General features: G+C 49.4%; 4 protein-coding genes and 1 non-coding gene across 8 annotated transcripts; 4 read left to right on the top strand and 1 right to left on the bottom strand.

Moving 5' to 3' along the window:
* The first annotated feature begins 24,163 nt into the window (after nucleotides 1-24,163).
* Nucleotides 24,164-50,099, top strand: KEL (Kell metallo-endopeptidase (Kell blood group)). The gene is made up of 18 exons (XM_065938509.1): nucleotides 24,164-24,211; nucleotides 24,413-24,557; nucleotides 24,817-24,993; nucleotides 26,925-27,049; nucleotides 27,361-27,507; nucleotides 34,136-34,195; nucleotides 34,289-34,477; nucleotides 34,714-34,862; nucleotides 37,036-37,165; nucleotides 45,524-45,634; nucleotides 46,701-46,799; nucleotides 47,039-47,116; nucleotides 47,798-47,898; nucleotides 48,050-48,160; nucleotides 48,308-48,375; nucleotides 48,598-48,767; nucleotides 49,124-49,219; nucleotides 49,938-50,099. Exons 1-18 carry the CDS (start codon nucleotides 24,164-24,166, stop codon nucleotides 50,097-50,099), a joined length of 2,166 nt encoding a protein of 721 aa, XP_065794581.1.
* Nucleotides 28,506-28,577, top strand: TRNAC-ACA (transfer RNA cysteine (anticodon ACA)). The gene has a single exon. It is a non-coding gene; the product is annotated as a tRNA-Cys (tRNA).
* Nucleotides 50,100-54,904: 4,805 nt separating the features above from the next.
* On the top strand, nucleotides 54,905-89,913 carry TRPV5 (transient receptor potential cation channel subfamily V member 5). Of its 4 annotated transcripts, XM_065939263.1 has the most exons (18): nucleotides 54,905-55,073; nucleotides 55,187-55,253; nucleotides 55,685-55,810; nucleotides 56,033-56,327; nucleotides 58,286-58,383; nucleotides 58,506-58,628; nucleotides 59,082-59,219; nucleotides 59,498-59,596; nucleotides 59,747-59,922; nucleotides 60,303-60,449; nucleotides 62,267-62,479; nucleotides 75,692-75,778; nucleotides 77,013-77,089; nucleotides 77,328-77,493; nucleotides 77,702-77,768; nucleotides 79,717-79,985; nucleotides 83,347-83,453; nucleotides 85,136-89,913. In XM_065939263.1, exons 4-18 carry the CDS (start codon nucleotides 56,200-56,202, stop codon nucleotides 85,434-85,436), a joined length of 2,196 nt encoding a protein of 731 aa, XP_065795335.1. In that variant the 5' UTR covers nucleotides 54,905-55,073; nucleotides 55,187-55,253; nucleotides 55,685-55,810; nucleotides 56,033-56,199; the 3' UTR covers nucleotides 85,437-89,913. The 4 variants fall into 4 exon arrangements, with proteins under 4 accessions (XP_065795335.1, XP_065795334.1, XP_065795333.1 ...); XM_065939262.1 differs by having other exon boundaries at nucleotides 54,905-55,253; nucleotides 56,124-56,327; XM_065939261.1 differs by having other exon boundaries at nucleotides 54,905-55,810.
* A 12,862-nt stretch (nucleotides 89,914-102,775) lies between these two features.
* TRPV6 (transient receptor potential cation channel subfamily V member 6) lies at nucleotides 102,776-118,606 on the top strand. The gene is made up of 15 exons (XM_065938945.1): nucleotides 102,776-102,903; nucleotides 111,426-111,523; nucleotides 111,686-111,808; nucleotides 112,385-112,522; nucleotides 112,799-112,897; nucleotides 113,048-113,223; nucleotides 113,722-113,868; nucleotides 113,974-114,186; nucleotides 114,507-114,593; nucleotides 114,692-114,768; nucleotides 115,008-115,173; nucleotides 115,688-115,754; nucleotides 116,089-116,357; nucleotides 117,668-117,774; nucleotides 118,050-118,606. The coding sequence occupies exons 1-15, from the start codon at nucleotides 102,776-102,778 to the stop codon at nucleotides 118,318-118,320; spliced, it is 2,166 nt and encodes a 721-aa protein (XP_065795017.1). The 3' UTR covers nucleotides 118,321-118,606.
* A 177-nt stretch (nucleotides 118,607-118,783) lies between these two features.
* EPHB6 (EPH receptor B6) lies at nucleotides 118,784-134,831 on the bottom strand. Its single transcript, XM_065938913.1, has 17 exons — nucleotides 134,558-134,831; nucleotides 125,680-125,858; nucleotides 125,344-125,408; nucleotides 124,333-125,086; nucleotides 123,499-123,654; nucleotides 122,884-123,225; nucleotides 122,652-122,776; nucleotides 122,299-122,461; nucleotides 121,970-122,084; nucleotides 121,701-121,753; nucleotides 121,312-121,431; nucleotides 120,942-121,189; nucleotides 120,519-120,692; nucleotides 119,859-120,008; nucleotides 119,449-119,642; nucleotides 119,171-119,326; nucleotides 118,784-119,063 (listed from the first exon to the last, which is right to left on the bottom strand). Exons 2-17 carry the CDS (start codon nucleotides 125,777-125,779, stop codon nucleotides 118,955-118,957), a joined length of 3,024 nt encoding a protein of 1,007 aa, XP_065794985.1. The 5' UTR covers nucleotides 125,780-125,858; nucleotides 134,558-134,831; the 3' UTR covers nucleotides 118,784-118,954.
* Between the last annotated feature and the right edge of the window lie 5,411 nt (nucleotides 134,832-140,242).

Genomic DNA, 140,242 nt, shown 5'->3' with positions numbered 1-140,242 from the left:
TGGAGTCCACCCAAACCCATGTCCATTGAGTCGGTGATGCCATCTACCCATCTCATCCTCTGTCGTCCCCTTCTCCTCCTGCCCTTAATCTTTCCCAGCATCAGGGTCTTTTCAAATGAGTCAGTTCTTTGCATCAGATGACCAAAGTATTGGAGTTGCAGCTTCAAAATCACTCCTACCAATGAACACCCAAGACTGATCTCCTTTAGGATGGACTGGTTGGATCTCCTTGCAGTCCAAGGGACTCTCAAGAGTCTTCTCCAACACCACAGTTCAAAAGCATCAATTCTTTGGTGCTCAGCTTTCTTTATAGTCCAACTCTCACATCCATACATGGGTTACTATAGTTTGTTTTCCTCATCTACCCATTGAAGGACATCTGAGTTGTTTTCCAGTTTATCTATTATGAATAATGCAGCTACAAATATTTGTGTACGGGTTTTGTGTGAATATAAACTTTTATTTCTCTGAGATCCATGCCCAGGAGTGCAATTAGTGTGTCATTTAGGAGTTGCATATTTAGTTTTTTTTACAAACTGCCAACTGCTTTCTAAAATTGCTATACCATCTTACACTCATGGGAAATGTATGAATGATGTAATTTCTCTTCGTGCTCACTAGTGTTTGGTTGTCACTGTATGTTTTAGCCACTATGATATGTAGTACTGATATCTCATTTAAGTTTTCATTTGCATTTCTCAAATGACTAATGATATTGAACATCTTTTGGTGTGTTTGTCATCCTTATATCCTCTTTGAAGAAATACATTTCCGTGTCTACTGCCCATTTTCTTTTTAAAAATTAATTAATTAATTTTCTCTTTCTTTTGTTTCAAATTATGAAAGGATGATAATACATTTACAGGAGACTTGGAAAATACAAAACAAAGTTACATATTGTTCCATTATATGTGTGTGCTAAGTCACTTTAGTCATGTCTGAGTCTGCGACCCCGTGGACTGTAGCCCTTCAGGCTCCTCCATCCATGGGATTCTCCAGGCAAGAATACTGGAGTGGGTTGCTACCCCACCCTCCAGGGAATCTTCCTGACCCAGGGGTTGAACCCCTACCCTTACATCTCCTACATGGGCAGCGAGTTCCTTACAACTAGCGCTACCTGGGAAGCCCAGTTCCTCCATATATACTGCACATTTGCTAACTGGCTTGTTTATTTTTTTTAGGGTTGAGATTTGAGAAGTTTTTAAATGTGTGTGTACGTGTGTGTGTCATATATATATGACTTCCCTGGTGGTTCATATGATAAAGAATCTGCCTGCAGTGCAGGAGCCGTGGGTTCTATCCTTGGGTCCAGAAGATCCCCTGGAGAAGGAAATGGCAACCCACTCCATGACTTACTGACTAAAAAAAACAACAAGCAAAGGACATTTAAATCTACTCTCCACAACTTTCAAGTATAAAACACAGTATTGTTAACTATAGTCACCATAATAGATCCCCCACATTTATTCATATTATAACTGGAAGTTTTTACCCTTTGACCAACATCAGTCCATTTTTCCCACCCTTTGTCACTGGCAACCACTATTCTAATCTTTGTCTCTACATGTTCAACTTTTTTTTAGTATCCACATGCAAGTGTTATCATATAATATTTGTATTTCTCTGACTTACTGCACTTGGCTTAATACCCTCAGTGTCTATACATGTTCTCACAAATGGCAGAATTATCTTATTTCTTATAGTGGAATAGTATTCCACATATATTTTACCACATTCATATATACTATGTATATACTTATGGGCTTCCCAGATGGCTTAGTGGTAAAGAATCTGGCTGCCAGTGCAGGAGCCGTGGATTTGGTCTGTCTTTTTGGTCGTAGTCACTCTAACAGGTGTGAGATGATATCTCACTGTGATTTTGACTTTCATTTCCCTGACAATTGCTGTTGTAGAACAACTTCTCACGTATCTGATGTCCTTTTGTGTGCCTTCTTTGGAAAAATGTCTATTCCATTCCTCTCCCCATTTTTAATGAAATTATTTATTTCCTTGGTAATGAGTCACATGAGTGCCTTACGTATTTTGCATATCAATCCTTTATCTGATATACCCTGGTGGCTCAGACCATAAAGAATCCACCTGCAATGCAGGAGACCCACATTCGATCCCTGGGTTGGGAAGATCCCCTGGAGAAGGGAATGGAAACCTACCCCAGTATACTTGCCTGGAAAATCCCATGGATTGGGGATCCTGGTGGGCTACAGTCCATGGGGCCGCCGAAAGTCGAACACAACTGAGCAGCTAACACTTCCACTTTGAAAATATTTTCACCCATTCTATAGGTTGTCTTTTCATCTTGTTAATTGTCTCTATTGCTTTGCAGAAGCATTTCAGGTTAATGTAGTCCCATTTACCTATTTTTGCTTTTATTGCCTGTGTTTTTGGTGAAATATCCATGAAATCTTTTCTGAGATCAATGTCAAGAAGCTTCTAACCTATATTTTCTTCTGAAAGTTTCACAGTTTCAGGTGTAAGACCTAAAATTAAAATTTTAACTCATTTTTACATTGATTTTTGTGTGTGGTTTCAGATAAAGGTCTAATTTCATTTTTTTGTTTGTGGATATCCCATTTATTGAAGATACTATCCTTTTCCCATTGTGAATTTTAGACTCCATTGTCTATGATCAGTTGATTATATATGTGTGGGTTAATTTCTGGCCTGGCTATTCTAGGTTATTAGCCTGCATGTCTGTCTTTATGCCAGTGTCATACTGTTTGTTTTTCTTTTTTTTCAGGTTTTATTTGGTTAGAGTAGTTTTAGTTTTAAGTTCGCAGCAAAAGTGAAGCTGAAGTACAGAGATTTCCCACAGTTCCCTACCCTACCCAAGCAAAGCTTCTCCATTTTCAACATTCCCTACCAGAGTGATATATTACCATTGATTAATCTACACTGACGCATCACAAGCACCCAAAATCTGCAGTTTACAAGAGTTCACTCATTGTATAGTATATGTGTTTGGACAAGACTGTAATGACATGTATTCATCAGGGTTGTTTCACTGTCCCCAAATTTCTCTTTGTCCCACGTATTAATCCTACCTTCCTCTTCCGAAATCCCTGGCAACCACTGATCCTTTTACCATCTCCATAGTTTTGCCTTTTCCAGAATATCACATAGCTGGAATCATACAGAGTGAAGTCTTTTCAGATTGACTTCTTTCACTTAATAGTATGCATTGAAATTTTCTCTATAGTTTTTCATGACTTGCTAGTTCATTTCTTTTCGGTGCTGAATAACATTCCATTGACTGGATACACTACAGTGTTTTTAATCCATTCTCCTACTGAAGGTTGCTTCCATGCTTTGTCAATTATGAATAGAACTGTTATAAACATATGCTGTGCAGGCTTTTGTGTAGACATAAGTTTCACTGACTCAATGGACATAAATTTGAGCAAATGCCGGGAGGCAGTGAAGGACAGAGGAGTCTGGTGTGCTGCAGTCCATGGAGTCACAAAAAGTTGTGCACCACTTAGCGACTGAACAACAACAAAAGTTTCCAATTCCTTTGAGTAAATACCAAGGGGCACACTTGGCTGGATCATACAGGAAGAGTATGCTTAGTTTTGTAAGAAACTGCCAAACTGTTTTCCAAGGGGGCTGTGCCACTCACACCAGCAGTGAATGAGAGTTCCTGCTGCTTGGCTTCCTCTCGAGCCTTCAGTGTGGTCAGTGTTCTGGATTTTGGCCATCCTACTAGGTGTGTGGTGGTATCTCACTGTTGTTTCAATTTGTATTGCCCTAATGATGTGTGGAGAAGGCAATGGCACCCCACTCCAGTACTCTTGCCTGGAAAAATCCCATAGATGGAGGAGCCTGATGGGCTGTAGTCCATGGGGTCGCTAAGAGTCAGACGTGACTGAGCGACTTCACTTTCACTTTTCACTTTCATGCATTGGAGGAGGAAATGGCAACCCGCTCCAGTGTTCTTGCCTGGAGAATCCCAGGGATTGGGGAGCCTGGTGGGCTGCCGTCTATGGGGTCACACAGAGTCGGACACAACTGAAGCGACTTAGCAGCAGCAGCAGTAGCAGCAATGACGTGTAATGTGAAGTATCTTTTCAAATGCTTGCTTGCCATTTGTATATCTTCTTTGGTGAAGTGTCTTTTAAGATTTTAGAACCGGATTTTGATCAGGTTGCTTGTTTTCTTAAGCATTATTTGTACGTTTTGGATAACAGTTCTTTGTTGGATGTGTCTTTGGCAAATATTTACTCCTAGTCTGTAGCCTATCTTTCCATCCCATTGACATTGTCTTGCACAGAAGAGAAGTTTTAAATTTTAATGAACTCTGACTCAGTCAATTATTTCTTTCATGGATCATGCATGCCTTTGGTGTTTTAGCTAAAAAGCTATTGCAAGGCCATAGCCTGGGTCATCTAGGTTTTCTCCTGTGTTATCTTCTAGGAGTTTTATAGCTTTAAATTTGATATTTAGGTCTGTGATCAATTTGGGGTTAACTTTTGTGAAGAGTATAAGGTCTGTGTCCAGATTCTTTTTTTGTTCTTTTGCCTTTGGATATCTACTAATTCTATCATGATTTGTTGAAGACTCTCTACTATAAAGCACAGGGAACTCTGCTCAATGTTTTGTAATAACCTAAATGGGAAAAGAATTTGAAAAGAATAGATACATGTGTATGTATAGCTGAATCACTTTGCTGTATTCCTGAAAGTAACATAAAGTTGTCAATCAACTATATTTCAATATAAAATACAGATTAAAAAAGAAGAGTCTCTTGCTACATTCTCTTGCCTTTGCTCCTTCATCAAACATCAATTGGCTATATTTATGTAGGCCTTTTTCTGGGTTGCCTATTCTGTTCCATTGATTTGTTTGTCTATTCCATCACCAGTAGCACACTGTCTTAATTATTGTAGCTGTATACTAAGTCTTGAGTTTTGTCGGTCCTCTAGCTTTGTTCCTTTCCTTCAATATTATGATGGTGAGTATTTCACTTCTCCATATAAATTTAAAATCAATTTGCCAATCTACGAATAACTTGCTGGGATTTTGACTGAAATTTCACTAAATTTATAGATCAGTTGGAAAGAACTTATGTCTTGACAATGCTGAGTTTTCCTCTCCATGAAAATAGAATACTTTTTCATTTATTTAGTTCTTCTCTGATTTTGTTCATCAAAGTGTTGTAGTTTCCCTTACATAGATCTTGTACATATTCTGTTCTATTTCTACCTAGGTATTTATTGGGGGGAGAAGCACTGATGTAAATGTTATTGCATTTTTAATTCCAAATTCTGCTTGTCCATTGATGGAGTGCCATGTCGTTTTGAATATATTTTGAAATCAAGAAGCATGATGCCTCTAGTTTAGTTTTTCTTTCTCAAGATCACTTTGATAGTCTGGGTCTTTTGTAGTTCCATATGAAATTTATGATTGCTTTTTTTATTTCTGTAAAAGAAAATATCATTGGAATTTTGACAGAGAATGTATCTAATCTGTAGATTGTAGAGTATCAGAGGAACAACCATGTTCATCTGAAGGATGCTATTTCTAGATGATGAAAAACATCTAAATCTCAAGATACTTACGAGATTTATATAAGAGAAGATAGAATTTTCTTCCCAGCTTTGAGTCAACATTGATTATCTGGGCTTTGAAGCAACAATGCATGTGCCCAGTGCCTTGCAAAGTCAAATACTCTTCAAATCACTTGATTCTGTTTGCATATCAGTTACCTGACCTCTTCTGTCCTCTATATCATAGGGTTCTAAGTTTCCTAAGGCTCCCTCCTCTGTGAATTTTAGGGAAATTCAGCCAAGAGGAAGAGGGTGGAGGTGCAGTCAGAGCCAGGGGATTCACCCTTCTCTCTCTGCTTCAGGTAACACCTCCTGTGCCAGCGGTATCTCCTCTGGGGCTACAGCTCCCACTGGACTGCTTTTTCTACTACAGTCCAAGCTTGCTGAGCAGATCCAATATGACTCCATCTTTGCTGGGCAGCCCCAACTCCAAATCTCTGGTAACTTTCATCCCTTTGTTCTCCTAGCCTAAAGGATCGTAATAAATTCTTGATGTTAATTTTTGGGTTGTTTCTCCCCAGCGCCACCCCCTCCATTTGACTTCTCAATTCTTGCATCATCTGTGCACCCATTTACATGTATCAAATTTCCTCTGTTTGGAATATCTAGAGTGGTTTCTATTTTCCTTGGACTTCAAATTTTAAAGGCTCTTATAAAAATAATGCCAAGTTGAACAGTTTGAACAAGGACATCAAGGTCTCTTGGCGAACCATAAAGCAGTATAGGGATAGCATGGCAATATGAGATCTACTTGCTCATTCACATTATGTCACTTGTTAAGTATAGGATTGCCTTGTGACACCATGATATGAAAAACCATTCTATTCCATATACCTGGCATTCCTTAGCGTTGTGCAGTTCACAGCATGGTCACCTGTATCTAACAAATTTGGGTAGGTAGATACTGCCCAAGCATCATTTTTCTTGGTTAGTGACATTTAGTTATTAGTAGGACTAAAGTCAACTCAAAGATAGAAAGAAAAAAAAAACAGTAATCTAAATAAAACAGTAATTTTCTCACATATAAAACTGTGTAGGGTGAAGGATGCAAATGGGAAGTGGATGTCATATTATAAATGTATCCAGTGGGCAGTATGAAGACAGATTGTGAGGACCCATGGGGACAAAGAGCCTGTTGAAGATGAACAAACAAGTTGTGTTTTTAAGTAGTTGTGAAATGGAAATGGATTATTTTGTTAACTGAAGGTAAAAAATGGCAGCAACAAAGACCTCATAATGGGGCATTTTTCAAAATTATTAACTACTTTGGCCACTTCAATGTATTTCTTTTAAGAATTGACTGGTTTTTAAATTTTTACTTATTTACCTCTGGCTGTGCTGGGTCTTTGTTGCTGTGTGGGTTTTTCTCTAGTGTGGCGAGACAGGGCTACACTCTAGCTGCGGTGTGCGGGCTTCTCATCGCGGAGCACAGGCTCTAGGGCAGGCAGGCTTCAGGATTTGCAGCCCGTGGGCTCTAGAGCACAGGCTCAGAACTGGTGCATGGGCTTAGTTGCTCCACAGCATGTGGGATCTTCCTGGATCAGGGACTGAACCGGCGTCTCCTATGGGCAGGTAGATTCTTCTCCACTGAGCCACCAGGGAAGACCCTGAACAATTTTTAAAGCAAAGTAAAGTAAAAAAAAAAAAAAAAAAAAAAAGATATAAATAAACCAATGTGGGTGTGCTAAGCTGCTTCAGTTGTGTCCAACTCTTTGTGACCCTGTGGAACTGTAGCCCACCAGGCTCCTCTGTCCATGGGATTCTCCAGGCAAGAATACTGGAGTGGGTTGCCATGCCCTCCTTCAGGGGATCTTCCAGGCCCAGGGATCAAACCAGCATCTCCTATGTCTCCTGCATTCGCAGGTGGGTTCTTTACCACTAGCGTCACCTGGGAAGCCCCAAATAAACCAATATTCAATATTAAAAAATAAGTCCGTAGGGATGCAGTTCGGGGCTGGTATGGGTCCTCATCTCCACAAAGTCCACAGTCACCCAGACACTGGATTCCTTCTAGTTCACCAATTTGCTGTGTCTCAAGTGTGAAACTTATTCCTACTATCCATGAAGCAAGTTGCTTCCAGACAGCAGACTGGAAGGAAAGACCAAAAAAAGCAGGAGGAGGGGATAGGCAATGAGAAATGCCAAATATCCCCTAAAGAAGATTTCAAATAGCTACCACATGACACTTCTGCTTGGGTAACCTTTGGCCAGAACTTCCAGGAGTGGGGGTGGGAGGGCCTAGTTTGTTCCTTCTCTGGTTTCTGCTTATTTTTAAAGGGAAAAGAGAAACAGTTCCCATAAGTTGATGCTGATGCTCTGACCTTGTATCTATAGAGACTTCTAAGACCTCCAGAGAAGGAAGAAATAGAGACTAAATCAGAAACCTAGATTCACAGGCTTTGAATATTAGATTTCACAGCTGTGGAAATGTAGGTAAAAAGCACACAGCTAGTTCGTGAGAAATGTAGGATTGAAAACCAGGTGTTCCGATCCCTAGTTCAGTGATCTCTTCGTGATGTATCACCTCACAGGGAAGGTTGTTCTTTGTTTTCCCTGTGGCATGTCGTTCCGCCACTCAGTCGTGTCTGACCCTTTGGGACCCCATGGACTCTAGCCTGGCAGGCTCCTCTGTCTATGGAATTTTCTAGGCAAGAATACTGCAGTGGGTTGTCATTTCCTCCTCCAGGGGATCTCCCGACCCAGAGATAGAACTTGTGTCTCCTGTGCCTCCTGCCTTGGCCAGATGGATTCTTTATCACTCAGCCACTTGGGAAACCCATAGCCAGGAATTCAGCTGCAGGCTCTCTCCTTAGATGGTGGGGTTTACTTTTCTATTCCTTGAGTCTGGGCAGGCACTGAACTTGCATTGACCAAGAGAATATGGCAGAAGTGATAAATGAATTTCAAGCCTAGGTCTCCAGATATTTGCAGCTTCCCCTCTAATTTTCTTGGAATCCAGTTGCCATGGGGCCTCTAGACGGGTCCCGTGGAGAAGATTAAAGATGTCTTGGTCTGGCTGACTCATGTCAATGTATGACAAAAGCCACTACAATATTGTGAAGTAATTAGCCTGCAACCAATAAAAATAAATGGAAAAAAAAAAAAGATGCCTTGGTCAACAACCCCAGCCAACCACCAAATAGGTTAGTGAGACCATCCTGGGCAAGGCAGCCTTGAGCTGCCGTTTGAAACCAAACACATAAATGAGCATAGCTGACACTCCAACTGTACCTAATTTACCAAGCCATAGGATGGGGAGACAACACATTTTTTTAAGGCACTAAATTTGGACATTGTTTACTATGGAACAACAAATAACTGGTATATTTCTTAACGAGCCAATCAATCATATTTCTTGTGGATTTTTTTTTAAGGTTCACAAAGGAAGACCACATAATGTGTTCCATTCTCCTATTTTCTATTGTTCCAAGTGGGAAAGTCATTGTTCACCAATCCTTTAAGCAAAACAGAATACTCACTGAGCATTAAATAGGACCAGTCCATGCTAAATGCTTTATAGCATTCATATTATTAAGGTAGATCAATGCGTAAGTGTGTGCTTCCCAGGTAGCTCAGCTGGTAAAGAATCTGCCTGCAATGTGTGAGACCTGGGTTCAATCCCTGGGTTGGGAAGATCCCCTGGAGAAGGGAAAGGCTACCCACTCCAGTATTCTGGCCTGGAGAATTCCATGAACTGTATAGTCCATGGAGTCACAAACAACTGGACACGACTGAGCAACTTTCACTTTTCATGTATAAGTGTAGTTCTCTCATTCTTCTCATGATAAGAAAAGTCAAGTTCTTGTCCTTGATCATGCAGCTAATGTAGTTGGTTTAATAAAGGAATTAGACTCCTCAAGGCCCAAGACCAATTGCCTTTATTCTCTCTTACAACTGTTCCCATAAAACATGTTCTATTTAACCTTTTCATAACTACTGGATGAAATTTTTCACTTCTGGGTAAAATCTGGGGGAAGTCCAGTAGCTTTTCAGTTACTTTAAGTAGTAAGAAGCTCTCCGGTTATTTCCAGCTAATAGGGCATTCTTGTCTACCCCCAAAACTTTGGACTGTTGTTGCTTTCAAAGTTTTTCCCCTTCCCAAGTTTGCACTTGCCTCAAGCTTCATGGCTATGGTGGCAAATGCAGGTCATGGTCAAGTTATAGTCTCTCTCTCTGCCTGGCTTCTTTCTAACTTGCAACTGCAGTTTTGGTTCCTTATAGGCTGATGCTTGGGAAGGAAGGAGAAGTAAGGGATGGAAGTAAGGGCTTCCTTACTTACTCAAGAAGAAGTAAGGGCTAAAGCCCTCTAGATGCAGCCGATATCCAAAGTTGTCTCTTTTATGGATTCCTTTGTGGGCTCTTCAGAGTTGTTTTCACTAAAAACATATGCCTCAAATTGTCCAAACTGAATTACACTTCCCCTGGCTTAAGTAAGTAAGTCTAAGTGAAAGTTGCTCAGTCATATCCAACTCTTTGTGACCCCATGGACTATACAGTCCATGGAATTCTCCAGGCCAGAATACTGGAGTGTGCAGTCTTTCCCTTCTCCAGGGGATCTTCCCAACCCAGGGATTGAATTCACGTCTCCTGCATTTCAAGTGGTCTCTTTACCAGCTGAGCCACCAGAGAAGCCCCAGAATAATGGACTGGGTAGCCTATCCCTTCTCCAGTGGATCTTTCCGAGCCAGGAATTATACTGGGGTCTCCTGCATTGCAGGAGGATTCTTTACCAACTGAGCTTCCTGTCATTCATACTTTTGCCTTTATTTTTAATTCCAAAGGTGCCTGTCCATCCTCTTTCTTCTGGGTGGTCCCTCTCCTGGCAGAAAGCCCTGCATCGCATACATTTCATATCAACTCCTGGCCAGCTCCTTTCCACGGGATCCACAGAGCACGGATGGTTCATTGAACGTGGACATCTGCAACAGTGCGCCTAGTGTCCACGACAGTGTTCTTTGCTCTACAGGTATCCAGACAAATTCTTTTGTCTTTACAATGTTCAGGTACAAGTCATTTGCTACTTCCTGACATTTCAAGTTCTTCAAATCATTCTCTTTCATCTCCATATTTGGCTCAAAGTGAGTGATAAACATGATTCATGGTGAGGCAAGGAAAAACACACAGTGTCCCCAAATTCTTTTTAGAGAAGACATTCTCTAATGTCTTCAACCTCTCGGCAAATTCTTAGCCTTGTCTGATATTCCATCGGGATCTGAGACAAACCAGAAGTGGAACAACCAGGTTCAGAATCTTTTATCCTTTACTGCACAGATGATCTGATACTATTGCATTGCTCTTGGAAACTCTGAAGTGATACAAACAAACACACGCAAGTGGTGATAGCAGTCATTTGTTGTTGGTCTACAATTTGCAAGGCAGTGTACAAAACACACCTTTCTTTATTTAGTCCTTATGGTAATCTGTCATGAAAGGTGTTGTTGTTCAGGCGGTAAGTCCTGTCCAAATCTTCCGTGACCTCATGGACTGCAGCATACTAGGTTTCCTTGTCCTTCACTATCTCCTGGATTTTGCTCAAACTCACGTCCATTTTATTCTGTGATGGTATCCAACCATCTCATCCTCTGTCACTCCCATCTCTTCCTGCCCTCAATCTTTCCCAGCAACAGGGTCATTTCAAGCGAGTCAGTTCTTCGCATCAGGTGGCCAAAGTATTGGAGCTTAAGCTTCAGCCTTCTCGTTCCTTCCCGTGACAGCTCCAGCCCCAGTCACGGAAGGTAAGATGATTTACGGAAATTAGAGGTACGGATTCATTAAGAGATTTTCCCAAGATTGCATGACTGTAACTGGTAGAACCCAGATTCAAATCAACTCCAGTGTGTCTAGAGCTAAAATTCCTGCTTTACACTAGACCACATCATTTCTATTGCAAAATACACCAAATATATTTACTAAGGCTGTCAGGTGAAGAATGATAGAAGCAAGATAAACAGGGAGATGGGGGAGGTGAGACCACAGGAAAGATGTGACCTGTTGAGATGTCAGCCTCTCTGATTGTCCTGCTGCTGGGAAGGAAAAAGGGAGAGAAGATCTAAACAGTCTGTCAACAGTTCCAGCAAAAGGCAGATCTTTAAAAATAAAGGAAACAGAAAGCTACAATCCGGGAAATGATATTTTTTAGATGATGTTCTCTGTGTGTGCATGTATGTGTTTCAATAGAGGCAAAGGGTTTAACTGAATTTTAGGGAGAAACAAAGGAAGGGAAAGAGTAAAGGGTTGGAGATATGACTGTGATTCTCAATTTCAATTCAGAGTAGACGTCCCCTTTTGGGTGACAATACAGTTAATCAACAGATAGTGAATGATATTGGTAGCAGATGCTCTAACTTAAGAATCAGGTGTCAGTGAAAAAAAGATGCGGCATACACACGCACATATGTAGCTGTAGCTGCATATAGACATATATGTATATATGCATATATATATATCAATACACACACATACACACACACAATTGGGTATTACTCAGCCATTAAAAGGCTTCCCTGGTGGCTCAGTGCTTGCAATACAGGAGACACGGTTTTGGTCCCTGGGTCAGGAAGATCCACTGGGGAAGCAATCTACTCCTGTCTTCTTACCTGGGAAATGCCATAGACAGAGGACCCTGCTGGGCTACAGTCCGTGGGGTTGCAAAAACGTCGGACACGACTTAGGGCCTAAACAACAACAAAACAGCCATAAAAAAGAGTGAAATATTGCCACTTGTGACTACATGGATGGAGGCTTTATGCTGAGTGAAATAAGTCAAAGAGAGAAAGGCGAATACTGTATGATGTCATCTATATGCAGAATCTACAAAACAAAACTAATGAAACAAGCACAACAAAACAGAAACAGAGTTATGGATACAGAGAACAAATAGGTGCTGGCCAGAGGAGAGGGGTTGGGAGGAAGAAAAACAGTAGGTGAGGGAGATTAAAACGTGCAAACTTCTAGCATGAGTCATGGTATGAAATGTACAGTGTAGGGAATATAGTTAATACCTATGTAATGTCTTTGTGTGGTGACAGGTGGTAACTAGACTTATCATGGTGATCATTTTGAAATGCATAGAAATATTCAATTACTATGTTGTAGAAAAGGAGCTAACATAGTGTTGCAGGTCAATTATACTTCAAAAACAAACTAACTAACTAATTTAAAAAGAGATTGAATTTCTGGTAACCAGAGGCTGAGGTGGGGGAGGGGAAATTGGATGAAAGTAGTCGAAAGGTACGAACTTCCACTTATAAGGTAGATAAGTACTAAAGATGGAATATACACTATGAGAAATATAATTAACACTGCTGCATATTATATATATAAATTGTTAGGAGAATAAAAATTCATAAGAGTTCGCCTCACAAGGCAAAATTTTGTTTCCAATTTCTGTATTTTTTCTTTTCCTTTTCTTTATTTTTAAAAAAATTTTTATTTTATATTGGGGTATAGCTGATTTATCATGTGATAGTTTTGAGTGAAGAGAGTAGGGACTCAGCCATAGGTATAAATGTATCCATTCTCCCCAGACCTTCCCTGTCATCCAGGATGCTACATAACATTGAGCAAAGTTCCATGTGCTAAACAGTAGTTTCTTGTTGCTTTAATTTTGTATCTGTGACGTGAAATATGTTCTACTCTATGCTCTACCAGTAAAGACACCTTTTCAAAATGTAAGTTTCTGAACCCAGGTGAAAAGAAGCCAGCTACTTTGGAAGCCATCAGCTACTTCCTCTCCAGTAAGTGCGGAGAGCTGGGGGGACGCGAGTCTCAGTCATCTGCTGCATCAGCCATCTTTTACAGTAAACAAGGAATTAGGAAGTGAACAATAAAGAAAGCAGGATTGGCCCCAGGTAGCTAGATGCATATGAAAGAATGCTTTCACCAAGCCTGGACCCTTGCATCTTCCCATACATATAAGATTGCTAAATCTCTTCACGTGAGAGATTTAGGTTTTCTTACTTAACCTTTCAATATTCAGATTACCTGCCCCTTGCTGCAAACTTGTATATAGCCTGGCTCCTCCCCTGCTTCCTCAGAGTCATCTTTCTTGGGGTCACCTGAGAAACTGTCTCCTGGGCCCAAGTCCTAACATTCCCACCGAATAAAACCAAGCTCTCAAAACTTTTAGGTTGTGTCTATCTTTTTCTGGTTGGCATATCTATATGAGATGATGGATATTTACTAAACGTATTGTGATAATCATTTCATGACATATGTCAGTCAAATCATTATGTTATACATCCTGAACTTAGAGAGTACTATATGTCAGCTATGTACCAATAAAAAAAGAACAAAAAAAAACTGGAAGCAGGGTTGCAGTGGGAACCAAGTCAGGGCATGGGGCCAGGCAAAGGGGATTGTTTGGACACCAAAGACACCACACACAGCTGACTGCTATCTCTGCAAATTTCTCCAGGCTCTAAAGTTAGACTCTGCTTTGTGTTGGCTCAGCCTATCAATAACTAATGTGCTTAAACCAGCTCTTGTGGTGCTTACTATGATGGCAAGATGCCTTTTAGCAATAACTACCAGGAAGCTCTGAAAAAAATAAAGGTTTATCACTTGCAAGACCTGGAAATTACATAGCACACCTGGGGCCACACGGTGAGGTCGCGATTAGGAAGAGAGAGAACGCAGGAGCTTGGGGTTCTGCTTTTTTGGGGTCAAGAGCGGGGGCCTAGGGTTTTCTGGCTTGCTCTTTATTTGGTGAATTTAAAACATAAGAGGGAGAATTTAAAGCACAGGAAGAGGAATAAAACAAGTAGCCCAAATGGTCAGTTACTGAAATCAACCAAGATCTCTAATACAAAGATCTCTAATACAAAGCATCCTCAGTAGGGGAGGCGGCCTGGCCCTTTATCTACGGCTGGAGATAGTTGGCTTTGATGCCTCCTGAAATGGACACCTAGGCAATGTTAAGTCAGGCGCCTGCATCACAAAAAAGGAATTACAAAAACCAAGAACCACCTGTCAGGATACCTTCTTCTGGAGCCTAGTCTCCTTGCCAACCCTGGCAGCTTCATTCCATCTCTAGTTCTTGAATTCAACACAGCTTACTGATGACCTGGCCTCGATTTTGGAGTTTTTCTACTCAGGTTTTCCAAAGAATCTCTACCATCTGTAATCCCAGTTTATGGTCCACCTGGGGTATTACCCAATCAGTGCTGCAGACTGAGAATAGAGCTGTCTGGGTGTGGAGTAGACTATAAGACCTTTCCTGATTCTGCCGGCAATTGAAGATCCAAGGCATGAATGCAAGCCAAAATTCTCACAGTTTTTACAAGTTTAAACCTGCATAGACAAGCTCAGTCAACCCTGAACACTCATTGGAAGGACTGATGCTAAAGATGGGCTCCAATGCTTGACCCACCTGATGTGAAAAGCATCAGGAAAAGCCCCTGATGCTGGGAAAGATTGAGGGCAGGGGGAGAAGGGGGTGACAGAGGGTGAGATGGTTAGATAGCATCACCGACTCAGTGGACAGGAATTTGAGCAAGCTCTTGGAGACAGAGAAGGACAGGGAAGCCTGGCGTGCTTCATCCATGGGGTCACAAAGTTGGATATAACTTAGCTACTGAACATCAACAACAGCAAATCAAGTTCAAGGATCAGCAGTGAAGGACGTGTGCTAGACCTAAAAGAGGGGACAGAGCCGAGAGTCAGCAGAGAACCAGAAAGAAATTAAGTGATTCAGATCTAAATTAAATTGGGAAGTTTTGGAGAAAATTTTTTCTGCAGAAGTAGGGTGGCGTTTGCATGAGTGGACATGCTGGTGTAAAGTTTCATGGACGAAAGAATGTCACATCACCACGTGTCCTGAGATGCCCTGCAGTGCCTGAGGGCAGATGAAGCAAGAGCCACCGTTAATGTGGCATAAGAGTCTGTGGGCTTTCCTCACGTAGAAGGCTGACCCATTTAGGTTCCTGTCATTTCTTTCCTGGATAGTTTTTGCTGGTTTCACTTAGGTGTTAATATTTCTGCTACCACACAGGTGAACCAAGCCCTCTCACACCAGCTAGAAAGTATGCGACGTTTTCAATAAAGTAGGTACAATAGTTTGGATTATTATTTAGCTGATATTTAATTATTCTTCCCCTCCTATGTGCAAAGTGTTCTTCCTCCTGGTCCATTGATGTTGACTTTGGCCATATGATTAACTTTGACCAAAGGAACCCTGATGAACATGATAAAAACTGAATCTTAATTGTGGTTGTTGTTTAGTCATTAAGTCGTGTGTTGCAACCCCCATGGACTGTAGCTCGCCAGGCTCCTCTGTCCTTGGGATTTCCCAGGCAAGAATACTGGGGTGGGTTGCCATTTTCTTCTCCAAGATCCCTGCAATCTTCCCAACCTAGGGATTGAACTGCATCTCCTGCATTTAGGCATATTCTTTACCACTGACCACCTGGGATGCCCTAGTCTTAATTGCTTGTATGGCTTGGCTTGAACCTTTGTACTCTGGTGATTCTTTATGGGAAAACACAGCTTGCTTAGCTTCTGTCCCTTCAGCCTGGGCCTGGAAGAAACACATGCAGCAGACTTACAGAAATATATAGCCTAGATCCAGGCCCATCCCAAATGCGGCCCAAAGCACAGATGAACATGGTTTACATCAGTGGAGACACACCAGATCTTTGAACATGAGAACAAATGCTTGTTTTTGCAACCACTAAGTTTTGCATGATTTGTTACCAGGCATTATTATGGTGTTAGTTGACTAAGACAGTAGACTTAGCAAGATCTTATGCAAATTCTTTTTGAGGACACATAGGGAGGGATTGGGGGCAGGAGGAGAAGAGGATGACAGAGGATGAGATGGCTGGATGGCGTCACCGACTTGATGGACATGAGTTTGAGTAAACTCCGGGAGTTGATGATGGACAGGGAGGCCTGGTGTGCTGCGATTCATGGGGTCACAAAGAGTCGAACACGACTGAGTGACTGAACTGAACTCAACTGAACTGATATTGAATTGAAACCTGTGTTGATTAGAGTCTCCTACATCCACAGTATTGCCCTGGACACCTGTTGAATTGCGAAGAAGGGAGTGGTGCATGCATGCTAAGTCACTTCAGTCATGTCCGACTCTTTGTGACCCCATGGACTGTAGCCCACCAGGCTCCTCTGTCCATGGGACTCTCCAGGCAAGAATACTGGTATGCGTTGCCATTTCCTTCTCCAGGGGACCTTCCCGACCCAGGGATCGAATCTGCGTCTCTTTAGTCTCCAGCACTGGGAGGCGGGTTCTTTACCACTAGTGCCACTGGGAAGCCCTAAGAGAGTGGCAGCTTGGAGTAGATACTAAGAAAAGTGAGGATGAGGATCCCCCTTTTGAGATGTGTCAACTTACACGTTACAAACTTCAGGCTTTGAGGTGCTACCTTCAAGTTTTTGCCATATTCAATACCAACCAAACTATCATTGTTAAATATATTTTTGGTTGATTTACTATTTTATTTGAACAGGGAGTATGTATTCTAAAGTGAAAGTGAAAGTTGCTCAGTCATGTCCAACTCTTTGCAACACCATGGCCTATACAGTCCATAGAATTCTCCAGGCCAGAATACTGGAGTGAGTAGCTGTTCCTTTCTCTGGGGGATCAACCCAGGGATCGAACCCAGGTTTCCTACATTGCAGGCAGAGTCTTTACCAGCTGAGCCACTAGGGAAGCTGAAGAATATTGGAGTGGGTAGCCTATCCCTTCTCCAGCAGATCTTCCTGAACTAGGAATTGAACCAGGGTCTCCTGCATTGCAGGTAGATTCTTTACCAACTGAGCTATCAGGGAAGCTATGTATTCTAATCATATCTATAAAAGAAAAAGTATGTATGCAAATTAAAATATTAAGACCATTCCATCTACTTGCCACTTAAATTGCTTTAAAAGCCATAAATTCTTCTTTACCAAATGTGATCTTCAACTCTCAATAATGACTTCTTTTGAAAGAGCAATTAGAATGCCCCAAACTGACCCAGGAATGTGTTTCTTCCTTGTCTTATCAAACTCCTCGACATTGCCTATAACATCAAGGCTTTCTCTGGCTCATTCAGAAAGAGGTTTATTGCCCCTTAGGAGGTAGCTTCTTGGTTGTTAGTACCAAAATCAAGCAGTCTTAGAAGATAATTGCCACCGATGGATACATGTGAGAGTGCCATCATATGTAGACAAATGGCACATTCTTGATTTTGATACTTTAACCATTGTAGATGGTGGCTGATTACAGACACACAACAAAGACCATGGTTTTCCAAATGCGAGATTAGATGTTCGCGTGTTTGGAGAATAACACCCCTCAAGGCAGTCATAGAACAAAGTCAAGTCCATAAGGATAGATAGTTCAAAGAGTTTAGACAAAAGACTGACTAGGAAGAGATTTCCAAACACTAAATCTTAGTGACTGAGAGATTTAATTGTTAAGGCTTTGGTTCCATTCCCAGCTCTGATAATTATCGACTTTATAACTCTGGGTAAGTTTATTGTACTGGAGAACGGAATGGCAAACCACTTCAATATTCTTGCCTTGAGAACCCCATGAACAGTATGAAAAGGCAAAAAGATAGGACACTGAAAGATGAACTCCCCTGGTCGGTAGGTCCCTTACGATTATACAGTGGAAGTAAGAAATATATTTAAGAGACTAGATCTGATAGAGTGCCAGATGAACTATGGATGGAGGTTTGTGTCATTGCACAGAAGACAGGGATCAAGACCATCCCCAAGAAAAACAAATGCAAAAAAGCAAAATGGCTGTCTGAGGAGGCCTTACAAATAGCTATGAAAAGAAGAGAAGCCAAAAGCAAAGGAGAAAAGGAAAGATATACCCATTTGAATGCAGAGTTCTGAAGAATAGCAAGGAGAGATAAGAAAGCCTTCCTCAGTGATCAATGCAAAGAAATAGAAGAAAACAACAGAATGGGAAAGACTAGAGATCTCTTCAAGAAAATTAGAGATACCAAGGAATATTTCATGCAAAGATGGGCTCAATAAAGGACAGAAATGGTATGGACCTAAAAGATGCAGAAGATATTAAGAAGAGGTGGCAAGAATACACAGAAGAACTGTGCAAAAAAGATTTTCATGACCCAGATAATCATGATGGTGTGATCACTCACCTAGAGTCAGACATCCTGGAATATGAAGTCAAGTGGGTCTTAGGAAGCATCACTACAAACAAAGCTAGTGTAGGTGATGGAATTCCAGTTGAGCTGTTTCAAATCCTAAAAGATGATGCTGTGAAAGTGCTGCACTCAGTAGGCCAGCAAATTTGAAAAACTCATCAATGGCCACAGGACTGGAAAAGGTCAATTTTCATTCCAATCTCAAAGAAAGGCAATGTCAAAGAATGCTCAAACTACCGCACAATTGCACTCATCTCACATGCTAGTAAGGTAATGCTCAAAATATTCTCCAAGCCAGGCTTCAACAATACAAGAATTGTGAATTTCCAGATGTTTAAGCTGGTTTTAGAAAAGGCAGAGGAACCAGAGTTCAAATTGCCAGTATCTGTTGGATCATCAAAAAAACAAGAGAGTTTCAGAAAACATCTATTTCTGCTTTATTGACTATGCCAAAGCCTTTGACTGTGTGGATCACAACAGACTGTGGAAAATTCTGAAAGAGATGGGAATACCAGACCACCTGACCTGCCTCTTGAGAAATCTGTACGCAGGTAAGGAAGCAATAGTTAGAACTGGACATGAAACAACAGACTGGTTCCAAATAGGGAAAGGAGTACGTCAAGGCTGTATATTGTCACCCTGCTTATTTAACTTATATGCAGAGTATATCATGAGAAACACTGGGCTGAAGGAAGCCCAAGCTGGAATCAAGATTGCTGGGAGAAATATCAAAAACCTCAGAGATGCATATGACACCACCCTTATGGCAGAAAGTGGAGAAGAACTTAAGAGTCTCTTAATGAAGGTGAAAGAGGAGAGTGAAAAAGTTGGCTTAGAACTCAATATTCAGAAAACACAGATCATAGCATCTGGTCCCATCATTTCATATCAAATAGATGCGGAACAATGGAAACAATGGCAGACTTTATTTTTCTGGGCTCCAAAATCACTGCAAATAGTGACTGCAGCCATGAAATTAAAAGACACTTACTCCTTGGAAGAAAAGTTATGACCAATCTAGATAGCATATTAAAAAGCAGAGACATTACTTTGCCAGCAAAGGTATGTCTAGTCAAGGCCCTGGTTTTTCCATTAGTTATATACGGATGTAAGAACTGGACTATAAAGAAAGCTGAGTGATGAAGAATTGATACTTCTGAACTGTGGTGTTGGAGAAGTCTTGAGAGTCCCTTGGACTGCAAGGAGATCCAACCAGTCCATCCTAAAGGAAATCAGTCCTGAATATTCATTGGCAGGACTGATGCTGAAGCTGAAACTCCAATACTTTGGCCACCTGATGTGAAAAACTGACTCACTGGAAAAGGCCCTGATATTGGAAAAGATTGACAGCAGAAGGAAAAGGGGTCGACAAGGATGAGATGGTTGGATGGCATCACTGACTCAATGGACATGAGTTTGAGTAAACTCCTGGAGTTGGTGATGGACAGGGAGGCCTGGCATGCTGCAGTCCATGAGGTCACGAAGAGTTGGACACAAGTGAGTGACTGAACTGAACTGACCAAAGTTTACTGTACTTCCATGTAGCTCAGTTTTGTCATCTATAAGATGGAAGGGAAAAAAGATCTTATCTCCCTCATGGAATTACTGTGAAGGCTGAATGGGAACATATATGGAAACAAAGCATTTATTGTAGCCCCTAAACAGTAGGAACTGCTCAGTAAAAACTGTGTTCTGAACATAGCTGCTATGATTTTTGACATCATTATGGTATCAAACAAAAGATCTTGGGATTGAAATGCACAGAACCATGAAAACAATCCGGAGGCAGTGTCAGTGAAGATAAGTGTGTGTCTGCTCCCTGGGCCTTGCTTCTGAGCTGTGGAGCCGCCTTGCCTTGAAGTCAGTCAGGGTGTGGAGGGACTGGGCGTAGCCGGGGAGGCGTGGATGCTGGTGATGACGCAACGTGGAAGATAAGGTGCGTTAGGCTCCAGAGGCAGCAGTCAGAGCAGAGGCTTCTCCGCCTTCACTAAGGCAGCAGGATGGGGAGGGGTGGCCTGGCAGCCTTATCTCCGAGGTTGGCCCGGAGCCTAAGCCCAGGCCACGGTGGCTGTTTACAGGGCTGGTTATAGGGCATGCTTGTGCCTCAGCTTGCTCTTATCTAATCTGAATTGTCCTTGTTATCATTTCCTCGAAAAACTGCAGCCCAGAGGACTTGGTTGGTGGAACAGGATCGGGGAGGAGGGGTAGGTGTGAAAGAAGCTAGAAGTCCATCTGTAGAGAATTGGACTTTAGGGGAAGGGAAGGGGACAGAGAAAGCATGGTAGATTTGTATCCAAACAGACCAAAAGCTCTCAAAGTCCTGAGTCATCGTTTCGTTCTCAGTCCTTAACCTGCTGGCATGACTGTCCTGCAGGCGTGCTCAGTCATTCAGTCATCGTGACTGTTTGTGACCCCACGGACTGGAGCCAGCCAGGCTCCTCTGTCTGTGGGATTTTCCAGGCAAGCCTATAGCAGTGCCCAGGAGATCCTCCCAACCCAGGGGCTGAACCTGCATCTCCTGCGTCTGCTTGCGTTGGCAGGATAATTCTTCACCACTGAGCCTCCTGGTAAGCCCCCTAACTCAGTGGATCACCGTTCTCTTAGACATTCAGAATAAAACGGAGAAGCTCATCTGTGGCTGCTATCCACTGACTCCCATCCCACCCCACCCCCATTTAATTGGTTTCCTTCACTTTGTTTTCCTCTGTAAATGTTATCTTTCCATGTGTTCACCCCTCTGCCCTCAGCCAGAGCCTGGCCTCTCTATATCACTCCTGTTCCGTAGAACCAGCACTGTGTCTCTTGTCTTTTCTCAACCCAGAACCCCAGCACCAGCCATTTGTAGGGATTATTTTCATCATGTCATGAAGTGAAGTGAAGTGAAGTCACTCAGTCGTGTCCGACTATTTGCGACCCCATGGACAGTAACCTACCAGGCTCCTCAGTCCATGGGATGTTCCAGGCCAAGATACTGGAGTGGGTTGCCATTTCCTTCTCCAGGGGATCTTCCCAACCCAGGGATCGAACCCAGGTCTCCTGCATTGTAGGCAGATGCTTTACCGTCTGAGCTACTCTTCCTCAAAAGCCTTTGGTCCCTTTTTTCTGACGTTGAAGTCATGACTTTTCTTCGAAACTTTCATGGTGCTTTACAATATGGTATCCGTCAACATAGGAGCTTTATTCCTCATCTCCAGCCATGGAGCCGTTTGTCCTTACCCACATCCCAACAAATGCACCATAACACAGTACTGGTCGGGAAATACTGCTGAGGTATCATTAGCGTGACTGTCCCAGTGAATCCCATTTTACCTGAGATGGGGAAGCAAAGAATGGTGTTGAAATAAATACTTTCTTTCATAAATGTGCTAAGACCCACCCCAGGTGAGGACTCAGTATGATGTGGGAAAGAGAATTTCTGGCTTAGAGTGCAGTGCATTCCTACACGTGTTTACAAAACATCTTATGAGGGTGTGAAAGAGAAAGGAACCTTGTTCCTGTTACCAAAGAGTTTGTAATCAATAGAGAGAAGTCGCTTCAGTCGTGTCAGACTATTTGCGACCCTATGGACTGTAGCCCACCAGGCTCCTCTGTGCATGGGATTCTCCAGGCAAGACTATTGGAGTGGGTTGCCATAAAAGGCAACTGGGTAATAGCTTAAGAGGGTCAGTCATGCCTCTCTCAACAGGAAAAAAATGCACAACTTGAAAGTTGAGAATTATGTTTTATCTGGTGGACTTAATGAGGACCCAAGTCCAGGGTACAGCCTCTTAGATAGCTCTGAGGGACTGTTCCAAAGACGTAATGGAGGAGCCAGGTTATATAAGAGTTGTTGCAAAAACAGCAACAACAAAAAAAAGGTAGTAGAATATCAAAAGTATGTTAGTCGCCCAGTTGTGTCTGACTCATTGTGACCCTATGGACTGTAGCCTGCCAGACTCTTCTGTCCATGGAATTCTCCAGACAAGAATACCAGAGTGGGTAGCCATTCCTTCTCCAGTGGATCTTCCTGACTCAGGTCTCCTGCACTGCAGGTGGATTCTTTACCACTGAGCCGCCTGGAAAGCCCATCAAAAGATTACTGCTAATTAAAGAAAAACCATATATCTCAAGTTCATGACTTTAGTGCTTTTCTATGCATGGGAAGATGCAGTCATCAGGACTTGTTGACATTATTCCTTTGATATGTACTGTACTGTCTAGGGCCAGTATCCTGTTTTTCCTCCATCCTGAATCCTCTCAGCATGCACCGTTGGGACAGCTGCCATGGCTGATGGCTTGACGGTTGAAGCATCCTTTGCTTGCTGATATGACAGGCAGCATTCTCTGTCCACACTTCATTCGTTGTGGAAGGCATGAGACCGGGTGAGGCTTTCAAAGGGAAATATCATCCTTGTTTTCCAAATGGTGAAACTTACCTGCCTGAGAGTTTAAGTGGTCATTCACAGTCACAGGGCTAGTAATGAGCAGATTAGGGTCTCCTAGCTTGTTGCTTTTTTTTCCTGGACTGTTCTGCCTGCAACCTGCAGGGCTATGACACTCCCTGGGAAGCTATCAAGCATGCTTGGGAGCAGGGGGAATGGGCATGGAGCTGGCAGACCTCCCAGGGGAGGGGACATCTGACCTGAGAATTAAAAGGCTCAAGATGTTCCCATCATATTAGAAAGGAGAGAAGAAAGAATATTCCAGAAATAAACTCTGTGAGCAGAGGCACAGAGCAAGTCAAGAGGAGCTGCCCAGGGCAGGATTGCTTGGGGAATGGAGACTGCCTCCCTTTGCCTCCCCTGAGAGGCTGAGATAAAGGAGCCAGGAGAGGCTGGGGTGTCTCCAGACCGATAAACAGGCTCCACCCAGAGGCCAGTAGCATGTGTGTGGGGACAGGGACTGCGGGTGGCACATGCGCCCTTTCTCCAAGAAAAAGGAACTGGGGTGGGGGTCAGAGAGAGGCTACTTCCTGAATCCCCGTCCTCAGACTCAGCACCTAGAGCAGAAGAAGGACAGATTCTGAGAGCAAGAGAGACGGCCAGACAGACGGCAAGTCCCCTAGAGAAGGCCATTCCCTTTGGGAGTCAGACGCCTAGGGTGGGAGGTAGAGCCGGCTGGTGTGTGTGTGTGTGTGTCTCTGTGTGTGTGTGTGTGTGTGTGTGTGTGTGTGTGTGTGCGCGTGCATCCCCTGTCCCCGTCCCGAGAGGATGGATGTGGGACTTGGAGAGTAGGAACCAGGGAGAAGAGGCAGGTGACGGGAGACGGAGGGAGGGGGGAACCTCAGGAAGAGAATTTCATTCTGAAGCCTGCCTAGGAGCACTGCCCTGGGATGAGCATATATGTGTGTGTTGGGGGTGGGGGGGAGGTAGGGAGGCAGGTGGGCAGGAGGTCTCAAAATGACCTGACATAACTCTCTGTGATGTACCCCCTTCCTGAACCAGCTTCTCTGTCCTGCCTCCAGTTCAGGAGGGTGGAGACAAAGAGTCGGTGGGGAGAGCCATGCGGACTGAGCAAGCGAGTGGATCGGGGACACGCAGGAGACGGGTGGTAAGTGCGCAGGGCAGCATTCTGACAGCCCTTCCAGCTCCCAGGGGTCCAAAGAAGACTGGGTTCAGGAGAATAAGGGGCGTTATCTCTGTACCAGGGGACCCCAGCACCAACTATCTGTTCCCTCTTCCTCCTTTCCCCTCCCTCCCCCATCCCAATTCTCTCCATCATGTGTTTTTTATTTCCTGGTTCTCTGCACAGAGATTTCCAGAAGAGGAGCCGCCTACCGCACAGGATGGATGGTGGCAAAAGACCTTGCGGGCTCTAAAGACCCTTCTGCTCTTCAGTATAATCCTTGGTGTTTCTCTGCTGCTTTGGGGCTACGTGTTCCAGGGCTGTGGTCCTTGTAAGTGAGATCCTAGATCCCCCCACAAGCCCACTCCCCATCCACCATCCATCATCCCGAGACCCACCATGCATCCTGACCCCTGGGGGCCCTGGGTTCCCAGGCTCGTGCCCCGTGAATCCCTCTCCTGCCCATCAGTCAGACGATTTGCTCCTCATCAGGGTCTCTGCCCCTTTCCCTAACCAGACGTTTCTTTGCTTAGCCCCTGGGGGGGGTCCTCACCGCTTCCTCTTTCGCAGCTCTGAGCTTTTCCCCACAGCCCCTTGCAAGACACCTGTGTGTCAGGACCTCCTGGCTCTCTACCTGGCCTCTGGGAACACCAGTGTGGCCCCCTGCGCTGATTTCTTTAGTTTCGCCTGTGGAAACGCCAACAGGACCAGCAGTCCTTTTCAGGCTCTCGAGGAGGAGAACAAGCGCCGAGTTCGAAGAATCCTGGGTAAGGGAATCAGGATGGAAGGTTCTCTTGCTGTAGGTGCCGCGGAGCCTGGAATGATCACTGCTGTCCCTCCCAAGCCTGTGTGGCTAGGGAACAACCAGTTTGTACCACGCTCCACTGGCTCCTAGGGACCTGCTCGATTTGCTTCTCCATCGTCATACATTTCACAGCAGATCCTGCCTCTCTTCCATCTCTTCTGGTCCCTCTCATCCTCGTTTCTTTACCTAGTCCCTATTCCCTCACCTTTCCCATCCATCCACAGATATCTGTGTTATCTCCCTTATATTTTCAGTTTCTACCCCGTGCCTGATGTCTTCCCACACTGGCATCTCCTCAACACCTATTGCACTTTAATCCTTCTCCCCATCGCCCTCATTCTCCAGCCTTCAAATCCTTCTTGTCCCCTAATGCTCCCTGTGAGTGTTACCCTCTCACTCCCATCGTTCCCCAGATCCTCGCTCTCACAGTCATCTCCCATCCTCCCTGAAACCTTGGACCATGGCTTGCCAGTTGAAGTGGAAGAAGCTGAAACTGGGCTGCCGGAGATGGGTGATTGGAGATGATGGTGGGAGGAAAGAAGTGGCAGAATGGGTGAGAAGTGATGAGGGGCTTTATCTGGTTGTGTGTAAGGGAAGGAATACAGAGGGACGCAAAAGACATGCTGGAGGAAAGGGGGGACCAAGTTACAAACCCTGGAGGTAGGAAGATTTCTGTAGATGGTGGTTCTGTTGAAAAGAACCAAGAGGAGAACCATGAGGCAGGAACCCAGGCCACACAGGAAGGAGGAAGGTGTTCCCAGGGTGTTGCTGGTTGATGATAAGGACTAAGGGATGAGAATGCAACCAACAAGATGCATTTTCTCTATAAGGGAGCCCAGGGAACCTGTTGATAGTACCAGTAGGAATTTGGAAGAAATAAATGTTTCCCTTTACCCTCCTTCTTTTGATGGGAAAGAGTGGAGGTGGGTACTCCCTGCATAGCAGAGGGCCAGGCTTTCATGTAAGGTACAGAGATAAAAAGCAAATGTACCCTTCAGACAGATTCTGTGGCCCACAATAGAACGAAAAGAAATCAGAGGACATGAGTAAGTGGAGTTAGATAGGAGAGGGTGGAGGGCTCCAGTGGTGTGTGTTTGGGTAATTGTCATGTGTGTTTGTCTGCTGGGATCAGAGAGAGGGGAGAGTCCAGACTAGGGGAGCCCTCACCAGCCTTTACCAAACCCTTCCTCATGCTCTTCTGCTCCAATCCCTCGAAAGTTCTCTGAATTCTCCGATTTTTCTGATTCCTTCGCTCATCTCCCTCTTACCTCTCATTTCTACTCTTTCTGCTTTTTCCATACTCCAGTTATTCCATCTCTTCCCCCCACACCCTTGTCTCTTCCTCTTTATTGCCTTTCTCACATTTGCTTTCCTTTTTTTTTTTTTTTTATGGTAGCCATTCCACTCGTCTTGTGGGATATGGGATCTATCTTACTCACACCAGCCCCCCAAGCCAAGGATTGAACCTGGGCCCTTGGCAGTGAGAATGCAGAGTCCTTACCAGGGAATTTCCTCAACTTTTCTTTATCTTCCTCTTTGTCTTCTCCACGTTCTTACTCTTCCAACAAATTGGTCCAGCTCATGACTTGCCTGGTGGTGCAGTGGTAAGGAATCTGCCTCCCAAGGCAGGGAATGTAGGTTCAATCCCTGGTTGGGGAGCCAAGATCCCACATACCACGGGGCAACTAATGAAGCCTACATACCTCATGAACTCAGCAGAGCAAAAAAGAAAGAAAAGAAACTGTTCCCCTCATCCTCATCCCTGGGTTCCCCCCCTTCCCTCCTTTTCCCTGGGAATCGTCCCTTCCTTGCCTATAACCTTTCCATCTCCCACCTTCCCTGCTTGTTTCTAAGCTGCCTCACTCCTTTAATTCTCCCCTGCTTCCTTTCTAGAAACTCCAGGTTCCTGGCGCCTGGCCCCTGGGGAGGAGAAAGCCTTTGGATTCTACAACTCCTGCATGAACACGGGTGCCATTGAGGCGGCAGGGGCCGGTCCCCTCAGACAGGTTATTGAGGAGGTGAGACTGGCACATCTACTTTTCTGGATGCAGAAAACACACAAGACCAATGTGTGCTCAGGGCTGCCGTTTTTTCTTGCCCATAGAGGATGGATCTCCTTCCTAAGGGTTTGGGAGGGAGGTGGACATGGCAATGATCTGTGGACATATCAAGACCTTGGCTGAAGGTAGGAAAAGGGGGACAGAGGTGGAGCCCTAGAAGGGGCAGGGGACTCAGGGTAGAAGTCAGGATGTAGTCAGAAGTCAGCTGGTGAGGGATGTGTTCTGAGAGACTGTATCCCTGTGTTGAGCGCTGTTTCTTTTCTTCCCAGCTTGGCGGCTGGCCGACCTCTGGTAACTGGACCCCGTCAGATTTTAACCAAACTCTGAGCCTTCTGATGAGTCAATATGGTCACTTCCCATTCTTCAGAGCCTATTTGCAACCTCTTCCCACCCCTCCATACCTGCCAGTCATCCAGGTGAGGGATGCGCTGGCAAAAATGCAGGCCTGCCTCAAATTTGTTCTTAGGCCAAAAAATGTGCAATCCAGGAAAGTGACTTAACTTTCTTGTTGTTACTGTTCAGTTGCTGTGTCCTGTCTGACTCTTGGAGACCCCATGGACTGCAGCATGCCAAGCTTCCCTGTCCTTCACTGTCTCCCGGAGTTTGCTCAAACTCATGTCCATTAAGTCAGTGATGCTGTCCAACTATCTCATCCTCTCTCATCCCCTTCTGCTGCCCTCAATCTTTCCCAGCATCAGGGTCTTTTCCAAGAGTCAGCTCTTCCCATCAGTTGGTCAAAGTGTCAGAGCTTCAGCTTCAACACCATCCTTCCAATGAATATTCAGGGTTGATTTCCTTTAGGATTGACAGGTTTGATCTCCTTGCTGTCCAAGGGATTCTCAAGAATCATCAGCACTGCAATTCAGAAGCATCAATTCTTCAGCATTTGGCCTTCTTTATAGTCCAACTCTCACATCCATACGTGACTACTGGAAAAACCATAGCTTTGACTACATGGACCTTTGTTGGCAAAGTGATGTCTCTCCTTTTTAATACACTATCTAGGTTTGGCAGGGCTTTTCTTCCAAGGAGCAAGTGTCTTTTAATTTTGTGGCTGTAGTTCACTGTCCACAGTGATTTCGGAGCCCAAGAAAATGAAACTGGTCACTATTTGCACTTTCCCCCTTTCTATATCCCATGAAGTGATGGGGCCAGATGCCATGATCTTAGTTTCTTGAATATTGATTTTTAAGCCAGCTTTTTTACTCTCCTCTTTTACTCTCACCAAGATGCTCTTTAGTTCCTCTTCACTTTCTCCTATTAGAGTGGTATCCTCTGCATATTTGAGGTTATTGATATTTCTCCCAGCAATCTTGATTTCAGCCTGTGATTCATCCAGTCCAGCATTTCACATGATGTACTCTGCACATAAGTTAAATGAGTAGGGTGACAATATGTAGCCTTGACGTAGACTTCCCTGGTGGCTCAGATGGTAAAGCATCTGCCTACAATGCAGGAGACCCAGGTTCGATCCTTGGGTTGGGAAGATCCTCTGGAAAAGGAAATGGCAACCCACTCCAGTACTCTTGCCTGGAAAATCCCATGGACAGAGGAGCATTGTAGACTACAGTCCATGGGATCACAAAGAGTCCGACATGACTGAGCGACTTCACTTTCATTTAATTCCTTTCCAAATTTTGAACCAGTCAGTTGTTCCATGTAAGGTTCTAACTGTTGCTTCTTGACTTGCATACAGGTTTCTCAGAAGATAGGTTTGGTGGTCTGGTATTCCCATCTCTGAGAATTTCCCACAGTTTATTGTGATCCACACAGTCAAAGGCTTTACCATAGTCAATGAAGCAGAAGAAGATGTTTTTCTGGAATTCTCTTGCTTTCTCTATGATCCAACGAATGTTGGCAATTTGATGTCTGATTTCTCTGCCTTTTCTAAATCCAGCTTGTACCTTTGGAAGTTCTCAGTTCTTGTACTGTTCAAGCCTAGCTTGAAAGATTTTGAGAATTACCTAGCTACCATATGAAATAAGTGCAATTGTGCAGTAGTTTGAACATTCTTTGACATTGCCCTTCTTTGGGATTAGAATGAAAACTGACCTTTTCCAGTCCTGTGGCCACTTCTGAGTTTTCCAAATTTGCTGACACGTTGAGGGCAGCACTTTAATGGCCTCATTTTTTAGGATTTTAAATAGCTCAGCTGGATTTCTATCACCTCCACTAGCTTTGTTGGTAGTAATGCTTTCTAAGGCCTACCTGACTTCACATTCCAGGATGTCTGGCTCTAGGTGAGTGACTACACTGTTATCTTTAGGGACATTAATTAATGTTGGAACCAGGGACTTGAGGTGAGAGGGAAGAGAGCAGCAGGGCCAGTTCTGGGAAGACCATCTTTCTGGTCTTCCTTGTTGCTTCTCTGAATCATCCCTGGGCACTGGACTCATTCCTCCTGTGGCCTCTACTGCTCTTCTCTTATTTACTTTTCAGTTTCCCCAGAGGGAGCTTTTTAAACCAAGAGCTAATTATGCTATTGTCTCTGTTTAAATGCCTTAAATGGCTCACTGGGTCATCAGGATCTGACTCTTAATCCTTAAGGAAGACTTGCAAGTCTCCCTCTTACAAACTCCTCCAGGCTTATCTCCTCCTTGTGCCCCAAGGCAAGCTCGTGCACTTACAGCTCCAAGGAGAGTTCTCGGTTCTTTGCGTACATGGCTCCCTTTGCCTGAGGCACCACTCCTCAATTTGCACACTCAGCCTGGAGAATTCCTACGTTTCACGTTTTGGTCTTGATGACTGTCCCTTCCAGGATGTCTTCACTGACCCCCTGGCTGCGATGGGAGGTGGGCCTCTCTGTCCTCCCATTTCACGTGCTCTCAGCCTTGAGCCCTGTGTTGAAGATTCAGCCTCTTAAGGACAGGCTTACACTTCATTCATCTCTGGTCCTTGGGACCTGGCACAGGGCCAGGCAGCTAGAGGCCCATGCCAGGTGTTTATTGAGTGGGTTAATAAATTAAAACCTTGGAGGCATCAGTATTGTGGGAGGCAGTGTGATGCTAAATATTTGGCCCCTACTTTCCAAAATTCCACAAAATTACATGAGCGTGAATATACAAGAACTGATAATCCTTGTGAGGTTTTCTCAAGTTCAGCTCTACATGGTGTGCTGAGGAGTGTAACTGGTGCAGCCTTAGGAAATTAGTTAAGATCTGAAATGGTTAAGGAGAAGTTCAGAAGGGAGAACGTGGGCTGAGCCCTGAAGCCTGATTGATTCACCCAGGTGACAGTGAAGCTAAAGGGACTTAAAGGGCTGTAGGGAAGTCCTGATATTAGGGAGGAGCCAGGAACAGTGTGACCCTTCTGCGGGTCAGTGAGGAGGCTGGTCTGTTGAACAGAGGATTTGGGGTTGGGATGGGATGCGGTGGGAGGCAAAAGTCAGGCTGAAGACATGAGGTTGAACCTGACTATTCCCAGTCTACAACATCAGACCAAGGTGATAACTGTTGATGTAATAGGGGGAAAAAAAAAAAAACAGCTATGGAAGACTTTCAAGTGTGATGGTTTTACATAATGCCCAGGTAGAGTCAGTGGTTTTTGAGGTCAGTCTGGAAGTGCTAAGAAATCTAGTTGAGCAACCTTGATTCCAAATGGAGATGATTATGACAGAAATGGAAATTGGGGTCAGGAGGATGTAGACAACTTCATCCTAGTGGTGACTGATGGTCCATGGTGATTGGAGAGGACCTGGTGACTGACTGAATATCAATAAAAGAAGTGGAGAAATTAGAAAAGGACCCCACAGAGTTGGTTTGGTGTGAATGGAAGGAGGGTGGCTCGCATTACCTTGAGACTAGATGGTCTCTGAGGGATATACAGGTGGAGAAAATGACTTGAAAAGGGACACCCCAATGAGGTGGGGCCAGAGGGGAGGAAGGAGGGCCAGGAAGTGGGAGTCAAACCAGTTCCACCGAGTCACAAAGAGCAGGGGAGAGGCCCATTCAGGTGGGAGGAGTCATCTTTGATTCCAGAGACTTCTGAGCTCGGAAAATTATGGAATGAGGAGACACCATTGGAAACCTTCTAGTTGTTGCTCAGTCCCTAAGTCCTGTCTGACTCTTGTGACCCCATGGACTGCAGCACACGAGGCTTCCCTGTCCTTCCCCATCTTCCAGAGTTTGCTTAAACTCATGTCCATCGAGTCGATGATGCCATCCAACCATCTCATCTTCTTTTGACCCCTTCTTCTCCTGCCCTCAATCTTTCCCAGTATCAGGGTCTTTTCCAATGAGTCGGTTCTTCCCATCAGGTGGCCAGAGTATTACAGCTTCAGCTCCAGCCCTAATCCTTCCAGTGAGTATGCAGGGTTGATTTCCTGGTTTGATTTTCTAGACATAACGTCAAAACAATCATGAAAATGGATTCAGTTTGTGTGGAGTTAGGAAGGAGGGAAGTTGAAGTAGATGCATAGATTACTTTTAGGTTTTTAAAGTTTGGACATGAAATGTGACCGAAGAGTCAAGTGAAAGCTTTTTTCAAGATAGCAGAAAAGTTCATAGCTCCAGGAAGAAGTCTGGGATTGAAGTCAGATAAGACAAGCCAAAAACATGGGGGAAAAAATCTTCAGGACAGCGATAAGGACACACCAGTGCCAGAACTAGAGTGAGGCACATGAGGGTAGTAGGCTATTTTCCTGGGGTGAAGAATTTAAGAGGGTACCAAAAACTCACTAATCAAATAGTATTTCAATAAATATTTTTTAAAATGTCAAAACCAATGCAAAAACTCACGATGAACAAAACATCACAGTTTTGTTCACTGTGAATTAAAAAAAAATTTTTTTTCCTTCCCAAAATGGATCAAAACTCTATTGCAGACTTTTGGGGAGATATCTGTGATTTTAAAAAATGATCAGAAATACATTGTGGATTTTAGGGGGAAATGCATGATGAGCAAAGTTTTACTATTATATTCTGTATAGATTTTTTTAAAACATTAATTTAGATTTTTTTCATTTATTTTTATTAGTTGGAGGCTAATTACTTTACAATATTGTAGTGGGTTTTGTCATACATTGACATGAATCAGCCATGGATTTACATGTATTCCCCATCCCGATCCCCCCTCCCACCTCCCTCCCCGTCCCATCCCTCTGGGTCTTCCCAGTGCACCAGGCCCAAGCACTTGTCTCATGCATCCAACCTGGGCTGGTGATCTGTTTCACCATAGATAACATACATGTTTCAATGCTATTCTCTCAAAACATCCCACCCTCACCTCCCACAGAGTTCAAAAGTCTGTTCTGTACTTCTGTGTCTCTTTTTCTGTTTTGCATATAGGGTTATTGCTACCATCTTTCTAAATTCCATATATGTGTGTTAGTATGCTGTAATGTTCTTTATCTTTCTGGCTTACTTCACTATGTATAATGGGCTCCAGCTTCATCCATCTCATTAGAACTGATTCAAATGAATTCTTTTTAACAGCTGAGTAATATTCCATGGTGTATATGTACCACAGCTCTCTTATCCATTCATCTGCTGATGGGCGTCTAGGTTGCTTCCATGTCCTGGCTATTATAAACAGTGCTGCGATGAACATTGGGGTGCACGTGTCTCTTTCAGATCTGGATTCCTCGGTGTGTATGCCCAGAAGTGGTATTGCTGGGTCATATGGTAGTTCTATTTCCAGTTTTTTAAGAAATCTCCACACTGTTCTCCATAGTGGCTGTACTAGTTTGCATTCCCACCAACAGTGTAAGAGGGTTCCCTTTTCTCCACACCCTCTCCAGCATTTATTGCTTGTAGACTTTTGGATAGCAGCCATCCTGACTGGCGTGTAATGGTACCTCATTGTGGTTTTGATTTGCATTTCTCTGATAATGAGTGATGTTGAGCATCTTTTCATGTGTTTGTTAGCCATCTGTATGTCTTCTTTGGAGAAATGTCTGTTTAGTTCTTTGGCGCATTTTTTGATTGGGTCATTTATTTTTCTGGAGTTGAGTTGCCGGAGCTGCTTGTATATTTTTGAGATTAATCCTTTGTCTGTTGCTTCATTTGCTATTATTTTCTCCCAATCCGAGCGCTGTCTTTTCACCTTGCTTATAGTTTCCTTTGTTGTGCAAAAGCTTTTACATTTCATTAGGTCCCATTTGTTTATATTAATTTAGATTTTAAAAATTTCAATGAAGATATGATTGATCTTGATTACTGAGTTTTCAGTACCTCTTTTTTTTTTATGGAGCATAATTGCTTTACAATGTTGCATTAATTTCTGCTCTACAACAAAGTAAATCAGCTGGATGTACACATATATCCCCTCCCCCTTGAGCCTCCCTCCCATGGCCCCTACCCCCCTCCTGTAGGTCATCACAGAGCACCAAGATGAGCTCCTGTGCCATACAGCAGGTGCCCAATAGCTATCTATATGAAGCATGGTAGTGTATTTATGTCAATCCCAGTCTCTCCATTTGTCCATCCTCCCCTTCCCCCACCCCCACCCCCATCCACATGTCCTTTCTCTATGTCTGCGTCTCTGTTCCTGCCCTGAAAACAGATTCATCTGTAACAGTTTTCTAGATTCCATGTATATGTGTGCATAGATGATTTTTTTTTTCTTTCTGATCTATTTACTCTGTATGACGAACTCTAGGTCCATCTACATCACTACAGATGACCCAATGCCATTCCTTTTTCGTGGCTGAGTAATATTCCATAGTACCACATCTTCTTTATCCATTCCTCTATCAATGGACATTTAGCTTGCTTCGTGTCCTGGCTATTTGCACCCAAAATGGGCATCTCACACCATTTATCCTGGCCCTGGCCCTGGCACAGGCAACAGTTCCCGACAGGACATGGGTTATTATGCTTCTCTCTTGCTGAGCACCCCCAAACTAGTTGAAACACCCTCTTTGTACGTTTGCATGTTGGTACTCTTCCCCTTGTCCCTTAGCCCCAGTCCCCTCTCTTCTTTCGTTCTCCTGCTCCTCCTGCACTCCATTTCCTGGGTCCCCCTTCCTGGTCCATCCCCATAGCCCCACACCTGGCCTCTCCTTCCTCCACATTCCCCACTTCTCTCAGCCTCTCTTGTGTCCAGATAGACCAGCCAGAGTTTGACGTTCTCCTCAAGCAAAAGCAGGAACCGAATTATGCCCAGGTAAGATGGTGTCACGGACAAAGGTCCTAACCTCTGACTCTGGAGAAAGGCAGGGGTCGATGGTGGCTGTGACTGAGGTTGCCTTTCCCCCAGATCCTGCGGGAATACCTGAATTACCTGTATCGCCTGGTAACCTTGCTGGGAGGAGACCGAAACCAAGCGCAAAAACACGCCTCCTTTTCCCTCGCCATTAACTCACAGTTGAACCAGATGGTGGGGCCTGGGGAGCAGCAGCGTGCTCAGGACAAGGTCTTCGAGATGGTCACGATTGACCAGCTGCAGGTGCCTCGAGCCAGGGACTGGGAGAAGATGGGCATGAGGGTCTTGCTCCCAAACTTTCTTGATCTTCACGCCTTCTTTCTCCTCACTTCCTTAATTCTTAGTCCATCCCCTAACTTTCCTGACTCCATCCTTTTCCCGACCACCCCCCTTCTCACTCCCTCCTCTATCCTGAGGGAGGGGAACCCCCCTCCCTTTTCCTGTCCCCCCACCCCCAACCTCTGTCTCTCTCCTTTAAGAGAATGGCCCCTACCATTGACTGGTTGTCCTGTTTGCAAGCGACGTTCACACCGATGGCCCTGAGCCCCTCTGACCACGTTGCAGTCCATGACCTGGCATATTTGAAGAACATGTCGAAACTGCTTGAGATGAAGCTGTCGGAGCACAGGTTTGCTCCACATTGGGGTGGGGGTGGTGGTGATGGAAAGAAGGTCTGAGGACCTGGAGGTCTCAGGGACAAAGGACACTGGAGGAGGCAGACTAATAAGGGCCTTGCAGGAGGATGGGAGCGATCCAGGGCCATGTGAGGGCAGGGAGGGGGTGGGATGGACAGCCTAGGAGGGCTTAGAGGAAATAGGAAGAGGGGCTCGGAGGGCATGGGTAGAGAAAACACAGACAAAACGAGGGATCCAGGTAACCAGTAAGACACAGGGCGTGCTGAATGGAGCAGAGGACATTTGCGGCATTTGTGTCTTGTCAGCAGCTGAGGGGTGCGGGTGAGAGAAGGAGGCACATGGAGGGGTTGGTGGAGGAGACAAAGGCTGGGGAAAGCTGGGGAAAGGCTGCTCCTCAGCTGTATTCGAGGATTCTGGGCCACTTGTGGGAAAGATCAGGAAGGTCTTGATGGACCCTGAAGGTCCGGAGAGGGAGGGTGAGGCTCTGTGTTGGGCTCACTGCTGGCCCTGAGACTGTGTGGCCGCCCCTCGGATACAGTGACTTCCTCCCGGGACCTTGGGCTCAAAGCCGTTCTTCATAGTAACTCAGTGGCAGCAACATTTAGAAGTTCCTTCAGAGGGAAGCAAACAACCATTCACACAGGTGCAAACCAATCTGTGTAAGGATAAAAGTCAAACCCAGCGAGAAAGTTGCCAGCAGGGCGGAGAAAGGTCCCGGGTCCCAGCTTTGGTGTTCTTAGAAGATGCCTCTTAAGAGAAGCGGAGGTGTCTCGGTTGTGGAAGTATTTGAATCTGTTTCGTTAAATCGAAGTCCAGCCTTCTCCCCACTGTGAGTTGAGAGGTCTCCCTCTTCATCTGGTTCTTTCTTTCGTCATTCTCCACCGCCAAGCCAACCCGCATCAAGCAAGTGTTAGTGTTAGTCATTCAGTCATGTCTAACTCTTTGTGATCCTATGGACCATAGCCCACCAGGCTCCTCTGTCCATGGAATTCTCCAGACAAGAATACTGGGGTGGGTAGCTATTTCCTGCTCCAGAGGATCTTCCAGACCCAGGGATCAAACCCAAGTCTCCTGCATTACAGGTGAATCTGAGCCACCAGGATAGAAAAACTCTTTTTAAAACAGAGAAGTTTTGAACAGTGGTTGCCAGGGGCTGAAGGGTGGAGAAATAGAGATAGATTGGTGAAAGTGTGCCAACTTTCTGTTATAAGATGAACACTCTCAGGCTCCAGTATATTGGGTAGGCCAAAAGGTTTGTTCTGGTTTTTCTGTAAGAGATTATGGCAAAGATTGAGGGCAGGAGGAGAAGGGGGCGACAGAGGATGAGATGGCTGGATGGCATCATTCATTCAGTGGACATGACTGAGCAAACTGGGATGTGGTGATGGACAGGGAAGCCTGGCATGCTGCAGTCCATGGGGTCACAAAGAGTTGGACATGGCTGAGCAACTGAACACAGCAACTATGGAAAAACCTGAACGAACCTTCTGGCCAACCCAATATAATATGGCGGCTATAGTTGATAACGTATTACAGGCAGAACTCATTTAATTTTGCTTTGCTGTATTTCACTTTGTTGTTGTTTGTTTGTTTATTCTAACAAATTAAAGGTTTTTGGCAACCCTGTGTCAAACAAGTCTGGGGGCACCATTTTTCCAATAGTTTGCTCGTTTCGTGTCTCTGAGTCACATTTGGGTGATTCTCATGATATCTCACCCATTTTCAGTATTATTTTAATGGTTAAAGTGATCTGTGATCCATGAGCTTTGATGTTACTATCCCAATCATTTTGGAATTTTTTTCACAGTGAAGTGTTTTTAAATTAGGGTAAACAAGAAAAAAAGAAAAGCTCTTCTTGACATGTTCACATGTCGGGTAGTTATTCTCTATAAAGAAGGTTTCCCTCGTAGCTCAGATGGTAAAGAATCTGCCTGCAGCGCAGGAGACCCAGGTTCGGGAAGATCCCCTGGGGAAGGAAATGGCAACCCACTCCTGTATCCTTGCCTGGAGAATCCCATGCACAGAGGAGCCTGGTGGGCTGCAGTCCATGGGGGTCGCACAGTCGGGCACGACTGAGCGACTAATACACACACACACCAAAGGGAGGGTTTTCTGGGGGCTTTCCCGGAGCCTGGGGTCTACCATCGGTCTCTTTTCTCTCCACAGGGACTTGCTGCAAAGCCACATGATCTTCGGGCTGGTGAAGACACTTTCTCCAGCCCTGGACAGTCAGTTCCAAGAGGCACACAGATCGCTGAACCAGAAGTTGGGGGAACTGACAGGACACCCACCCATGGTGAGGAGAGCAGGGGAGAATTCTCCCAGGTGGGGTGCTAACGGAGCATCTGCCATCTGGGGGACTCACGTGGACACAGCTCCCTCGGCAAGGGGCGTGGGAACTAGATGTCCCCCAACATCTGGGGGGGGGACAGAAGCCCTTCCGCAGAAGCCCTCAGCGCTTGCACTGAGAGCTGGGATGCCAGGGAGCAGACCTGTGGGCACATGTCTGGCTACCTCCAGGGCCTTTTGCTGAGTATTAAAATCTAGATAGACAGCTCTAAGCTGATCAAGAACTGCTTTTCCTTTGTCGTGACCCCTAGACTATTTGCCGGGTTATCCTGGGCACTGTGACTTGAGGAGCTGGACGCACAGCCTAGGGTTCACTAGAGTGAGACACGGTGTGGTGGGCAAGAGCCTTTGCTCCGTCAAGGTGGTTCCAGTGTTCCGTGTCCAGATATGCTTCATCAAGAGCTCATCCCTGACCACCCCCGGGGTCTGTCAGCCGCGCCGTGGGTTTCGTGATGCCGATTCTGATATATCAGAGCACGGGGCTGTGTACCAAACGTGCTCCACTAACCAAAATCCACTCTGACCGTACTCGGGACTGTGAACTTTGAAATCCTAGGTGGACTCAGCCCAATGTAAGAGGAAGCATCTAGAACATTAGATGCCCTCCAGCCTCTGTGAAGCTTCAGGGCAGTCTTGCTCATCACTGGGTTTCTTTTCTTAGTAATTTGTGGATCATTTCTCTGCCTTGGAGGAATTCGTGGCTTTGGCAAATCTGACCTATCTATAGAATTTGAAGAAGGGAATTGTAAACACGGGGTCTGGAATGTAGTTGTTGCCTATGGAGACTTTAAACTGTGCTAAGCATTTTTCTAAGCCCTTTAAATGTAGGAGTTTATTTGATCCTCACAGCAGTTCCATGAGGAGGACAGACCATGCGGACCCTGTTTAATTGGTAGGTAAACTGAGACCCGAAAGTTAAGGATCTCACTCAAGGTGATAGAGCTGCTGGGTTTTTAGAGCTAGGATTTGAACTCTGGCTTCAGCATCTGTGTGCTTAGTCATTGCAAAGAACAAACAAAAAAACCCACAAAACACAAAACAAAAAGAATTCACTCGGCTCTTCCCTCAGGTGGGCTAGTCCCCAAGAGCCTTCTGCCCAGCCTTTCTCTTGACTCAGATGAGACAGAGCCCCAAGCCCTCATAGCTGGGATTGCTAGAAAATCCCCAGCAACAAACAACTTTGTGTAAATTCCAGAACTGTGGCCTGGTAGTACTTTTTGAAGGGTATAAGAATGCCAACATTGAAATTCACACTTAAAAAATTTAGAAGGCTTACGAATTTCTAAAGTCATCACCCTTTATACATACATACATACATATATCCTAAACATATATATGTATATCCTATACATATATGTATTATATAATCCTTATCTCTCTCCATTTGTTATTGCTTAGTTGCTAAGTCATGTCCGACTCTTTTGTGACACCGTGGGCTATAGCCCACCAGGCTCCTCTGTCCATGGGATTTCCAATGTAAGAATGCTGGAGTGGGTTGCCATTTCCTTCTCCAAGGGATCTTCCTGACCTAGGGATTGAACCCATATCACCTGCATTGAACAGGTGAACTCTTTACCACTGAGTCATCAGGGAAGCTTTTAGGATGTGTAATTGTCCTTGGACTTAAAAGCTGAGTCAGACTCTACCAACAGATAGCTCTGTGACTTGTTGAAGCCCTTTCCCTGGTCTGGAATGGCACCAAATATGATGCCAAATATGATGGCAACACATAATAATAATAGCTGAAATACGTTGAGTAGTTACTCTATATCAGGCAGTGCTTATTTTATTTACTACTCTCAGAAATGCTCTGAGGTCCTCAAAAGGACAAGTAACTTTCCCAAGACCAAACACCTCATAAGTGAAGAAATAGACTCTAGAACAGGTCTGCCTGAGCTGTGAGGTCACATTTTTAACCATACACTGCAGGGTTGAGAAATAGTGGGTGGTAACAAAAAATGCCTTGGCAAATTCTTTCTATAAAGATCAAGATAGTAAATATTTTTAGCTTAGTGGTCTATGTGACCTCTGTTGCAACCATTCATCTCTGTCCTTGTAACATAAGAGCTATCATATGCTCAGTAAATGAATGGGTATAGCTGTGTTCTAAGAAAGATCTTATTTAGATGCTCTCAGAATTTCCAAGAGAGAGAGATCAGGGTTTAAATGGTCAGTGAGATAGCTGAGCAGGAGGTAGGAAGTAAGGAAGCAGTGTCTAGGGAGAGGAAAGGGTTTTCCGGGAAAAGAAAGAATGTTGTCTCATTGTGACAAAGGAAGGCTAGTTGAAGCATGGTGCAGTGTGAGGGACCCTCTCGGTGGCTCTGGCTGAGAAGAGGTGACAGGGCTTGCTGGAAGGCTGTCCTGCTTGCCTGGGGGGTTGAGAATCAGCCTAGAAACCAGTGCAGTTGAAGCAGAGAAAGCAAATAGAGTAAGAGTAGGGAGGAAATCAGGGCTTCCCAGGTGGCTCAGTTGGGTAAAGAACCCGCCTGCAATACAGAAGACATGGGTTCGATCCCTGGGTCAGGAAGATCCCTTGGAGGAGGGCATGGCAACCCACTCCAGTATTCTTGCCTGGAGAATCCCATGGACAGAGGAATCTGGGAGGTCACAGTCCATGGGGTCGCAAAGAGTCAGACGCTACTGAAGCGACTAAGCATCGGGGGGGGAGGTAAGTGTGGGGAGAGGAAATCAGAGAGGGGAGGAGGGGATTGTGCCAGGCCCTGGTCAGTCACCGCAAGGTCTTGGGTTTTTCTCTGCATGTAACAGGGGCCTGGAGAAGGATTTATCTATTTTATGTTTTAAAAGAATGTATTCTGTAGGTAAGCAACAGTCTCCTGATGGATGTTCAGTGTGAGAGGGGGAGTCAAAGATACCATGAAGCTTTTGGCCTTAATTGGACCAAAATGTGTATCTCTATCCGATGTTTATGAACTACAGCTGTCTCCCCACGTTCCTCTGAATGAACTCCAATTTGTAATGCTCTTATTCAGAAGGACTGTCAGGTCTCATCTGACCATATTTTGTTTATTAATTTTGGGTATATGTAGTCAGCGAAAATGGCTGTCAAGCCAAGTTTTTCTCTTATTAAACTTGAGCTGAGTTTGGGAAATTAAGAGCAGAACTTCACATTAGTGCCTGTTAAGAGTGAACTATTTATGTTCACGCCAACATCTGTGTTTACTCAGGGGATTTCAGCCTTTGTTTTAGTGATCTGTGATCTCTGCCTTGGGTCATTTGTGGTTTTATTTACTGCGTCTTCATCTAGATTATTGGTAAGATTCTGCAGAGGAAAGAGTATTGACTCAGGTTATTGAAGACCAGTGTAGTCAGCAATCCATTTATGCAACAAATATTAATTGAGTCCCTATTATATGCCAGATGCTTCTCTAGACTCTTTGGATTCTTCATGAACAAAATAGATAGAAATCTCTGTCCTCAAATGCTTCTATTCTAACAGAGACAGAAAGACCATAAGCTAAATAAAATACATTGGATGGTATTGGAAAAAAAAAAAGTGAAAGTGTTAGTTGCTCAGTCACGTCCCATTCTTTGTGACCCCATAGACTTGCCCACCAGGCTCCTCCATCCATGAAATTTTCCAGGCAAGAATACTGGAGAGGATAGCCATTCCCTTCTCCAAGGTATCCAGACTCAGGATTCGAACTCAGGTCTCTTGCATTGTACACAGATTCTTTACCATCTGAGCCACCCGTGGTGGTATTAAGTGTTATGAAAAAATAAAAAAAGGAAAGAGGGAGAGAGATAGCTAGTGTGGACATGTTACAGTGTTGGTGGGGCAGTCAGGGAAGCTGGTACTAAATTGGAAACATTAATCACTGACATTCCCTTCTGGGTCAGCCAGTTCAGAATCCACTCAAACAACACTGTTATTTAACATGGATTTCTCCATTGATTTCACAAGGACATAACTTATGGTTTTACCAGATGGTATCTTGAAATCAAGATAGCACCAACAGAATGGAGTAGAACTTTAGAATTTACAGAGCACGTTCTGTGTAGTATTTCCCCGGTTCTCCCAAGCAGCTCTGTGAATCAGAACAGGCTCCTATATACAGCTTGTGTAATTGAAGTGCGAGGGTGTAAGTTATTATAGTAATTCACATTTAGTAAATGCTGAATTCTCTATGCAGAGGGAGAACTGCCGTGATCCTGGAGGATGAATCCGGCTCATGGGTGTGTTTTGTTGGACTCTAAAGATTTTAGAAACTTTTAATGAGTGGCTGACTTTCAAAAATTAGGCAATAACACACAAAAAGAGTTCCAGCCCTTTGGGTTGTTGTTTTCAACGTGAGTGCTGAGTTAGCCTTCTCCCGGGGCAGCGGATGACTGGAGCTGAGGGATGCAGCCATAGGCCTGGATGTGGGTTTGCCATCACCCCTTCTGGTCCTGGGGTTCTGATGCTGGGTTGCTTCTGTTATTTATGGTACCTCACAGCCCCTGTTTGAGTTTGTGGCACTTGATCTGCTGTTCATTCTAATTTAGTGACCCTTTAAAAGTGATGACATTTATTTTTAGTGCTATAAATGTGTTTATTCATACAGTCACATTACTTTTAAAAACTATTTTATATTGAACTATAACTGATTAACAATGCTGCAATGGTTTCAGGTGAACCGTGAACGGACTCAGCCACACATACATGTGTCCATTCTCCCCCAAACCCCTCCTCCCATCCAGGCGGGCACATAACACTGTTCAGAGTTTCCTGTCCTATACAGGAGGTTCTTGTCGCCCAGTCGCTCAATCGTGTCCGATTCTTTGCAACCCTATGGACTGTGGCCCGCCAGGCTCCTCTGTCCATGGGATTCTCCAGGCAAAGATACTGGAGTGAGTTGCCATTTCCTCTTCCAGGGGATCTTCCCAGCCCAGGGATCAAACCCGTGGGTTGAATCCACATCTCCTGTGACTCCTGCATTGGCAGGCAGATTCTTTGCTAATAAGCCACCTGGGAAGCCCTCAGGTCCTTGTTGGTTACCCCTAAAAATGATGACATTTGAAAATAATTTTGACATTATTCATCCCCAGTTATCCTACACGGGCCCTCAGAGCGTTAGTCACTCAGTCCTGTCCCGAATACTGAAGTGGGTTGCTATTTCCTTTTCGAGGTAATTGTCCAGATCCAGGGATTGAACCTGGGTCTCCTGCATTGCCGGTAGATTCTTTACTGTCTGAGTCAGTGAAGCCACCACCAAGGGGCCCCAGAAGTTACACATTATTTTCCAAGTGTTCAAAAATAACCGGTTTAATGATTCATTCTAGAATTGTGTTTCAAAATGCACATTAAGGATTCCTGGCTCACCTGTAATCTCTAAAATCTACTTTCCCCTTACTGAAAATTGCACAGAAATCCGCTTTCCTCCAGACTCTTGGAGTTTTTCTTGATTTCTGTCATGTTTGTCATTACTCATGGTTCAAAGGTTATATCTGTAAATATCTTTCTTTCTTTTTTTTTAATTTTATTTTATTCAAGTAATTGATTTAGAGTATTTGTTAATTTCTGTGGTACACCAAAGTGATTTAGTTTTTTTTTTTTTGATTTAGTTTTATATATATATATAATTTATACAGCATGTTCTGGGTAGTATTTCCTCTGTTCTCCCAAGCAGCTCTGTGTGTGTGTGTGTGTATATATATATATATATATATATATATATATATACACACACACATCGTTTTTCATAGTCTTTTCCATTATGGCTTATCACAAGATGTTGAATATAGTTCCCTATGCTATAAACAAGTAGGACATTGTTCATACACTCTCTATATAATAGTTTGCACCTGCTAATTCTGAACTCCCAATCCATTTCTTTGCTACTCCCATCCCTACAATTTTTTTTCTGTTTCTTGATATACTGAGCCTCATTATTTTGGATTTGAAATATTTCTTCCATCTTTTATATTTTAACAGTGATTTTTTTTTCTCTTTATCTACAATTAATATGGTATACTCTATCATCTCACATTTTGAGACAACTCAGATACTGATAACCCCCAGCAGATGAATACATAACCTGTCAACCTCCACCCCTGAGACTTAACATTCATTTGTAGATCCTGGAAGTTACTTTCCTGCGTATAGAACATACGACTCAGCACAGTTGTGACCAGAAGAGTCGCAGAGTGGCGCAGGGACAGCAGTGAGTGGTCCGAGGTGGTCTCCATATGCTTCAGGAACCAAGTCAGGGTCTACCACGGCCCAGGCTATGGGCCCCAGCATGGAGCTGACAAAGCCTGCTAAGGGCAAGTGTCGGCAAAAGGGATCAGGAAACAACTCGAGAACCAGGAGGGGCAGGTGGGGCAGGCAGAGCCACATCATCAAGCTCAAGGCTCATGTGCTCGCTGCTATTCTGGGTGCAGCCCTCCACCCCCTTCAGCTGTCTGCTGAGAAACAGTCTCAGAACTGAGCTTGTCCTCCGGAGGCTGCAGGAGATGAACCCAAAGGTGGCCAGCAGAGTCTGCTCCTGTTCCCGGCATTGCTGTCAGACCCAGGGGACTTTCTATTTGTTTTTCATGTTTGTGAGTTTCAGAGCATCAACTAATACAGTATCAAAAGTGTCTGAATCCCTACTCACCAGGAGAAGGTCCTTAATAGACCTCATGCTGAGGGGGCAGACAGCAACACAGAGACGTGGGCAACTGGGCCTGGAGCAGCCTCCAAAAAGGTAACCATTCTAATAGGCAGGCCCAGGAGTGTCTTCAACAACAACAGTACTGGCCCTCCTTTCTCTTTCCTCTTCCATGGGAAGCCCCATAAGCAATCTCCAACCTTAGGACCAGAATGTATGGTGGCAGACTACGCCACTTTCCTGCCAGGAGGCCCCGGCGGGTAAAGAAGTAACAGGAATGAAGTCTTGTGATTTCATCCCACTCAAACCAAATTAGCATATTAATATGTTAATATGTTTTTCCTAAGTCCCTGCTCAGCTCTCCTTACTCTTGCTTCCTTGAATTTGTTTCTCACCTGCCCTGTGTCATCTCTTCAATGCCATCCACACCAGCATCTCTCTCTTGTTCCTTATTCTTTCCATCCTGCTGTTTAAAACCACCCTGATTGCCAAAGTCCTCTTTGAGTTTTTATCTATCTGTTTCTCCACCTTTGAAGATGTCCATCATCTCATCCTATATTCTTTTTTTAAAAAATATTTATTTTGTTTTATTTATTTGACGGTGTCGGGTCTTAGTTGCAGCACATGAGATCTTTGTTGCATCGTGTGGGATCTCTAGTTGTGACACTTGGACTCTCTAGTTATGGTGTGGGCTCCGGAGCACATGTGCCTGTGGACTTCATTGCTCTCTGACATGTGGGCTCTTAGCTCCCCAAGCAGGAATCGAACCCACGTCCCCATCCCCTGCATTGCAAGGCAGAGATTCTTAATCACTGGACCACCAGGGAAGCCCCTCATCCTATATTCTTTTCCCTGATTTGGCAGAAAGCTCCTTAGGTCTCCAAATTGCATATATTTTGTCTTTTCTTTTTTCCTCATTCTCCTACCAAGGAATATGGTATCTAAAACTCAGTTACACTCTGATAACTTTCTTCTTTATAAGAGAAGGTCTTACCATTTGGAGAGAGGGGGAGGAAGACAGGAGGCAGGGAAAAATTTCCTTCTTCAATTCCTAGTTTAGGTAAAGAAGCTTGGGAGAAGTCTTCACTGGGATCCCTGAGCCATGCACACGGTGGGAGGCGTGTGTGGTGGGCAGGGACGAGGTGGCAAGCAGACCTGCCCAAGTGAGAGGGTGGACTCTGTGTATTAGTCGCCCAGTCGTGTCTGACTCGTTGCAACCCCAGGGACTATAACCTACCAGGCTCCTCTGTCCATGAGATTCTCCAGGCAAGAATACTGGGGTGGGTTGCCATTTCCTTCTCCAGGGGATCTTCCCGCCCCAGGGATTGAACCCGGATCTCCTGCATTGTAGGCCAATGCTTTATCACCTGAGCTACTAGGGTTGAATCCAGTCTTGTCCTTCTCAGGAGCCCTTTAGTTATCCAGAAGGATGCCTCCCAGAGGCCTTGCTTTCAGATTCAATAGGCAATAAACAAGGATAGTTTGCCCTGCCCAGCCTCATGACTGATGCTGGAGAAACTCTGAGCCCCTTTGTGCTAAGCAGCGAAGCCCCGTGTGTGTCACCAAAAGGGTTTATAGACCGAAGGGAGACAGACCCAGGAAGTCCAGAAAAGAGAACGTCCCCTGGGGGAGAGGGTCTAGGCAAGACTGGCCCAGAAAAGTGGATGAGGACGAACCCTTGGCAGGAGCCGCTCATTCCAGCTTTGTCTCCGCAGCCAGTCCACCCTCGCTGGATGATGTGCATGGAGAAGACAGAAGCCTTCTTCGAGCCCACACTGGCCACCTTGTTCATCCGGGAGACTTTTAGACCCAGCACCCAAAGTGCTGTACGTGAGGGCTCCTCTTCAGCCGATGTCCCCCCACCCCTTCCCACCCAACCCATCTTCTCCACTTTGCCCTTCTTGATGGTTTCTGTGGTCAGAGAATCAAGCAGTTTAGAGAATCCAGAGGGGGACACGCTGCACCCCTAGAGTCTGCACGGTTTAGCTCCGAGACCCAGAGTCCGCGCGGCACACACTAACCTGAACAAGCCTCCCAGCCTTACTGCTCATGTGTTTCTTCAACCATAAAATGAGAAAACTGAACTCCGTGACCTCTAAGCCTACTCCTTTTCTGTCTACGACTTTTGAACAACTGTGAAACGATGTAAGACTGGCATGCTACCACTGTAAGAAGCACCCATGGTAACTACTGAATGCTTAGCAATGGCTACCATGTGCGTGGTACTCTTGCAAGCGATTTGCATGACCTACTTTAATTCCTGGTTTCACAGAGGGGTTAAGTGATTTGCCCAAGCCCACACAGGTACTCCAAATAGTGGAGTCAAGGTTTGAACTCAGGTTGCTGATGCTGTCATCTATTTTCCTCCATCTAGAAAGGAAATACACAGGATGGTAGACGGCAGAGAAAGTGCTAACTCCACAGTCAGGGTGCGAGGCTGGGACAGCTTTAGCTTGTTAGGAAGTGGACGAACCCAGGAAGATGGGGAGAGGAGATGAAGGCCTCCAGAAAGATGGTGTGAGGAGGGCTCTTGAGAGCAGAGAAGGGGATGGTGGTCCTCTTCCTTCCCCAGCCTTCTGAATGGATTGCCTGGCCAAAAGGATGGTATCTCCCCCGCAGGCTGAGGTCTCCCCACAGAAAGGAGCTGTCTCCCCCATCGGTTCTTAAGAGGCACCCATCCCCACCTTCCTGTTTTGTGTTTGGTACTGCCTTTCCATCTCCACAGCTCTCTGCCCTGAATTTTTGCTCACCTAGCAGATGCCACTTCCTCTTTCTGAGGTCTTCCTCCTCCTGGCAGCTCCTCCAGGCCGAGGCCCCTTCCTGGAGAGCTGGTGGGCAGGACCCAGGACTAAGACTGATCCTGATCTTCTCCCTGCACCCTCCTGCCTGCAGGCCATGGAATTATTCACTGCCATCAAGGATGCCTTCATCAGTCACCTTCATACGGTTCCCTGGATGGATGGAGAGACCCGGGCAGAGGCCCAGGACAAGGTAAGGCCAGGAGAAAGAGACAGCGAGGGGCTGTGTAGTGGGTGTCAGCGGAGCCTGGGATCAGGAAAGTATGGTGACTGGGGGAGGGTGCTCAGGGCATGAGGCAAGTGTAACCACCAACGTGCCGCACGGACATCCTGGTGGCACTCCCAGAGGAGGGGACGGGGCAGCGAACAGGAGAAAGTCCTTATGATAGACTCGAGGTCGCTGGAGTCCTCTTCCTTCATGTCTCTTCCCAGCTTAGCCAGCTGCAGGCGAAGATGGGGCCCTCGGAATGGGCCCTGAAGCCAGACCCGGCCAGACAGGAATACGACGACGTGAGTCCCCGCCCTCGCCAGGTCCCTGCTAATCCTCAGCTGCCTCATCCCCTGCGCGACCTGAGTGGCAGACAGTCATTTTCCCTGGTTGACCCTAACCCACCCCTTCCCTGCCCTGGTGCTGACTGGGCTTGATGGCCGAGCAGCCACACGATGGGGCTTCCCTCGTGGCTCAGTGGCAAACAACCTTCCTTACCAATGCAGGAGATGTAAGAGAAACGGGTTCGATCCCTGGGTGGGGAAGATCCCCTGGAGGAGGGCATGGCAACCCACTCCATTCTTGCCTGGAGAATCCCATGGACAGAGGAGCCTGGTGGGCTCTATAGTCTGTGGGGTGGCAAGGAGTCAGACACGACTGAAGCGACTTAGCGCGCACAGCCACACGGTAGGTTTGCCAGCAGGAGAACAGAGCTTTTTCAGGTGATGGTGAGTGTGTGTGCACTCACACCCATGCATTTGTGACTTGCTTGAGTGTGTGTGTGTGTGTGTGTGTGTGTGTGTGCTGGTACGTGTGCCGCTGGTTTGCAGTAGCACATGGTGGTGTCCTGGCGCTAGCTGTCCACTGTCGTGGGATGTCTGTGTCAGGGCTTATCCATCTGGTTCAGACAACCACATCAGGGTGTATCAGTGTGCGTCTACATTTGTCTCCATGCATTTGAGTCACGTCCTGCCTCCTCCCAGATACAACTTGGACCCAGCTTCCTCCAGACCTTCCTGAGTTGCGTCCGCTCCCGCCAAGCCCGAGTCGTCCAGGAGTTCTTGCAGCCTGTCTCCAGTCACAGGTATGAGAGCCGGGGAGACACAGACAGCACATCCCAGAGACAGCTGTCTGCAATTCCCAGGAAAGAAACAGGTTCGGGGAGCAGCAGCAGTCCTTCAGGAAGGACTGCAGGTAAATGATGGAGCTGGAGCTCAGGCGTGCTCTTCCCACAGGTGGCAGGTGCCCCCCTGGGGCCTCAAGGCTTACTATTCAATACCTGACCACGTGATGGTCTTCCCAGCCGGACTCCTCCAACCCCCGTTTTTCCACCCTGGCTACCCCAGGTATGGGCCATTCTCTGAGGTGGGCAGGAAGTCTCCTGAGAGTCATGGACCAGTATTACGATGAATGATGGACGGGACTTGTGGTTGGAGAACGGGGGCCAAACCTTGGAAGGCTTCTGAGGGTCAGACGAGCCCTTGTCTCCCTAGAGCCGTGAACTTCGGTGCCGCTGGCAGCATTATGGCCCGTGAGCTGTTGCACGTCTTTGACCGGCTCTGTGAGTAGCAGCAGGCCCCTGGCAGGTGGGGCCATCGGGAAGGCGGGTGAGGTCCCCAAAGTCGACCCAGAGCAGGAGGCAGGGAGGCTGTGCCAGGGCTCCAGGTGGGCGTGGCCTGCAGCTTTTGCAGCTCTCCCAGGAGCCAGTGCGGTTTGCAGAAGGCCCACGTCTTCACCCCGGCATCACGCCTCACCGTTTCCCCGCTTGCCCCATTCTCAACAGTACTCCCTGGGGGCTGCCCGGCCTGTGACACCCGTGCCCTGCAGAAAGCGCTGCTGTGCCTGGAACGCCTCTACACTGCCTTACCGTCACCCAAGGGAACCGCCTTCGAGGTCTCCCGCACGCTCCTGGAGGACGCTGCAGACGCCGGGGCACTGGCCATTGCGCTGAAGGTAACACATCCCAAGGGCTGGGATCTAGTTTTACCAGCAGAATAGACAGCCTGTCACCAGCGTTTCCTTCCACCATCCCTCATGCAAACATGGCAAAGCTTCTGCCCTTCACATCCCCACTGAACAGCTGGCAACTTGAGGACTCCCCCCATCCCACTCCACAAGCCCGCTTTTCGAGGATATCCATCGATCTTACAGCAAGGATGTCTTCTCCTGGCTCAGACCAGTGTGTCAGGGCTGAACTTGGGAAGAAGGACCAGGAGCTGGTTTTGGATATTGTATATAGGGCATCAGACTTCCAGTTGGGTACGGGTCTGGAACCTAAGGGCAATTCTCCATCCCACCCTCATATCCAGGCATACAAAAAGAGGCTTGTACTGTTCCGTGGGGAAACCATCCTGCCCAACCTAGACCTCAGCCCCCGGCAACTCTTCTTCCGAAGCTATGCCCAGGTAAGCTGCCGACATCTCCCACTAGGACTTAATCCATGTCAGATAAATACCCTCCTGTTAATGCTCAGAAAATCTCTCCCGCTTGAAACATCTCCCCACAATGTCCCCAACCCTCTGCTGTACAAATCCACACTGTCACCCTGTCACACAAGTGCCCTGGGGACCATCCTTCATCCTACTATAAATTCTTCTACCGAGTCTAGCACTCCCTTCAAAAAAAAAGAGGAAAAAAACCCCACAAAACTTCATTCCTAAATTCCTCCTTGAGATGAGACCAACTTTTGTCTTCTCTCATTTCTTCTAGAAATACAGACCCCTTCCAAAAGAACCTTAACAGACTATCCACTGATCATATTCCTCCTTGGAGACCCCGCCGCTAGGTGGGGTCCCCACCTGACATATCCCCCCTCCCAGTGTCATGTATTCCTTCAAAAGACACTGTCCCCAGTTCCCAAGGGCACTTGAAGACCCCCACAGAGTTCTCACAACAGACCTGCCTCTAGGGCACTTTTAGATGTTGTGATAACACAGTTCTGACCTCACCAGATACCCGCTGCCAGGTGGGTGCTGCCATTACAAATGGCAAATATCTTCTTTCTCCACGAGGCCCTTGGAGCACTGCTGTCCCTGCTTTTGTTTTTGTCTGCTGTCCCTGGTCACCAGGTCGGCTGTGTCCTGCTGATCTCCTCACCCTGTGTGGACCTCTTTTTCTCCCCAGGTGATGTGTAGGGACCCCAGCACCCAGGATCCTCAGGACATTCACAGCCCTCCTACCCTTCGCGTCCACGGGCCCCTAAGCGACAGTCCAGCCTTCGCCAGACACTTCCGCTGTCCTCAGGGGGCCCTCCTGAACCCCTCCCGCCGCTGCCAACTCTGGTAACCTGGCCGGCTCCCAAAGAGATCTCAGTACAGGTGTATCGGCATCTCTGCGCCCCATCCCTGGAACCAGGGCAACACCTCCTCTGCCCTTCCATTCCAAAAATAAAAGCTGGCCCTTGGCTTTTGCCTATCTCTTAAGAACACTTTCCTGCTGTGGCTGGAAAGTCAGAAAAAGTGAGAGAAGGCCAAGCTGAGTTCCATGGTTGTGAGCTAAAGAAGCAATCATTGAGCTGAAGGTTGGTGGACCAAAGGCTGCGCGGCTCAGCAGACTGGTTAGAAATAGAATGAAACCGCCCCCAGTTGTTTACAGGAGTTGATTGATTTTACTTTTATTGTTGCTGCCTCCTCTCCCCGGTCCGTTGAATAGAGCCGGGAGAGGCTAGGGGAGAGAAGGGCAGGGGTCTGGTGTCTTGGCTCTTGGAGATGGCACTCAGAGCATGGGGAGGCAGGTGGGCAGTGGCCGTGGACGGCCCACAGGCCAGCAAGGCGTCTCTCTGATGCCGTGACCCCAGGGAGAGGGCCGCTGGCGGGAGCCAGAAAGCCACGTGTTCGTCTCCCTTGGGAGAAGCACCCTGGAGCCCCGGGGGGAGAGGGTCAGTAAGCTATCATAAAGCGGAGGTAGATATCCAGGTCCTCATCCAGGAACCAGGCCACCACCTCCGCCTCAATGTCCCTCATAAAAAAACCATGATGCTGGCCAGGTTAAAGCAGAAGGCGAGGTCAAACAGGTGGTCACGGATCGCCGCCACCTCCGAGGTCTTGTCATCCTCCTGTTGGGCCATGTCCACCACGTGCCACATCTCGCCCACCGAGGAGGCCATGAAGCGCTCTTCAAACTGTTCTCGATCTTGGTCTGGAATGAGGCAAGGGGACGGCACGAAAGGAGGGGTTCTGACTGCCCTCCCCCGGCCCTGCACTGCCCTGGAGACGAGAAGGAGTTGGGGAACGTGGGTACCCATCAGCCCACACCCTTGACCACAGAGGTGATGCTCCTGGCGGGGGGTGGGGGGAGGTTCAGTCTCTTCCGGTCCGTGTGCAGCCCTAGTCCCCACTTAAGGACACACACATCCCACGGCCAATGCAAACTGCCTCCCTCAAAGTGCCACCTCATGTGGGGAGTGAGGGGCCGTCTCAGAGAAGGATGAACTTCCAAGACCCTCTTTCCGTCTCCACAGGGTCCCATGCACATCAGCTGGCCCCGGCGTGCCCTGAACACGGCTCTGGCCAGGAACCATGGCTCTAGACCCTTTACAGGACACTTGATCTGCAACAGTACGCAGGGCCCGGGGCGATCGCCCATAAGCCAAGTCTAGCTCAGGTTCCCCTCCCGCCTGAGCAGTGATCTGGCTCCACAGAGGCCTGACCCCTGTCTCCAGGCGTCCTCCTCCTCCTTCCCCTACCTGTAGAGGGTGTCTTCTCTTTCTGACTCCTCTCATCTGGGCCTGGGCTCCCTCTTTGGGTCTTCACCCCCTTTACTCGCAGCAGCAACAGGAGGGCGCCCAGGAATGCTGCCCTGCAGAGCTGGGAGCCCGAGGAACTCATGGGCCTGCCCAGCCGCTGCCGTCGGTCTTCCCTCGTCCCAGTGCGCGGCTGGTCACCCCCCTGCTCCCTCCCCTGTCTGTTGTCTGGGCCCTTCCCCCTTCCCAGCACCGTTTTCTCCCTTCCCTTCCAGAGGACCTCTGATGTCGTGAGCTCTGTGACATCACAGCCGTGGCCTCGACGCTCATCCCAGCTCCCTAGAGAGTTCCACTGGCAGGCAGGAGCATGGAGAGTAGTCCGCAGGGGACAATAGAGGCTCCGGGGATGACCGCCGTGGACCACAGCAGTGGAGGGCCAGGGCAGTCACCTAAGAGTCCGTGCAGTCCTTTCAATGCCATTATGTCATGAGATCCATGTGGCAACCAGGACTCAAAGTCGCGGCATCGCCTTGATGAGGCCATTATATAGATGAGGAAACCGAGGTGCACAAGAGAAATGACTTGCCCACTGAAGGTCACACGGATAATAAGGTGCAGAGCAAGGCTCTTGCCGATTCTTTAGATTCTAAAGATCACACCTTCCCGCCCCACTCTTCTGTGCGGCCTTTCTCAAAGGAAAGCGACTTGCATAAACTGAGGCCCAGACCCATGTCGAAACGAGTCTCTTCAAGTCCTGGGCTGTGCATGAAACTCAGGTCCATCCAAAAGGAGGGCAGGGGAGGACCTAATTGGAGGAGGAGGTAGGTACCTGCTCTGGGTGTGACAGCAGAGTACTCCGGACCCAAGTGGAAGCATGCTCTCATTCCTTGTCCTCCCCTGGACCATCCTCAGTCCTAGCTTTGCCCCCTGGTACTGACAGGCTGGATGCGTCCTGCCTCATTTCACACCCTCCTGCACTCAGACAAAGCTCTCAGAGACTCAGTGTCTAAACAAGGGTGGGAGGAAGAGAGTCTTCATAGAAAGACCAGCGTGGCAGAGGCGAGGATCCCCAGTAACCGATCTTAAGAAACCTGCCTCCTGTCCCAGGGCCCGCCCTGCCCGTAACTCTGGTGAGCACAGACCCGTTGGCAGTAATAGGTTGGGGCTAACTGACATCTGCCTCCTGGAGCAGAGGGCTGGGGAGACGGGATGAAGGCCAGCTCTGGAAAAACCAGAGGCAGACACAGGCCATGAGGGACAGCCGGGTGCCAGGACCGTGAGCTCACATCACTCCCGGCATCCACACAGGCACGCCTGAATGAACTATCAAATGCAGGGGTGAGACGTGTCCAGAAACGCGTGCTCTTCCTGAAAGGGGGCAGATGGCCGAACAGCAGGGCCAGCAGAGCCTCCTTCCCAAGGATGCCGCCCGCGCCAGCCGATGGGCTTACTGGGAGACTCTCTCCTGGACGGCCGACACAGCCTCCTATATACTTCCGTGATCCAAGCCCGGTGACAGGTGCCTGGGGAGCGGTACAGGAGTCACCTGACGATCGGAGAGGCAGGCTTCAGTAAGCCGGTGACCCTGTTCACCCCGCCCTTGCACTCCTTGACCTACAGGTCCAGGAAATGCTGCGTGCAGGGAAAGAAATCACTAACCTCCTCCTGGCTATTTGGGGGAGGAGCTTCTGGGCTTCTGGCTAACTGAGAAGCCATCTCCAACTCTGTGAGTTTGGACAGGGCGGGTGGTTGGGTTGGGCCTGTCTTAGGGGAGCAACTGGAGATGAAAGGACCAACTGCCTGGCACAGACCACCACAGCTCTAATTTCCTCTCCAGACACCCGCCTGACGCCCTGTGCCTAGGAGACAAATCTTCATAGGAAACCAGGAATCCCTTCATCCGTAGTTTTTTTTTTTTCTTATTACAAAAGTATATTTAAAATTTATGGAAAAAAGGCAAATAATTCCACCATCCTATGACAATTCCTCTTCATGTTTTTAAAGATAGTATTCAGATTCTTTCCCTACAGGGCTGTGGGCAGGTAGGGTGGGAGTGTATGACCTAAATATTGAAATCCAGGTTTATATGTTGTCCTCCTTTCTGGGCTCCCCTGGTGACTCAGACAGTAAAGAATTCACCTGAAATGCGGGACACCTGGGCCCTATTCCTGGGTTGGGAAGATCCCTTGAAGAAGGGAATGGTTACCCACTCCAGTATGTCTAGCCTGGAGAATTCCATGGACAGAGGAGCTTGGCGAAGTACAGTCCATAGGGATGCAAAGAGTCAGACACAACTGAGCGACTCACACTTTGCTCCTTGTCATGTCAGAATAAGAGGTCTGGTGCCTTTGATGTCAACGGGCTCTGAGATAAAACAGTCAGGTTTTATCAGGGGCCCTGGACCAGCTCTTATCTACTCTCACGAGACCCTGGGGCATCACCATCATGCAGGGAAGCATCTGCCTGCGGGAGGGAGGTTGTAGGACTCTTGGCTTGCAGAAAGCTCCCAGAGGATGAAGCCTGATGAGAGAAGGGAGGAGAGGGTGGCCATGCAGGACCTGACAAAGGGGATGGAGGACTGGGGAGAGTAGCCAGAGGACAGAGGAGGAGAGAGCTCCCTGAAGATAAGGAAGTGAAGTGAAAGCCACTTAGTTATGTCCGACTCTTTGCGACCCCATGGACTATCCAGTTCATGGAATTTTCCAGGCCAGAATCCTGGAGTGGGTAGCCTTTCCCTTCTCCAGGGGATCTTCCCAACCCAGGGACTGAACACAGGTCTCCCTCATTGCAGGCAGATTCTTTACCAGCTGAGCCACCAGGGAAGCCCAAAGATCAGGAAGTTATCTCTAAATCTCCAGCGTACCAGGTGGGATGAGGGGACAGTTTGGTCTCCTTCAGGAGGCTTGTTCCTGTCCTCCCCACCCCTCCTGAAGAGAACAGTGCAGACAAAGGAGTGTGCAAGTGGGAAGGGAAGACCCAGAGGCGGAGGGCCCCCTTCCCTCCTCCAGGACCCGAGGACCGTGCCCTTGGTGGCCAGCCCGTGCACCTGCTCTGTGCGGCTCTGACCGGGCCCTCCCGCCCCCACTCCCTCCAGGACTAGCATTGTGGGCTGAGTATTACTGGGCAGGCGCTCCTTTGCTCTGCAGCCCCGCTTATCAGCATATCTACACCCCCACCTCACCCCTATCACTCCCTCCATCTCCTTAGACTGGAAGTCTCAAGGCTTTGACGATCATTACAGCCACACACTGCCCCACCCCCCAGCAAAGCAGAAAAATGTCCCGCAAGGTGACCCCTCCCCCTTCCCAGCCGGCATCTGCCCCCTCCCTGGGGGAGCCCATGCTTCCTGCTGTCTCAGGCACCTCCTCTTTCTTTCCTTACTTATTTTCCTTTCAGTTCTCATCCTTCTCGAAAGGTGGTTTTGTCCATCCTTCAGTCTCTAGAGAAGCACTCACTTTCCTGCAGCAAAGGAAGTGAGGGGTCCCTGCCCCAGAAGACCCCCAAGGTGGAGGCTCCCCAGCCTATCTCCACCCACGCCCCTCATCTTTATAAGCAGAAGGTTCCCAAGAAGCAGTGAGGTCGGACGGGTGACTTGGACCTGAGGTTCCACCTGGCAAGCCAGCTCCAGCTTTGCCTCCCACCGGCCGTGGGGAGTCACATGCATCTCTCTCTGCTCTGTCTTCTCACTTAGGAGCTAGAGAAGCTTCAGCCTGCACCCAGGGAACTTGGGGATCTCTTGAATGACTACAGTTCAGGAGGTATATCTGAATATATCTCTTTGCAAATAATCAGGAAGAAAAATGGAAACTGTTATATCATAAAATAATTTAACACTGTCTTATCTTTACTCGTGCTCCTCCTGTTGACTCACTCCTGGAGGGAGTCCTGTGATTTCCTCCATCGCCGCTCAGTCCCTGCTGCCTAGCCTCTGTGGACGTGCAGGGCTCGCTGGGCTCTCCTCTGCATGGAAGGGAGGAGCTGGAACAGAAGAGGAGGCCCTGGACTTCTCCAGGAGGAGGGGCAGCCAGAAGACCTGCTGGCTGCGGGGCTTGGGGTACTAGGCAGAGCAAGCAGTTCTGGGGGCTTTTGAGCCCCTCTGTGGAAGAAGAATCAACTGTCTTTGAGCTGTTATGATTATGCTTTACAGAGTCTGCTGTGAGAGCATGTAAGTATCACCCCGATTTTACAGATGAGAAGACTGAGGCTCAGAAAGCTCACCTAACTGACCTGCAAGGACCAAAAGCCAGGATTCAAACCCAGACCTGCCTGACTGCAGAGCTGGAGGGCTTTGCTTCTCTACTCTCCTGCATCCAAGGTAATTGCTCAGCTGGCTTGTAGGACCCACCTTTGGGCTCTATCCTGGCTCCCAGGTCAGATTCCTGGGCCCCACCCCTCCCCTGGCCCGGTCTCAGCCGCCCTAGCTCACTGATAGGAACGAGCTCCCTCCCCCCGCTGGCTCTGAGGCAGGCTCCGTGCCCCAGGGGCTTTCTCTACAAAGAGCTCCTCCCCTCCAGGTAAAGTCTCTCTCTCCTGGCAGGGCCCCCAGTCCCCCAGTGCACGTGCACACCCCGCACAGCGCCGCGCCAGATCCACTCGCGACCCATCCCTCCTCCTCGTCTCCGCTTCAGCTGCCGGCTGAGTCCTAGCCCTGCTCCCTTGAACTACCTCCTCCCCGTGACTGGCCACTGCCTGGAAGGAGAAGACATGGGAGCGCCTCCGTCCAAGGCCAGGGGTCTCTCGATCCAACTCCAGAAACTGCTGACCTCCTGGCTGGTGGGACAGCAAGACTGGGATCAGCGTCTGGACGAGACGTACATGCTGCAGCAGAAGAAGTAGGCTGCCCCCCTCTCCCTAAGCCTCAAGCCCTCCGCCCACTTGGGTCGGTCTGCCCTGCCCACCAGAGCACCCCAGAGTTCAATGCCCGGTGCTGGGATGGACCCGTGCATCTGTTACGGAAGCCCAGCTCCTGTGTCAGCAGTGGAGGAGGGGTGTCGCATTGGGCCCCGGGAAGGCTGGGGCAGGGTGATGCTGGGGCTCTTGCCTAATGAAGGTGGGGGCGCTGGGGACCCAAAGATACCAGACGGGAGAAGCCAGCATGTATGTCGGGTGTAACTGGGGCAGGCGGGTGCAGGCTGGCAGGAAATGGGGTGCTGGGGAAGGGTTAAGATCCTGCGGGTTTTAGGACACTCACTGGGTGAAGAAAGAGTGAGGAGTTACTGTTAATGAGAATGAAATTGATGACCTGGCAACAGGGGACAGCTCTGGTTTGTGCAACACCTGGAACTGACCAGCTGACCGTGGAAACCAGGCGACCCCGGGGAGTCCCAGTGGGGACTCCTGGAGCCCATCTGCGTTTCCTGAGTCTCCTGTGTGCAGGCTGTGCTAGATCCGGAGCAGACAGTGAGGCTGGAGCCTGTCCCCGGGACAGCTCCGGTGGGACTGGTGACCCCGAGTGGCACAGCATTTCATAGTCAGCCCTGAGGTCCAGACCCCCGGAAGACTAATGGGAGCAGGGACCCATCCTGAAGGCAGTCTTCTCCTTCGGGGTGTTCGGGGGATTTGGCTCCCATCAGAGAGCTGCCGTTAGCAGATCTGAGCGGGCAGCCAGGACTAGACTCACAGGCAGCGGCTTCTCCAGGCCAGAGGCCGGAGCACGGAGCTGCGTGCAGAGCCTCTGGACCCTGCAATCCTGGCCCTGGTTGCCCTGAGCTGGGCACGCTCACACGGAGGGTGTGGGTGAGATAGGCAGTTGGCTGGTCCCCACTCCACCCGCTGTCTCTGGAGAGAAATTCAGTGAGGGATGGACCTGAGTCCTACCTTGAGATCAAAAGCTTCTTCAGATAAAAAGCTTCTTTCCGCTGGCTCGGGGGGACCATTGGAAGAGAGGAACTGGGGGCTAGGGGTCATCATGGGAACCACCCACCATCAGTCTGTTTACCAGCCTTTCACCTCTCCCCTCCTGACCCTCAACCTGCCATCCATGTGTCCACCCTCAGCGCGTACTTACCCAGCAGGAACCGGCTTCGGCATTATCTCTTGTCTGGCTCACCCAGGCCGGAGAGAGACAAAGATTAACCTGCAGAGGTACCACGGGAGGACTGTCTCCGTGAGGCTCCTCCCGCCCACTCCAAGATGCACGCACTCAGAGAAGCTCACAGCATGCCCTTGCTTGGCCGCAGACAGCGCGTTCAGACGCTTAGGGAGGGATGGAGCCCTCGTAGTCCATCTCGGAGCTCTCCTTCCAGGAATGTGCATCTGGACAGCCCCCGGGGAGTCAGAACTCCAGCAGCTCACAAATCTCCGAGTCCTAATAGCTGGCCTGTCTGTCAGCCCCCTCCCGGTCTCTCTGGCTCCTCTCGGCTAAAGAGAGCCGGTTCAGCAGGCCTGGGAGCAGGGATGAAACCGGGCAGAAATTCCCTCTCCTCCACCCACTCCCGATCCCCAAGTTCCTGAGACATGTACTCAGCTAGATTGACTTGGCCAGGCCCACCAGGACCACCCATTCCCTGGGCCGGGCCCTCCTCCCTCAGGCACCCTGCTCCTTAGTCAGCTGAGCCGGGAGTCCCCCCACCACCGGTGGGAAGAGGTAGCGATGCCACCCCACGGGGACCCTGAGCCAGACTCTTGCCCCTATCTGACCCCGAGCTAGAGTCCAGGAGACACGCTGCAACATGTCGCCGCGCATTCCGTGTGGCCGCTGTCTGTCCAGGCAGACACGGTCTTTCTTCCTCTCTGCTCTGGGCCTCTCTGCCATTCTGTCTCTGCCTGACTCCTGTTCATCCTCTGCCAGGATTCGAGAGTCTCCTCTGCTTCGGGCAGCCAAGGACAACGACCTGTGTGTCCTGAAGAAACTTCTGCTGGACCGAAACTGTGACTTCCGGCAACGAGGTGGGATCAGAGTTCGATGTGATGGAGGTGGGGCAGAAGCCCCGGCACTCGGAGGGTTTCTGCCGAAGGGCGGAGGAGCGTGTCTCTGGGAAATCTTGATGCCCCTGTCTCCTCCGCTCCAGGGGCCGTCGGGGAGACGGCGCTGCACGTGGCCGCCCTCTATGACAACCTGGAGGCCGCCACGGTGCTGATGGAGGCTGCCCCCGAGCTGGTCAAGGAGCCTGCCCTCTGTGAGCCGTTTGTAGGTGAGGCGCCTCCACGGTTTTTCAAGGTGGATGCAAGTAGGGGAGAGCCTGAAGTCACCTCTCACAATGAGCCTCTGAGGTCGAGGAAGGAGTGATGGGTGCTCAGGAGTGTGGGAGGAAGGCAGAGGTCCTGGTCTTGGCTGTGAGTGTCTGGGACCTGCTTTAGCCATTTGTTATTTCCCTTCAACTCCTTTCACGTTCCGTGAAGAACAGAACTCTCTCTTTCAGAGCTGCACTAGAGTGATTACCCTTATATGCCATCCCCAGAAGTCAGGAGGTGGGGACCGCTAAGTGAACCCGCCTGAGGGACATCTGGGACTCAGTCTCACACCATTCTGCTGAGTCAAGGGAGGAAATCCATGCGAGGATGTCAGGGATCTCCTGGAAGCCAGGGGGCATGCTGAGCCTCCGAGAGAGCTGGGAACAGCCCTGACGGAGGGCTCCCTTGTGCAGGTCAGACGGCGCTGCACATAGCGGTCATGAACCGGAACGTGAACCTGGTGAAAGCCCTGCTCGCCCACGGGGCCAGCGTTTCCGCGAGGGCTGTAGGCTCTGCCTTCCGCCTCAGTCCTCACAATCTCATCTACTTTGGTGAGAGCCAGGACCGGGGCTGGGAGGACGGGGAGGGGGCACCAGTCAAGGGAGGGCGGGCTGAGAAGCCTCCGTGCCTGGGGAAGCTGGGAGGGGTCCGCCCTCAGGGCCGAAGGCCACAGCCAAGCCCCCACCCCCACCCCAGGGCCCCCTCCAGCATCCCCGCCTCTGGTCCTGCTGACGAGGGTCCCCGGAGACAGGGGAGGCAGAGGCGGTCGCTCAGAGACACTGCCCACCCCCGCCTGCATCTCACGCCCGCCGGGCCTCTGCCTCCCCAGGGGAGCACCCTCTGTCCTTTGCCGCCTGCATGGGCAGCGAGGAGATCGTGAGGCTGCTCATTGAGCATGGCGCTGACATCCGGGCCCAGGACTCCCTGGGTAAGAGCTGGGCTGGAGGGGGCGCTGGGAGGCTGGGGGTGGCAGGGGAGGGGCTGGGACCCCCCTCAGGCCCCCCCGGGGGGGGTGGTCCTGGGGCACAGCAGGGACTCTGGTCCCAGGGGTCACGTGACACCCCGTGTCCTCTCCCAGGAAACACAGTGTTGCACATCCTCATCCTCCAGCCCAACAAAACCTTCGCCTGCCAGATGTACAACCTGCTGCTGTCCTACGACAGGCGAGGGGACCACCCGCAGTCCCTGGACCTCATGCTCAATCACCAGGGCCTCACCCCCTTCAAGCTGGCCGGAGTGGAGGGCAACACTGTGGTGAGGAGCCCCCTCCCAACCCCACGGGGGTCCTTCTCCTGACCCTTCTTCCCAAACTCCCCAGAAGGGTGGTGGTCCCTTACCTCCATCTCCATCACTAAAATCCTCAGCCTCAGGAATTTCTGACTCCGGGGGATTACAGAATCTTACTTGAGAATACCTGCTATGGTAACCCAAAGTTCCACTCCCCTCGCCTATTCTCTCCTTTCAGATCTTTATAGGATTTGTGGGAAGGAAAGACAGCCCCAAATTAAAAGGTTCAGGTCAACAGAGGCTTGTCAGTTCCCAGCTGTCCATCAGATCCAAGGAGTAAGTAACCATGCTGTTGCCCTTGACCTGCTCCTTACATGCTGACCCTCGTCTCACCCGTGTCCACCCAGATGTTCCAACACCTGATGCAGAAGCGGAAGTACATCCAGTGGACATGTGGGCCGCTGACCTCTACTCTCTATGACCTCACGGAGATAGATTCCTGGGGAGAAGATGCGTCCTTTCTAGAGCTTGTGGTCTCCTCCAAGAAACGGGAGGTATGGACACCATGGAGGATTAGGGGCTTTCAGGAGTCTGTGCAGGACCTGTCTGTTTGCCAAGATCCTCGGCTTCAGAGGCTTCCCTGTAATAGATGGGGGTGAGCATAGACTGCTGGGACTTTGGGAGAGCTTGCCGATCAATACCGCTTCCCTAACTCTGCTCTCTGCTTAGCTCTGGTCCCTTCTGCTTACCTTTCTCATACTAACACTGCATATGAGGAGTTCTCCAGATAGATGTTACTTCCTATCACTTATTCATTCAGCATACTGAGCTTCTTGCTGGGTCCCAGACACTGTACCAGGAACTGAGAGTACAGAAATAAATTAAAAAGCAATTCCTTTCAGACAGCTTTGTCAATTTCCCATCCCTGTTTTCAGTAACTATAATAGCCTGCAAGATAAAAGATTACTGGGGTCTGTACTATGAATGGTACATAATGGTGCAATGGTACATGATGGTGCAACAGAATAGAGGTTGGCTTACATTGGCTTGAATGGACCAGAAAAGATGTCACAGGAGATGTGCTTGAGCTGGGGCTTCTAGGTGGAATTGGGAATCACCAGGCAGATGAGGAAAAAGAGAGCTTTCCAGAGAGGGAAAAATGCATGGGTCATTCAGACAGTGTTGGATTGGGTGATATGAGGGAAAGGAAAGTTTGTTGAAGATTTATAAAGAGAAGAAAATACTGATGCTTTTTGGAACCTCCAAGATGGTGGCAAAATACAGTTTTTACTGTTTATCTGCCACCTGACAATTTCCTAAGAACTCTCTAGAGCCACAAAACTCAGATGATAGCTGGTACTAATGAACAGAGGGTCTGGTTTATCAGAAGATCTGATGAACAAAGTGGCTGGCTGGTATGAACTTCTTCAGAGCAGGATTTCTTAGGGATTGGAAGCCCAGCCTTCACCTTCAGTTCTATCGGGCAACCAAGATTTGTTCATTATGATGAAAATAGAGGCTCTCTGACTGGAGCTTCTTCAACTTTCTGCCTTGTTCTGCCCAGCAGGCCTAGAAACTGCCCCCTTGTCTCTCTCCTACTCTCTAGGCTTGGTGGGAAAAGGTACTTTTTTCTACTAGTGGGTAATCCCTCCAGCTAAGCTCTGACTTTGCCTTTTCCCACTTTCCTAGATGCATCATGCCACCCATCATCCTCTTTCAGGAGCATCTTTAATGTCTCATTGGCTACTAAGATCTGAGCATTAACCCACCCAGCTTAGATTATAGCCACACTCCACTCTCCGAGTCCTCTGTTGCTCCTCTTATGTCCATAATACTTGTAGAGCAAATCTGACTACCTGCTTCTTGAATCTTCCAATTGTTCTCCATTGCATTCAGAAAACAAAGTCCAACTCCTTAGCTAGGCATTCATGAGGTACCATGATCTGGCCCTCAGCCGCTTCATACAGGATAATGCCTGCGGGTTATCCAAAAGATTTTGCCATATCCCCCTCATGTGCTAATGTCTTCTCACCCCTTCCTGCCTTGGCAACTGTTGCTACTTTATAAAAGAGCTTGCCTAACTCTCCATTCACTCAACTCTCTCAGCCATCTATGTCTCATTCTTCAGAGCCTCTGAGGAGCTCAGAGATCCTGGTATTTACTTCTGCCATGGTTTATCTGCAGCACTAGCATGAGACACCGCATACAGTAGAAACTGACTAGTCGTCTGTAGAAGAAATGAATGAAAAGATGAACGGAATGAGTTACACTTGTGCTGATCATGTCGCTGCCTGTCTGGGACCCTGTGGGGAACCTGGTGCTGCAACTCACTACGTTGGTCATCCCCTGCTGCGCTCTTCTGCTTTGGCAGGCTCGTCAGATCCTGGAGCAGACCCCAGTGAAGCAGCTGGTGAACTTCAAGTGGAGGAAGTACGGGCGGCCTTACTTCTGCATCCTGGGAGCCTTGTACGTGCTCTATATGATCTGCTTCACCATGTGCTGCATCCACCGCCCTCTCAAGGCCCGTAGTGGCAACCGCACAGATTCCCGGGACGTCACCATATTCCAGCAGAAGCTGCTCCAGGTGACTCTTAGAGGGGATGAGAGGGGCACGCGGTGATGGCACTGGAAGCCAGAGCCACGCTGCCCAGGAGATATGCCACTCCCTTGACTCTGGCAGAGGCAGGCTCCTGATTACCTGGACAGAAATTAGGAGGGAGTTAAGAGGACCAAAGCTGGGGCTCAGTGAATACAAGTGGACTTGTCCAGGGAGTGATGGCTTTCTTGTGAACTTTGAAAGAATGCTTAGTTTACCTGGGCCTTTGTAAAATCCCCTGTTACTCACAAAGGTCTGTAGACCAGACCTTTGTAAATGTGACCTTCAACAGAAGTCTTGTTGTTCTAAAGGGAGGAAGAGTGTGCTCCAAGTCCATTTTCTGAGTCTGCCAGTGGTGTGTTAGGGTCACACAGACGTTCTTCTGACCTGCATTCGCTTCTGAACACAGTCAATATGAGTGCATTGAAAGGGCTGTATCAGCTGTCTGACCACCTGTCAAAGGTGCTGCAGAGGATGCCTGGATTGGGCATCAGTTGGAAGGAAATAGTCTCTGGGGTCGCTTTTACTTTGGTGAGCTTGTCATTCTGTGAGTCACCTTCAGAGACCTGGGGTGAGGATGACTGAGAGGAGGTGTGGAGTCAGTGTCCGGGTCTGCTGTTGAAAGGAGCAGACTCCTCGGTGTGACAGAATGAGCAGGCTCTCACGAGTGCTTCTAGGCATGTACATTCAACACTGGGTTCGTTTAATAGATAACCGAAATTCTTGTCCTAGTGACCTGAAAATACCTAAAAGAGAGTGCAGGCATGTGGGCAGAAAGCAAAAGATAGAGGAGGAACAATTTTGCCAGGCAAGTAAAAGCTTCAATGGCTAGAGATTTATGCTCAATGTCAAAGGGGTCAGCTAGAGGTATAGCTCAACCTGGACTCGGAGAGGGGCAGTTTGGAGGAGTTAAGGAACAAATAACCTGAGTCGAGTTAGCTCAAAGGCAGTGGATACTCAAAGAAAGGACAGGGCAGAGAGCCTTACTAAATGCTGAAGTAGGTCAAGTCACTCCAAGCTTCTAGAATTGCCTCTTGGTGTATCTACAGTGAGCCTGTGTGTCCGGAGCCTCTGACTCTCACAAAGCAGGATTTGCTGCCTGCAGAACACAAGGTTGAGTGTGGTGGGGCTGCCTTGTTCGAGGTGGGCATAGGTGCATTTGGGGTAAGCTGGGTTCCCTGTGTCTCAAATGGGACATGAAGGTTGTCCCTGGTGTGGAGACCATACCCCAGGAAATAAGGACATGGAAGGGATGGCCAACTGAGATGGGCCAGCGACAACAATGACGGAAATGGATAAACATGGGGTTGACTGGACATTTCCAGTGTTCCTGACTCTGATTCCTCAGATGCATTCTTTCCCAGCCTTCCTTTGTTTCAGGCTGACTGGGGGGATTTTCTGGATCTAGAATGTAGATTCAGAATGTAGATAGCCTTCTAGCCATAGAGTTGGGTGATGCTGAGCAACCGATTACCACCAAGACTCCTTCTTCTTTCTTACCTTCTTCTTAGCACCGTGTCTCTTTCTCTCTGTGGGAGGACTAATTATGTCCCTGTGAACATAATGTTCCTTTGACCCAAATTGTCCAGATAGTCTAAATTATTAGCAGTTACTTCCCCTTGCCTCAGGACTAGATGAAGCATAATTATAGCTAAGTGCTCTAACTTCCTTTGCATTTTCTCTCTTTTTCATCTCTTCTCCCCCTTCAGCATCCCCCTTCAGCATTTTCACCCTTTTGCTCACTTTGATAAAATCTACTTTAGCCAAAATAGAAGACTCATGACTTTCAAATATTTTCTTGGTTGGGGTAGGTGGGGCTTAAGGAAGCAGCTGTGAGCAGCTTGAATAGGGAGGAGTATCATCGCAGGTCTGTGTTTTTTCGGCATGAGCCCTCGGGCCTTGGTCCTGAGTTGATGGGGCCCATGTGTTCCTCTTAATCGGAAGTCAATTGGGATTAGATCAGGGGCTCCCAAACTTATCACCATGACTTGAAAGATTCTGCTTTCATGATGTACCACATTTGTTGAATAGTATGGAATTCTTTTCTTCTACATTTCTATTACTTGAGAGTCTTAGAAATATGAAAATGTACCAACATAGGGTCTTAACTTGATTAATGCAGTTGTTGTCATATTAATTAGCCTGCAGAGCTTTTTCTTAGATAAATGAGTACTTTTATATCAAATTCTATTAACAAATCTGGACTCACACAGCTCTCAGTCACTGTAGGATTTTCTCTGTGGGTCTCATGGTATCTAGAAAAGTCACTGGACTCCACAACAGTAGCCCAGAGCACCATCTCAAAACACTGGAAAGGAAACAAAATGCTCCTTATTTATACAAGATGGCATAAACTAGGCAAAAGCAAGTCATAGGAAAGGGTGGAGTTTTGGAGCTATTTTAAGAAATGTCTTCACTCTAGGATGCTTCATTGCTCAGCCATAAAAGTTCTGCTATTCCTGGACTTCCCAAGAACTCTCTTAATCAATAAGAGTTAATTTCCTGTCTTCATTCAATGTTTACTTGGTTTAGGCAGAACAAAGTGCATTATAATCCTAGTTCTCCTAGACTGCCAAGTGAGCAGAAAGTTCGAAGTCTGGGATTAGGTGACTTAGACTTAAGTCCTAACTCTAAAACCATAGAGCTATTTGACTTGAGCAGATCCTATCTCTTGCTAGATCAGTGGTTTTTTAACCAAGACTGCTTATTAGGGCTTCCTTGGTGGCTCGGTGCTAAAGAAACTGTCTGCCAATGTGGGACATGCAGGTTTGATCCCTGGGTTGGGATGATCTCCTGGAGAAGGAAATGGCAATCCACTCCAGTATTCTTGCCTAGGAAATCCCATGGACAGAAGAGCCTGGTGGGCTACAGTCCATGGGGTCGCAAAGAATCGGACACGGTTTAGTGACTAAACAACAACACCAACACATGAGAAACATGGAAATCTGGTTAAAAAAAAAGTTACGGATCTCCAAGCTGCCCCACACCTGAGGCATCAGAAGTCTGAAATGGTGGCCCCTGGCAGTGGTATTTTAAGAAACTCCTTGATTGATTCTCATACACAGATTGAACTGAGATCTTCTAAGCTTTCTAAGGTGAAACTGATCACTCTGATTGTTTAGACCCCTGATTTGCTGTTCAGCAAGAGGGCATTGATCTCCCATCATCAGATTTCCTTTCTGTGTTTTGATGATTTTCCTTGATCTCTCCAATGCCCTTTGCTTTGCTCCAAATCATTTTGTTAATTCATTCATTAAACAAACCACTACTGAGAGCCTAAGGGTGCCCCAAGCATTATTGTAGGTATTGGAAACTCAACCTGGTCTAAGCAAAACACTTCACCTCTGCCTTTTGGTGTTTGCAGACTGATTGACATTAATTAAATGAATAGAAATTTCATTGCAAACTGTGATTGTTACAATTCACATGAGTTTTTCTTATGATAAGAAGACAGGATACTGAGAGATTTCTTGGAGGAGGAAATGGCAACCCACTCTAGTATTCTTGCCTGGAAATTTCCATGGACAGAGGAGCCTGGCAGGCTACAGTCCATGGAGTCACAAAGAGTCAGACACAACTGAGCATGCATGCATGGATGAATTCAAGGTGGAAAGTGAGTTCTAGGGAGAGACAATGCATATACAAAGGCCCTGAGGCAGGAAGAGCCTTGTGAATGTCTAGGAACTGAAAGAAGGCTGGCTAGGATAGAGGGAGCTGGGGCAGGAGCCTCCAGATTAGGTTGTTCCAGCAGGGCTTTCCCAAATAATGCAGGACCTTGCTGGTCATCCCAAGGAGTTTACTCTTTATCCTAAAGCTAATGGGAGGCTCAGGATTTTAAACAGGGGAGACACTTGATAATACTTTTGTTTCAGAACAATGTCTCTGTTTGTAGGGTGGAGAACAGGTTTGAGGGGGCCAGGGAAGATGTAGGGGACCAGCTAAGAGGCTATTACAGTTCAGTGAAGAAAGAGAATAGTGGTGGATCGCTCTCAAGATGTGATGGGGAGACTGAGAGAAAGGGCTGGCATCAGGGCACTTATCGAAGGCAGAGTCATCACTACTATACAATGGATGGGATGCAGGTAGTCGGGGAGAGGACGTGGCAGGAGTGACTCGTGGGTTCTTTTTATCTGAAATCATCCTCTACCTGTCATGGTCAGTGAGACTGCTTTACCTACACGTCACAATTCCTCACAAACTCCGCTATTCAAAGTGCCACAGTTATTTGAAACCCAGCTATATGCCAGCTCGACCCAGCTTTACTTGGGGGTCGACCCAACTCCCTTTGGAACAAGCACAGCAAATTAAAGAGAAGACAGAGGTGGGAGAAGCAGAGAGCCCGGGAGGAAAAAATAACATCTATTGGGCGCTGGGTTTGAGCACTGGCCATGCATTTGCTGGTGCTTCTGAGATCTTGTGAAAGGGCAGATTCAGAGAGGAAAGCTGATGTGGGCCCCGAGTTTCTGCGTTTCTGACTCGCTGCTGGTGGTGTGATTCCGTGGACAGCATTTTGCATGCTAAAGTGTGATACTGGGTGATCCTTATAGATGCCCTCATAAGTAAATGAGATTTTTATACCCATTTTAAAGATGGTGAATCTGAGGTTGTGAGAGGTTAAGTCCTTTGGTAAAGATGCCCGACTAGTAAGGGCAGTGCTGGTTGGGCTTCCGGTCTGGTTCACTTCAGAAGCTTCAACTTTAATACAAAGCCAGGTCACTTCTCCCTCCAGAGAAATATGCTGGATTCCAGGCTTCTTCCTCAGAGGGACCCACTGCTTGAGGAACTCCTGTTTCCAGGCTTTGATAGGTAGCTAGTGCCTGCCACACTCACCTGTACCTGGGCACACCCGATATTTCCCCAGCAAGATAAGAGGTGCTGGGGTGCAGGGGAGTCAGTCAGACATGGAATTGCCTCCGACCTGTAGCCACTGAGCTACTGCCTATGCTCTAGTTGATCATCAGTTCAGTTCAGGTCAGTTCAGTCACTTAGTTGTGTCCGACTCTTTGTGACCCCATGCACTGCAGCGCACCAAGCTTCCCTGTCCATCACCAACTCCCAGAGTTTACTCAGACTCATGTCCATTGAGTCAGTGATGCCATCCAACCATCTCATCCTCTGTCGTCCCCTTCTCCTCCTGCCTTCAATCTTTCCCAGCATCAGGGTCTTTTCCAATGAGTCAGTTCTTCGCATCAGGTGGCCAAAGTGTTGGAATTTCAGCTTCAGCATCAGTCCTACCAATGAATATTCAGGGCTGATTTCCTTTAGGATGGACTGGTTGGATCTCCTTGCAGTCCAAGGGACTCTCAAGAGTCTTCTCCAGAACCACAGTTCAAAAGCAGCAATTCTTCAGCTTGTTGATCAACATGGGCCCCAGTGTTTGTGTGATTAACCTTTTGGTGGTTGGGGTAAGTCCTGCTTCTGTGGGAATGGATAAGGATGCCTCCGTAGAGAGAAGACATCTGCTGGGTTAATTTTCCTAAGAGAACACAGAGATGAGGACACAAAATAAGCCCCTAAAGGTAGACTTATAAGGAAACCATGAGCTCTTCCTCCCTTTTTGGCCCAGTGCTTCTCACGTGGGGATCTATAGTAGAAATATTTACATCTTAAAAAAAAAAAGATGCTTGGTTCCTGCACCAAATTAGAGTCTCCAGGGTTGGCCCAGGCATATGTGTTGTGACAAAGCTTCCCAGCCAATTCTTGTATGTATGTATGTATGTATGTGTGTGTGTGTGTATATATGTGTGTATATGTGTATGTGTGAATGTGTGTGTGTGTGTGTGTGTGTATGTGTGCACATGTGTATGTATATATTCTGGCTGCACTGAGTCTTCTTTGTAACACCCGGGCTTTTCTAGTTTTGCAGTGAGCAGGTGCTGGAGCTTGCGGGCTTAGTAGTTGCAGCACGTGTGCTTGGTTGCAATTGCTTAGTTCCCCAACCAGGGATCAAACCCGGACTCCTTGCATTGGGAGTATGGAGTCTCACTCACTAGATCACAAGTACCACCCCCCGCCCCCTGCATCTGATTCTGATGGGCAACCTGGTTAGGAATCCCCACACAGTTTAGAGGATGAGAGGAATGAATGAATGAATGAATGATGACCAAGCAGGTCTCTTTCTGGGAGCTTCATCCCTCTGCAAGAATCTTGGGGAGAAGGAGAGGGTCTCGGATGGGGTGTGACAGCTGTTTCCGGTGCCTTCCCCCTCCTAGTGGTTGCACTTGCTCCCACACTTCCCCACAGTGGTACCTGGGCCCTGCTAGGCCCACCCTTCTCTGGGCATTTCCTTCAAGACAATGAGCTCAACCAGCTGGTGAGCGGGACACTCTCTGTAAGCTGATTCTTAACAAAGTAAGGCCGGTCAGCCTCCAAGGGACTCTGGCCGTTGAAAACTCCTGAAATCCTAAGCCATACAAAGCGGTTAAGAACTCTAGTCATTGTTGAAGGATGCTTATTTTTTAAAGCAGCTGGGGGGAGTATTTTCTCAGTGCATTATTAACTAAGGCTGCTTAGGTGACCTTGAGCTAGGAATCTGGAAATTCCAGGCGAGCCCAGTTCGTCATCATCCTTTCTCCATCTACCTCCCTGCTCTTGCTTCCTGGTTCCCCTCTGCCTGCCTCCAGCTCTTAGATCATGCTCAGCAAGCTCCTGTCTGTTTTCCTGCTCCCTTCTCTCCTGCCTTCCTCGTGAATGCAGCATCTACTGTGTGTGCATTGTAGATAAAAAGAAGGAGTTAGAGGTCCCCGCTTTAAGGGAGCTCTAAGAGCCCTGGTGCGACAGAAAGTGTCCAGATGACTGCAGTGTGCTGGGGAAGGGCTGTGGCCAGAGACTGGCAGCGCGTTCCTGCAGGGAGACAGCTGATCTGGGCAGAGGGGCAGGGAAGGAGACCCAGGAGGAATGCTGTGACTTGGGTCTTGAGGTTAACGGTGAACCAGAAAACTCTGGTGGAGGAAGGCATTCTGAGAATAGGGGACAGTTCATACAGAGACCTGTCTTACCAGTTGAGGACCCCAGTAATCAACATGGCTGGAGCTGACATAGAGTATGGGGACCCAGGGCAGGAACCAGATCAGCAAAGCCACTGTGCTGAGTCTTATATTTTAAAAATAGAGGAAAATGAAGAATAAAATATAAGACTTTTTTCCTCTTTTTTTGACTTAACAGATGGCATGTGGGATCTTGACTCCCAGACAAGGGGTTGAACCCACGCCCCCTGCAATGGAAGTGTGGAGTCTCAACCACTAGACTAAGGGAAGTCCCTTAGTTTTTATTCTTATCTCACAAAGCACAGTTCTAACTAAAAGAACACATGTGCAACCTCAGCAAGGGTTCTGGGCATCACGCTTGGTAGTCTGAATATTTTTCATTCCTGTTTCACAGTGAGCACTTCTAAGTAAAGAATTCATGCCCATGACTTAAAAAACCCAGTGGGAGGTATAATGAAGACCAACAGCACACTGGCCTGCCCACCTCACTCACACTTCTTGGGGGCAACTAGTTTTTACCTCTTTAGGTCCTTGGTCCCTGTCGTTACCTCTGTATCACTGAATAACACACTTCTACCTCTATAACTAAATTTAGACATTAGCTATTGAATTTCTACTATGATAAAGATATAGAGAATACTCATCACTCCCATCTCCCCCCTCATTTTTATTCCAAAGACATGCTGGAACTAGGAAAGGTATTAAGCAGAGAAACCAGGTCGTGATATATGCATTTGAGAAGGTCAGTGCAAAAACGAGGTAAGCAGTGGGTTGAAAGAGGGTCAATGGGTACAGGGTGCCATGGGTTTGCTTTAAGGCAGTGGTGCTATGGATTGAGAGCCAGCGGAGCATTTGAGAGAATTTGGGAGGCTAAATGAACAGGACTTTAGCAAAGTGAATTTACACTTAATTCACTTTGCTAAACATAACCTTGGTCCCCAAACTTTTTCATAAGAACCACAAATCTAGAGAGCTTCGGATGGGTCTTTCCGTGTAGACAGGAAATCTTGAATGCAATCTCTGAAGAATAAAATTCTAAAAAATTCAAAGAAAAACTTATTACCACTTTGAGCTTAGGGTTTAATTCTAGAAGTGCAAGAGTGGTTGATGAAAAGGGGATTCTGATTGTCAGTTTAACAGACCTCAGAAAGTCATTCATTATAATTCAGTGCCCCTGTCCATTTTTAAAACACTAAAACCTTTCTCCACTTTGTAAAAGAGTGTCTCTTCCAAACAAGAGCCAACATTACACATGAGTGTGAAATACGAGAATTCCTCTCAAAATCAAAGAAAAGGAGAATGTTTTAAAAGATCACTACTATCATTATTTTTCAGCTTTACTGAGATATAATTGACAATTGATATTGTAAGGTATTTAAAGTGTTCATTGCAGGGATTTGATGTACATATACATTGTGAAAGGATTCCTATCATCTATTAACATTCATCACCTCACATATTTATTTTGGTGAGAATAATTAAGTTCTGCTCTCCTAGCAAATTTCAGTTGTATAATGCAGTGTAATTAACTATAGTCAGCTTGTTTTACCATCAGACTTTATTTCCCTTATAGCTGAAATTTTGTATCCTGTTACCAATCTCTCCTACTTTTGTCTGTGCCCGCAGCCCTTGGCAACCACTTTTTTACTCTCTTTTTCTAGGAGTTTGCCTTTTTTTTTTATTCCACATGTAAGTGATACCATGCAGTATTTGTCTTAATCTGTTGGGCTTATTTCGCTTAGCTTAATGCCATCAAGTCATCCATACTGTTGCGAATGACAATATTTCCTGTTTCCTCATAGGTGAATAATATTCTGGTGTATGTGTTTACACACACATATATATGTGTACCTGTATGTATACATATGTATGTGTGTGTATGCGTGGGTGCTAAGTCGCTTCAGTCCTGTTGGACTCTTTGCGATCCTATGGACTGTAGACCGCCAGGCTCCTCTGTCCATGGGATTCTCCAGGCAGGAATACTGGAGTGGGTTGCCATTTCCTTCTCAAAGGGATCTTCCCAAACCAGGGATCAAACCCACATCTCCCATGTCTCCTGCATTGGCAGGCAGGTTCTTTACCACTCGCACCATCTGGAAAGCCTCTGTGTGTGTGTGTGTGTGTGTGTGTGATATGTATATCACATCTTTGTCCATTATTGATTGATGGACACTTAGGTTGTTCCTAGAGCTTTGCTACTGTGACTAATGCTGTAATTTACATAGGAGTGCAGATATCTCTTCCAGTTTCTGTTTTCGTTTCCTTTATTTTTTATTTATTTTTAATTGGAGGATAATTGCTTTTGATGCAGTTCCTTTGGATATATACCTAGAAGCTGGATCATGTAGTAATTCCATTTTAACATTTTTAGGGGCCTCTCTTCTGTTTTATACAGTGACTGCACAAATTTACATAGTGTGCAAGGATTCCTTCTTCTCTGCATCCTTGTCAACAATTTTGATTTTTTGTCTTTTTGATAATGGCCATCCTAGTCGGTCTGAGGTGATATTTCACTGTGGCTTTGATTTGCATTCCCCTGATGATTAGCGATGCTGAGTACCTTTTCTGTAACTTTGGCATACAAATGCCAGCCTTTTGTATGTCTTCTCTGGAAAAAAGTCTGTTCAGGTGCTCTGCTCAGCTTTTAACTGGATTGTTTGGGTTTTTTGCTACTGAGTTGTACGAACTGCTGTTCTTTTCATTGCAGCTTTCACACATGCATGTTACTCTTTGTTTTCTAGAGAGAGCAGTTTTATAAAAAAAAAAAAAAGCCTATGAAAGGGTCTGTGTGGTGGTCTTGGAGAGCAGCAAGGAAGGGGGCTTGCAGGAGAGTGTGGTGCTCTGCAGCCTACTTTAAAGGAAAGGACCTGTGGGGACAAAGAGGTGGAGACAGCTACTTTAGGCAACAGAGAGCTGGAGACAGCTACTTTAGGGCAATCGGACACCAAGTGTGTGTATGTGTCCAGTCGCTGAGTCATGTCCGACTCTTGCAACCACATGGACTGTAGCCCACCAGGCTCCTCTGTCCATGGGATTTTTTCAGGCAAGAATACTCGAGTGGGTTGCCATTTCCTTCTCCAGGGGATCTTCCCAATCAAGGGATCCAACCCACATTTCCCAGGTCTCCTGTATTGCAGGTGGATTCTTTACCGCTGAGCCACCAGGGAAGCCCCAAACCAAGGGGAAGAGAGGCCAAAGTCTGGCATCTCTGAACACCTCTGTTACTAGTGAACTTGAGCAGGGGAACTCCTGCTTGGAAAGGAATCTGTTGAACAAGCAAAGTGGTGCTCAGGAAGGGCAGACCCAGGAGGAGTATATGGTAAACAAAACTGTCCCCAGTATTCTTCATTAGTTGGGTTTTTACATTTTCATCCGAGGAAGAGTTGATACCATTCTCCTTCTGTCCTCTAGGGGCGCTCTAATCCCCACAAAGCTCCCGGCCAACAGGTACCCTCCTCTTCTTAGCAGAGCCAAAGAAAAAGTTGTTGGCAATTTTCCAGCCACATACAACCAAGCTCCTGGATTCCCTGGTGGATCAGATGATAAAGAGTCTGCCCACAATGTGGGAGACCAGAGTTCGACCCCTGGGTTGGGAAGATCCCCTGGAGAAGCAAATAGCAACCCACTCCAGTATTCTTGCCTGGAAATTCCCATGGATGGAGGAGACTGGTGGGCTATAGTCCATAGGGTCGCAAAGAGTCAGACATGACTGAGCGACTTCACTCTCACTTTCATGCAACCAAGGTCCAAAGTTTTCTTAAAAATTGTGTATAGACACATATATGGCACAGATGCCATTATTTTATTTCTATATCTAGTGTTATTTTTTCCCCACAATTAACAAACTTATTATTTATCCTACTACCTGATTCTCAAAAGGAGTTGACCTGTTTTACAGTGAAAGACAGATGCAACAGGAACATTAAGATAAAGAAAAAGAATAAGATCTATGATCTGAATCTTTGGATGGGGGAAAGGGTATTCAACGAGTTGCTAGAGCTGGAGATTTAAAAAAAGAGAGCGAGAAAAAGACTTCTGAGCTTCCTTGGAAGCAAAGCAAAAGGGAAATAGCTCACTATATGAAAAATAAAATTGTCCAGTTTCTCAATAGAAGTAAACATCAGAAAAGTTGGCAGAACATCAGTTCTTTAAGGACAGCAACAGCAAAAGAACTGAAGCCTAGTCAGATTGTTAGAGAACATTGTTTACTAAAGGTACATAGTCACCAATTCCTTTCCTGCTCTTCCCTGGTCCCACATGATTTGTCTGAAACATTTCTACTGTCTCTTAGTAACTCTGGTTCTACGCTTCCCTAGAGACTGTATCCTTGGCTTCTTCTGAGCTGACACACACCATCTTAGAGGCCACAGGATACTTGATGGATGCCTTCTTTATACCCTAGAGCACCTCCTGAGATGGTGATTTAGTTGCTAAGTTGTATCTGATTCTTTCGACCCCTCCATTGACTGTAGCTCTCCAGGCTGATCTGTCTTTGGACTTCTCCAAGCAAGAGTACTGGAGTGGGTTGTCATTTCCTTCTCCAGGGAGTCTTCCCGACCCAAGAATCGAACCCAGTTCTCCAGCACTGCAGGCAGATTCTTAACTGATTGAGCCCCCAGGGAAGCCATGAACACCTCCTACTACAAAGCATCTCTTCCTGTTTCAAAAGCTATGCCTCTCACTGGACCAGTGAGTACACTGCTGAAGTAGCCCACAGAGGTTCCGTTTATCAGTAGAACAGAGATGACTGGTGATTCTCATGCCTAGTGAGGGATCCCATTCTCTTTCAGTGGAGATCATCCCCAGGGACTCTCAAGTCCTGTCTTGGGTGCACAATTCAAAGACATGACCTTGGAGAACAGAGTTACCAAAAGTCTAAGGGGGTACTCGCATGTGTTGAAATTATTTGTTTAATTTCATCTGGGAGTTATATGTACGTGAAGAGTTTTCCGGAAAAAGGGCCTTTGGTCTTCATGATATTCTCAGATGGGCTCATAACTTCAAAAAAGCTAAGGAACATTATTGTAGAATTTGATTGCTGCATCTGGGTAACACTGCAAGCTTTTAACTGTGAAGTAAGGTGTGCAGAGGGGGATGGTTTTTATTCATGTTGACCTTAGGCCTATACTGTTGACACCTATCATCCAGGATAACGTGGAGTCCTTCCTTAGATTTGAAAACCATAGCGGGTCTCTAGCCCTTTTCTATATTGCCAAATCATAATAAAACCACAATGAATTTATCTATGGAGCTTTCCAGGTGGTGCTAGTGGTAAAGAACTCACCTGTCAACACAGGAGATATAAGAGACACATGTTTGATACCTGGATCGGAAAGATCCCCTGGAGGAGGACATGGCAACCCACTCCAGTATTCTTGCCTGGAGAATCCCATGGACAGAGCAGCCTGGCGGGCTACAGTCCACAGGGTCACAAAGAGCCAGACATGACTCAGGTGACTTAGCAGAAAGCATGAATACATCTACAGTGCTCTGTGGCTTATAATACATCCAAACACATCATCTGATTCGGTCTTCGCAATAACCCCAGGAGGTAACCATTATAGTCTCCATTTTACAGACGAGACACCCCAAGCTCAGGGAGTTTTAGTGACTGATTCAAGGTCTCACTGGAGCTAGCAGGTTCTGGGTCCATCCCAGAACCCAAGTTCTGTGGTGTGTGTATATTTTACCTGCTGGGAACCACAGCAAGATTGGAAAAGCTGGCCTTTCAGCATAGCTGAAACCAGGCCAAGCCACTCTTCCTGTTGGTTTAACTTTCTTAACTTGATGCACTGAAATGTGACCTCAGCCCCTCAGTACACGCATCACCATAAGTTACAACTCAACAGCATAAGAAGTGAGTTGTTAGGGGGTAACTCAAGTTGTTAATATATGGAGCATAGATATTGTATTGGGTTGGCCAGAAAGTTCATTCAGATTTTCCATGAGATGATGTGGGTAAACCTGAATGTATTTTTGGCTAACCCAGTACATTGCATATTGGTTTACTTCAACTCATGCCCTGGTCACAGACTGAGCTGCAGTGATAAATACAGTGGGGGTGGGGGGGATGGGTGGTGATGTGGTAATGGTGGTGGTAAGGGGAGCTCTTATTCAACTTGGATAAAGTTGAGTTGCTTTAGACCACTTACTCAAAAAGATTTGCCTCTCAGTCCATCCGAAAGCACTTCTGATCCTGAATGTCTCACCACAGGAGGCCTACGTGACTCAGCAGGATAAAATCCGGCTGGTGGGGGAGCTGATGACGGTCCTCGGGTCAGCGATCATCCTATTCCTAGAGGTGAGGTGCAGCTGAGCCCTCAGACTGAACTGAAGTCTTTTATCTTTTTTTTTTTTTTAACACCAAAAACACTTTGTATTGTGGCATAGCCAATTAACCATGTTGTGGGTGGTTCCAGGTGAACAGTGAAGGGACTCAGCCAGACACAGACATGCATCCATTCTTCCCCAGACTCGCCTCCCATCCAGGCTGGCACATAACCTTGAGCAGAGTTCCCTGTGCCATCCAGTAAAGTCCTGCTGGTTATCCACTCTGAACACAGCAGTGTTTATGCATGACCTTCCTGAAGTCCCCAACCGCCCCTCCACACCCAGTGACCTTGAGATTGTTTTCTGAGTCTGTGAGTCTCTTTCTGTTTTGCAAGTAAGTTCATTTGTATCATTTCTTTTTCGATTCCACATATAAAGGACATCATATGATAGTTCTCCTTCTCCATCTGACTCACTCCACTCAGAATGACACTCTCTAGGCCCATCCATGTTGGCACAAATGGCCTTATTTCATTCATTTTAATGGCTGAGTAATATTCCATTGTGTGTGTGTGTACACCACATCTTCTTTATCCATTCCTCTGTTTATAAACATTTAGGTTGTTTCCACGTCTTGGCCATTGTAAACAGTGCTGCAATGAACACTGAGGTACATGAATCCCTTCAGATCCTGCTGTTCTCTGGGTATATGCCCAGGAGTGCGATTGCAGGGTCATATGGTAGCTCCATTTTTGTTTTTTTAAGGAACCTCCATATTTTTCTCCACAGTGGCTGGACCAGTTTACATTATTGTTTGTGGATTTTTTGATGGTAGCCATTCTGATCAGTGTGAGATAATATCTCACTGTAGTTTTGATTTGCATTTCCCTAATAACTAACTATGTTGAACATCTTCTCATGTGCCTATTGTCCTCTTTAGAGAAATGTCTATTCAGGTCTTCTGCCCATTTTTTGAGTGGGTTGTTTGTTTTGATGCTACTAAGTGTCATAAGCTATTTGTAAATTTTCAAGACTAATCCCTTAACAGTCATATCATTTGCAAATATTTCCTCCCAATCTATGGATTGTCTTTTTGTTTTTTGTTTCTTTTTCTGTGCAAAAATTTTTGAGTTTAAGCAGGTCACACTTGTTTATTTTTGCTTTTATTTCCATTATTCTGGGAAATGGATTAAAAAAAGATGCTGCTGTGATTTATTGAACTGAAGTCTACATTTTCTCCCCGCCTCCCCCCGGCCTTTTTCCAGATCCCAGATATCTTCAGGGTTGGTTTCTCTCGCTATTTTGGACAGACTGTCCTCGGGGGGCCATTCCATGTCATCACGTGAGTGTTCTTCCTTCTGGCCTCCGGCCTTCCCTTGCCAGAAACATTTCAGGTCTCCCTATCCGTCTCTGGGACCCTCGCCTCCAGGGACTTTTCTCCAGCGGGTTCATGGGTGTGACTGTGTATGTTGTTTAAGTGGTTGAGCGGCGGGTTCCGGGCAAGTCAGCGCCATGCTAGAAGGGACCTAGAATATTCCCAGCCCCTCCTCTCATTAGCCCCCTCCCCTCTCTCCCCCCAGCATCACCTATTCCTTCCTGGTGCTGGTGACCATGGTGATGCGGCTCACCAACACCAACGGGGAGGTGGTACCCATGTCCTTCGCCCTGGTTCTGGGCTGGTGCAGCGTCATGTACTTTGCGCGAGGATTCCAGATGCTGGGCCCCTTCACCATCATGATCCAGAAGGTCAGTGCTGTCTCCAGTTTCTCTTGCTTTCAGACATCAGACTTGTCCCAGACCAAGGGAGGGAGTAGGAGCAACAACAACAACAAAAAAATGAGGCTCCTACTAGATCTGGTGGAACTCTGGTAACTCCCGATCTAGCAGCAGTAGCTGCTGAGAGGCAGGTGGAGATACAGTCCCCCACCCTCCCTCCCCTCTCTGTTCTCTGTAGATGATTTTTGGAGATCTGTTGCGTTTCTGCTGGCTGATGGCTGTGGTTATCGTGGGATTCGCCTCAGGTGAGAACATCACTCTCTTCTCCAGAGAGTGGGATTCAGTTCTCCAGAAGGTTCTCTCTCACTCTTGCTCTCACTTATTTCTCGTTTGCACTCCCTTTTGCTTTTTTTTCCTCCTAGTGGAAAGTGAATCGAAAAACATGCTCATATGCTTAGGATCTGGGTCACTCAGATTGGCCTAGAGCGTGGACTCATGTGCTCTGAAGTTCTGGGTCATCATGTTTGTGTTGACTAACTGCCCTGCAGCATCTTTAAAGGAGAGATAGACAAAGGGCCTTGAAGAGAGACAGATATGAAACAGGAAAGACAGGCCAGTTGTGAAAGGTGCCATGTGCAAACAGTTCAGTATTTAATTCTTCTATGTTTACACTTCAGAAGAATAAATGAAAAGCATTCAACAACACATCAAGTGCCCTTTTTTTTCATTTATGTAGTCAAAGTTTAAAGAAAAGAAAGGAATTTGGAGAAGGAGGTACAACAAAAGGGTTTGGAGGGTTTGTAGAATGGGAGAGGAAAACAGAAGAGTTGTGAAGAGAGGCTTGAAGCACAATGGCCAGTGGGGACCCAGTCACGGCCCAAGAAGTAGGGGGAAGGGTTCCAGGGAAAGGAAGAGAGGAAACATCCAGAACAGGGCAGATGAGACAGAGCGGAGGGAGGGAGAGAACAAGTGGACAAGGAGAAGAAAGTTGTTCGGGGAAGGCAGAGAGAGGAAGGAAGAGCAAACACTGGCGCCTCTCATCCAGTTCTCCATGGCTGCGGCGGAACCCCTGGAAGGCAGGTGGATGTACAGGGTGACATGTGAGGACTCCAACCCTGGGCTCTTAGTACAACGGATGCCATTCCTGTCTTAGGCATTCCCTTGCTTAATGGGAGTTCCCAGAAAACAGTAGACCGAAAAACTACACCAAGATGGGAACTCTGAGAGGGTAAAACTTAGTCTGTCCATTTGGAGGATTCCTCATGTTTTCTCCCTCCCCACCCTCATCTGTATGTATGCAGAATGAGGGGATGTAGCAGAGCCATTTTCTATAGATCTCCCAAAGCATCTGTTCTTCGTTGTTGCAAAACCATGCTTTGTCATAGACCCTAGCTCAGGTCTTGGGGTCACCTTATTTAGATTTCCATTCCCCAAACAGGGATGAGGCTTTCAGAGGCTCTGATGCTGTAGTAAGTTTCCAGGATACCTAATACCATCCAGTAAGGCTACACATCACATTTTTTTGCAATGGTCTAAGAACACGCAGGAAATCTCAGAGTAATGGATGATTATTTACAGAACATTGAGTTTTTTTTTTTAGGTTCTTTTGTTTAGACTTTTCATGTGCTCAGTTCTTTAAAGATTTGTTGAAGATTTCATGCATTCTTGTAACAATTGGCCTTTTAAATATTTGGTTCTAAAATGTAAAAACCAGTTAGGTGACATATACTGTATATATCTACTGATAGATAGATGATAGATGTTAGCTAAATTCTGAGTATTGCCATTGTCCAGAGTGATAAACTTGGTCATAGGATACCTCAGGGTTAGCCAAGTACACAGGGAAAATGTGACTTATATAATATGTATAATTTACACATCTACATTTGTGTGTGTGTGTGTGCATGTATGTAGGTTTCCCAGGTAATAAAGAATCCACCTCCCAATGTAGGAGACATGGGTTCAATCCCTGGGTGGGGAAGATCCTCCAGAGTAGGAAATGGCAACCCACTCCAGTATTCTTGCCTGGGAAATTCCATGAACATAGGAGCCTGGCCAGCTACACTCCATGGGGTGGCAAGGAGTCGGACATGATTGAGCAACTGAGCAAGCATGCACGGGCATGTATGCATGTGCATGTGTGTAATTGTATGGAGATATATGTTGGAGGTAGAATGAATACTGACCAGGCCCAGGCTTATTGTGATAACTCCCTGTTTCCTGATCTCCATGCCCTCTTCCTGGGCGGAGCAGCGTTCTATATCATTTTCCAGACCGAGGACCCATCCTCTCTGGGGGAATTCTATGACTACCCCATGGCGCTCTTCAGTACCTTTGAGCTTTTCCTCACCGTCATCGACGGGCCCGCCAACTACGACGTGGACTTGCCCTTCATGTATAGCATCGTCTATTTTGCCTTCGCCATCATCGCCACACTGCTCATGATCAACCTGTTGGTCGCCATGATGGGCGACACACACTGGCGGGTGGCCCACGAACAGGACGAGCTCTGGAGGGCCCAGGTGAGTGCGCCAGTGGTAGTCTTCCTGAAGGTCAGGGGATGGAGAGAAAAATCAAAGTGCAATATGTCATGGTCGATGACTCTTAGGGGAGTCATGGAACACCCCAATGGGGGTGGTCATCTCAACAGAGGAATTTTTGAATAGATGGAGGGTAAGTTGATAGGATGGTAGGATAGGGTTAGGATCAACACCCAGGAACTGTGTGTTGACCACAGTGGAAGGGTGGATTCAGGAGTCATCCTTGACTCCAGAGGGAACTAGAAACTTTCTTCTTCTTGTGTATTCTATACTCTGATTTCTCTTCAGATCGTACAAATCTTTCACCTTTTAACTTTCTTGTCCTTATGTATTCTAGTTTTTCATTTGAACCTTATCTTGTATTTGCTTTTATAACTGTTCTTCTATTATCTTTTCTTTTTATCACCACAGGCTAATAAAATCTTAGAGTTGGTACTGTCTTTAGTGGTCTTCTAGTTGAGCTCCTACCCAACGTATACTCATTTATTGGTCAGAAGGTAATTCAGTGTCTTCTTTCATGCTAAGACATTATTATCATGTGGGTTTGGGTAGAGGTTGGGAGGAGAGAGCTTTTTCATATTTCAAAAGCTTTTGTTATTAGAAAAGCCCAGACTGTACTGAGCTGAAACCTCTATTTCTATAAGATAGAAAAACTGGGCCACCCGTTGGCCCCCATTTTTTCTTCTCATATAACGCAGAACACATTCTCCCTTAGGCGTGCCATTCAAATATTTGAAGAGAGCCATTGTTTGTCCCTTTGGACTTTCCATTCATTAGCACTAATTATTTGGAGACTTTCTCTGTGCTGGGAAATATCTGGGATCTGGGGGCACAAGCAAGATGATGTAGTCTGTGCCCTCATGGGGCTTACAGTCCAGCTGGAAAGACAGACAGTAAAACTTCATAGAAAGCCATGTAATTAGAAGAATAAATGTGTCGTAGAGAAGTGAAAGTGCTAAGAACAGGAGGCAAGAGAAGATTTGGACTGAAAAGTTAGAAAGTGCTTTCCTGATAGACTGACATTTAAGATGAGCCCCTAAACATGGGTAATAATTCATCAATTATGAAGAATAAGGAGGGACTTCCTGGGTGGTCCAGTGGCTAAGACTCTGTGATCCCAACGCAGAGGGCCGGGGTCAGATACCTGGTCAGGGAACTAGATCCCACATGCCAAAATTAAAACCTAGTGCAGTCAAATAAATATTTTTTAAAAAAGAAGAATAAGGGGAGGGAATGGGAGTTAGGATTTTTGTCCATCAGGACACTTGGCTATGGGGACAGAAAACCAAACTCAAATAGACTTGGGGAAAAAAAGAGTGGGAAGATGTATTGATCCTCATAACTGGAACGTTTAAGGAATTAAATTAGTTTTCGGCATGTCTGGCCAGAGCCTGGATCTCCGTCTCACCCATTACATGAGTTTCTCTGTGGTTCTCTCTTTTGTCCTGACCCCTCTAAGTCAGTCTATTGCATCGTGTTGCTGAGATAGCTTATAGGAGCTCTAAACTGACAAAGGAGTGAGCAGATACACCCATTCCAATGGCCCCACTCTTTTTATTTATTCTTTTTCTTTTTTGCTGCACTGGATTTTTGTTCTGGCATGGGGGCTTTCTCTAGTTGTGGTGCATGGGGGCCTCTTTAGTTGCCAGAGCAAGGGTTCTAGAGCTCCAAGGCACAGTCGTTGCAGCGACCTTAGCTGTCCTGTAGCATGTGCGATCTTACTTTCCTGACTAGAGACCCAACCTGAGTCCCCTGCACTGGAAAGCAGATTCTCAACCACTGGACCACCAGGAATATCTCAAGGGGCCCCATTCTTACTGTGTTCTGTGTGACTCCTGATGCTGTGGATCTGTAGCCTTGAAAAGAGCATCTCCTTCTGTCCACTGAACCCATTTCATCGCAACAAGTTTGGTCATAGGTGGATCCATTTAAGACTAAGGCCAAGGACTGGAGAACTGGTGGTGGTGGTAGAGTTTTGGGGAAAATAGATGAATTAACCAGGACTGTGTGAGGTCCAGTCTGTTCTAACGGGTGGACTGGCAGTAGAGAAGTGATTTTCTAAACATCAGATGGGCTCTGTTCCCAGAAGATTGGGAGGCTGAATGATGGTGCAAGTAGAAACAATAAGTGTCCCTTTCAAGATAAAGAAAAAACACTATCTAGGGAAAAGAAATAGAATGGTTGAAAGTCCTGAGGGTGGAGGGAACTTGGCACAACTCAGGAGCAGAGAGCAGACCAAGAGAATCATGGAGTGCTGAGAAAGATGGTAGCATAAGAAGATGAAGTAGAGAACTAAGTTATTTTAGGGATTCCTAGTTTGTTCCATCAGTCAAGCTTCCTGGACCCAATCCATCCTGAATGACCCTCTGTTCAGACCTAGATCCTGGGCCTTTCAAAGCTAGAACAATCTTGATGTGATTGGAGGAAAGCAGCATAAAGAGGGATCATCCTTCTTCTGGCTTTGAACACTAAACTATAAATAGCACCTAAAATGGAGTCAGGTCTTTCAGTAAATATGCAGTTGGCTCTTATCAAATATGCAATTGGGTCATGATCAAATAGAACCCTCACATCTTTGTTACATGATTGATTTGACTAAGCCGCTTAGGTTTTCCTGTGCTTAACACTGACACTTTAGTCTTACAAATGTAGCACCTTGCATTGGGTTTACTTAAATTTCACATTAGTGGTTTTTGACCAGCATTCCAATCTGGTAAGATCATTTTTATATTGCTTTGTCATCGTGCCTATTACATATCCTTCCCAGTTTTGTGTCACAAGCATATTTGATAATCTTGTCTTATGTTTCATTAAGTTAATAATAATGAGGGCTGGGTAAAGGACAGGACACTTGCCATGCCACTAGAATTTTCCCTGCCAAGTTTGGAGTCATTAACCCACTCTTTTCCTTCTTAGGATATGGGTGTATTTTTAATTTGCTGCAGATGCCCTCAACATCACCAGTTATCATTTCATCCCCAAGATCACAGAGATTCTATTTAATCATTTTATTTAAATCCAAATAATTGGTCTATGGCTTTCCTATGAAAAAGGAAAAGATATTAGTTTGGATGGGATGGCTCACTTTCCCTGAATCTGAATGGTAATGCAGGGGTCACTGTTTTATCCACAACTCTCATAAAATAGTCTCTCCTTCTGCGGTGAGTGATGAGGAGGGCAGTAGCGTGGCGCCTCACACGAACAGGGGGGTGGACGGTGGCTGTCACCCATCCCTGAACAGATGCCCTCCTCCCTCTCTGGGTCCCCTCTGTCAGTAGCCCCAGGGTCCTCCCAGCCTCGTGGCTCTTCCTGGGCTCTTCCCCCGTCTCTCGTCTCCTCCCAGGTCGTGGCCACCACGGTGATGCTGGAGAGGAAGATGCCTCGCACCCTGTGGCCGCGCTCCGGCATCTGTGGGTACAAGTTCGGGCTGGGGGACCGCTGGTTCCTGCGGTGAGTGACCTGGAGACCTGTGGGCTGTCCACCCGGGTGAGGCCGTGGGGGCCAGGGCGCCCGGGTCTGCACGTGTGGCCCTCCGCTCCATCCTCGGGGTCCCAAGTTGGACCCGGAGGAGAAGTCATCACTCTCTGAAGTGAGACTGCTCGCCTGTTTAGGGGAGGGGTGCGGAGAGGCAGCGCCAGCCGCGAGGTCGGAAGGGCGGTGACGTGTGCACCGCCACCAACACTATCCGCGCTCCGCTGTGGGCATGCGCTCCCCAAACGGGTCTAGTCTTGTTTCCACCTGACCCCCACTCCTGGTAGATTTTCTTTTTTTTTTTTTTCCTGGTTGTGCTGGATCTTCATTGCGGGTGGGCTTTCCTCTCGTTGCGGCAAGCGGGGGTGGGGGGGGGGTACTCTACTGCAAGGCTTCTCACTGCGGGGGCGTCTCTTGTTTCTGAGCATGGGCTCTAGGGCGTGTGGGCTTCAGCAACTGCAGCTCCCGGCCTCTAGAGCATAGGCTCGGTAGTTCTATCACATGGGCTTCGGTGTTCCGTGGCATGGGGGATTCTTCCCCGACCAGGAATCAAACTCGTGTCTCCTGCTTTGGCCGGTGGATTCTTTACCACTGAGCCACCGAGGAAGCCCTCTAGTGTATTATTCTTAGAGCTTCTAGTCTAGCCTGCAAGCTAAGCTTGCTCCTGCATACCCCACCTTCAGCTCCTCCTGACGTGGCTTTCCTCTCTCGGTTATTACCTGACTTGCATCTCCTCATCCTATGACACGCTTATCTTTTAATCGGCTGCTTTCTTTTTCATACTCACCCACATTCCCCCCACATCACCCCCTCCCACACAGAGGCCCTCAGTTCAGTTCAGTTCAGTCGCTCAGTTGTGTCCAACTCCTCGCGACCCCATGAACCACAGCACGCCAGGCCTCCCTGTCCATCACCAACTCCCAGAGTTCACCCAAACCCATGTCCACTGAGTTGGTGATGCCATCTACCCATCTCGTCCTCTGTCATCCCCTTCTCCTCCTGCCCTCAATCTTTCCCAGCATCAGGGTCTTTTCAAACGAGTCAACTCTTTGCATCAGGTGGCCAAAGGATTGGAGTTTCAGTTTCAGCATCAGTCCTTCCAATGAACACCCAGGACTGATTTCCTTTAGGATGGACTGGTTGGATCTCCTTGCAGTCCAAGGGACTCTCAAGAGTCTTCTCCAACACCATAGTTCAAAAGCATCAATTCTTCGGCGCTTATCTTTCTTTGTAGTCCAACTCTCACATCCATACACAACACTGGAAAAACCATAGCCTTGACTAGACGGATCTCTGCTGGCAAAGTAATGTCTCTGCTTTTTAATATGCTGTCTAGGTTGGTCATAACTTTCCTTCCAAGGAGTAAGCGTCTTTTAATTTCATGGTTGCAATCACCATCTGCACTGATTTTGGATCCCAGAAAAATAAAATCAGCCATTATTTCCAAATCCTGAAGGCCCAGCCCTTCTGGTCTCTTTCCCAGTTTATCCTCCACTTCCCTGCGTTTGACACTAGCAGGTCGTCCGGCTTCAACACGGCCCGCTTCCTCCTGCTCTCCCATCATTCCTGGTTCCCATCTGTGCTGCATTCACTTTGGCTTCTCCTCATGGTCCGGTCTCTCCCCAGATCAGCTGAGCTTCTCTCCTTTCTCACCTCCTCAGAGTTGAGACCAACCAAGACCAGAATACTTTGCGAGCGCGTCGCTACGTGGAAGCTTTCAAGGGCTCAGACAAGGAGGAAGGACAAGGACATCCCCCTGAGAAACGGCCCTCGGTGTCTGAGAGCGGGCTTCTAGCCAGAGCCTCCCTGGCCCTCCCGACCCCTTCCCTGTCCCGGACCACCTCTCGAAGCAGCGGCAGTCACCGAGGCTGGGAGATCATTCGTCGCAACACCCTGGGACACGTGAATCTCGGACTGGACCTTGGGGAGGGGGATGGAGAGGATCGGGTTTATCAGTTATGATCAGGACCCTTGTTACTCTCGTCCTGACTCCAGGTGGGCCTGGGTGATGGCAGAGAAAGAGACACTGCTTGTGAAGCATTCGCCCTTCCTGCCTGTCAACCCTGTGAGGGGTGGACAGAAGAATTCTCCCAGGCCATCCATACCTCACCCATCACCTCAGCATTCCCAGGAATGAGTGCCTTCTGGCTTCTTGGAAGTCCCACCTCTTGGGAAAGGAGGGTATCTGTTCAAGCAGAGTTAGGCTTGGAAACTAAAGACACCAGGTAGGGATGCTAGGCCAAAGGCTGGGTCATCATCTCCTTTTCTGCCCAGTGAGGTGCTAAGACTGTGAGCTGTGGCGTCTCCCAGGGCTTCACGTAGCACCAGCCGGGTATGGCCCTGAGGTTGTAGCCTCAACTCTTCCTGCACCTTATAGGACCCTCTCCCCACCTCACAGCCAAACCCACACTAGAAAACTGCAAGAAGAAGGGTTATTCATCCTTCCTTTATTTTTAAAAAAATGTGTTATGATATGCAGAACATAAAATTTACCATTTTAAGCATTTTTCAGCTGTACCATTCAGTGGTATTAAGTACATTCACATTATTGGGCAACCATCACCACTATTCATTCAGGGAATTTTTTAAACCGAAAATCGTGTACCTGTTAAACATGAATTCCCTATCATTCCTTCCCAATGGTCCCTGATAACCAATATCCTACTTTCCGTCTATGAATTTAAGTTTTCTAGTTACCTCGTATAAGTGGAATTATCCAATATTAGTCCCATTGGGCCTGGCTTATTTGATGTAGTATAACGTTTTCAAGATTTATCCATGCTATAGTGTGAGTCAGAATTTCATTCCTTTGAAAGGTCAAATATAATAACATCTCATTGTATGTTTAGATCACTTTGTGTTTATCCATCCCTCCGCTGATGGACAGTTGGGTTGTCCCACCTTTGGCTGTTGTCATGTAAACATTGGTGTATAATTATCTTTACAAGTTCCTGCTTTCAGTTTCATTGGATATTGAAAACTTCCAAACTTCCATCTATCATCTAGGATCAAATGAAGGGAAGTGGAGAGAGGTGGAGGATAAACTGGGATAGAGACCCAAAGGGCTGCACATTCAGCATTTGGAGGGTAATAGGGCCTGTGTAGGGTGGGATAGTGGGGAAAATGTGGGTGAGTATGAAAGAGAAAACAACCACTTAAAAGATAAGTGAAAGCAGTTTTGAAACTTCTAGCAATTCCTTAGAAGTGGAATGGCTAGATCTTATGACAAGTCTTTATTGAATTTTTTGAGGGACTGCCATCCTGTTTCTGGCAGCAGCTGTACTGGTTTACATTGCCTAAAGCAATATAATGCACAGGATTCCAGTTTTTCCACATCCTCACCAACACGTGATTTTCTGATTTTGTTTTAAATTTATAGTAGCCATCCTTTTGATTATGCAATGGTATCTCATTGTGGATTTGTGCATTTCCCCAATGATTAACGGGGCATCCCTGATAGCTCAGTTGGTAGAGTCCGCCTGCAATGCAGGAGACCCTGGTTTGACTCCTGGTCTGGAAGATCCGCTAGAGAAGAGATAGGCTACCCCCTCCAGTATTCTTGGGCTTTCCTGGTGGCTCAGTTGGTAAAGAATCCACCTGCCATGCCAGAGACTGGGTTCTATCCCTGGGTTGGGAAGATCCCCTGGAGAAGGGAAAGGCTACCTGCTCCAGTATTCTGGCCTGGAGAATTCCATGGACTGTATAGTCCGCGGGGTCGCAAAGAGCTGGACATGACTGAGCGACTTTCACTTTCACTTTCAGTGACTAACAACATTGAGCATCTTTCCAGTGACCACTGGCCATTTGTGTATCTTTTTTTCTTGGAGAGATATTTTTTTTCAAGTCTTCTGTCCGGTTTGCCTTGGGGGTTTGGGGGTTGCTATTTTTCAATTGTCTAATCCTTGTTTTTTGAGACTTAAGAGTCTAAAGTGTATCTCATTTGTATCCTGGTATGTTTTAAAATATGGGTGGTAAAGTATTCCTTTCTCTGCGTGGATGGCCCCATCAATTATTTTATGGGACCATCCCTGGCTTGTCCCTCAGGTTGCCTGTTAGCAGTTGTTCATCTTTGTGTCTGGAGGTAGCAGGCTTCCAGCCATGTTTCCTGCGACAGATACCCTCTGCCCCCAGCTCCGTTGCCCCTGCACCGAGGTGTGGGGGTGGGCAGCAATCACAAAGCATGGGCCATCCCTTTCCAGGAAGGAGATTGGAAACTAGGTGTCCGGGGTACCCATCACAGCCTCGCTTCTGTCTCCAGCCCGTCTCATCCCAGCCCTGTCAACACCCTCACCACAAAGCCATAGCAACTTTTTAAGAGGACTGTGATCTGGAAGAGCCAAAAGGTAAGTGGGATTTGTGAAACTGCCCCTAGGATCATCCAGATACACACGCAAGGCCCAGGTGAGTGTGGAATGGTGAGGGATAACTCACACACACACACGCACGCACACACAGAGGTTCACAGGTGGTATAGTTTCTAAATGTGCTCAGTCAGCGTGATTCCTCCTATCTTCATCCACACTCCCCTGTGTAAAGCTAAACTCCCATCTCTATTCCACATACAGTTTTTTTCCTGTCTCTTCAGGCAGCCCTGTCCACCACTGTATCCTTTATCTCCTCTCATTATTCTAACCTCAACCTCTCTCTCTCCCCAAGCGATGCTAGTCAGCAAATAACCACGCTCTGCTCTTTCCTATCCTCAAAGAGATTGTAATTGCCTCCCCTGGATTTCCATTTCTCCTTTCGCTCCTGCCCTATCTTTTTACTCCCTCCTTGGGGCCAAACTTCTTAAAAGGAGACTGTTGTCTGCTGAATCACAGTGAGTCCCCACCCCATCGTGGTTTGGCCTTGCCCCTCCGGCTACTGACAGCACTGTCATCAAGGCCATCTCCCCATAGCTAACCCCACTGAGCCATCTGAGTCTTGTGCAAACTCTGTAGGGTTCAGTACCCGTGGACCACTCACCCTCTCTCAGCACACCCCTCATGCCATGCTCACCTCCCACTCTGCCTGCTTCTCTTCTCCCCATTTCTTAAATAGTTTTGGTCCATGAAGTTCTCTGTTTTCCTCACCACCTGGCAAGTTCCTGCCACCTCCATGGATGATGTTGACACGTTTGTGATTCAAGACTTCTTTATCTTGGCTTTAGTTCTGTCTCCTGAGTTCCAGGAGACAGCTCAGATGCCTCTCTATTAGACAACTCTACCTGGATATTGTACAGATATCTGGAACTTGACGTGTCCCAAACTGAACAGCTTTCCTTCCTCACCAAACCTGCTCCTCCACCAGCATTTCCAATCAAATAAAAGCAGGTGAAATTGCCTAAGCCCCAAACCTAGGCGTCTTCCTCCACACACCCATCTCAACTCTCATTTGCAGTCAGTCTCAGGTCTGGTGGATTCTACTCCCTAAAATATCTTGTTTGAGAAAGAATAACTTTTGAGTAGACGATACATCCCATGGCCCGAGATTCAAAGAGCACATACGATATACAAAGAAAAAAGCATTCCTGCTTCTATTCTGGCCCCTTAGTTATCCACCTCCTCAGGGATATTCAGTATTGAGTTTGTTCTTTATCCTTCCAAAAATACTTTATGCATGGCCAAGCCTACCTACATACGGGCTTCCCTGCTGGCTCAGAAGGTAAAGAATCTGCCTGCAATGCAGGCAGCTTGGGTTTGATCCTTGGGTTGGGAAGATGCCCTAGAGAAGGGAATGGCCACCCACTCTAGTATTCTTATGTATACATTCTTTTAAAATACATGCAATATAGTACAATGTAGTAAAAAGAACTGTTCTTGCTTTTTTCGCTTCTAATGCTTTGAAGACTGTTGCACTTGTCTCTACCCTTTGGCTAGTCTTCCGAAAAGGGCCCCCATGGTCTTCCCACTGCCTTCCAGGAGTGGGTTCCTGGAGTCTTGTTTTTTTCCACTGCAGTCTTGTTTTTTTCCACTCCACCATCCACACTGGAGCCACATTGATCTTTGTCAGATGCAAGTCCTGCCTCAACCTGTGGCCTGGAAGCGCTTCCCTGAGCTGACACCTGGCAGCCTCCCCGGCCTCTTCACCCTTGTCTTCTCTGGCCCTCCCTTTCATCAAGATAATCAGTATTCGTTCCTCTTCTTTTTTCCTTCTTTTCAGCATTCACAGTTTCTGGATCTTTCTACCTCTCTGCACCCATCCTCCCTTCCATCTTTGTAACTTCTCTTCCTCCTGTTAGTCTCAACATAACAATTGTATATTGTGTTTGTGCATGTGTGTGTTGGTGAGCAGGGGGTGAAGGTGGGGGACAGACCCATAGGCTAGATTGGAGCTTGCCTGTTCCATTTCCAAGCCACCTATTTTTTCTTTTTATTATACATCCTGAGCTTTGGGTGCTCACTTTTTTAAACACCTGTTTTCCTTAACAGACTGTAAGTGCCACAAAGGGGAATGTGATGCCCATATTATTCAGTATTGTGTTCCCAGTGCTTGGCATAATTTCTGGTACAATGCAGTGTGTAATAAATATTCATTAATCAAATCTATGAATGAGTGACCTGTGTTTATTCTAAGTTCCTCTACTGGACATATTTCAGATATTTCTTTCACTTGTCGTAGTAGAGAGAAAAATACTGGCCTTTGTGTAGGATTGTAATAGTTAAAGACATAATAAGGGTGGGAGCACATTGCAAAGGATAAAAGAAAAACAGTGCTAACGTCAGTCATCGTTGGGAAATTTTCTCTGCTTATATGTACTTTTGTGTGTGCAAGAGACAGAGAAAGACAGAGAAAGGGAGTGGGGGAAAGGAGAGGATATGGAATGTTATGAAGAAGGAGAAAAAGAGGGAAGGATTCCAGAAGCAATGCTCTGAGGCAAAGCTTGGGAAACCTGAGGCATGTGGTACCCACTGTAAGAAGTACTCAAGGCATGAGATTCTTGAGATTCTACATCTATGGGATTCTATACTATGTGCTTCTTCATCTGCCTGTGGGATCCCGAGGATGACATGAAAAGAAAGACACCCAGGCATCACTGTGCAGCAAGACAGATGTGGTAAGAGAATCCCCTGGGTGCTGGAGGGATAATGGAGCTGGCAGATGTTTTAGACCCAACACGATGGGGTGAAGCTGCCAGGCTCATGGGCTGCAGAGACTGCAGAGACTGGATGGGCTGGGGGGACAGAGGAGAGGAAATACCAGGGTCCCTGCCTCGGGAAGTCTTCAGGTCCCCCCACAAACACTTAGCATGTCCCTCCTTCTCTCCCCTTGCCCTGAATAGAGAAGCAGAACAGCCTGGCTTCCATGCACCTGACCTGCCAGAGGTGGGCAGGTAGTGGGAGGACAGATAGCTCTGGATTTAAAAAATGTATCACCTCAGCTGTTTGCTAAGTATTTGATCGACAGGGTTCTGAGTTCTGGTGACATGGTGGCACAACCCTGGGGAAGGACTCTGCCTGCAGCCAGAGAAGAGTGGGCAGGGGCCGGGCTTCCCACCCCCAAGCTGGACTGTGTCTGTGGGCCCCGTGAGCACAGATCGGAGGTACGGGGGGCGGCACACAAGGCCCCTCCTGCCTCGAGATCGCTCCATGAAATTGGAGAAAATGCCTTGAGTTTGGTGTGGGAGCTAGCCTCACTGAGTTCTCTGGGCTGGGCCCACCTGTTTCTCTTCAGTTCAGTTCAGCCGCTCAGTTGTGTCTGACTCTTTTCGACCCCATGGGCTGCAGCACGCCAGGCCACCCTGTCCATCACCAACTCCCGGAGTTTACTCAAACTCATGTCCACTGAGTCAGTGATGCCCTCCAACCATCTCATCCTCTGTCATCCCCTTCTCCTCCTGCCCTCAATCTTTCCCAGCATCAGGGTCTTTTCACATGAGTCAGCGCTTTGTATCAGGTGGCCAAAGTATTGGAGCTTCAGCTTCAACATATCCAAAGAATATTCAGGACTGATTTCCTTTAGGGTGGACTGGTTGGATTTCCTTGCAGTCTAAGGGACTCTCAAGAGTCTTCTCCAACACCACAGTTCAAAAGCATCAATTCTTCAGCGCTCAGCTTTCTTTATGGTCCAACTCTCACATCCATGCATGACCACTGGAAAAACCATAGCCTTGACTAGACGGACCTTTGTTGGCAAAGTAATGTCTCTGCTTTTTAATATGCTGTCTAGAGTGGTCATAACTTTCCTTCCAAGGAGTAAGCGTCTTTTAATTTCATGACTGTAGTCACCATCTACAGTTTCTTAAGGCTAATAAAAAATATGACAATGTGCCAGGAAAAAACTACTTTGACACACGGAGCCGTGTCACATCAACAGGGTCGAGGGGCCCCTCTCTCTGCCCCCGGGAGGGCAGCCACCTGGGCGGGCCTGGACACCCCGGTCTCCCGCGGCCTGCACCGCTTCTCTGTCGTCCGTGGCACTGAGGAGCTGGCCGCGGGGCCGGAGCGGGGCTGTGCAAGGCCAGGCTGCCGGCCAGGGTGGGGCCCAGGGTGGGGGTCCCCCCTCCCCTGTGCAGTGGCAGGCGTCTGAGGAGGGGTCTGTCATGTGCCCACAGGTGCCAGTGTTTGCTTTTCTTCCTCCTGCTTGTGGCTTGCCTGACCCCTTCCTGATCAAGCGCTCCAGTCGACTGAGTGGGAGCAGCAACAAGTTTCCTCCAAGAAACACCGCCTCTGGCACCTCCCCGCCCCCCACCACCTCCGCCTCCATTGACCAGGACCGGCCTGCCTTGGGTTCTGAGCTAACCTAGGGCCACTCCGCTGCCCTCTGCCGACTTCCTCATCCCCTCTGGAGAGCCAGGGCCCCTTCAGGGTGATGGGTGCAGGTCAAAACCCAGTCTCAGGGGCCCACTCCACCATGGGGTTAGCTGATGCCTTCTTTATTGACTTAGTTCTGGGCTGCGCTCAGTCTTCACTGTTGCACGCGCTGGGTCGGCTTCTCACTGCAATGCTTCCCTTGTTTCGGCCCCTGGGGCTCTAGAGCACAGGCTCTATGGTTGCGGTGCATGGGCTTTGTTGCCCCATGGCATGTAGAATCTTCCCGGACCAGGGATCGAACCCCATGTCCCCAGAATTGGCAGGAGGATTCTTAACCACTGGACCACTAGGGAAGTTCCGCTGATGACTTCTGACGTGTCTGCCTGCCATGATGGGGACCATGGCACTGTAGCACATGTGTGGAGGCATGAACATTTCGGCAGTGGAGGCAGTCCTGATCGCACTATCTTTGCCTCCCCCTACTTCTCCTCTCTCAGGCCTTCGCTCTTCATCTCTCTCTTCATCCTCTCTCTTCATCTCGCTCATCTTCATCTCTCCAGATTCAGAAATAAGAAGGTAAGGGAGCCAGACAGATGCTTCAGAGAGTGGCATGAAGCTGACTTCTGACCCAGGCCTTGCAGACTGTTTTGTGCCCCTGGGTCCGAGCGCGTGACCATGGTGAATGTCTAGTTCCTCCTCCCAGGGACTCTCAGGCCACCACTACCCTGGTCTCACAGGTCTGGAGGATACAGTTGCCAAGTGGTCCTCCTTTTCCCAGAAGTCTCTGCCCTTCACCTTCTCTCTACCACCGAGGGTGAACCTGGTAGGCAAGGCGGGGGTGGCTTCCAGGCCCCGTGACTTTGATCAGTTGTCAGCACCCCCGATTCCAGGTTCAGGAATGGCAGGCTGCACGCATGCCACACCCTCCTTTCCTCCCAGCTGCTGCCCACTGCCCACCTTCTGCAGGTCCATCACCCTCTCAGGGGGCTCAGTCGTGTCTGACTTTTTGCGACCCCATGGACTGTAGCCCTCCAGGCTCTTCTGTCCATGGGATTCTTCAGGCAAAAATCCTGGAGTGGGTTGCCATTTCCTTCTCCAGGGGATCTTCCTGACCCAGGGATCAAACTCAGGTCTCCCACATTGCTGGCAGATTCTGTACTGTCTGAGCCCCCAAGGAAGCTTCTTTGGGGGAGTAGAGGCTGGTTTCTCTGTGTTTGGCTGGGGTCTGATGTACCCTACCTACACACTCCATCTCCTGCCACCTTCCCTTGTCCCCCTGTCACCTCTGGCCCTGTCTTTTGGACACTGAGCCCAACATTAGCCTTTGGGGCCTGAGAAATGAAACAGTTTGCAATTTTCTTGGTACCAGTCACTGTCCACAAAACACAGTCCAACATATATTCGAGTGGGGTGAGAGAAGAGCATGGTGTAATTTAACGTCTTCCTCCGAGGCTCTGCAAGCAATAAGCAAGGCATGGGCAGGTCAAGAGATGGTTTTAACTCAGTGCACTTCTTTGCAAGAAGGGCATGAATAAGAGGAGATGGGCTGGGACTTGCCTGGCAGCGTGAGGATGGATACAGAGAGAAGAAAAGGGAGAACATGACATTGGAGTTGAGCTTCAAGCTGTGAGCTAGAGTTTAAGAATCAGATAATACATGATGTGACAGAGTTTAAGATCAGATAACTCCTAATGTGATATGAGAGTTGGACTATAAAGAAAGCTGAGCATCAAAGAATGGATGCTTTTGAACTGTGGTGTTGAAGACTCTTGAGAGTCCCTTGGACTACAAGGAGATCCAACCAGTCATTCCTAAAGGAAATCAGCCCTGAATATTCACTGGAAGGACTGATGCTGAAGCTGAAGCTCCAATACTTTGGCCACTTGATGCGAAGAGCTGACTCATTGGAAAAGACCCTGATGCTGGGAAAGATTGAGGGCAGGAGGAAAAGGGGACAACAGAGGGAGGTGGTGATGGACAGGGAGGCCTGGGTGCTGTAGTCCATGGAATTGCAAAGAGTCAGACACGACTGAGTGACTGAACTGACTGAATTCCTAATGTATGGCATCTTCCTGAACTGGGGCAGGATTGACATGATTATGGAGATGGGGGGGGGGGGAATGCCACAGACCCTAATTCCTCCCTACTTACTTCATGTACTGTACTGGGAGGCACATGGAATCTTAGTTCCCCAACCAAGACTCCAAGAGGAGTCTTAACCACTGGATTGCCAGGGAGGGACTGATGTACACAGTCTCTTGGGAGGCAGAAAGGATGAGGTCCATCGGATGAATGATACAGAAACCTTACTGTGTCGGGGAAACAGGCAGAGGTTGACTGGGCTCTGATTCCAGGAGGGAATGTGGCCGCAGAAGGGCAAGCTGGTCACCGAAAGGGCTCCAGGACACAGAGACAGCAGATGACAGGAGTGAGAGGATAAAAATAGAGGCTGTGACTGTACATTTGCCTCTGGCCAGGCACCCCCCACAGCTGCCCCGCTGCGTCTCCTAACCCATTAGCTGCTGCTGTTCCTCTAGAGAAGGTCACTAAAGCCCAGAGGGGCATCCCTGACAGTAAACATTTTGGTTCACCCACCCGCCACCTGCCGTGGTGGGTACAACCTTGGCCACAGACCACGCACCAGCCCCTCCAGTGCGCACTCCTGCATGCCCGCCAACAGCAGCCCGGGGCTCTGTGGTTTCCTGCACTCCAGCTCCCATGCAAAGATTTCCAGGAAAGCCGGGACCACCTGCTGATTTCTGGACTTTTCCGGTAGCTTGGGGACACATCAGAGTTAGCTCTTGGAGTTGGAAATCAGCCTGTCCTGGAGAAGTGGGGAGGGACCAGGGAAGGAACCAGTGGCCTGAGAACTGCCCCCAGGGCAGCCTGCTGATGCTAGACTGATGCCCCCTGGCCTGTGAACTGACTGTTTCAGGTCACTGGATTCTCCGCCAGGGCCTCTAGTGGAGGCCAAACCGGGAGGAGATCGCCAATAAGACGTGCCCCTGAAGGACTGCTGGGAAGGCTACCGCTCTCGGTAGGGTTTGGCTACCCTACCAAACCAAAGGAAAGGATTTGGCTTTAGGGTTGGGTTTTCTACTGCTTTTTTTTTTTTTTAATTGTTATTGGAATACAATTGATTTAAAATGTGTTGGTTTCTGCTAAGCAGTAAAGTGAGTCAGTTATACGTACTCGTGTGTGCGTGCCTCGTCGCTTGTCTTTGACTCTTTGCTACCCCGTGGGCTGTAGTCCACTGGTCTGGATCACATGTGCTGACGCAGAGCCCGTGGCCACCCTTGACGGGCGGGGCCGGTGGGGCTCTACTGCCCACAGGGCACTGGGTCCATGAAGCCTAAGCATTTGGGCAGGGGGATGGAGGAATGCAAGGTGGTGAAAGTCATTTTCTCTGTTTCCTAGTTCTTCTTACTGCTGTGGCCTGACCAGGGGACCTGCCCAAGGAGGGTCAGAATTGCTCAAGAGCCATCTGTCTGGACAAGGCACTGTTTGGCTTCCATTCATCCATAGTAGCCGCTGGCTACCTCCGGGCCCCTGGTCTGGCCTCTCCCTCTTTCTCTTAGCCTCCCACTGTGCCCTGCCCCCCGGCTCACTCAAGTGTCTGCCTTAGAATCTGCCCAGTTCCTAGTGCGCCTGCCAGCTGCTGCCCTGCAGTCCCTAAGGGGAGCCCCACCCCCTCTCCTGGCTGCCTCTCCATCAAGGGGTGAAGAGGAGGCCCAGAGCTCCCTCCCCCCAGGTCAGACCTGCCTTTCGGGTGGGGTCTTCGGGCGCTGGCCCCCAGGCCCTCCCTCCATACCTGTCCCAACTCAGGCAACAGAGTGCCCGCCTGCTCCCACTGTTCCTCCCCCGGCTTCAACTGCGGTCCCTACTTTTACAACCAGTCTGGGATTTCGCTTGGTTTTTATGACAGATGGAGAAGGAAATGGCAACCCACCCATCCTCTTGCCTAGAAAACTCCATGGATGCAGGAACCTGGTGGGCCACAGTCCCTGAGGTCGCAAAGAGTCGGACACGATGGAGTGACTTCACTTTCACGAAAGTGGAATGGACACAGGCGGGAGGGTGCTTGGGTGAGTGATCACGCTAAACAAATAGAATCTGAGAGTCCTTATCATCACCATGTTTGCCCTTTCCCTGAGTTTCTTTTTGGGTGGGGAGAGAAAGAGATCAAAAAGTGCAGGTGAGGACAAATTGGGCGAAGATTGCCAATAAAACGTGCCCCTGAAGGACTGCGGGAAAAGGCTACCGTTTCTGGTAAAGGAAAGAGTTTTGCTTTAGGCTTGGGGTTTTTATTGTCTTTTTTAAAATTTTTATTGGGATATAGTTGACTTACTGTGTTGTTAGTTTCTGTTGTACAGCAAAGTGAATCAGTTGAACATGTGTACAACCTGGCGACCCTGTGGACTGTACCCCGCCAGGCTCCTCCATCCATGGGATTCTCCAGGCAGGAATACTGGAGTGGGTTGCCACGACCTCCCCCAGGGGATCTTGCCAACCCAGGGATCCAACTTGCGACTCTTGTGGCTCCTGCATTGAAGGCAGATTCTTTACCGGCTGAACCACCTGGGAAGCCCACATATAGACGTATACCCACTCTTTTTTGGATTCTTTATCGATGCAGGTCATTACAGAGTATTGAGTAGAGTTCCCCATGCTACACAGTAGGTTCTTATTCATTATCTATTTTATACGTAGTAGCGACTTCCCTGGTGGCTCAGATGGTAAAGCATCTGCCCGCAATGCGGGAGACCCGGGTTCAATCCCTGGGTCGGGAAGATCTGGAGAAGGAAATGGCAACCTACTCCAGTACTCTTGCCTGGAGAATCCCATGGATGGAGGAGCCTGGTGGGCTACAGTCTGTGGGGTCACAAAGAGCCGGACACGACTGAACGACTTCACTCACTCACTCAGTGTGTGTGTAAACCTCGATCACTCATGGGCTTGGGTTTATAATAGCAATGATCTGATTGGAGACATTGGCTAGATACCATCTCTTGGGCCCCAAGCAAGTGCTGTTTCCTTGAAACTTAGTGGTTTCATGGCTCCTTCCCCATACACCCCGAGCCCACCATCCAAGGACTCTGCCCAGAGCAGAGAGGTCAGAAGAACCACACACCTGGCCCCCAGCCCCACCTCTGGCTGTCCACCGCCCTGGGAGTCCTGGAGTTGGGAGAGCTTCACCTTCTCCCCGCTCAAGACCACAGGATCCTGCCACAGATCAGGCTAAGGGTGATCAGAAGCTGTATGTCCCCTTGTTCTGCCTTCCTTTCCTCTCTGCTCTCTGCTCAGTGGAGCATCTGGCCAAGGGATTCAGAGTCAGATCTCACGTGAGACACAAGAGCCTTTTCTGAAAACGGGTCCCTTCTGACTTCTATTCTCTCCATGTGTGGAAGTTGAGAGGGGCTTCCTGGGGGAGCAGAGAGGATTGAAAGGAACAGGAGATCTTAAAAACTCGAGTGCTTAGTTTTGCAGATCAGGACACTAAAAAGGTTAAAAGACTTGGCCGAGGTCCCACCGTGATTTCTGGCCAAACAGGAGCTGGAGCGCAGCTGTTCTGATTACACATCGGTTGCTCTTCCAGAAGCCAGGCATTCTCGGGCATATTTGGAAGGTCCTTTGCGACCTGCACACACTTCAGTGGCTTCGTTCCTGGGTGACTTCCGGGTCTGCAGGCAGAGTACCTCTGATCAGGTAAGGTGGGTAAGAACAGATAGAGGGAGATGACAGAGCAGAGGGGGCTGGCTGTGGAGGGGAAAGGCCTTGGGGTCTGGATAAGAAGAGAGGAGGAAAAAGAGGCTCCAGGAAACCGGGCCAGCGGGACCAGAGGCATTGCCCCAGGAAGGCTCTGGTCACCCTTCTGCATCCTTCTCAGTTTCCAGAGGGGCCACACTGGGACTACGAGTCCTGACTCCAGCCTGCAGAGACCTCCAGAGAGAGCTGGGTTTGGCTCAGAGCTCCTCAGGGCTCCCTCTGAAGCTCCAGACCTCTTACAAACCATGAGAGTCAGAACCCACTTCTCTCCAAATTAGCACCCACTTCCTGGATGGGTGGTTTGGGAAACAAGATGTTCAGAATCACTGAGGGGCAGGAGGAGGTTGCAAACCAGGTGAGAACTTTCAAGGTTGAACAATCTTCCTGCAGACGTGGGGCAGGAAGGGGGACAGCTGACCCATGCTGGAGGGAAATAGACAAGGAGAGGAGAACAGGCTTATGGCCATGTCTCTACCTATGCCTTTTGGGCACCTTCTGCAAAGGGGTGAGAGTCCAGGAGGACCAATACCTGTGAATTTTAAAATCTACAGACAATTTCAAGGAAGCCAGGAAACAAACATATCAGTTCAGCTCAGCCCAGTTGCTCAGTCATGTCTGACTGTTTGTGACCCCATGGACTACAGCACGCTAGGCCTCCCTGTCCATCCCCAACTCCTAGAGCTTGTTCAAACTCATGTCCATTGAGTCGGTGATGCCATCCAACCACCTCATCCTCTGTCATCCCCTTCTCCTCCTGCCTTCAATCTTTCCCAGCATCAGGGTCTTTTCCAATGAGTCAATTCTTCGCAGCAGGTGGCCAAAGTATTGGAGTTTCAGCTTCAGCATCAGGCACATATGCACATATGCACACATAAATGACTGTTGTGAAACATTGCTATGATATATTGATTTGGTTAATGTATAACATGGGCCTCCTGTGTGGTGCTAGTGGTAAAGAATCTGCCTGCCAATGCAGGAGACCTGGGTTTGATCCCTGGGTTGGGAAAATCCCCTGGAGGAGGGCAGGCAACCCACTCCAGTATTCTTGCCTGGAGAATCCCCATGGACGAGAAGCCTGGTGGGGTACAGTCCATAGGGTTGCAAAGAGTCGGACACGACTGAAGAGAATTAGTACACACGCATGCAATCACGCAATGTAAAACACGTCCTGCAGAAACGTGTCAAATAATGTGCACATGCTTATCTGGGAAGGTGCGACCAGCTGCAAGTTCTTGCCCAGGTCCCTACAAGAGAGCAGATGGTCAGCAGGTCCTACATGATGACCCCAATGCTGTGAGCGCGCAGGCGGCTCTGTGGAGGGAGGGGTTGTGAGAAAGACAGGCAACAACGCGATGAAGCCGCAAGCAGCAACTGGAATGAAAAAAGAGCACCAGGGAATAAAATCACTAGGTGGGGAAAAGTGCCTGAGGGCTCTGCCACAATTCAGACCCCTTAACCTGTGGAGGTGGAGGTGGCTGTGTGCACACGCCAAAACCCGCTTGATTCGCTTTTCTTCAGAATCACAGGATGTCTGAGTTGAAAAGGACCTTGGGGAGTTTTTAGCCAAACTGCCAGCCAGCCAGAGAGACTCGGCACCAGAGTCCAGCTCACCTGGTTCTCAGTTAAGACACCAGATCTGAATGCCATCCTGGCCTGGGTGGAGTTTGTGACGTGTGTGTGGGTGTGTGTGTGTGTGTGTTCACCTGCTGACATGTCATCCACTGCCAGTTTTATGAGCTGGCACACAGGGGGGCTTGTGAACCCAGTGACTGGAACAAACTCCACGCTGAGCGAGCGGTGGCTTTGATCTCCACGCCCCAGCCCGGCTGCATCCTCGCAGCCTCTCGGTCTGCCCTGCCGGCCTCCCGCTTGACAACTCAGCTAAGGAGACGCCCCCTGAAAGGACTCAGGGGGCAAGGATGCGCTGACGCAGCAAGCCGGATGGGGACAGGGCAGAGGTCGAGAGAAAGAAGAGAAAGAAACCCAGGGTCCCACAGAGAGATCACTCAAGGTCATGGTCACACACCTCCCCCCCCATAGCATCCACCACAACACCCCCCCACACACACACACAAGCACACAAACCCCACACTCACCAGCACAGAGATGGAGGGAGCAGACCCATTTGTAGAAAGAACAGGAGCAGCAAGAGAGGGAAAACCAGACGGAAACACAGAAAATAAAATGATATGCAGACACTCTGGGGCCCTAAATCAGTTGTAAGGGAAAAATGACTTTGCTTCCCGCCAGGGGGCCTTGGGCAATGCCTAGAGATGCCTTGAGGGTCACAGCTCAGCAGAGCGGGTTCTGCTGTCGGCCCATGCGTGGACCCTATGACAGGCGGGACAGCACCCACACAAAAGGATTAGTTGTTCCAAAATATCCGTCGTGCCAGTCTGAGGCCCCATGTCCCCAAGAGAGAACCCCATACCCACATTGCCCATGTTCCTGGTCAGGTCAGGACAGGGCCACCGCCTTCCACACCCTTTTGGAGTCTGTGCTGGAGTCCCATCGGCCCTGGCGATCCTACAGAGCAGGCACTGGATGGCGGGAAGTGAGAAAGGAAAGAAAAGTTGGTAACTGCAGCAACGCCTTCCTGCAACCCCCCACCCCCCTGCCCTATCCCATGAGACAAATACCTCAATGCCTTATCCCGAATGAGGGTCTCTGCCTGGAGCCTGGTGGGACAGAGAAGGTGGGTGCGTTGGCAGGCAGGCAAACACTGGCTTAATGGGCGCAAAGGTCCGGGGTTCAAGGTTTGGGTTCCAGCGGCCCAAACCCGCTGACCCCGGGGTGGGTGGGGAACTCAGCTAATCAGCTGTACTGTTTGCTCAGGCGCCGTGCGGCCTGGCGCAGCTGCTTTCTCTTGAGATTTGAGGGTGACCCTCCTCCACTCCTCTCCGTGGAGACACCCCACCCCTGCACCTGAGCTTGCCTTCTCCCCTACATATACACGTGTGTGCACACGCAGTGCACAGACCACACACACACACACACACTCTTCGCTGCGCCCTCCAGCTCTCTGAATCAGAGACAGGTAGGGAAAGACAGACTCCCAAGCCTGGGAGTGACCCACACATACCTCTGCGGCTCTGAGCCTGCCGCCCATGCCCCAGGCCACTGGGTCCTGGCTCTCCGTGGGCTGGGCCGGGGCCAGGGCCTCCGTTCCTCTTCTGTGGGAAGAGGATCTTCCCAGGGCGCTCAGCTTGCTCTGGTCAGAGCTCTGGCAGGACCGAGAGGGGCTGGGCTTCCTGTCACCACTCTCCAGTGTGACTGTGCAGGCCCCTTCCTTCTGGAACATTCTTTGCCAGCTGTGGTCTGGAAGAAAGACAGGGGCTCCGGCATCAGGGGGGTGGGCTTGAATCTGGCCTTGGCTACAAAGTTGGCTCTATGACCTTGGGGGACTTACTTTACCACTTTGAGCCTCGTTTTTTTCCTTCCATTAGTAAAATGCGGATACTAATGCTTGCCTCACAGGTCTGATGTGAGCTGACATAGGAAGACTTGGTGAAGGGCCCCTGCCAGGCAGTACTGGGTAAATAAATGCTGTCTCCACTGAGGCTGCCAGGGAAAATATTTGCAACATAATTATCCTAAAAAAATATTTGCTGTTTATCTGAAACTCAAATTGAATCGAGCATCCTGTCTTTTACTTGGTAACCCACTCCTTGAGAGTGTGCTAAGTCGTTTCAGTCGTGTCCAGCTCTTTGCGACCCCATGGACTGTAGCCCACCAGGCTCCTCTGTCCATGGGATTCTCCAGGCAAGAATACTGGAGTGGGTAGCCATTTCCTTCTCCAGGGGATCTTCCTGACCAGGGATCGAACCTGAGTTGCCTGTATTGCAGGCAGATTCTTTACCGCTGAGCCACTGGGGTGGTGGTGAGGACAGTCTCTAGAATTCCGGAGTAGGAGTCTGAGAGCCGTGTTCAGGGGGGCCACACACGGTCCAGAGGTGCCATTTTATGCTCCAGTTTGTGAGTTCAGAATGGATTTTGGACCTCTTCAGGGCTATAAAAGCAAGCAAAGAAGAATGTGTATCAGCCGCTGTATGCCCGCGTGCAGCTTGCAAAGGGCAGAATATTTGCGTTTACCATCTGGAGAAGCTGCTGACCCACAGTAGCTGAGGGGGCTGAGAGTTTTCAATATTTATGCACCTGTCATGGGCCAGGGCAGAGACGAAGCAAAATCATGCATGCAGGGCAGAGAGGTCCAGAGACACCCTGCGAGGAAAGTGGGCATCCCGGCCCTTCAGACTCAGCTCCCTGCCCAGCTCCGCCCCCTCCTCCCGCACTGACTGGAGTCCCTGAGACCCAACTGACCCATCCAGGCCTTTCTATAAAAGGTCGCCAGGTGTCCCAAAGTCCAGGGAGTCCTGTCCCTCCTCTCAGAAGGCCTCCCCTCCCTGGACTGGCTGGGGGGGAGCTGAGAGAGGGAGCTTTCCCAGGCCCCCACAGCTGCTGGCCTGTCTCTTTAAATCGCAGGTAATTTGGGAGGAGTAAGGGAGTGTCTTCAGGGCTCCTGCTTCTCCCAGGAGGAGAGAGCTCCTGCCCAGGGAGCTTAGTGGCGGAGTCCCAGCTCTGCCAAGTGTAACGAACTCCTCCGAACTCCTCTGAGGGAGGCCTCTTGTGTCTGGCGGCTTGCACCTCGGGGAGACTCCGCGGGGCCCAGGAGGCCCCCCCGAGACGGCACCTCTCCGGGAAGAGGGCGGGCCAGCCCTTGGGGCTGCCCATGTGGTCCCCAGGCTGAGTCCAGGTGGGGTCTGGCCTCGGCCCCAGCCCCCCAAGGAGCCGGCCCTCTGCTCCATGGGGTTGCCGCTGCCCAAGGAGAAGGGGTACATCCTCTGCCTGTGGAGAAAGCTCTGTAGATGGTTCCAGAGGCAGGAGTCATGGGCCCAGAGGCGGGACGAGCAGAACCTGCTGCAGCAGAAGAGGTAAGCCTCAGAGCTGCGGCCCCTCACCCTTCTCTTTCCCCTGGGCTCCCCCTCCCCTTGAGGGCACTGCTGCTGGGAAGGCCTTTCTTCCAGGCCTGGCCCCTCTGGAGCACTTTGTCTCAAGAGTCTGGGCCTGTGGGGTTAGCGCCAGGTGAAAGGGGAGGAGGGGCTGGCACGGGTAACACAGGTGCTCCCTAAGTTTAAGAGCCCATCAATTAGGCAGCCTTTCTCATAAGTGCTTTCCTGGAGCCCAGACAACTTGTCGGGCTGCGGAAGGATTAGGGCATCACAGACCTGCACCCCAGAGGTGCTGCCGCTGTGTGTGTGTTCAGTTGTGTCTGACTCTTTGAGACCCCCCTGGACTGTAGCCGGCCAGGCTCCTCTGTCCACGGGATTCTCCTGGCAAGAATACTGGAGTGAGTTGCCCTGCCCTCCTCCAGGGGATCTTCCAGAATCTGGAATCGAACCCAAGTTTCCTAAGCCTCCTGCATTGCAGGTGGACTGTTTACAGCTGAGCCACCGGGGAGGCCCAGAGGTGCTGCTGGGTTAGGACAATTCTTTACATCTCTGCTCCCTGCTCCTAGAACAGTCTCTTAGGCAGAAACACACACAGTACATATATGTGCACATGTGGGAATGAATCAATGAATGGGGCAGAGAGAGAAATGCAGACACCAGTAACCACACAAGAAAGGCAACATGTGAGAATGATTCTTGTGCATTTACCGCATCGGCCACTGACGGAGTCCGACTCTTGGGGGAGTCGGGGAGGGGTGCTGTGTACCGACAACAAAGCTGGGGCCCAGCCCTGGAATGCATTACCCTCCACTGCAGGAGAGGGCCACGGGCAATGCGCCAAAATACCAGGTGTTTAGAATTCACTGCCGAAGGCAGGCTGAGGAATTTGAGAGGCTCTAGAGTTTGAGCCTGAAGTACATCTCACCTAAGGCTTTCAGCCCCTGAAAACTGCCCCAGACTCATGTGATGGTCCTCGCACCACCTCCATCGGTGCTCAGAGCTGGGAGTTGGAGGGGAGGTAGGAGGAAGCTTGAGGCCATCCCTGTGTGTGGTTTCTCCTCCAGAGCCTCCATGGGTCTCCCCACCCTGGGGCCGGCAGACTAGCAGGAAGTCCTCCCCCTGGGACTTTCCTGGGTCCCTAAGAGGCAGATAATACGTCTATTCACAGGGGAAAGCCCAAAGCGTGTGTGTCTGAGGGTCTCTCTCCATCTCGAAGCGCGGGGGCCTGCCTAAGCCTGACCGGGAGGCTGGGGGTTAGCTGGAGTTCTGTTGTTTCCCTTCCTCTTGCTCAAGGATTCAGGCCTGGGGGTGCCCTCCTTTTTTTTTTCTTTTTTTTAATCTGGCTCCCCGACTCTCCCAGCTGCCGCCCACCTCTCTCCTCCCAGGCCTGGGAGAGTGGGGGCTGACCACATGTTTGGCTGATGACATCTTGAGGCAACAGAACGGTATTGTTGGAGACGGGGGCCGTCAGTGCTTCCACTCATCCCCGGCCAGTCTCGGGACCGGGGGGCTGGGGGAGCCGGGCAGGAGTGCAGGGAGGCCCCCGGGGCTTGGAAGTGGTGGCGGAGGCAGAGGGGAGGACCCGGGCTGGAGCCGGGGCTGGTCCCCGGTATCCTCTGTCCCTGTGTCTTAGCGACATCTGATGGGCCTTCTCTCACAGTCTTGGGCTAGGAAAGCCTGATCCACCACTCAGAGGGCTTCTCTCCCCTCTTCCTGATGTCCCCTGTCGGATTCCACAGTTTTCTGGATCCTCTTTTTCCGTGACACCAGGGGCCTGGAACCTGATTCCCCTATTGGGTGGTTACTCCCCGGAAGGACCTGAAGGTCTGGGAGGGGAGTGTCCAAGGCAGTGTCATCACTCAGCTTTAAGGGGAGATCTGTGGGTGGCTGGACAAACAGGCACTGACCACGTGAGTGAGGACAACATGGCCAGGTGAGCAGGGCTGTTACCACCCCCACCCCCGGGAATGAGGGAGACCCAGAGAGGGCTCCAGGTGGGGTGGAGGGGACTCCAACAGAAGGGAGGGGCTCAGGTCTCTCCAGGAACATGGGGGAACCCAGCATTCTTCTCTCTCTGGTTGGCTTTTCTTGGGTCTTAGTTGCCTTGGCCTCGGCTTAAGTCCGTGTCGGTGGGATCCAAGTTGAACCATCATCTTTCTCTCACTTCCTCTGCATCATCTCGGGGCTTTGCGTATGTGTGTGTGCGCTAAGCCACTCAGCCGTGTCTGACTCTTTACGACCCCGTGGACTGTAGTCTGCCAGGCTCCTCTGTCCATGGGATTCTCTGGGCAAGAATACCGTAGTAGGTTGCCGTGCCCTCCTGCAGGGGATCTTCCTGACCCGTCTTAATTCCTGAGATGCGATGTACTAGGTGTTGACTGTAAAACGCTCAGCTAGGTTTGCATGAAAATGAACATGACGCATTCTCTGCTCTTCAGAAGCTCACGTTCTCAGGGGCCAAACACACCGGTAGGCATCGACTTGGGTGAAAAGGGAACTTGGCGACAGTCCTAAGAAGGCTGTGAGCAAGTGCTGTGGGAGCCTTGAGGAGGACAGTGCAGTCCCCGATTCCGATTGGTGTGGACTGTGCCGGGCAGCTTCCAGGGTCCGCCTAACGTGATCCTCACCCTGAGCCCCTCGCGGGCAGGGTCATCCTCCCGGTAGCTGGCAGGAGGCAGTGAGCACCAGGGGCTCTTTTCTGCTTGGGTAGATCCCTATAGTAGTATCTGTGGGCTGGCATGGCATACCTGTCAGAAGTGAGGGCTGGGACCGTGGATCACCCTGAGACTTCCTGCTTCAGTAAACCCGTATGCAGGTGCATGCATCTTGTACTTGAAAGATGCAGTTTGAGCACTTAGAAGGGCGGCTAGGTCTGGAATCAGCCACTTTCCTGAGCTGCGGCTTCTTCATGCCGTCGCCCAGAACCTGAGTTGGAGGGAGGTTGCCCCAAGTAGCCAGTGCACACCTCCTCCCATTGTGGTCATCGCTCCAGCTGCTCCCCCAACCTCACCCCAACACGAGCAAAATTGGGAAGAGCCAGAGAACTAGAAGAACCACATAATTGAGTGGTGAGAGCCCTGGGGCTAGGCTGTTGGCCAGGCATTCTGTCTTGAACTCTGTCTGATCCTCTGGATCTAGCTTAGCTTCCTTTGCGGAAAAATATGAGAATTATTCAGCCCGTGTCACACAGTTGTAAAGAGCAAACATGATCACATGTGAGATGCTGCTTTGGAAGCTGAAAAGCACATTTAACACCTGGGACCACTGTGATTAGAAAGGACACAAGAACAGTCAAAAGGCAGCTTCCACTGACAGCAGGAGTTAGAGGGACTGTGAGCTCCCTCCCATCAGAGCTGGAGCCATCCAAGAACCAGACTCTGAGTCCCGGGGGTGTGTGTGACCTCCGTCCAGTTGACATGCTTCTCTGAGAGGGGCTGGTGGAGAAATCAGTGGGACCCACATGCGTGGCTCCACCTCCCATGCCTCCTCTGACCCCTCTTCAGATCCTGATGAACATGGAGAATAGGAACAGGGAAATGACCAGAGGGGTCCCAGCGCTGCCTCCAACTTGTTTGAACAGACCACGCCAGGGCTCCAGGCCTCTTTCTCCATCTGGACAGATTAGACTGGGTTTCCAGGGCTTTTTAGCTCTAAATTTCAGATTTGAATTCTTCCCTAGACACGCTTGATCCTGCCCATTTCCCAGCAACCAAATGCAAAACTTCACACATGCAGGCCCACACACGCGAGTGTACATGCATAGACGTGTACACATCCACAAGAACGTGAAGCAGAGAGGATGGGGTGGAGGAAACAGGGAGAGAAGACAAGCGGCAGATCCTTGGGGCCAGAGGAAGCCCTGAAGGTGATCGACGACTTGTTTGCTCTGTAAAAAGTGTGCTAGGGTTTATGCCAGCAACCCTATAGCGGTGTTTCTACTAGTCCAGTATTGAACCAGACTGTTCAGTTTTATAATAGTCAAGCAAAATAAGACATTCTAAATTCTGGAAACAACTTTCATGTCTTTATCATTTCAGATCTTCTAATTTCTTTCATTGTCTTTTATTAAATAATTAATCTGCAGGCGCTTAAAAGCCTTCATTTTTTTGTTTCTTAGTTGAGCATTTAATGATTTGTAAGAAAACATTGATGGAATTTCTCATTCTATTTAATGTGAAAAATCCTTTCTTAAAAAATAGATTATGAATACTTACACATTGAGGTCAGGGCTTCTCTGACTTGACACTTTTCACATGTTGGGCAGATAACTCTCTGTTACAAGAGGCTGCCTTGTTTAAGAAGCTTAGCAGCACCCCTGCCCTCTGCCAACTAGATGCCAGTTCCACCCCCTCTCTCAGTCATGGCAACCAAAGATGTCTCCAGACTCTGCCAAATCCCTTGGAAGGAGGCAGGGAGTTATCCCTGGTTAAGGTGTGTGTGCTCAGTCATGTCCAACTCTTTGAGACCCCGAGGACTGTAGCCCACCAGGCTCCTCTGTCCATGGGATTCTCCAGGCAAGAATACTGGAATGGGTTGCCACCTCTTTCTCCAGGAGATCTTCCCCACCCAAGGACCTAACCCGCATCTTTTGCATCTCCTGCATTGGCAGGAGGATTCTTTACCACAAAGCCACCTGGGAAAGACCACTGCTCTAAATCACTGTTTGTAAATAAGAGATTCTGGTAGTAAAGTTACGTATGCTTCTAAATAAAAAGAAACTGTCCCCTGGAACAGAGTGAGTATAATTTAACCATTAAAATAAGAAGACATTTTGGCAGTATCTCCTCTTCTTCCTGCCCTAGGGAGATGTCTGGTGAAGATGTATAGATTTTACTCCAGATCTAAAGTTCTGTGTCGGGTTTCTTTGGAATAAACTATTTATTTACCAGGCACAAGAATCTTTGGATGGGTCTGCTCTTTTTTATGGGGTCCATCTTTTTTATGGGGTGTAAGTGTAGGCAGGTGTTTGGGGGGAGTTCTGCCTTATGGAAATGGCAACCCACTTCAGTATTCTTGCCTGGAGAATCCCATGGACAGAGGAGCCTGGCGGGCTACAGTTCCTAGGATGGCAAGAGTTAGCCCTATCTTTTCTGCCTCACTGCCCGGAGTATTAGCAAGGGCTTTCTTGGCTGCCCCCTTGTGGCCATGTGATGCTGTTGCAAGTCATACCTCTGCCTGACCCCCTGGCAACCATGTAGACTCTGCCCTCCCTATTTGCTGGATACTGGAGTTCACCACGCAGAAGAGGCCAGGTCTCTACAAACGTCGCTGGTTTGGGTCATAAGCCTTTTCTTCATCCAGAGTGTGATCTGATTGAGGTTCCCAGATAAAATACAAGACACAGAGTTAAATGTGAATTTCAGATAAACAACGAATAGATTGTCAGTTTCAGTTTGCCTTAAATATTGCACGGACATACTTATATTAAAAACTTATTTGGGGGGAATTCCCTGGCAGTCCAGGGGTTAGGCCTCTGTGCTTTCACTGCCGAGGGCCCAGGTTTGATCCCTGGTTGGGGAACTAAGATACACTAAGCCACATGGCACAGCGAAGGAAAAAACAAGAACTTATTTGTTGTGTATCTAAAATTCAGCTCTGAGCATCCCCATGCTTTTATTTTGTAAATCTAGCAATCCCAGTTCAAGCAGTAGCTTCCTGCCCTTGCCAGGCCACTCGGGCCGGCAGTGGAGGCCAGAAACGGGACATGTGGGGACTGGAGGTTTGAGAAGGACGTTTATGGTCATCAGAGATATGTCAGAGAACCAAGAGCGGCGTCTTTGGGGCTGCCATTGACTAGCCTCCCCACTTATGTCCTAGGAAGCAGGGAGTGGACTCTGCACTCGGGTTGGAAGCCCTTTTGGACCCATTTCTAGCTTCGCCATTAACCCTTGGCCAAACAGGGCACAGAACTAGGAGCCAAACAAAACAACAACAACAAAAGCTAGAAGCTAATTGGAGGAGGGCAGAGAAAGGATAAAAGATGAGAAAGTGGCTGACCCCTGACCTCCAAGTGCGCTTCGAAGAGGAAGAGACAGATACTAATCACAGCATCCAGTGAGAATGCCGAGGTAGAAGTAAGGCCAGAGGAGAGTGCGGGAAACTTCCTGCGTGTGTGTGTGTGTGTGTGTGCGTTGGGGAGTAAGGCTTACTCTCAAATATCTATAAACAAGGGATTTGGGCAAATTGTTGGAAAAGGTAATGGTGGTGGTGGGGTCATGGTGGGGGTGGTGATGGTGGCGGGGGTCATGGTGGTGGTGGGGGTGGTGACGGTGGTGGGGATGTTGTTGGTGGCAGGGGTCAGGGTGGTGGCGGGGGTCATGGTGCTGGCGGGGTCATGGTGGTGGTGGGGGTGGTGATGGTGGTGGGGGTGGTGATGGTGGCGGGGGCGGTGATGGTGATGGGGGGTGATGGCGGTGGCGGGGGTAATGGTGGCAGGGGTCATGGCAGTGGTGGGGGTCATGGTGGTGGCGGGGGTCATGGTGCTGGCGGGGTCATGGTGGTGGTGGGGGTGGTGATGGTGGCGGGGGTGGTGATGGTGATGGGGGTGATGGCGGTGGCGGGGGTCATGGTGCTGGCGGGGTCATGGTGGTGGTGGGGGTGATGGGGTGAGGGTGGAGGGTGTGGGGGTGATGGTGGCTGGGGTGATGATAGGGGTGATGATGAGAGTGGTGGGAGGCGCTGCAAACTTGTCTTGCAGCTGCGTGAGCACACGAAGCATACTCGTTTTTACTTAGATTACATGTTTGCCTAAGGTTGGCTTAGGGGGTGGCTGATGGAGCTACCTGGGGGAGGGCGGGGGGGCAGTAAAGCCAAACCACCTTCTAGCATTGCTACAGCTCATTCCCTCTACAGAGAGTGGTAATGAGCATCTGCCGTCACGCTGGGCACATTCCCAGGCACTGAGAGCGCAGTAGAGAGTAACTAGGGTGGGTGGGGCTGGATTCCAGGTGAAGGGAGAGAGACAGCACAGCCATGGGGAGAACGGCGTGCCCTGCGGTGCCGAGGTCGAACTGCTGGGTGTCGGGGGCCAGCAGGAGGAAGAAAGCACAGAGAAAGGGCTGCAGGAAGTCTGGAGAGGACTTCTGAGTTTCTTCTCCTTGGGCGTTTAGGACCCACGAGACTTTCACAAACTATGCTTGCATTTGCTGTTTAGAGAGAATGTCTTGGGAACACCCAGAAGGATGGATTGAGGGTAAACAGGGCGTAGGGGAACTAGTCAGAAGAAGATTTTGCTAATCCTGGCCCAGAGAATGAGGATGGGGATTAATAAGGATCAGTGGGAACGAGGAGGCAGGGACTGAGTGGGGAGAGACATTGAATTGACAGGTGGCTGCCCCTGTGGCCTGATGCAGGGACCTGGGGCCAGCATTCGGGGAGACGGACAGGTCACGCTCTCTCCTCCTCTCCCGATCACCCCTTCCACCCCCAGTTCTTGGAGTCAGCTTCCAGCTACTATGGCCTTCTTGGTGTATGAGCTCCTGTTCACATAACTGACCCTCTGTGGACAAATAGTGTTATTTCATTCACTCCTGTAGAAAGACCAAGTAGTTCTGGGCCAGCAGGGAAAAGTAAATAAAGGGACCCCGTGTGTCTCAGTTGGAGTAAGTTTTGATCTTACAAGAAGTGTGCAGTTCATTGTAGGCATAAAACTGGGAAATCAGAGATGATTCTTTGCCTAAAACAAGTGAGACACAGACAGGAAGCAGGCAGAGACTGTAGCCCGATACAGGGGCCAGAAGAAAGAAAGGGCCCACGGCTGCTTTGGGACTGAGCCCCAAAGATGCTGTCGTAGGGGAGAAAGTGCCAGAATCAAAGGTTTTCCTGAGGAAGGGAAGCATCACACAACAGCAGAAACACCCGCCAGCCTCTGCATGTCGACCTCCTCCATAAAGATGGGAATGCATTTCCTCAAACCCTCAGTCCATGAAAACAAGGCTTATCTTGGAGGGTAATCTCAGGACCTCAAGGGACGATGAAAAGGGTTATTCCAGAGGCCAAAGAGGTCAGGAGGTAAACAAGGATTTAGCTGAAACTCCTTCCTCTCCACCTGATGTGCACAGCTCTCTCTCTCTCTCTCACACACACACACACACATTGAGGAAAGGAAAGTGGTCCTGATGTTCACCCACACACAAACTATGGAAAAGTTGGCTTGGATTTGACTCACGCAAACTATGGAAAAGTTGGCTTGAGTTAACTCATGCAAACTATGAAAAAGTTGGCTTGGATTTAACTCACACAAAACTATGGAAAAGTTGACTTGGATTTAACTCATGCAAGCTATGGAAAAGTTGGCTTGGATTTAACTCATGCAAACTATGGAAAAGTTGGCCTGGATTAACCAATGGGTCAGGAAAAGAGAGCTCGGGCAGCCCCTCCCTGATAGCGGCCCCACCTCGCTGGATGAGGGACCTCTTGGTTCGGGGTTCACTGCCACCCAGGTGTGAAACGGAGCAAAGCCACCCACCTTGCTTCCCAACTGGGTCTGCTCCCCTCTCTTATAGGATCTGGGAGTCTCCGCTCTTGCTAGCTGCCAAAGAGAACGATATCCAGGCTCTGAGCAAGCTGCTCAAGTATGGGGCCTGTGATGTCCACCAGAAAGGTAAGGAGCGTCTCCGGCTGGGTCAGCCCTGTGCCCACGGCCCTCCTCCCCCTCCTCCTGCTCATATAGCCCAGGACTTTCTGCTGTGGGCCCCCAGTTCTCTATGGGCCCCCTTCCCCTGCTCCAGAGAGGCCACGTGACTCTGCTTTCTGTCAATGCCAGGAGCCGTAGGGGAGACGGCACTGCACGTGGCCGCCCTCTATGACAACCTGGAGGCCGCCACGGTGCTGATGGAGGCTGCCCCAGAGCTGGTCAAGGAGCCCATGACATCTGAGCTGTATGAAGGTGAGGGGCCGAGGGTCTAGGATGGAGGGAAGCATGACCTTGGTGGTGGATAATCTAGGGAAACCAAGAGGGAAACTGGGGCCCCTTCTCTTTGTCCCCTCTTCTGTCCCTTCCCCTCGCTGGAGCACTAACCTCTGAAACAGAGAGACCTAGGGTAGGAAGGCTTCCCTTGTCGTTCAGTAGGTTAAGAATCTGCCTGCAATGCAGGAGATCCATGTTTGATTCCTAGGTCAGAAAGATCGCCTGGAGAAGGAAACAGCAACCCACTCCAGTATTCTTGCCTGGAGAATCCCATGAACAGAGGAGCCTGGCAGACTACAGTCCACGGGGTTGCAAGAGTCAGACACAACTTGGCAACTAAAGCACTAGAGTAGGAAGAGGCAGGCAGCACCAGGGTCCCCTGGGAGCCCCACCAGGCCCCTACCCCTGTCTCATCCTCCCCCAGAAAGGTTGACCTGGTGGAGACAGGAGGGTCCCCCTGCAGGGTTCTGTGAAGATGGGGGACCATGTGAAGATAGGAGGGACCCCTAGCTGGATCCTGGGGACAGAGCCCAAGCCAAGAGCTCTCTTGTGCAGGTCAGACGGCGCTGCACATAGCGGTCATGAACCGGAACGTGAACCTGGTGAAAGCCCTGCTCGCCCACGGGGCCAGCGTTTCCGCGAGGGCTGTAGGCTCTGCCTTCCGCCTCAGTCCTCACAATCTCATCTACTTTGGTGAGAGCCAGGACCGGGGCTGGGAGGACGAGGAGGGGGCACCAGTCAAGGGAGGGCGGGCTGAGAAGCCTCCGTGCCTGGGGAAGCTGGGAGGGGTCCGCCCTCAGGGCCGAAGGCCACAGCCAAGCCCCCACCCCCACCCCAGGGCCCCCTCCAGCATCCCCGCCTCTGGTCCTGCTGACGAGGGTCCCCGGAGACGGGAGGCAGAGGCGGTCGCTCAGAGACACTGCCCACCCCCGCCTGCATCTCACGCCCGCCGGGCCTCTGCCTCCCCAGGGGAGCACCCTCTGTCCTTTGCCGCCTGCATGGGCAGCGAGGAGATCGTGAGGCTGCTCATTGAGCATGGCGCTGACATCCGGGCCCAGGACTCCCTGGGTAAGAGCTGGGCTGGAGGGGGCGCTGGGAGGCTGGGGGTGGCAGGGGAGGGGCTGGGACACCCCTCAGGCCGCCCGGGGGGGGGTGGTCCTGGGGCACAGCAGGGACTCTGGTCCCAGGGGTCACGTGACACCCCGTGTCCTCTCCCAGGAAACACAGTGTTGCACATCCTCATCCTCCAGCCCAACAAAACCTTCGCCTGCCAGATGTACAACCTGCTGCTGTCCTACGACAGGCGAGGGGACCACCCGCAGTCCCTGGACCTCATGCTCAATCACCAGGGCCTCACCCCCTTCAAGCTGGCCGGAGTGGAGGGCAACACTGTGGTGAGGGGCCCCCCCCCAACCCCACGGGGGTCCTTCTCCTGACCCTTCATCTTACACTTCCTGGCCCTTTGAGGAAGTAAATGTGAATGGTCCTCCCTGATGCTGAGGCCCTATTTTCAGCTTCAATTGGAATTTCCTTCTCCACCCCTGTCTCACATCTTCTTTCTCTCCCACTTTCTCTGCCCTGAGTTGTTGGGGGCTGTGAGGGTCTAGATCCTGTCCAGGGGTGGTCTGTAAAACCCATGTCCCCCTGTGCTGCCTCCTCGCACCTCCTCTTTCCAAGCTCTGGAGGGAGTTATGGGGGAAGAGGATGAACTAGGAGGCTGACATGGAGAAGGGTTCTTTTGTCCACAAGGCTGCGGTCTTTGAGTGAAAAGCGAACCCCCTTTCAGGGGTGCAGCAGTCCTTCTGGGCAAGCGTCCCATCCACACCCCAGGACAGTCCCCTTGGCTTGCTCCTCCTCACTCGCTTGCCCACCCCCTCCATCCCTAACTTTAGATGTTCCAGAACCTGGTGCAGAAGCGGAAGTACATCCAGTGGACGTGTGGACCGCTGACCTCCACTCTCTACGACCTCACGGAGATCGACTCCTCAGGGGAGGAGTCATCCCTGCTGGAACTTATTGTCAGCTCCAAGAAGCGAGAGGTACGGTGGGTGGTGGGTGGTGGGGGCTGGTCCTCAGGCTAGGGAGCCGCTAGGGAGGGGAGTCAGGGGCTCTGAGCTGCTTGCTGCCTTCTCTTTCTGCTGCAGGCTCGCCAGATCCTAGACCAGACGCCAATAAAGGAGCTGGTGACCCTCAAGTGGAAGAGATACGGGCGGCCATACTTCTGTGTACTGGCAGCCACGTACCTGCTGTACATCATCTGCTTCACGGTGTGCTGTGTGTACCGCCCCCTCAAGCCCAGGACTGACAATGAAACTGACCCCCGGGACAGCACCCTCTGTCAGCAGAAGCCACTTCAGGTGACCCCCGAGGAGCAGCAGAGCTTTGGGGGTGGCGGGGAGCCAGCTCTCTGCCATTTCTCAGATGTGTGTCACGTTCCTAGCTCACCACCCACATTTCTCTCCTTGCCCAGATCTCAACTACATAGGCACAAACTCAAATACATGCACACAGAAACATACCGATGCTCTAAGAGCAGAGTTTGAGAGAGCCAAACCTCACAGGTTGAAAAGAATCTGAGCGACTGGTGTCCCTAGACAAGGATGTGGACTTGCACCCAAGAGTGAGCAGGGCAGATGGGGGGAAGCCCTGAGTCCTCTGACCATGCCTCTCCTTTCAGGAGGCCTATGTGACCCACCAGGACCACCTCCGACTGGTGGGGGAGCTGGTGAGCGTCTTTGGGGCTGTCATCATCCTGTTCATAGAGGTAGGTGCAGTGGGATCCGGGGGTGAGGCTGTGTGCCCCAGGGATGCAGTTCGAGCTTCAGTCTACAAGTGCTTCGTGTCTTCCTGGCCTCTCCCCAGATTACAGACATCTTCCGAGTGGGGCTCAGTCGCTTCTTCGGACAGACCATCCTTGGAGGACCATTCCACATCCTCTTGTGAGTCTCTTTTCCTCTCACCCTCCACCCCTTTCCTCACTAAGGCTCCAGTTTAACTCCCTGGACCCCTGGCCTCTAGAGAACCCCAGCTCCAAAGGCCTCGCTGTGATGTGTGTGTGACCCTGTGTATGGAGCTTGAAGCTGAGTGTGTGGGAAGCACTTCCATCACCCCCTCGCTCTTGGATCCTCAGAATCAGCTCAGTCTCCCTCTCACGGCCCCCTCCCCACTCTCCCCCCAGCATCACCTATGCCTGCATGGTGCTGGTGACCATGGTGATGCGGCTCACCAACACCAACGGGGAGGTGGTACCCATGTCCTTCGCCCTGGTGCTGGGCTGGTGCAACGTTATGTACTTTGCGCGAGGATTCCAGATGCTGGGCCCCTTCACCATCATGATCCAGAAGGTCGGTGCCTCCTCCCAGATTTTCTAGAGAAAGGTCCTAGAGCAGGGGCTGCAAACATTTCTGAAAAGCATCAGATCAGAGAGATCTCAGGCTTGCAGTGGTGGTTTAGTCTGTAAGTCATGTCCGACTCTTTGCAACCCCATGGACTGTAGCCTGCCCGGCTCCTCTGACCATGGGATTTCCCAGGCAAGAACACTGGAGTGGGTTGCCATTTCCCTCTCCAGGGAATCTTCCCTACCAGGCTTGCAGAGCCAACATGTATATAATCTCTTTGATTTTCTTCTCTTCCCCCGTTAAATTTTTTTTTCAATCATCTAAAAAGTGTAAAATTCTCACTCAAGGGCCACACCAAAATCGATCCAGTAGATTTGGCTGGCAGGCCATAGCTGGCCAGGCCCTATGCTAGAAGGCGGAGCTGTTGGACTTCTCAGGGCTAGACCTCTTAGAGGCTGTAAGGGGAGATTGTTCATAGGCCTGGTGTGGACCTGGCCTCCCTTCTCTTCCTTCCCTCTAGATGATTTTTGGCGATCTGATGAGATTCTGCTGGCTGATGGCCGTGGTCATCCTGGGCTTTGCCTCAGGTAAATCATCTGAGCTAGGGGCCCTGGGCTGGAGGAAACCAGAAAGCATAGGATGCCTCTGGATAAACCTGGGGGGAGAGGGGGGCAGGAGGGAAGGCAGAGGCAGGAGAAGGCCACAGTGTCTGAGGATGGGATGTGTTAAGGCGGAGAGCTGGCTCTTAGGATCAGGAGGGCGAGTCATATGGAAAACAGGGGAACGTAAGAACCCACAGGACGGAGTGCTGGAGGGCTGGGATGGTGACACTGGAGAGGAAGCAGACAGGACTGAAGTGGGCAGCAGAGAGCGGGCTACGGTTTAATCACATGGAACTCTCACCCCCTTGGGTGAGAGCAGCCTTCTTTATCATCTTCCAGACAGAGGACCCCAATGAGCTGGGCCACTTCTACAATTACCCCATGGCGCTCTTCAGCACCTTTGAGCTGTTCCTCACCATCATCGACGGCCCCGCAAACTACGACGTGGATCTGCCCTTCATGTACAGCATCACCTACGCTGCCTTCGCCATCATCGCCGCGCTGCTCATGCTCAACCTCCTCATCGCTATGATGGGCGACACTCACTGGCGTGTAGCCCACGAGCGGGATGAGCTCTGGAGGGCCCAGGTGAGCGCCCCCTGGTGGCCGGGAGGGTTAGTGCAAGTCACTCTCTTCCTGCCAAGGGCCAGGCCAAACTCAGAAGCAGGATATTTCGCAGCCCACCGCCCCGCCCTGCCCCAGTATATCTGGAGGGTTATTGCACAGGCAAAATTGATGCAAAGTGTACAGAACTGGATCAGCGATACAATCAAGAAATCCTGGGACAGGTGAAAAGAATTCCTGTTTTCTCAAAAAAGTAAAATCTGTCTTTTCTAGAATCATCAGTAAGAAATGAAGCTCAGGAGTAGCTACAGTAGGCTTCCCAGGTGGTGCTAGTGGTAAAGAACCTGACTGCCAATGCAGGAGAGTTAAGAGATGCAGGTTGGGTCTCTGGATCAGGAAGATCCCCTGGAGGAGGGAATGCAACCCACTCCACTATTCTTGCCTGGAGCATCCCATGTACAGAAGAGCCTGAAGGGCTATATAGTCCATGGGGTCGCAAAGAGGAGGACATGACCGAACTGACTTAGCACACACACACACACAGTAGCTACAACTGCATTCATGAAATGTTGTTACTAAATAAAAACTGAAGTATCAACTTTTGGGCAATATCTAAATCTTCAAAATTTGACCCAGAAAAACTGGACGTGTTAAAAATAATGCCACACAAACTCCCTATAGTCACAGAAACTATCTTCAGTCAGATAATTGTGATGGGGCCAAAAGCACGAATTAACTGGATCAAATCATCATTTAAAAATGTACTTACAAAAGAATTTATCTCAACAAATATAATTTCAGCAATGTAAATGGGAAATCCCTCCAACTGGATGGCATTTAACTGTGTTGTGTAGAAAGTGGAGTTAAAAAAAACCCTAAGCTGGTGACATAGGGTTTGCTCATGAAAATATTTTTCCAATGCAAATGTATTGGTAGGAAATTTCTCCGTAGGATGTTTGTGTTTCTAAGTAGCCTTTACATCTGCAGGGTCAAAATATTCCATAGCCCCGAGGGCCCTTGCTCTTTGCTCTGCCCACATTCCTGATCCTCAGAGCGAGGTCTCCCTACCTCCCGCAGGACTGGCCTGGCCTGGATGCCAGGTCACTGGGTGAAGCGTCGTGGGGCTCAAGGCCTATCACTCTCTTGCAGAAAAGGGGTGACGAAGCTGATGCCACCAGCCTCTGCTCAGGGGTGTGGTCCCCTCTGGGAAACCATGTTTCCCAGCTGTTGCAACACCGTGGTCCCTCTGCCTGGAGTCCTCTCCACTCTCCTGGTGATCTGCACCCCGTCTCTGGTTTCATCCTCTTCTGCTACCCACCCTCCCGCCCACACAGGTTGTAGCCACCACTGTGATGCTAGAGAAGAAGCTGCCGCGTTGCCTGTGGCCTCGCTCGGGGATCTGCGGGCGCAAGTTTGGGCTGGGGGACCGCTGGTTCCTACGGTGAGTGACAGCACGGGCTGGCAGGTGGGCTGGCAGGCCTGTGCACTCCCTGGGCTTCCAGTCTCACTGGGGAAAGGGAACCTGCCAAGAGCCGGAGGGGCCCTGAAAGCATCCACGTTGTCCCTGGACCCGGCTCTCTGTCGCTTCCCAAAGCCTGGCATCCACTGTGCCCACTCAGGCTGCAGACAAGGAGAAAGACCACCTGCAGGAGGGCTGGATGGGGCCCAGAGACGAGGGCTGGTCCAAGGTCAGCCATTCCATCACCTCCCCAACAGGGTGGAAGAGAAACAGGATATCAACCAGCAGCGTGTCCGGCGCTACGCCCAGGCCTTCTGCCACCCAGGCTTGGAGGACGACATGGAAAGACTGTGGCTGGGCGGCCCCTTGGGCCCCTGCCTGTCGCTTCCTACCCCTTCGGTGTCTCGAAGTACCTCCCGCAGCAGCATCAACTGGGAGAGGCTGCGGCAAGGGACCCTGAAGTCAGAGCTGCGGGGGGTGGTCAACAAGGCTCTGGAGGACGAGGAGGGCTGGGAGTACCAGATCTAAGCGCGCCCCCCGCCTCCCTCCTCCGGCCTCCCACCAAAGTCCAGATCTCTCACCTGCCAGGTCAGGGCGGGGGCGTAGAACAAAACACAGGGAAACCGAGGTGCAGGCTCATGCCTTGCCCCAAGCACAGGGCCCAGCGCGAATAGGGACCCAGCTTCGCCCACCCTGGCCTTACTGCCCTGTCTGAACAAAGCACTTTACAAAAGGCTGGGGTGCCACCTCGGGCACCAGCCTCCATCCAGGGTCACAGTCGCAGACAGCTGCAGAGGTTTAGGGAGGTGTGCCGAGCAGATGGGTACCGCTGGGAGGGGATGGGGTGTGACACCGCCTCCCACCTTCCAATAAAGCCACTTCCCGTTCACTCCTCCTCTCCTCCTACAGCCTTCTCTGTGGTGGGGTCTCCCGCCCCTTCCATGCAGACCACAGGGCCTCACCACTACTCCGACGTGCAAAATCCCTTTCCCTTTAATGTGAGGAAGGCAGGGGAGGACTGGGGAGGGAGGTGTCCCAAGGGTAGGGTTTAGTGTGTGGCTGGCGGGCGTGGAGCCGGCTTCATATCTCCCTTGGCCCCCCTGGGACCCTCATCCAGGACTTGGTTACGGGCATCCTCACATCATAGCTTCCCGCCCAGACCTCAGACCTCCACGGGGCCCGGCGGCCTCAAGTGCTGCTGCAGGAGCTGAATGTGGTGTAACAGCTTCTTCTGGTGGCCAGCCAGGGTGACCCCCAGGGCGGGCAGGTCTCTAGGGAGGGGGACGGAAGGGAAAAAAATCGGGCCCGTGTCTTCGAGACCCCGGGCCCCACCCCTGGCCCTAGGCCGAGGCTCCCCTCCCCGACCCCTCCGGCTTACTCCAGGCTGAGCTGAGCCACGTCACCGAAGGTGCAGAGGCCAGACTGGGAGAAGTTGTCCCGGTAGCACTCCAGGCCGATGGCCGAGAGCCAGGCCTGAGGGGAGTCCAGAGACGGAAAGTCCAGGGCCACGGGATTCAGCAGGGCCTGGGAGGGTCTAGGAGGGAGGGGCAGGCAGGTCAGTCTCCTCTTTGTCCTTGTCCCCTCTCCTCAGTTTCCTTTATGGGTCTGCATCAACCCTCCCTGGCTCTCCCAGGCTCTAACGCCAAAGCTCCAGACCTGTCCCCGGGGCTCCCGCCAGCCTGCAGAGTGTCTGGCTTGCGGATCATCTTGTCAAATGCGGCCACCAGCTGGTCAAAGTGAGGTCGCTGGGTACGATCCTTCTGCCAAGTGTCCAGCATAAGCAGGTGCAGTCCAGGTGGACAGCCTGGAGGTGGGGGAAGCCGGAATTCCTGCTCTATTGCATTGAGCACCTGGGGATGAGAGGAAGAAGATGGTGCTTAGAGGCTATTGCTAGTGGAAAGGAATGTATCGTTAGGTAAGCATGAGGTTGGAAAGGAACTTAAACATGGAAAATGAGACCCATGAGATCTTAGAATGTGAATGTATTCTGGGATGGAGGGCTTAGAATGTTTGAGTCTGTGAGGCTGGTGGGTTGGACAGACAGGGGTTCCATGTCATGAGCTCACCTCCTGGTCACTCATGTCCCAGTAGGGCCGCTCTCCATAACTCATCACTTCCCACATCACTATCCCAAAGCTCCAGACATCACTAGATGTTGTATGTTTCCCGTGTGCGATGACCTCTGGGGCCGCCCAGCGAAGCATACAACTTGGGCCCTGAGGGGTGGGGTTGAAAGTAACAATAGCAATAATCAGAGCCATGGTCCTAGTTACTGATCAACTACTACGTGCTCAGATGTGTATCAAGGGTTTCACAGCAAGCATCTCGCTTAATTCCATAATGACCCTGTATTACCGACGGCATTATCTCCATTTTGCAGGTACAGAGGCTGAGACATAAAGAAATACAAACTTGTGCAAAGTCACAGAGCTTGAGGGTGGTGCGTGAATTTGCACCAAGGGGCTCTGACACTGATCAGCATTAGGGAAGGGCAGGGGGTGGCTCTAGGAGGACTCCCCTTCCTTCCTCAGTGTCCTTAGTCCATCCCTGATGTCCCGCTGCGCCCCCTCGCCTGGGGTTTGGGTTTGCTCCATCACACGGGTGAGCTCCGCCCCTTCAGACTCTAAGGTATGCCACCTGAGGCATCCACCGCCCCTGGCCCCAGCTTGGCCTCCAGCAACCCCGCCCCCCCGAGGGAGGCCGGGCCCCCAAGGCTGCGCTCTCACCTGAGGGCTGTGGCCGAGACGAGCCACTTTGCATACCAGGTGGCTGTTCACCAGCACGCTGTGGGCAGAGAGCGCGCGGTGCACGAAGGCGAAGCTGGACAGGTACTGCATGGCAGCGGCCACGCCCCGCTGCATGGCCACCAGCTGCAGACTGCTGAACTGGCCCTCCCGCTGCTGGGGGGCGGTGGAGGGGGGACAGGTCAGCAAAAGCGGGGGGAGGAACCGGCACACAGACACACTGGCACCCAAGGGCAAGGGCTATATGGAATCAGAATGGCCTGAGAATGAAGGCTGAAGACCCCAGAGGCAGTGGCAGGCGGGAGCAGAGGGATGGGGCTGTGAGTCCCGAACAGCTGAGAACTGCCCACTTTCTCAGCCCAAGCCTCCCCCCACCAGCACCGCCTCACCACCAGCCTGACTGACCCTCAGGAAGCTGTCCAGGGGGCCCAGCTCCATGAGTTCCGTCAGCACCATGAAGGGCCGGCTCCTGGTGACCACGCCTTCCAGCCGCAGGATGTTGGGGTGCTGAAACTGGCCCAGCATGGCGGCCTGCCCGAGAAAGGCCATCTGCAAACTCTCGGCGCCTCCGGTCCACAGGGCCTGGATGGCCACAGCCTGCTCCCGCCGTCCCCGGGGCTGCAGGCGGCCCCGGCGCACCTCCCCGAAGGAGCCTGGGGGGGGCAGGTGTAGGCTGGGGGCAGGGTCCACAGGAGGGACTCGAGGTGTCCTACCCTGTCCAGAAGGGACCCTCCTGGGAGCCCCTTCCATGCCCTCCTCTGCCCCCACGCAGTACCTGCCCCAATGACCTCCTCGATCTTGATGTACGTGGGGTCGATCTCCCGGGCGAATTCTCGGATGGCCTGGCAGGGGTCCTCGTAGGTGGAGGGGTCGATGTAGTACTTCACCCCGAGCCCTGCAGGTGTGGGGGGGTCCATGACGAGGGCACATGCCCACACACCCCAGGCTTGCTCTCTCACTCCCAAAGACGGTGCCAAGGAGCTGCCTGCAACCCTGGGGGCCGGGCCCCGCCTAGGGGTACCCCTGGACAGTTCTCAGCTGCCCCTGACTCACTGCCCCAGTCCTCCGCCCCCTCCTGCCCCACCTCTGGGGTCTTCATCCTTCCTTCTCAGGCTGTTCTGATTCCAGCCCCCCCGCCCCCCACTTCCCAGCCCCACCCCCGACCTGGGCTGCTGTACTGCTGCAGCTGCTCCATGTAGCCGGTTCCACGCCGCTTCCTGGGGGACCAGAACCACAGTCCTGCAGGCACGCTCCCGCCTGTCCCCCCCCCACTCCACCCCCGGAGGCCAAGGTCCTGCCAGGGCTCCGGGGCGGCAGCCAGCCACACCCAGGGGCTGCGGGCTGCTAGGGGCTTCCCCGGAGAACTCTGGGGCTGTCAGGACTTGGGGCTGTGTGGAGGGGGTGGTACCCGGCCGTGGCGGGGAGGGGCTCACCTCTGGAAGACGAGAGCCAGCACGGTGATGGCCGCCAGCAGAAGGAAGGCCAGCGCCCCCAGGATGGACCCAACCACCAAGGAGAGCCTCTCAGGAAGCTGAGCGGACAGCTCACCTGGAGAACCAGCCGCGCAGGGGCACAGGGGAGTAAGATCTCGCAGGCCGGAGCATCCTCCCCTCACACACCGCCTCCCCACACGGAACCGAAGATCAAGGGGAGACACTCTTGGTCTGGAAGGTCGGGGTGAAGGTGCAAGGTCTGGATGGTCCCCGGGCCCCTCCTCACCATCCCTTCGGGCCGCCCCCACCCCACCCAGGCCTCCCCTCACCTTGAGGCAGCGTCTGGAAGTAAACCTTGCCCCCGTAGGGGCCATGGCCCGCGGCTGTCCGCGCCCGCACCTGGAAGCCATAGATGTGGCCGGGGCTTAGCTTGGTCACGGTGGCTGTGTTGGTCTCGCTGGTCAGGGTGAAGGAGTGGGATTCATCTTCTGCCTGGGGGGTGGGTGACAGCCACTCACTCCCTGCCGGCTGTGGGGTCCCGATCCCCCCTGCCCCCTCCCACATTCCTCACCCCCTGGCTGCAGGGCCCTGGGGCACCCCTCCGGTCCCCCCGCCTCTCGCCCCACTGTGGGGCCCCTGGAACCTCCCACCAGCCCCACCAGGGCCGCCCTCTGCTCCCCACCTGGTCATAGTAGCGGAGCTGATAGTCCAGGATGTTCCCGTTGGTCTGGTCAGGCTGCGGCCAGGACACAGTGATGCTGTTGGAGGCGCGACTCACCTGGTGCATGGCAGGGACTGCGGAGGGAACTGGCGTGGGGGTGACGTTAGTGGGGTTTCCAGGGGCTGGAGAGCAGGAGTGGGGCACGGGGGGTTCTAAGGAGGAGACTGGAAGCGTAGGGGCGGCCGAGGCTCACCTGCATGGCTGGTGCTTACATTGATGGCTGCAGCCTGGGGAGGGTCGGGGCTGAGCTCTGACACCCCGTTGACAGCCTGCACCTCTAGGATGTAGGGTACGTGTGGCCGCAGCCCCCCGACGAGCACACGGCTCTCAGTCAGGCCCCTCTGGCGGGGGTCGAAATGCACCTCGTCCCTACAGCGGCGACAAGGGCCCTGGCCCCCAGCCCCTCCGCACTCCTTGCACACGACATTGAAGAGTAGGTCCCCGCGGCCCCCCAGCTCCCGAGGCAGGCGCCAGTGCAGCATGAGGGTGGAGCCCTGCACCTCGAACCACAGCTCCTGGGGGGCTGACGGGGGGCCTGGGGAGACCACGTGCATGGGGGGGACAAGGGCCAGGGAGTAGGGAGTTGTGGGGTGGGGGTGATGGGTGGAGGAAGAAGGAGACAGTGGAGGGAGGAAGCAGGTGGGCCGGGAGCAGAACAGTCAGGGAAATGTGGCAGGGAAGGAAAGCAAGGACAGAGGAGGAAAAAGTCACTGCAAATGCCAACCAGCCACCCCGTGTGCCCTCAGGCTCACCCTCTCCTGGCCCCACTGCCTCCCGATTCCATCCCTGGGGTGGGTGGGGGACTCACCAGTGCAGGGGGCTTCTGGGGGGTCTGAACTGGCCCGAAAGAAGCCTTCCAGGCAGGGGCACACAGGGGCTGCAGGATCCGGGGCGTGGCTGCGGGCAGGGCACGGTGAGCAGGGGGCATTCCCAGCCATGGCTTTGTAGGACCCCCGAGGGCAGGCTGAGGGGCAGAGGGGGGAGCAGCCTCAGGTCCACTCTGCCATCCTGAGCTCCCCCCCCCAAAACCAGCACAGCCATTCCCCCAGGCCTGCGTTCCTTCCGAGATCTGCCTCTCCTCCTCACCCATCTCTTCCCTCTCCGCCTCCTTCAGGCAAATCCTGACACTACTTCTGCCATTTTGCTGGGGGCCGAATTACATCTCCATTGATGGAGAAAGTCATGTGTGGTGGGGGGCTGCGGCAGGCCAGGCACTCGAGGCGCAACCTCCCTCTGCAGAGGCCACCTGCAGCCTGTACTCACAGCAGAAATACCCTGTTCAGTTGTACCCAACGCCTCCCGGGATGATCCTGGACAGGAAATGATCCATCCCCAGCTAGACAGCAAATGCAGACAAAGGGCCCCATCCCGGAACAGCCTTTTATCTCCATCCCTTCACAGGCCTGTAGCCCTGGGAGCCCCAGCAAGGGCTGTGGAATTCTCCAGAAGGTTCCAGAAGTTTCAGATGAGTGGATGAAAGCAAGCCTGGGTGCTTTAGGAAATAAATCTGGAGAAAACAAGGCTCCTTTCCTAAAACAGCTTATTGCTGACCTTCGGAGGGGGGTACAAACTGAAGTGTGAACCCGCTCAGGTGTAATCTGAAGTGCAAGGGAGCAAGGCGGGCGGGGAGCCGGGGTCTCACCTTGGCAGGCCTTGTCTCCCCGCGCGGGCTGGTGCCCCGGCTGGCAGCGGCAGCCCCCGACGGCAACCATCCACTTGCCCTCCCCGTTGCAGTGCAGCCTGGGGGTGCTGCCCGCTGCCTGGCCCCCCGATCCATCCTCCTCCGGCTCCGCGTGCGCCACACAGGTGCCCACGGCCGCCACCAGGGAGGCCCCCCCAGCCCCGCTGGCCTGCGTCTCGGGAAAGGAAGCGAAGGCGCGAAGCACTGAGGGGCAGGCGTAGGAGAAGAGCTTGACCGCCACGAGAGCCAGGCAGGCCCCGGTGTCCTGGAAGGCCACGTAGAAGCCGCGCTGGGTCAAGGGCCCGAAGCTCCGCTCCTTGACATTCAGCTGCAGCCCCGCCCGCTGCCCGGCCCGCGGGGGGCCCACCGCCCAGGCCGAGGAGGCGGGAAAACTCTCATCCGCCGCGATCGTGTCCACCTTGGTCCAGCGTTTGAGGTGCCAGGAGGAGATGCTGTCGGGGCCGTCGGGCTCCTCGGCCTGGCGGTAGTAAAGTGTGAAGGTCTCCCGGCAGGTGCCCCCGGCCACGCCCAGGCTGGAGCAGGCCCGCACGGAGAAGTGCAGTCGGATGTGCGCCCGCTGGGCCCCCCGCCGCTCCACAAAGTGTGTCTGCAGCCAGTTGTCCTGCCCTGGGCCTGGAGCGGCCCCGGCCACGTGGCATGCCTCGAAGGTCCGAGTCAGGCGTCGCTGGTCGTCCAGAACGCTCACTTCGTCCCACTGCAGGGAGGACCACAGAAGCTCGGTTAGCGGCTCCTGGGTCCGTAAGGGGCAGGGAGGCGGGGCATATCCCTTCCAGCCCATCTTAGAATTAACCACATGCAAAGCCACTGAGGATGCCCGCAAGTCCTGTTCCTCTAGAGGGCAGACCTCTTAGCCCAGCCATCTCCACTGAGGGTTTGCTCTTTGCAATCACCGAGCTCCTGACTGGGGCAGGGGCGTGGGCGGCGGGCTCAGAATGCAAGACTGATACTCACTCCACCTGGTGGGTAGGTGAGCCAGCCAATCTCAGATGTCTCTCCACTGGTGTCCAGCAACACCTCTGCCCAGAGACAAGAAGGGACACGCAGTGGCCAGGCCTGCAGCCGGCAGGGCTAATGCCCCCCAAGACCCACCGGAAAGAGAATTTTCCTCCCAGATTCATTTAACTGACCAACAGGAGCTCGACTGTCTCTTCGGAACCCTTCTCTGGAACCTTCCCCGTTCCTTTCCCTCTCTTGATGTCTCGCTCTTTTCTGCATCTTTCCCACTTCCCACATGTACTGGGTCTCTACTGGCAGGTGGGGCTTCTTCCATCTCCCCTCCCCGCTTACCTTCCAGAGCCAGGACCGAGGACACCAGTGCTAGAACCCACAGGCTGCCGACCATGCCCGCCACTCTGCTCCCTGACGGGGCAGCCCCCTCAGCAGCCATGAGGCATCTTCAGGGCTCCCACCATGGCCCTGCCTCCACCCTGCTCCCAGGTGGGGCTGCTGCTTTGCAAGGCTGGAGTCTGCAGCAAGCCTGCTTCCAGATACAAAGGAACAGAAGAGACCAGTGAGAAGTAACTGCATTGCTTCACAGTTGGTACAGCCTCCAAAACCTGGCCCTGGGTCTTCCCCTGAAGCTCTCAAAGTGCCCCAGCACCAACCATGGGTGGGGCCGGCAGGAAGCCAAATATCTCCCAAACCGTGCTGAGTCCACCATCTTGGGGGACCACGTGCCCAGTCGGCCTACCTCCTACACTGTGCAGGTGACCAATCTCTGAGCATCTGTTGCTCATGGCCCTCCCTGATCCAGGTGGCACAGTGATAAAGAATCTGCCTGCAAGGCAGGAGACACGGGTTTGATTCCTGGGTCAGCAAGATCCCCCGGAGAAGGAAATGGCAACCCATGCCAGTATTCTTGCCTGGGAAATCTGCATGGACAGAGGAGCCTGGCAGGCTATAGTCCACGGGGTTGTAAAAGAGTTGGACATGACTGAGCTAGTCAACAAAACAACTCAGAGCACAGGGTAGCTCTGAGCCAGTTGTATCCCTTTTCTTCTGGAAGGAGCTATTCAAGTTCTTTCTCTTCATTTATTCTCCTCCCTTCCTCCTAAGGCCACCCTGTATAGAAAGTCAGAAGATGCTTCTCATTAAAAGCAGGGGAGTTTCAAGCTACTCCTTCCCTGGGGGAACACGCGGTCCCCTCTCCCCAACACCTCCCAGCCCCCATCAGACTTGGACACTCTAGGACATTTCAGAGAGGCAGCGAAGCGAGAGGGACCACAGAAGGAGAGCTGTGGGGTATGAAGGGAGGGAGGGTGCGAGAGCAGACACGAAAATGAACAAAGGCAGAAAGATTCTGCCTCTTAAAGCAGCCAGGATAGAGAAGGGACGGAGCTATGTAGGCCCTCTCTCTACAAGCGGCACGTTTTTTCTCTGGCTTACAGAAAAATAAATGTATGCCCTTATGTATATATGAGGATGCTCCCTAGCTTACTCACAATGAAAGGGAGGCATGTCATTTGGTTTATGAAATTAACAATGCCTGAGTTGGAGAAGGTATGAGAAATAGGCTCTCTTGTATTCACCGTGGGTTCGAGTTGGTGTATCCTCTTAGAAGGACCATTGGTGATGTCTACCTAGCAGCTTCATGTCTAAGAATTTGTCATTCAGGTATCTATAGCTGGATCCCTTTGCACAGATGTTCGAATGAGAATATTTATTGCATCATCATTGGTAAGGGAAAATACGGCAAAGGAACTGTTCATCAACAGAAAGATGACTAAAAAATTATGGCACAGCCTTCAAAAGGAATAAGGGCTAGTGTTTATGTATTGATATGGAAATAATGTCCAAGTGAAAGTACATAGTCCATTAGAGAGTCATATACAGTATCCTCCTGACTGGTAACTTAAGAAGGACCTACATATATAATACATGGGTTTGCAAAGGGGTTTCCCAGGTGGAACTAGTGTTAAAGAACCTGTCTGCTAATACAGGAGACAAAAGAGATGCAGGTTTGTTCCCTGGGTTGGGAAGATCCCCTGGAGGAGGGCATGGCAACCCACTCCAGTATTCTTGCCTACAGAATCAAATGGACAGAGGAGCTGAGTGGGCTATGGTCCTTGGGGCCACAAAGAGTTGGACACGACTGAAATGACTTAGCATACACACATGTATGTAAGGATCTTAAAGAAAGGTAGGCAAAATCTGGGGAGAAAGGGAGAGGGCATGAGGAATAATGCAAGAAACATTTACTCTCATATCCTCTTTATTTTTTTTTTTTCTTGTCCTTCTTAAATTTTTAGAAATTTATTTTTAATTGGCGGATAATTCCTTTACAATATTGTGTTGATTTCTGCCTGAATGAATCAGCCATAAGTATACACATGTACTGTTCTTCTAGAAACCACCCCATCCCACCCCTCTAGCTTGTCACAGAGTACCATGTCCAAAAATGGTACTGATGAACCTATTTGCAGGGTAGGAACAGAGATGCAAATATAGAGAACAGACTTTGGACATAGCGGGGTGAGGAGAGGGTGGGAAGAATTGAGAGAGTAGCACTGAAGCATATATATTACCATATGTAAAATAGATAGCTAACGGGAAGTTGCTATATAAACCTTTAGTTTTTACAGTTGAAAATCTTAGGACTTCCCTGGCAGTCCAGTAGTTAAGACTCCTTGTTCCCAATGCAGGGGGTGTGGGTTTGATCCCTGGTGGGGGAACTGAGATCCCACATGCCAAAGGAAATGGCCATAAATAAATTGATTAATTAAGATAAAACTATTAATGATAAAAATTTTGCATGTATATTATTTTTCAGTGAAATCATCAAAATTTTAAATCTGTAAATAATAACTGTTTAGTGAAAAGTGGAAGTGTTAGTTTCTCAGTAGAGTCTGACTCTTTGCGACCCCATGGACTATAGCCCGCCAGGCTCCTCTGCCCATGGAATTCTCCAGGCAAGAATGCTGGAGTAGGTTGCCATTCCCTTCTCCAGGGCATCTTCCCTGACCCAGAGATCGAACCCGGGTCTCTTGCATTGCACAGAGATTCTTTACCATCTGAGACACCGGGGAAGCCCTATGACTATCTAAAAATTATAACTACTTAGTAAAATGAATCAAAATAGTGTTCATGCCCTCAAAATGGTTTCTCAGGACTATGTGATAAGCTATGTTTTTATATAAAACAGTCTCCAGCCTTTAGAAGCACAATACCGCAGCTCACAAACACAGGACCAAGAGCCGCGGCTGCCTCCAGGGTCACGGTGAAGGAAAACAGGCTCAGACCTTTCTTTGCTCGTTGGTCTAAGGTCAGTTGGTCTAAGGCGAGCTCTCTCTCTCCTTGCGACTGGGTCTCAAAAGCCTGTGAGTTGCATGGACAAGAGAACTAGAGGTCATTGATTTCTATTGAGAAGAAAACAAGAGGCACATTGCTCAAAAGACTCAAAAGATTGAAAGTAAAAATAAAAGCCAATTGGAAGTTGGAACCAAAAAATTACACATTTCACAATGAAGCTGAAACTATTAAACGACATTTTACTTTGACAAATGTGAAAATCATGATTTGATTCCTACCAGTCCTTTTTTTCAGTTAACGCTGGCTATGCTGTAGGCTGAAGCCTTCAGCATTATCTCCAGGTGGTTTTCATGAAAAGACACCATTTGTGCATCTGCATGGCCTGACATGAGTGGATGTCTGGCAAGTGGCCACTAAAATTTACCTTTCAGGCCTCTAGAACACCATATGAGAAATAAAGAGTTCAGTTTATGGCATATGGAGACAAGTAAGGAGTATTTGGAAATTTCCACCTTGTATACCTTTAACTTACACAATATTATATGTCAATTGTATCTCAGTATGGCTCAGATGGTAAAGCGTCTGCCTGCAATGCAGGAGACCTGGGTTTGATCCCTGGGTCGGAAAGATCCCCTGGAGAAGGAAATGGCAACCCACTCCAGTACTCTTGCCTAGAAGATTCCATGGGTGGAGGAGCCTGGTGGGCTACAGTCCATGGGGTCACAAAGAGTCAGACACGACTGAGTGACTTCACTTTCTTAAAGCTGGGGGGGAGGGTGGGAAGAAGTATTTTCATATAGCAGATTATTACTAAGAAGCAGAAGTTCTTTGCAAATACTGTCCCAAATGCTACAAAAATCATTCACAGATTATATTAACGTTTCAAAGAAGAACCAGGAGATGGTTAAGTAAGAAGCATAGTCCCATCAACAATGGCTGTTTAAATGTTGATACTTTCTGCATTTCAGTCCTCTTACATAAATCCAAATATAAAACAAATAAATGGCAATTTTGCACACACACAAAAAGAACTGAAAAAATACAATGGCTGCTTAAGAAATGTCCTAAAGTAGTTCATGTTGCGGGTACACACCCCCACTCCCAATCGTAATGGCTTAATTTGAAGACATGCTTCATACACTAGAGCAGACCAGATTCTGTCTCACTCTCTGTCACAGAATCTTTAGGAAGGCTGTTATCAAGAACTGAAAATGCCAGCAAGACGTCTTTAAACAGTGAAGGCTATTATGCCATTCGGCCAGCAGATATTCTTTAAAATAGCCTCTTTCAGTCAGAACATGGATGGAATCTGGAATCTGTACAAAGAAGAAACTGTAAGACTGTGTCTTCTTAAACTTATAACTAGACAAATCATCATGGAGAAGGAATAATGAACACTTTGGATATGTCCCAGGGAATTTTTGGAGACAGTGAAACAGGAGAGAAAAACATGCACACTGCCAATCACATCAGCTGTGAAGTATGGAACATCCCAGAAGATGAATGGCCAAGCATTTGCTTTGATGACCCACAACACAATGACACGGCTTGTGGCTACACGAGGGTGTCTGCATAGCTTTAGTATGCATCTAGATGACAACATGAAGCTGGCCTCTCTCCAGAAGATCCAGAAAAGAACAGAAGCAATTATAAAACAAGCTATAGCCACTCAGTTTCTAATGTCAAGAGGAATCAGGAAAAAAACAATGAAGTGGGGACATCCCATGTAGATTGCCGCAAGTAATTTTTTGAAATGTTACAAAGAACAAAGGTATTCATTAAAAAGAAATGGTTGAGTACTTTGAAGTACCCAGAAGTGTACTTTTGCTGTTTGATGAGGACCTCTTTTAGATTTGGATCCAGAGGACAGATGGTTATAAATAAGTTTCTTCAGAAAAAAATTGTTGCTGAGTGAGACTAGGAAGTTAGGTTGACTCTAATGTATTCAACCAACTAGATAAATTCAAGTCTTTTATTTTTTAATGTATAAAAAAAACTGAGTGTATCTCTATGGAAAGGATAAAAATAAGGATAGAGGTAACATTATCAAGATATGGAGAAACTGCTGTCAACTAATTCCTGCCACTGCAGATTCTTTTGAAACAAGATTCAAAGGCAGAAATGTAAGTGACAAGAACATGCAGCTCCATCACATGCCTGGAATACAAAACGGGCAGGACTTAGAACTTGATGTTCAAAGGTGACTTCAATGGCTGAGGACTGGGACATCTTTCAGCATTTGGTCCAGGAGGGTGCCTTGGGAGCAGCCGATCACATCCGGGCTGCCACACAGAGGGAGACAGGCCCCCATAAGATCAGGCCCCTCATTCTCTTCCCTTCAACCTGTTTGAGATTTCTCTGTCTTCTCCAGCTCAGGAGAGGAATCGGTCAGGGTTTAGAAATCCTCTAACCTCTGAAAAAGCAGAAGACTTATCTCCATAAGGAAAACATTCACATTTCAGATGTGTACTGGCTTTAAAAATAAAAACACCAGGAGCAGCAGAAATGTGGATGTAAAATGATAACTCAGAAAATGAGACTGATTAGACAAAGTTTCTTATGATAAAAATTGCATTCCATGACCAAATCTTTTTTTTTTTTTTTTTGTCTCAGCTCCTTTTCTGGTTATACCATTTTATATCTTTTGGATCCAGTAGGAACACTACAGCCATAAGCTTGCTACATTTTTTTAGTTTACAAAAAACATGGCAGTTTCATAACATCGGGATTGTATTTTGTTTTCACAAACTGGCAAAGATTAAAGATGTGTAGAGTCTTAGCTTATAAATCATAGCTTACAAGTTGTTTTCTATAAAAATGAAAGATTTAAAAATACATGAGTAAACCTGTAAGAATTTAAAAAGTTAACTGTGCTCACATTAAAATGCTAAATGTGAAAATTTATGAACGATCCAAGCTGACTTAAATATAATTTATGCACCTGGATTCATAAAGCAAATTTGTAAAAATTAAGTATATAAGCCCAATGAGCTTGGAGGAAGGTATGGCAAAAGATATATCGGACCATTAAAACTGGTTACTGTAGGAGGCAGAAATAGAGGATGGAGGCTGGGGGGCTCTTATGAACTGTCTCTTATACATACTTGAATTGTTTTTCTTGTTACAATGAGCATATCTTATTTCTATAATTAAAGCAAAATCTCACAGTTAAAATCTAAACAAAAAAGGAAAATATTTATAAAACCTCGATTAGTATAACATCTTTACAATTTATCTCCCCACCTTTGCCATATATCTAGAAATTTTCAGATATTTGGTAAAAGCAGATCTAGAGAGGCAGTAGGATCTGAGAACAAATGAATGAAAGAATGTCAACAATAAAAGCAAAATAACTTTTATCCCTTTAAGCTTCTCTCCCAAGAAATTGAAATTGTCCCATGATAATGCCATGTTTGTCAATGATGTCAAGCACTGATGACATCATCGATGTCTCAATGATGTCAAGGCCTGCAACTTCAAAGAGAAAGAGAGACTCAGAACACACACGGGGCATCACGGAACAGTGAGCCCAGGAAGGCCGAGCAGCCTGCCTGCCAGCAGGGTGAGACGAGGTTGGCAGGGCAAAGAGGCCAACGGTTTAAGTGGCTGGTGTGTCTGCTGCGGTTGCTGAGCTGGTCCGCACACCTGTTAGCCGCAGGGCCGGCGTGGGAGGGGTCAGCACCACGGGCCCTGTCCTCTGTCCTGTTCTGCAGCTGTTAAACACCCAGGAAATTCCAGTATAATCCTTGCTCAGCTTACTGCTGCAGCCTCTGCCCTTAATCTCTACCTTGGATATGGGCTCTGTAGCTGTCTCTCCGAGCTTCGGCCACCCGCCTTGAAAAGGATCCTGGTGGCCTTTAAGGAGACATCTAGAGCCCACAGTGAGGAGGTGGCTTTCCTCCGGTGCCTCTAGGCCCTGCCGCCCGGGGCCGGAGAAGCCGATCATGGATTACCTAGCAGGGGACACTGCTGGGTCCCCGGAGGCCTGCAGCCCCAGAGAATGTCCCCCAGAGCACGTAGATGCAAAGATATGTGCCTCCCACTCCCTGGCTGGCTGTGGAGCTGGGGGAGGCTTTTAAGATGCAGGCAGTGTCTGGGTCTAGCCAGACAGCCACTTAGAATGAGCCACTTGGGCTTGTACCATGTGGGGCTGGGGGGGGACACGTGTGGCCCCGGGAAAAGGGCAGGAAGGAGGGTGTTGGGGCCATTGGTACATATGCAGGAGAGATGAGTAAGTGGAAGATGGTGGGAGAAAGCCCATGAGTGCCAGGACCAGTGCCTGTGAGCGCAAGTGTGAGAGTGTGTAATGGAGTGTATATGAGGTGAGATGGGTGTGGAGCAGGAGAGTACGTGGTGTGTGTGTGTGTGTGTGTGTGTGTGTGTGTGTGTGTGTGTGTGTGTGTGTGTGTGTGTGTGTGTGTGTGTGTGTGTGTGTGTGTGTGTGACAGCAGGCACATCCCTGTGGATCCCAAGTGGTCCTCCTGCCGGTGGCAGACACCCATGAGCCCTACCCTCTCACCTTGGGTCTGTCCCTGCTCTGCCCCTAGTCAGGGTCTCAACTGTGTTCTGTCCCAGGAGCTGCTTCTGTGGAAACACCTGGACTAGGAGAGGAAGGTAAAAGGGGAGTGCGGAGAAAGAGAAACCTCAGGCTCAAAGCCCCCCCAGACCTCAGCATCCCATTTCCACCTAGTGTGGAGTGTGCTGGGGGCCCAGGGCCCAGGGCCCAGGGCCAAGGTCTGGAGACAGTGATCAGCTGGGAGGGCAGCTGATGCTGCTCGAAGGAGGGGTGGTCCTGCCCTTCCCACACTCAGCCCATCACTGCCTGTTGCTCCCCTGCGCTCTGATGAGAGCGGCCGGTGCTGGCCATCTTCTTGTGCCCGTGTGAACTAATAGACTCTGAAGGAGTCCTCTTCCCCAGGCCACTGGGTGGGTACATAGGAGCCCTCACTCTGATCTTCCTGCACCAAAAATGTGCACTGCCCTGAATAAGCCCAGCCGCCCTTCTGAACAGCACCTGGCAAATCTGAGCACCCCAGCTCCCATGACTTGGGCAGTTTCCCTGCACTGCCCACGTCCCACGGCTCCTTTCCCACCGAACCAGCATCTCCCCTTTCTAGCGCCTGAGTCAAGTTGCCCAGACGGGCGCAGGGCCCGGGGTTAACTGATTGGCAACAGGCCCAGCCGCTTCTCTCCCTGGGCACTGCCAGGGACATTACAACATTAGCTAGGCTGGGCCCCTGCCAGCTCCCCCAGGGATGGGAGGAGAGAGGGTGCCAGACAGCCAAGATTGGTGGGTGCGGGTGCTGGGCAGGCAGGGCCACGCACCCAGAGGTAAAGCGAGGGGTGGAGTCCACGGAGCAGCGAGCAGTGACTTTGGTTGCAAGTTGGGGTTCAGAACTGGGGTTCAGAACCCAGCCTTCCCTCCACTCCAGGGCTCCTGGGTGGTGAGGGGAGTGGGGAGGGGGGGGGCAGGATAGGCTGCGGGGAGCTGGGGGCAGGTGCGCATTCAACCTCCACGCTCCTCCCAGCTCCACTGGGATTGGAGAGATGCCATCGGAGTCAGAGGGGGTGGGCAAGCCTCTTCAGAAGGCTGGAGCCGCCTCCTCCGGGACCCCTAGCTCAGGACCCCCGATGTCAGAACCATCCAAGTGTCTCCGTAAACACAGTGGGGGACAGCAGCAGCAGGGTTATGGGGGTGTCACTACGGCTGGGCAAAGGCGGGGCGGGGGATGGGGTGGGAGCCAGGTGGGCCAGTTACGCACCCATCACAAACCTCGCTCTCGCGTGGGGTGGGGGATACTCAGCGCTCCCCCAGGAGGACCCCGGGGTCTGCAGAGACCCTGTCAGGAGGGGCCCTCGCCTTCTGCATCCCTGTCCCCCCGCACGCCGGTCCCCGCCCCCCAACGCCGCCTGCGACCCCCAGGCTCACCTTCGCGCCAGCCGCAGGCTCCGCAGGTCCGCGCCCTCCCCGAGGCCCCGCACTGGAGCCGCGGGTCTGGGCGCTCGCCCGGCGCCTTCCGGGTCTCCGCTCGGGCGCGGAGACCCCCACCCCTCTCGGCGACCAGGGTCCACACGGCGCCGAGGGTCTCAGGGCTGCGAGGCGGCCAGGGGGGCGGCGGCCGGCGGCAGGGGCTGCTCCGGAGGCGGGGCGCCGGGGATGGTGCGGGGCCCGCGTCGCGCTGGTCGTCGCCGCGCTGGGTCGCGGGGCTCGCCGCCCGCTGCTCTGCGCCCGAGCGGCGGCTGGAGCGAGCGCAGGCCGGCCCGCCCCCTCCGCGTCCCTCCCAGCCCGGCCCGCCCCTCTCCGGCCCCTCCGGCCGCCTTCCCTCTCCCCTCTTCCGGGGCGCCCAGCCCGCCCTCCCGGGCCTCGGCAGCGAGTGCGCGTCCCGGGCGCGCGGGGGAGAGCCGGGTGGCGGCGCGGGGCTCGCCCGGGGCCCGCCCGTGCGCCCGGCCGGTGGACGTGGGCGCGGAGGATGAAAACCGGCCGGGCCTGGGGCAGGCGGCCGGAGCTGGGGGCTAAGACCCCGGCGCGGGCGTGCGGGCTCCGGCAGCCGGAGAGCAACGCGGCTGGAACCCGGGGCAGGGGCCCCCGCGCCCCCTCGCCTCCCCTGCTTTTTTGCTTCAACTCTAGGAACTGAACCCACTGTTTTAGTTCCCACTCAGATTTGAATTAAGGTGGGCGTGAGCTGAGAAAAAGAGAAGAAAGTGGGTGGAGGGAAAGACAAACTGAGTCTGGAGGGTGCGGGGGCGCGCGCGGGGTGGGGAGCGCTGGATCTGCAGGCAGGGTTGACAGTGCCTCTGATTGAGCCTTCTTCTGGGCGCCGGTGACCCCGGATCCTGCTCGGCGTCGGGGCTTCTGACTCCACTCCCCCTCCCTCCATCCTCCCCGCAGGGCAGGGAAGCCTGGGTCTGGAAGGGGAGGTCCTGAGGTCGCTGCCAGGCGCTTACACGGCCGGGGCGAGTCGCTGCACCTCTGGGCGCCTCCTCCCTGGTCCGCTCCCTGGAGAGAGCCTCCCCACGCAGTGAGAGGCGGCGGGAGGTCCTCGCTGCGGTGCCTGGAAACGCTGAGGAACCGAGGGAGCCCCGTGAGGAAACGATGTTCGTGCCCACCCGTCGCCGCCTCTCAAACCCGGGATGGGATTGGGTGGGGGGCGCCCATTGTTCGGGCCTCACTCGGCAGAGCCGGGGTGTTGCTACCCCCTGCTGGCTCTTTCCAAGAACGCACGCCTCGGGGGCAGTCTGGCCTCCCCCGCCCCGACTCTTCGCCTTACCCCGTCCCTCGGCACTCTCCTATCTCCCCCGTTTATTCAAGACCCCTTTATTAAAGCACTGGCTGCAAATGGGCCGGTCAGAACTGGTGCTCAAGGAGCCTTCAGAAACGCAGGGAAATTGTGGAAGAGGTCTGTGAGCCAACAAGTACCCTAGGCAGAACAATGAAACTCTTCAGCACGCACCTAGGAGAAACAGGCTTTAATGAATTGGGTGAATGGCTGAGAGAGAGAGAAAGATAAGGGCGGCTGAACAAGTGTTTCCTGGGCAAAGGGCTTGTTCATTGGCAGTATCTGAGCCAATGAACAAGCCTAATGCCGCTGAGGGATTCTGCGTTTGAACATCCAAACAGTAAGTCCCCTTACACTGGTGAGTTTATCTGTTTCTTCTCTTTGCTCTGAAACTCTGTGGCCTTCGTTTCCAAATCAGTTCTCTCTAAGGCCTTGAGAGACTTTTGTGAAGAAACTTACTTTCACATGATGTGGAATATTACATAACTCATGATCCTAGATACAGTAATAATTTGATTGTCAGACGGTTATGGGTATCTTGGAAACTTAAAAAAAAAAAAAAAAGGCAGTGATTAAATTATGTTAAAAATAAAAGTATCAATCAAACCAAAACATAGAAGTAACTTTAAAAAGCCCAGAAATTTCAGTAGTGATTTGCAATCCATCATGTATTAAAAGTATAGCAAAAATATCTCTATTCTATTCCTTTCTATTGTCTGACATAGCTCATTGTTTATACTGCCTGTTAGTTGCCTGTAATGTGAAATTAAGTTTTTGTTATTTGAGGCTTATGTAATTAGTTATTTTTCTTTTGCTAATAAAGCTTGAGAGGCATTCAGACTTCAAAGAAAGCTTCATTGTACCCTGGAGGCAAAGAGGTTTAATTCTGTGATGACAGTTGGCCCTGTATCATACTCTCCTATGTGTTATCAAACTGCATTTTAAAAGCAGGTGGATGGCATACAATGTGTGGTTAAGTGGTGCTGCCACCTGCAGCTATTAAAAAGAAAAGTAATAAATTCTTAAAGTTGGACATAAATCCTTTCTAAAATATATTCAGTGCCTTGCCTGGCACACATTAGGTGCTTGGAAGTGTTTTAGAGTAAGTGAATAAAAAATAATAGTATTTAAATTTGCTCCATCCAGAAGGGCATGACCTAGTAAAGTCTGTGGCTCACAGAATTCATTATCTTGGGACACAGTCACCTACAATGTAAGTGAGGTGAAAGTCGCTCAGTCATGTCCGACTCTTTGCGACCCCATGGACTATACAGTCCATGGAATTCTCCAAGCCAGAATACTGGAGTGGGGAGCCTTTCCCTTCTCCAGGGGATCTTCCCAACCCAGGAATCGAACCGGGGTCTCCTGCACTGCAGGTGGCTTCTTTACCAACTGGAGAAGAAAATGGCAACCCACTGCAGTACTCCTGCCTAGAAAATTCCATGGATGGAGAAGCCTGGTGAGCTATAGTCCATGGGGTCACAAAGAGTTGGACATGACTGAGTGACTTCACTTTCTATCTGGGAAGCCCCTCTACAATGTAAATTTGGAGCCAAAAGAAGGTCCTGAGTAGAAGCCTCCAGGTGGTTTGAGATGACTTTTTGGTCGGTTCTGCTTGTTTGTTGTGTGTGTGTGTGTTTTTTCCTGTTTTTGCCTCCTTGGGTTTTTCTCCAACATCTACCACTCCCCAGGGATGTGCAATTTTCTCCTTTTATATTTCCCTTCAGAATGGCTAATGTAAGCTGATGTTATTATAAACAAAGAGCTTTATAAGTAATTTCAGTGATAATAATTCTCATGAAAAGCAATAAAGGAATTTGCTGAGCCCCTGGACCTCTTATCCAAGACAGGTGTTAATTTCTCCAGACGCACAAGCTCATAGGGTCTCTGGCTCATCCTGAACTTCAGGCCCTGTGGCCTCTAGGGGCTGCTGCTGCTGCTGCTAAGTCGCGTCAGTCATGTCTGACTCTGTGCAACCCCATAGATGGCCGCTTACTAGGCTCCTCCATCCCTGGGACTCTCCAGGCAAGAACACTGGAGTGGGTTGCCATTTCCTTCTCCATTGCATGAAAGTGAAAAGTGAAAGTGATGTCGCTCAGTCGTGTCCAACTCTTTGCAGGCTCCTCCGTCCATGGGATTTTCCAGGCAAGAGTACTGGAGTGGGGTGCCATCACCTTCTTGGGGCCTCTAGGGGCAGTCTTCCCAAAAGCTGGAGTCTGGTCTCCAAGCATTTTGTCCAATAAAAATGTCAAAAATTCAATTTATACCTTGTTTTTTCTTTTTTATGTTTAGAAACTTCTAGAGTAAACCTGCAGGACTGGTTTGTTTGAAAGACAAATCTAGTTTGAACTGATTTGTACACCAATGGTGATTGGTGACCTGGATGCTCATTGGATGTGAGTGATCTTCAGAGTTTACCCATCGGAGTCTTAGACTTTGACTTTAACTGAAAAATAATAAAAAGATATTCAGAGGTGTTAGTGCACAGAAAAAAGAGAAAGGCTCTTCTTTCCTGATAGGATGGGTGATCAGTTAGAGATTGTTGTCAGCTGCATGTCAGGGGAAGCTATATAGCTGTGCTTTAGACTAAGTGAGGAATCCGGGGGTGCTATGGCAGCTCCAGGTCAACGAGACTTAGCTTTCTGCTCCTCCATCTTTAGGGGACTTCCAGGTGGCTCAAGTGGTTAAAGAATCTGCCTACCAATGCAGGAGACACAGGCAGGAGATGCAAGTTCAATCCCTAGGTTGGGAAGATCCTCTGAAGGAGGAAATGGCAACCCACTCCAGTATTCTTGCCTGGAAAATCCCATGAAGAGAGGAGCCTGGCATGCTACAGACTATGGGGTCACAAGGAGTCGGACATAACTGAGCAACTGGGCGACACACACGCATTTGTTCTCAGGTTATTGGCCCCTTAGCCATAGTTCCAGTTATGTCTGTCAGTTTCAGCCAAGAAACAGAAGATGGGCACAGAATAAAGGGCATAGTTTCAGCTGAGTTAAGACCCTTTAAAGATCCTTTCTGGGCATTCCACCCACTGACTTCTCCTTGCGTATTATTGGCCAGGGAATGCACATGTACCAAATAAAATTAAAGATCTGTTAGTGAGAGAGGAGGAGGGGAAGCATGTTAGACCAGCAGCCAGCAGTCTCCATCACAAGTGAGCTGATATGATCACAATTACCTACTTTTCCTGTAATCTACAAAGAGGACGGCTTTTTCCATAAGACATTCTTGAACCCCTATCCTTCTAAAGCATCATCTTTGATGCATACTTTTAATGTTCAAAGATGATTTCTAGGAAGTTAATGGAGTGAATGGAATGCTAGGCTCCTCTTCTTGCTCAAATAAATATGACACCATCTCAAAAGAAATATCCTCTGCAGTTACTCATGTACACAACAAGATAAGTGATTTCTTTGGATATCCAATGGTTAGATCTCTGTGCTTCCACTGCAGGAGGCATGGGTTCGATCCCTGCTTAGGAAACTAAGATCCCACATCAAATATACCGAGTGATGTGGCCAAAAAAGATAAGAGTGGCAGTTGAAAGCATCTCCGATTTTAATAAGAATTAGGCAGTCCCCATATGCAGGACAGGGTTCACAAGTGCACCACACCACTCCGTCCGTTCCCTTGCTTGGGTTGCGTTCTTCTCCCTTTGGATCCAGATAAGATGCAGTGGTCAGCAATGTGGAGCAGATGGTTCCACTGTCTGCTCTTCCAACCACATGCAGTCTTGTCCTCTAACTCTGGTCCTAGATTGTGTTTTCTGAAAACATCCTCATCCCCCCAGATAGGAAGGGTGACCTGTGTTTCTGCAGGTCCTGCCTGTAGCTCTGGATGTTCTCAGGGCATTTCCTGGTTCTCAGGATATTCCCTTGTCTTAGACCATAGCTCTCTCTATATATATGGTCTTCCCTGGTAGCTCAGTTGGTAAAGAATCCACCTGCAATGCAGGAGACCCTGGTTCGATTCCTGAATCAGGAAGATCTGCTGGAGAAGGGATAGGCTACCCTCTCCAGTATTCTGGCCTGGAAAATTCCAGGGACTATGAGGTTCATGGAGTCTCAAAGAGTCGGACATAACTGAGCTACTTTCACTTTCTCTCTCCATACACACGGAATTCTGGAGTCGTCCCACCAGACCTTTAAGCACCAATAACAACGGGAGCAAGTCAGTGTTAAGAACAAGTAAACAACAAAACTTGAGATATTTTAAAAATCTGAGGCAAAGTGGAAAAGGAGTAATGATGTAAGAGTTTAAAGAAAAAGTTTTCACTTTATATTCTTAGTGAGTTAAAAGCAGATACAGAACCTATTTTT

This window comes from Muntiacus reevesi, chromosome 6 (assembly GCF_963930625.1).
Source record: "Muntiacus reevesi chromosome 6, mMunRee1.1, whole genome shotgun sequence".
Classification (NCBI taxonomy): domain Eukaryota; kingdom Metazoa; phylum Chordata; class Mammalia; order Artiodactyla; family Cervidae; genus Muntiacus; species Muntiacus reevesi.
The sequence above is the reverse complement of the archived record's forward strand: the minus strand, read 5'-3'. Positions and strand labels throughout refer to the sequence as shown.

What these genes read in the sequence shown, in the direction of transcription:
- KEL (XM_065938509.1), top strand. Translation starts at nt 24,164, where the DNA reads ATGCGGACTGAGCAAGCGAGTGGATCGGGGACACGCAGGAGACGGGTG. An exon ending in GGACACGCAGGAGACGGGTG is followed by an intron (nt 24,212 to 24,412) that starts GTAAGTGCGCAG and finishes TTCTCTGCACAG; the next exon opens with AGATTTCCAGAAGAGGAGCC. An exon ending in CCAGACAGGAATACGACGAC is followed by an intron (nt 47,117 to 47,797) that starts GTGAGTCCCCGC and finishes GCCTCCTCCCAG; the next exon opens with ATACAACTTGGACCCAGCTT.
- TRPV5 (XM_065939263.1), top strand. Translation starts at nt 56,200, where the DNA reads ATGGGAGCGCCTCCGTCCAAGGCCAGGGGTCTCTCGATCCAACTCCAG. An exon ending in GGGCCATTCCATGTCATCAC is followed by an intron (nt 77,090 to 77,327) that starts GTGAGTGTTCTT and finishes CTCTCCCCCCAG; the next exon opens with CATCACCTATTCCTTCCTGG. An exon ending in ACGAGCTCTGGAGGGCCCAG is followed by an intron (nt 79,986 to 83,346) that starts GTGAGTGCGCCA and finishes GTCTCCTCCCAG; the next exon opens with GTCGTGGCCACCACGGTGAT.
- TRPV6 (XM_065938945.1), top strand. Translation starts at nt 102,776, where the DNA reads ATGGGGTTGCCGCTGCCCAAGGAGAAGGGGTACATCCTCTGCCTGTGG. An exon ending in CTGTGATGTCCACCAGAAAG is followed by an intron (nt 111,524 to 111,685) that starts GTAAGGAGCGTC and finishes TGTCAATGCCAG; the next exon opens with GAGCCGTAGGGGAGACGGCA. An exon ending in GGACCATTCCACATCCTCTT is followed by an intron (nt 114,769 to 115,007) that starts GTGAGTCTCTTT and finishes CTCTCCCCCCAG; the next exon opens with CATCACCTATGCCTGCATGG.
- EPHB6 (XM_065938913.1), bottom strand. Translation starts at nt 125,779, where the DNA reads ATGGCTGCTGAGGGGGCTGCCCCGTCAGGGAGCAGAGTGGCGGGCATG. An exon ending in GGGAGACAAGGCCTGCCAAG is followed by an intron (nt 123,655 to 124,332) that starts GTGAGACCCCGG and finishes TCTGCCCCTCAG; the next exon opens with CCTGCCCTCGGGGGTCCTAC. An exon ending in CCCAGAAGCCCCCTGCACTG is followed by an intron (nt 123,226 to 123,498) that starts GTGAGTCCCCCA and finishes TGGTCTCCCCAG; the next exon opens with GCCCCCCGTCAGCCCCCCAG.